Genomic DNA, 138,009 nt, shown 5'->3' on the forward strand with positions numbered 1-138,009 from the left:
CAGACACTTCACTGAGTTGGCTTATGAGTGACAACTGAATATCAGGTCTCACTTTCTAAAACTGAGATGCAATTGACATACAACTTTGTGTAAGTTTAAGGTGTACAGTGTGTTGATTTGATACATTTATATTGCAATACAATTGCCATTGTAGCATTAGCTAACTGTTCGTCATGTCACATAAGTACCATTTTTCAAAGTGATGGGAACAATTAAAACTTTAGTATCAGCAAGTTTGATGTTTATAAAATGGTATTGTTGTCTATAATCACTGTACTCTGTACACGTTTACGCTATGACATTGTGGTCTATAATCCCTGTACAAGTACATCTCCAGGACTTACTTATCTACTAGTTGTAAGTATGAACCCTTATATAATATCTCTTCCAATTCCTCTACCCCCCAGCCCCTGGTAATCACCATTCCACTCTTTCTTCAAATCTGGTTTTTTAGATTCCACATGTAAGAGATATCACACCATATTTGTCTTTCTCTGACTGACTTAGCATAATATCCTCAAGGTCCATCCATGTTGTAGAAAATGGCAGGATTTCCTTTTTTCTCATGGCACAATAGTATTCTAATAATACTAATACACATATACATGTATATATTTATATATATTAGAATATTATAGAATAAAATGGATTAGTAGTCTATATATAATAGAATTATGTATATTATGTATTGTTATTATTTTTTATTATGTATTGTTATATATATGTATGTTATCTTCTTTATCCGTTCATCCGCTGACAGACACTTAAGTGGTTTCTGTATCTTGGCTGTTGTGAATAATGCTGCAGTGAACGGGGGAGTGTAGATATCTCTTCAACATCAGTTTTCATTTTTGTCAGGCAGCCCATCTCACTATGATTTTGAAATTTATTCTGAATCATCTGCTGGCATTTTTTGCCTAGTTACATCCTTAGATGGGTTCCAAGAAAGGTGTGATTAAAAACATGGTGTCCAAATTCTAGGAGTCCTAGACAAATTTGTCACATTTGGATGCAAACCATCACTAAGGTTTATGGCAGTTGGTTTGACAGGAGTATCCTGATCCTCACATTTCCCCATGTATTAAACAACCACTAGATGCTGCTATAGGCTGTGATATGCTTCCCAGACAGGCAGTGTTTGCCTTTCCTCTTTCCTGTGGGGAAATGACAAACATGCATTTAAAAATGTTTTGTGTTAGGACACACCTGTATGCATTTTTATGCCAAGTAAAGATCTGCAAATTGGAAGCATAACTTTTTCTACATCTTTTGAGCAGTGAGTTGGAACTAAGGACTATTGAGTGTCTTCTCTGGGCCGGGCAGGCAGTCTTCATTCATGTTCCATTTAATATCTGCACCGCAACACCCCCCATCCGCTCCCCAGCCCTCTCCACCCACCCTGTGCCCCCCAGAGGCTGAGCTGTTGAGACAGCATCAACCAGCTCCTTCCTGCTCTGGCTTGCCCTTGGGTTTGGCCAATGGGGAGCACCCGCAGGAGGTGGCACACAGAGGACAGAGCACCTGAGGTGTTTGTTCCCCAGTTTCCACTGAAGAACCCCTACTGGCTGGCTACGTCCAGCCACTAAGGGCCCCACCACCCATAGGGTAGCCCTCCGCACAGCCTCTCTGTCTCCAGTGTTTGTCCTTGAGGCCCACGGGAGATGACAGCCCTATTGTTCCTAGTCCCTAGTCTCTGCTCCCAGAGGACCACACTATCCCTGGTGGTTATTCTACACCTTATTCACACCTTTGTAAATAGTCCCTTTAGTAAACTCTCCTCAAATTACCCCATAGAGTGTGTCATCTGTTTTCTGCCAGGACCCTGACCGATATAATCCCTAAAGAGATAAGGAGTAACTCACCCAAGTTTAAGGGTTCGTAGGTGGCAGAACCACACTGGGAAACAGGTTGGTCTGCATCCTTTGCCAGGCCGGACTACACTGCCCAGGAAGGAGCTGACTTGAGGAGTGGGCAAGTTGGGCACCAGGGATGAGGTCCAGCACTGGGCACGGGGAATGGCCTCTTCTCCTCCTCCATGCCCTAGGCTGCTGCACGTCCTGAGCCCTTTCCCCCTCTGTATTTCCTGAAGTTGGTGTGTGCCCTCCTCATGATTCAAACACTGCATTTGCCTGGGAAGCCTTTGCTTGCAGAGCCCAGAGCAATCTCCCTAATGATTCCTGTGGTGGTTTTTAATACATGGCCACAAATTCTTGGAGATTCTCACCATCGGGAGTGGAGTCTAATTCCCCTTCCCTTGCATATGCGTTGTCCCTAGTAATTTGCTTCTAACAAATAGAATACAGAAGAAGTGATATGGTGTGACTTCCGAGGCTAGATCATAAAAGTAGATCAGCTTCTGTCTGCCTGTGTCCTCTTGGGACACTCCTTCATGGAATCTAGCTGTGAGGAGACCTAGGCCACAGGCAGGTGATCCAGCTGAAACCCCAGCTGAGGTTCTAACCATGAGAAAGCCTTCAGGTCCTAGCCGTGGTTTGACTGCTACAGGAGAGATACCATCGAGAACTGCTGAGCTGAGCTAGGTGGTGACCGAGAAAAATAAAATAAAATAAAATGATTGCCATTGTTTTAAGTCACTAAGCTTTGGGATGATGTGTGACATGGCAATAAAAAATTTACAAACTCCTTTCTGCATCGGTGTGGTGGAGTCACCAATATTGATTGGAGTGTCCAATGTATTCTGGAAGACTACTCTTCTCTAATCCTTTTTAAAAAATCTCCAAATCTCTGATTTTAAGTTTCACCGTGATTGTCTTGGATAACTTCTTGGGATTAAATGTAGCTGAATTTTGTTCAGAACAAGTTCATGTTCTAGGGCTTGCTTTTTTCATCAAGAAATATATTGTAGACAACTTCCCAAGTGAGTAATTATAGATATCATGCTTTTTAGAAAGTAGCTTCACAGTAATAAGCTTAGTTTTTAAAGAGTTTTCCCAAGCTAAATATGCCACCAGATAACATCCACCTACTACTGGAGAATTTATTAATTCATTCATTTATACATTCATTCTCTCACTAGCTTATTCAAAAAACCACAAAGTGTTCGCTATATACCTAATGGTAGTTTTGAGAATATCAAGAACTTTTTAGAACACTAACCCTAATTTTATAGAGAACCTTTTTTTTTTTTTTAACTTTTATTTATTTATTTATGGCTGCGTTGGGTCTTCGTTGCTGCGTGCGGGCTTTTCTCTAGTTGCAGCGAGCGGGGGCCACTCTTCCCTGTGGTGCGCAGGCTTCTCATGGCGGTGGCCTCTCCCCCGTTGTGGAGCACGGGCTCCAGGCACGTGGGCTTCAGCAGCTGTGGCTCCTGGCCTCTAGAGCGCAGGCTCAGTAGCTGTGGCGCACGGGCCCGGCTGCTCAGCCGCACGTGGGATCCTCCCGGACCAGGGCTCGAACCCATCCCCTGCACTGGCAGGCGGACTCCCAACCACTGCGCCACCAGGGAAGGCCTATAGAGACCATTTTTGCTTAAGCTAACCAGAATTGGTTTTTTATTTTGCCATGAAGAACCCTGAATATAACAGCAATTCACATGAGGTGTGAGGTATAAGCAATAGACTCTCAGGGAAATGGAGAGAATCTGAGTCTGGTATCTTCCCTTATTGGGGTTAAGATAATTGTGGTAGGCAGTCTTTAAGATGGCTCCCAAAGACCCCTGCCTCCTGCTAGTCATGCTATTTTGTAATCTGGACCTAGTGACTCGCTTCTAACAAATAGAGTGTGGCAAAATAATGGGATATCACTTCCGAGATCAGGTTACAAAAGACCATGATTTCCATCTTGCTCTATCCCTTCTATGTTTGCATTCTTTTTTTTTTTTTAATTGAAGTATAGTTGATTTACAGTGTTTCAGGTGTACAGCAAAGTGATTCAGTTATACATATACATATAATCTTTTCCAGATTATTTTCCATTATAGCTTAAGATATTGAATATAGTTCCCTGTGCTATACAGTAAATCCTCATTTATTTTACATATAGTAGTGTATGTATGTTAATCCCAAACTCAAAATTTATATCTTCATCCCTGCCTTGCTATCCCCTTTGGGTTATAACTGTAAGTTTGTTTTCTGTGTGAGTTTTTTTCTGTTTTGTAAATTAGTTCATTTGTATCATTTTTTAAGATTCCACATATAAGTGATATCATATGATATTTGTCTTTCTCTTTCTGACTTACTTCACTTAGTATGATAGTCTCTAGGTCCACCCATGTTGCTGCAAATGGCATTATTTTATTCTTTTTATGGCTGAGTAATGTTCCATTGTATGTATGTGTATATATATATATATATTTATATATATGTATATATATATGTATGTGTGTGTATATATATATATATATATATATATATATATATATATATATACCACATTTTCTTTTTCCATTCATCCGTCAGTGGACATTTAGGTTGCTTCCATATCTTACCTATTGTAAATAGTGCTGCTATGAACATTGGGGTGCATGTACCTTTTTGAATTAAGTGTTTTCATCTTTTCCAGATATATGCCCAGGAGTGGGATTGCTGGATCATATGATGACTCTATTTTTAGTTTTTTAAGGAGCCTACATACTGTTCTTCATAGTAGCTGCACCCATTTACATTCCTACCATATGTCTGCACTCTTTAGTGAAGCAAACTGACATGGTGGAGAGGTCCAAATGGTAAGGAACTGATGGGGATTTCTGACCAATAGTTCATGAGGAACTGAATCTTCTCAACTACCATGTGAGAGCGCTTGAATATGGATCCTTCTCCATCAAGATGAGATCACAGCCTCAACTGATACGTTGATTGCCACCCTGTGAGAGACCTTGACATAGATGATGCATATAGACTGTGCCCAGATTCCTGACCCACAGACACTGTGAAATAATAAGCGTGTGTTATTTTAAGCCCCTAAATTGCAGAGTAATTTGTTACGTACCAAAGGTAACTAACAGTAATTATTTAGGGATGGGAACTTGCAAGTTATGGCATGTGGTGATGAAATAAGTAATTTAACTATTGCTTAGGGTTGCCTACAATGAAGTATCCATTGAGGCAAGGCTCTGGGGGACCAGAGGGCTGACACCAAAAACCAGCGTATAGGAAACAAGGAATTTAAGGGCTATGGGTGATGCCATTGCTTTGAACTCTGCTGCACAATTTAAGGAAAGAGATTGATAAGCACAGGTTCATAAATTCTTGTTCCTCTTCTACTTCGTTTTACTTTTACTTTTCCCTTTTCTTCTTTTCCCTTACCTTGCTGAAAAATTCAATCCTAAAGGCATTAGGTAGGACAGAACAAGGAAGGCATTTGTGCCTGGAGTGGAAGGAACTGTGGAGGCACAGAGCGGGTATTGGTGTCTGAATTGGGTAAGGAGAGCATTTATATAGGAGGGCGGCCTGGCATAGAGAGTCAGAACTTGAGTTGGCTGTGGAGGGCACAGGAGGGTGGCCTAGCATAGGTGTTAGAGCCCAAGAAAGGTGAGTAGGACAGCCCTGCAAAGGAGATGCTCAGTAAAGGCGTCATAGCCTGAGCATGACACTGAAAGTATATTAATTACCTCTTGCTGCATAGGAAATTACCCCCACATTTAGTACATGAGAACAATAAACTTTTACTATCTCACAGTTTCTGTGGGTCAAGCACTGAGACAGGGGACAGCAGGAATGGCTTGTCTCTGTTCTATGACATCTGGAGCCCTGGCTGACAGACTTGACAGGTGGAGAGCTGAAATCATCTGAAGTCTCAGCTGAGTGGGATCTGCTTCTAAGGTGGCTCACTTCAGACTTGGAAAGCCAGTGCTAAAGAGTTGGTTTCTCTCCATGTGGGCCTATCCAGATGTGGCGCCCTCCACAGGGCTGTTGAGTGTCTTCACAACACGGCAACTAGCTTCCCAGAGAGCCAGTGATCCCAGAGAGTGAGTCAGGAAGAAGTGATCCTTTTTAAGACCTAGTGTAAAAAGTCATATGGCATCATTTCCTTCATGTTTTATTCATTAGAAGTGAGTCGCTAAATCCAGCCCACGGCCAACGAATTAGGTTCCACCTTTTTTAGGCAGGAGTATCAGAGAATTCACAGACATATTTTAAAACCACTGTAGAAGCCATGGAGGGACAGCCTGGTATGGGGTCTCACAGTCTGAGCAGGGTGAGAAGGGCGTACACACAAAGGGGAAGCTGGCCTGGGTTTCCAGAGCCCAAGCAGGGTAAAGAAGACATCCATGTGGAGAGACAGACTGGTGTGGGGAGTTAGAGCCCAACTGTGTTTGAGGAAGTCATCTGTGTCTGTGTGGGGGTGGGAGCAGTGGTGGAAGATAGTTTGCATGCAGGGGATTGAGCACGTGAGTAAGTGTATTAAGGATAACTGGAGTTTCTCACTGTCAGAAGACTGAGTTACAAATATAGAAAGGGAGAAAAATAACATAAATCCTGTGGTGTCAGAGGTATGAATGTTAACTCATGGTTTTCTAGATAAGATAGATAGATAGATGTGTGTGTGTGTGTTTCCTATTGCTGTCTAGGGGGCCTGGAAGAGGATAATCCTAATAGCAATGATCATACCTAGCAACCAGAAATACCATTTTTCCTAAAAAAGAACCAGTGTTCCTTAGAGAAATGGCAGATTCCAGGCTTAGAGCAGGAAATATACAAGATGAGCTCAAAACATCTTTTTGTACCAGAAGGCATGGATTGCTCAAAGAATGTTGGAGACGCGTCAAAAGGACCTGTGAGCCAGCATGAAGGGGTTCCTGCTGGCCAAATCTGGGACAATTTGAGCCAGTCAAAAGAAATGATATTAAGAAAGTACAACTCATTAAAATAAAACAGGAAAGCATGAGTCTATATAAATTAATAAACAAATTAATTAATTACGAATGGGATATTTACAGAGTTTCAAAATATCCACAAAATACTTGTTAATTTCAAGGAGAAAACGGTGACTTTACAGTGGCAAGGCCCGGCAGACACTTTCTTACTTAAGTGGTCAAAATGGCGGTCCAGCGCTTAGGGCTCTGAGCTTCCACTGCAGGGGGCACGGGTTTGAACCCTGGCTGGAGAACTAAGATACCATGTGCCATGTGGTGAGACCAAAAAAAAAACCTATTAAAAAAAAAGTGGACATCACCAGCAATGTGACAAATCAAAATCATGCACCATCTGTTTGGATGAAAATAGAAGGAAACAATATCACGTCAGTGATAACCCAAATCTAATCATGAGGAAATAGCAGACAAATCTAAATTGGGAGCTAAAAAAAAATAACTGAACTGTAATCTCCCAAAATATCAAGGATACAAAGGTTAGGGAAAGACTGAAGAATTGTTCCAGAGTGAAGGAGATTAAAAGGACATGAAAACTAAAAGCAATGTACCAGAAGGCAGACAGCAGAAGCAAGAAGAACTACAATCCAGCAGCCTGTGGAACAAAAACCACATTCACAGAAAGACAGACAAGATGAAAAGGCAGAGGGCTATGCACCAGATGAAGGAACAAGATAAAACCCCAGAAAAACAACTAAATGAAGTGGAGATAGGCAACCTTCCAGAAAAAGAATTCAGAATAATGCTAGTGAAGATGATCCAGGACCTCAGAAAAAGAATGGAGGCAAAGATCGAAAAGATGCAAGAAATGTTTAACAAAGACCTAGAAGAATTAAAGAACAAACAAACAGAGATGAACAATAAAATAACTGAAATGAAAACTACACTAGAAGGAATCAATAGCAGAATAACTGAGGCAGAAGAATGGATAAGTGACCTGGAAGACACAATGGTGGAATTCACTGCTGTGGAACAGAATAAAGAAAAAAGAATGAAAAGAAATGAAGATGGCCTAAGAGACCTCTGGGACAACATTAAATGTAACAACATTCACATTATAGGGGTCCCAGAAGGAGAAGAGAGAGAGAAAGGAGAAAGGACCAGAGAAAATATTTGAAGAGATTATAGTCGAAAACTTCCCTAACGTGGGAAACGAAATAGCCACCCAAGTCCAGGAAGCACAGAGAGTGCCAGGCAGGATAAACCCAAGGAGAAACATGCTGAGACACATAGTAATCAAATTGGCAAAAATTAAAGACAAAGAAAAATTATTAAAAGCAGCAAGGGAAAAATGACAAATACTAGGGAACTCCCATAAGGATAACAGCTAATTTCTCAGCAGAAACTCTACGAGGCAGAAGGGAGTGGCATGATATACTTAAAGTGATGAAAGGGAAGAATCTACAATCAAGATTACTGTACCCGGTTTTTGATCCACCTCCTAGAGAAATGGAAATAAAAACAAAAATAAACAAATGGGACCTAATGAAACTTCAAAGCTTTTGCACAGCAAAGGAAACCATGGACAAGACCAAAAGACAACCCTCAGAATGGGAGAAAATATTTGCAAATGAAGCAACTGACAAAGGATTAATGTCCAAAATTTATAAGCAGCTCATGCAGCTCAATAAAAAAAACAAACAACCCAATCCAAAAATGGGCAGAAGACCTGAATAGACGTTTCTCCAAAGAAAATATACAGACTGCCAACAAACACATGAAAGAATGCTCAACATCACTAATCATTAGAGAAATGCGAATCAAAACTACAGTGAGATATCATCTCACACCAGTCAGAATGGCCATCATCAAAAAATCTAGAAACAATAAATGCTGGAGAGGGTGTGGAGAGAGGGGAAGACTCTTGCACTGTTGGTGGGAGTGTGGATTGATGCAGCCACTGTGGAGAGCAGTGTGGAGGTTCCTTAGAAGGCTACAAATAGAACTGCCATATGACCCAGCGATCCCACTACTGGGCATACACCCTGAGAAAACCATAATTCAAAAAGAGTCATGTACCAAAATGTTCATTGCAGCTCTATTTACAATAGCCCGGAGATGGAAGCAACCTAGGTGTCCATCATCGGATTAATGGATAAAGAAGATGTGGCACATATATACAATGGAATATTACTCAGCCAAGAAATGAAATTGAGCTATTTGTAGTGAGGTGGATGGACCTAGAGTCTGTCATACAGAGTGAGGTAGGTCAGAAAGAGAAAGACAAATACTGTATGCTAACACATATATATGGAATTTAAGAAAAAAAAATGTCATGAAGAACCTAGGGGTAAGACAGGAATAAAGACACAGACCTACTAGAGGATGGACTTGAGGATATGGGGAGGGGGAAGGGTAAGCTGTGACAAAGCAAGAGAGAGGCATGGACAAACGTAAGGTAAATAGCTAGTGGGAAGCAGCCGCATAGCACAGGGAGATCAGTTCGGTGCTTTGTGACCGCCTGGAGGGGTGGGATAGGGACGGTGGGAGGGTGGGAGACGCAAGAGGGAAGAGATATGGGAACATATGTATATATATAACTGATTCACTTTGTTATAAAGCAGAAACGAACACACCATTGTAAAGCAATTATACTCCAATAAAGATAAAAAAAAAACACCAAAATATACTTTAGGAAGCCTTAAAAAAAAAAAAAAAGAAGATTACTCTACCCGGCAAGGATCTCATTCAGATTCAATGGAGAAATCAAAAGTTCTACAGATGAGCAAAAGCTAAGAGAACTCAGCAACACCAAACCAGATCTACAACAAATTCTAAAGGAACTTCTCTAAGTGGGAAACACAAGAGAAGAAAAGGACCTACAAAAACAAACCCCAAACAATTAAGAAAATGGTCATAGGAACATACATATTAATAATTACCCTAAACGTGAATGGATTAAATGCTCCAACCAAAAGACACAGGCTTGCTAAATGGATACAAAAACAAGACCCATATATATGCCGGCTACAAGAGACCCACTTCAGACCTAGGGACACATTCAGACTGAAAGTGAGGGGATGGAAAAAGATATTCCATGCAAATGGAAATCAAAAGAAAGCTGGAATAGCAATACTCATATCAGATAAAATAGACTTTAAAATAAAGAATGTTACAAGAGACAAGGAAGGACACTACAAAATGATCAGGGGATGAATCCAAGAAGAAGATATAACAATTATAAATATATATGCACCCAACATAGGAGCACCTCAATACATAAGGCAACAGCTAAAAGCTATAAAAGAGGAAATTGACACTAACACGATAATAGTGGGGGACTTTAACACCTCACTTATACCAATGGGCCAATCATCCAAAATGAAAATAAATAAGGAAAGACAGCTTTAAATGACACAATAGACCAGATAGATTTAATTGATATTTATAGGACATTCCATCCAAAAACAGCAGATTACACTTTCTGCTCAAGTACGCACAGAACATTCTCCAGGATAGATCACATCTTGGGTCACAAATCAAGCCTCAGTAAATTTAAGAAAATTGAAATCATATCAAGCATCTTTTCTGACCACAATGCTATGAGATTAGAAATGAATTATAGGGATAAAAATGTAAAAAACACAAACACATGGAGACTAAACAATACATTACTAAATAACCAAGACATCACTGAAGAAATCAGAGAGGAAATCAAAAAATACCTAGAGACAAATGACAATGAAAACACGACAATCAAAAACCTATGGGGGGGCCTTCCCTGGTGGTACAGTGGTTGAGAGCCCGCCTACCGATGCAGGGAATATGGGTTCGTGCCCTGGTCTAGGAGGATCCCACATGCCACGGAGCGGCTGGGCCCGTGAGCCATGGCCGCCGAGCCTGCACGTCTGGAGCCTGCGCTCCGCAACGGGAGAGGCCACAACAGTGAGAGGCCCGCGTGCCGCAAAAAAAACAAAAAAAAACAAACAAAAAAGCAATTTCAAGTTTTGTATGGTTTTACTTCTACCCACCTCACATAATGGTGAAGACATTTATTTAATAAAAACAAAGTCAGAGAAAGAGATTGCCTCCATTCAGGAATACAGTAAGAAAACCACTTGCTCAAAGTGACTGAGAATTCTTTGAGGAATGAAATCATATAACCTGGGATTGTGCTAAAAGAATCTCTCACCTCTTGTAGCCACTGGCTACAAGGTAGCCAAAAGTCAGACCCAAAGTTTGAGCAGTAATCTGATAAATTACATGATCAGTTGAATTCACAGCCTCACTGTTTTGTTTTTGTTTTAATTAATTTTATTTATTTATTTATTTTTGGCTGCATTGGGTCTTCATTGCTGAGTGCGGGCTTTTCTCTAGTTGTGGCGAGCGGGGGCTACTCTTCCTTGTGGAGCATGGGCTCTAGAAGCATGGGCTTCAATAGTTGTGGCACATGGGCTCAGTAGTTGTGGCTCATGGGCTCTAGAGCGCAGGCTCAGTAGTTGTGGTGCATGGGCTTAGTTGCTCCACGGCATGTGGGATCGTCCCAGACCAGGGCTCGAACGTGTGTCCCCTGCATTGGCAGGCAGGTTCTTAACCACTGTGCCACCAGGGAAGCCCCAGCCTCACTGTTTTTTAGCTGAAAGTCAAGGCAGTGATGAGGATTCTCAAAAGTGCAATGAGGTTCACACTTCTAACCATACTCAGCCTCGTTTGTCTGAAGAGTCACCTTGCTTGAAGACTCGTTAGAGACTCTGGAGCGAGTTACCTACAAGAGAAGGCCAATCCCTCCTGGTGCTGTATCTAGACCTACTACGAGAACTATGGTTCTCAACCTTGGCTACACATCGGAATCACCTGGAGAGTCTTAGAAAACACTGTCTCTGGCTTTCATGCCTAGAAATTTTGATTTAATTTTTCTGGGGTCCAATTTAATTTGGGTTTTAGCAGCTCACAGACCTTCTAACTTGCAGCCAAGACTGAGTACTACTGGACTATAGAGATCAGACCCAGCTTGTCCCGAGGTCAGATTGCAACATAACACAGGAGCAGCCTTTTATGAAAAAAAATTTCAAGATTTAACTAACTCACGTCAGCAGCATGCATTATTTGAAATTCTTGTGAATGGGAGATTTGTCTTTTCTTTCCCATTTATTTATTTATTCAATCATTTATATCAGCATGGACTCATGGATATTTATTTTATATTTTGGGTTATCACCGATACTACTTTTATTGATCAAATTGCTCCAGCTTTAGCCATTGGGAGCTCTTTCAATTGACGTCTGTGTCCCCTTAACACTCCCAGAATTGTGAGGCTTTGTTTTTCAGCACTCCCTTACTTTCTGGCACTACAAGATGCTCCAGGTTTTTCTTGCACATTTGTTACCCCAGTCCTAGAATGAGTCATATCTCCAAGGGACCCTGGTTCCTTTTATTGGAGAATGGTATTTGAAACCAAGAGCTGAGAGCTCTGTGTAATTTTTATATCCTGCTACACTAAAACAAACAAAAACCACAAATTAAACAAACAAACAAAAAAACCCCTGAGTTCCCAGGGCCAACCTTGGAATCCCTTTCCTGGCTTCCTTTGAGAGTTGGGGTTGGAGGTCGTCCTGACCATCATCTGTTTGGTGACCTTCCTTCAGGTGGGCACCAGCCTGGCTCTGGTGGGCATTGATAAAACTAACGAATGATAGCGTAGTAAGTAGTAACTCAAAGAGAGGGAGAAACTAATGCAGTGGGGTGGAGCTGGAAGAAATTTCAAGCCTTGAGAGTAGCTCAGGGTGTGCTGCTTGAGTACAGACACAGTAGCTGTCATCTTTTAGATCCCGTGCTCTTGGTACCCCTAACCTGACCTGCTGCCTGGCCCACAGCAGTCCTCCATCAGCATCCTGCTGATGGTCCCACCCCACTGAGCTCAGAGTTGCCCACAGAATATTAGCAGAGCCCTCAATGTGGGAAGCCCCAAAGTAGTTCTCCAGCCCTACTGCTTGTCCTAGGCAGAAGAATCCTGCCAAGTTTCTGAATTTATTCTGTGTGCCGTTTGGGGATTTCTGAACCATCCTTGGTGACATCTCCACTGAAAGCAGCATCTGGGAGGTTACCTCTGAGGTGAAGTTATCAAAGGGGTCCTCCAGTCAGCTCTGGACTAAGGTGGGTGGAGAGGGAACAGAGAAGAGCGAAGTAAAGTCCCTGTCCCAGGAGTGTGCCAGTCATGGGAACTGAGACAAACCCAATGAAGACAAAGGCTAGGAGACAGCTGGCTCCAGGTCAGAAGGTTCAGTCAGTTGCTGTGGCAGTTCTGAGGTGATGACCCGTGGCTGCAGTGGAGGGTGGGAGGGGTAGGAGAGTTGCAAGGGGTGGCATTCCTGTAGGCAACTCACTGCTAACAGACACTGAAGCTGGCCAGCCCAGGTACCTACTAGGGAATAACAAGTAAGCCATCTTGACAGGAGTAAGGGAATAAGCAGGGAAGTGGAGGCTGGGAAGGTTTTAGAATAGGATTCTTATACCTGGGCCCAGACAAATTTCATGGCCTGGAGACTGAAACTGGGTGCAAAGCTGAGAGATCACGTGCATTTTTCAGGGCACAGGGTTAACAGAGCTCATAGCATTTTCTCAAAGGTTGAGAGCCACTGTTGCTTCTGGGCAGAGTGAGATAAAACTCGGAAGCTGCCTAGGATCGGACCTTACAGTTTATCAACCCTGTCTGAAGTACAGTGGCCTTAACTCAATGGGGCCTCCTAAAACCCTTTCTGTAGGGGGAAGGGGGACTGGTATTATTGTTTTCATTTCACCGAAACTGACAACTCATTCCTTTTCTATAATCCCAGGGGTCCTCTTGGAGATATCTCCGTGATTCCAGAGAAAAGGGTGCACAGCCTGGGGTGAGTACGTGAGACTCTGTGTGCAGACATTCATTCTGCAGGGGAGACAGAGCGAAGCCAAGGCCTGAGAAAGTCCAGGGCGCACACAACTAATTATGACTGCGACTACAACTTTGTGGAATACCTTCGGGGTCGCCCAGGGATTTGGGGGCAGATAAGAGGCCACGGGCTCGGAGGCCTCAGATTTGCTGTGTTGATCAGCTTCGGGAGGACAGAGGAAGCAAGGCAGGTGTGAGCGCCGGGGAAAGGGGACAGCGGCAAAACGTGCAGGAACCGTGCATCCGGCAGCAGAGACCCCGGTAGCATGGTGCGTGGCCCGATGGGCACTGTGCGTGGCCTCCAGCGCCCACGACCCGCTGCAGACCGCGGGTTCACTCCCACACTTCCCTCCTGAGCTGCACAGGCCAAACCCGCTGTGGGCGGGAGGCACGGAGGTGTGGGTGTCCACTTCAACCGGGCTGGCTCAGTGCCAGTCGTTGCTAAGCCCTTTTGGACTCAAAAGCCTCAGATAAGGAGGTCAAAGCCCAGCTGGGGGTGGACGGGAGAATCCTGCCGCCGCTAGCCGGTCCCCAGCGGCTCCCGACCACTGTGCGGGTCAGTAGAGCCGCTGTGCTCGGGCGAAGGCTGCTGCCCCGCGTTCTTCCGCCCGCGGGAGCCCAAGGACCCGCCTTCGTTCATCATCCCCCATCCGCTCCCCGGGCCACTGCCGAGTAGCCCCGCGTAAGCCGCCGGGCCATCGGTCAGTCCAGGAAGTGCCTGCGAGGTCGTCGGTACAACAAAGGCGGCCCCAAGCGGCGCCTTCTGTCTTGTAAATACCGGGCCGGGTCCCCGGGCACAGTGGAGAGAAGCAGCCGGAGGAATCCCGCCCCCACTCCGCACCCTTCCCCCACAATTACGGAGCGCATTCATTTGAAATGTTAATGTTTTGAAGCTTCCCTTAGGCCTGGATCTGTCTCCTTGAAAGCAGGCTGCAGCCTCTGGGATTAATAAACAAACCAGCATTTGGCTTGGGTGGGAGCCGGGTAAACATTTGTTGGTCTCAAAGAGAGGCAGGTGTACTAGGACAAACGCGGGTAAATCATTACACAGTCCCGCCACTCGCTTTAAAAAGACTCCTTTGTGCACAGATTCCAAGAGAGAGAAGTTTTCCCAATCTACAGGCCCTTATTTGCACCCTCCGGGCTGACAGCCCCAGCTCCGCTGACTTCTGCCCCCCGACCCGCACGGTGGAATCCGGGCCACAGGTAGGGGGCGGGGCGGCGCCGCGCCCGGGCGGAGCCAAGCCCAGGCCCCGCCCAGGTGCTATCAGGCCAGATCCCCGCCCGCAGCTCCACCGCCAAGTGGCCGCTAGAATTCCGGATGTCTTGGGGTAAGTCCCGACCACCGCGAGGTTCTGTGTCTCTGGCCCGTAGGCCTGAGCCTAACGCGCCCGGCCTCCTTAGCGGGAGGACACAGAGGGTTGTCACAACTGGTGTTTTTAAAAGACTTGACCTGTGTTTCCCTGCTCACATTCCATAGTTGTCGGGTTATTGCCAAAATAGCATCCTGTCGGATTCTTTGCTCAGCCCAGCTGCTAGCGATGATAATAGTACCCGCGAACACTTTGGCAGCGCTGACACTCTGCCAGTCACTGTTCGAATCCCTTCACATGGATTAATTTTTGATGAGATGATTCAAGTCATCAACGTTTCTTTCTAGAACAGGTACATCACTTACTCTCCACCCGTCCTCTCGGGATGAGAGCAAATCGGGATGCGCGCATAGGATATGGGGTTCCAGTTGTGCAGGTATGACTTCAAGGGCTCGGGGTTCATATGTGCTGGAGAGAGGCTGTGGAGGTCGCCAGGGCGCCATTGTGGTCCTGGAACGCTGCCAGGCCCCCACAATTCCCCAACTTCAACATTCTTTTTTTTTTTTTTTTTTTTGCGGTACGCGAGCCTCTCTCTGTTGTGGCCTCTCCCGTTGCGGAGCACAGGCTCCGGACGCGCAGGCTCACCGGCCCAGCCGCTCCGCGGCATGTGAGATTCTCCCAGACCGGGGCACAAACCTGTGTCCCCTGCATCGGCAGGCGGACTCTCAACCACTGCGCCACCAGGGAAGCCCAACTTCAACATTCTTTAATCCATTAAACCCTCCAAGCAGGCGCTGCCTGGCCTTCCAAAAGCTTTTTCCTCAAGCTGGGAAAACCCAACAGAGAAATGATCATTTTTCAACTATGAGAGCCAACAACACTCATACATGATGAAGCAAGTCACATAAAAGAAAGAATTCCTTCCCACTCTCCTGGGAGAGGTCCCTCAGCGCAGAGAATATTGAGCTGCCCAAACTATGGGCCAGGCTGGGGTATGTACAGATTAGGAGGGCTCTCACCCAAGAGCTGGAGTTTGTCACTGGAAGAAATCCCTGCCCAGGTTATTCATAAGCATTTCTTTGAAATCCCAATTCCTGTGTTTCCTCTGTCCCAAGTTGTGGATCCCCTGGGCCAGCTGAGGGACACAGGGAAGGGAGGAGGAACAGCTTAGAGTAGAGGAGCCTGCTCTCTATCCCAGTAATAGCATCTGGGTGCTGTCAGAGGACCCAATGGACAAGGTGGGAAGAGATTGTATATCACCTGGGTAAGACTAGGCACTGTGGCCCCAAACTGTTGAATAAGCCTGGTCTTGTAGACACCTGTCTGCCCCTCTACCCTTGGTGTTCACAGATTACATATCTCCTAGGGTCTCCTAGATTTGTTTTATCTTGCAAGGACTAGTCCATTCCTGACTCCAACCTGGCCTCTTCCTCTAAATACCCCCAAAGTCTCAACCAGATTCTTACTTTTCCAGGCAGGCCTGAACCTCTGGCTTAAAAGGACAGCAAAACTATAGGGTTCCTCTACATGGCCTGATATTAAGGGCCCAGGATAGTACATGCTTCATGCCTGTGACCTTTGGAGAAAGACAGACACCTAAGTAGCTGGGTGATCTTTGGCAAATCATTTATCTTTGACAGTGTTCCTTAAGTTTCCCATCAGCAGAGTGGCTGGATAATAGAAGCAAAATCCCTGAAAAGGAGATGTAGGGAAATCTGCATCGTAAACTCAGCACCTGGAAGCCTGCTCACCTGTTTTCTCACATGCTCTCCTGAGGCTCTACTACATGACAGTAGAGACGGTAATGTCACTACCACACTATCGTTTGCCCTGCAAGTGAAATACTTGAAACTGAATCACCCTGGCATCCTGGCTTGGGTGAGCAGCAGTCAGAGGGAGATTGGCTTTCAGAGCAGGTGACAACCCAGAGGCCTGCCTCCTGTCACCGTAGCTAGGCAGTCAGCTAACACCACCTCACTGTTGGGATGGATCTTTCTCCCAGCAGCATATCCCACTGCCTCCTGCCTAGGAGAAGAGCCTAAGCAGATCTTCACTGACATTCAATAGCCTTGTTCTGCCACTGTTTCCATCTCAAGGATATTAATCTCTAGCCTGCCTACGGCTATCAGAATTCTTTTTCAACACTTCCAATACATACACTCATCATAGCCATTTTCCAGACTTACTAGAAAGAGGCACAAAACTCTAATATGACCAAAACTCCACATGCCTGGTTTTCTGTATCTACTTTTGAGAACTATGGAAACACGGAATAGAGGATAATTGACTTATGTGAGAGGGTATATGATTCATGGTAAGTCTATTTTTTTTGCGGTATGCGGGCCTGTCACTGTTGTGGCCTCTCGCATTGCGGAGCACGGGCTCCAGACGCGCAGGCTCAGCGGCCGTGGCTCACAGGCCCAGCCGCTCCGCGGCATGTGGTATCTTCCCGGACCGGCGCACGAACCCGCGTCCCCTGCATCGGCAGGCGGACTCTCAACCACTGTGCCACCAGGGAAGCCCCATAAGTCTGTTTTTTTACATTTTCCTTCAATAAATATTTACTGACCTTCTATAGCAACTTCTATAGATTCTATCTAATAAAGATATAATGAAAGGTCACAAATTTACTTTTTCTAGTAGCCACATTAAAAAAGGTAAAAAGGAGATGAAATTAACTTTAATAACATATTCTACTTAACACAATATATTCAAAATATTATTATTTCAACCTTTTATCAGTATAACAATTGAGATACTTTATATACACAATTTTTGTACTAAGCCTTGGAAACCCAGTGCTTTGTATTTCCAGAACATCTCAGGTTGGACTAGCCACATTTCCAGTGCTTGGTGGACACACACAGCTGGACAGTGCAGTACCGTGCTGGATGCTGAGGATGAGCAGGTGGACAAGGTCTCTGACATCATACTGCTGACAGTCTAGTGTGGGAGACAGATAGTAGTCAACAAATCATTTTGGAGAGTGATAGGCGTTATTGAGAAAATAATACACCCGTATTATACAGAGACTGGGAGGCAGATTTAGATTGCCTGGGTAGTCGGAAAAGCCTTTCTGAGGCTGCGACCCAAATGAGGAGGCATTAACCATCAATTATCTATTGCCACAATAATGCTGTATAACAAGCCACTTCAAAACTCACAGGCTTACTATAATAGCTAGTTATTATTGCTCATGAGTCTACAAGTCAGCTGGGCAGTTCTTCTGGGCCCAGGTGGGCTCACACATGCATCTGTGAGCAGCTGCAGGTCAGGTGGGTGGCTATGCTGATCCTGGCTGGGCTTGCCTGTTTGGGGTCTGCTGGCTGTTGACTGGTATAGGATGTCCTCAGCTCTTTTCCATATAGCTTCTCATCCTCCAGCAGGCTAGCCCAGGCCTGTTCTCATGGTGGAGGCAGGGATCCAAGAGAGAATGTGGAAGCATTCAAGGTTTATGAAGGCTCAGGCTCAGAACTATTTATCACTTCTGCCACATTCTTTTGGCAGAAGCAAGTTACAAGGCCAGCCCAGATTCTGGGAGGAATTGGAAAGACACATTGCAAGAGGTGTGTGTACAGGGAGGGGTGGAAAATTCAGGCAATTTTGGCAATTCATCTCCCATATTACTTAAAAAGCTTTCAACACCATCAGGAAGTTATAACAATGCTAAACTCTGTGTGCCCAAAAAAATATCCTAAAAACATAAAAACAGAAATAGAATTGTAGGGAGAAACTGACAAAATTCCTCTTACAGTGGGAGGTTTCAAGATACCTTTTGCAATTATTGGTAGTTCAAGCACACAAACAATAAGTAAAGATATGGAAGAGTTCAACATAATTTACGAGGTATTTAGTTCACAAATATTTTCAGCATGCTTTCTGTGTGTGAGGCACTATTCTAGGTGTGCTGGGCATATATGGGTGAAAAGTCAACAATCCCTGTCCTCATAGAGTTTATATTCTAGTGGAAGGAAACAAACAGACAAGTTAATATGTAAAACAAACATGATTACTATGGTGAAAGACCAGAGGGAAAGGATATGGAGTGTGGGGATAGCAGGGTGAGGGGTTTAACTTAAATAGCATGGTCAGTGTAGACGCTACTGAGGAGACACTGGAGCGAAGACCTGAGTGGTGAGGGCTTGAGTCCTGTGCTTATCTCTAGGACCAGTGGAGGGAACAGCAGTACAAAGACCCTGAGGCAGTAGCTGGGAGGTTCTAGTAGTAGACAGAGGCAGGCTTGGCAAAGTGGGAAGGGATAGGAGTTGTCAGGGGCCAGATCATGCAGGGCCTTATAGGCCATTGTAAGGATTTTGGATTTTAGTTTTCGTGATGGGAAGTCCCAGGAGGGTTTTTGTTGAGGGAGAGGGGTATCATAGAGCATTAGGGGTGAGGACCTTGGGGAGAAGAGGGCTGTTTCCAGACAAGAGTCAGGTAGCCAGACCTTTAGAGATGACTGGGTACCAATCCTTGTCAGGCAGCCTGTCCCAGGGAATTTCCCTTGCTTTGTCTTTCAATTACCTAGACAGCAGTTTATTCCCCAAAGGATGTCACTATCTACAGAGAACATGTTCCAATTATCCCAGAAAACAAGGTAATTGGGATTGTAGTAATATTCATCGCCTCAATTCTCAGAATGAAAACCTATCCAAAGCAAGAACAAAAGGCAGCTCCAGAAAGCACTCCCTCCCACTTGGGAAGACCCAGTCATCAACTTATGGAGTCACAATTTATGTGAAACTGTTGTTAGTTTCAAGTCACTTTCTTTTTATGATATAATCTTACATTAAAAAAAGAAAGAAATGGGGCCATTTATTCAACAAATATTTACTGAGCACCTACTATGTGCCACACTCTTCCAGGTGCAAGGGATACAGCAGAAAACAAGACCGGCAAAGATCTCTAACCTCATACGGAAGATAAACACGCAAAATATGTGATATGTTGGATGAGGAGATAAATGCCCTGAAGAAAAGTAAGGGGGGGAATAGTGAACATTTGAGAGTGGGTGTGTTACAATTTAAAATAGGCTAGTCAGGGGGACATTAGTTGAAAAAGTCCTATCAGCCCAATATTCCTCGGAACAGAGAGAAGGGTTGCAGAGTGTCAGAGAGATAAAGGCAGGGCGGGGCCCACATCTTGTAATACAACCGCTACAATGTTAAGGGTATGATTTATAATTTTATTCCACATTCCATGAAAAGGAAAAATTTCCTCTAGCCGATGTGGTAATTTCTGACCTCTAGTTCTTGGAACTGAATTATATAAGTTGTAGTACATTTTACTACACATTATCAGAGAAAGACTGCATAGCTCTATTTAGCAACTCCAGTTCTGACAGTTCCCATGACTGGGCTAAAACAAAGGCACAACAATGGCAGAATAGATTATTCTATTAGTTTTCTTTGTGGGATTTTCTTTTTTCAGCTAGAGTCCATCTGAGTGGAACTCAAGGTAGTGGGGATGCTGTGCTCCTCTAGGCAGCATACAGGGACAGCCTGCAGCATCAAAGGGTACACACTTGCCTTAGATCCTTTTCAGTTTCTGAAATACATAGGAAATTTAATGGAAAAAAAAATCAGACATCTGAGAGCTTTGCATAGAGGCATTCTAGCAAAGAAAAAAGCACCTACTGGGTATGTATGTGCACAGATTCAAATGAAGTGAAGAGAACCAACCTAGGGGGTGGGAATGGGGAATGGGCAGGAGTATAAGTTGAGGGAACTAAGAAAACAAAAGCAATAAAATATTAAAAAAACCCAAAAAGCTGCTTGCCGATGTGTTATCCACACTGGAATCCAGTTCGCTCACTCTGGTAGGGAACTCAGGGCCATGGCAAGGGAATGGGGTGGAGCCTTCAGAGCATTTGTTAGCCTCAGTGGAACCAGGGAGGTAAAGGGTAAAGTGGTGGTACAGCTTGCAAATCCACAGTCTGAACCTCCTCTAGGAGGGGCCCTGGAGTGGGCAGGCTCTCCTGTCTTTAGTGTGGGACACATGAGGGTGGAGAGCCCTAGCACAGCTCTTTTCGGTATTCATACACCAAGCTTCCACAAACTTAACACACACACACAATTTATTTTTCAAATCATGTACTGGATTCAAGATCTGAAAGTAATAATGGGTCCTGAATGCTTAAGAAAAGGTTTGATTTCCTCATTAGTTACAACACCTGGAGCAAATGCCAACGTCTCCATTACCTCACTTGTAAAATAAAGATAACAGGTAGAGATGCAAATGAAGACTTCCTCAAGAGCCTGATATCATATCTGATGCATAGTAGGTTCTTAATGTTCTCCCCCATCCTAACAAAAAGAATTAGATTACTGTCAAATGCTATGGGTATACTTTAAAACAGTACTTGTTAACCTTTAACATGTGGACCAATCACCTGGGGGAATCCTGTTAAAGTACAGATTCTGATTCAGGGGAGTTGGGGAGGGGACAAGGATTCTTGCATTACCCAAAAGGCTTCCAGGTTCTGACTATGCTGGGGGTCACTCTTGGAGTAGCAAGAATGAACATTAAGTTCCATTACTTAACACAACGACCACACAAAAAGCCCTCAAAAGGAGCTCCACGGACTAGCTATTTCTTTAAAAATTTTACTTTTCCACTTCAGCTTCATGCAAAGTCACTGACCCAGCTAAGTGCCCAGCACCAGCCAGGCCAGGGCATAATGAGCTTTGTGAGGGCATCATTTGGTCCCGGAGGGTTCACAGCACCCTTTTACAGAAAGATCCTGCAACTGTCTCCCCACCACTTTCAGCTTTTTGATCTCAGCCTTTGCCTCTGATGATAATTACCCCTTAATTAGTACCCACCACCATGTCATCTAAATAATTATAGTAAGTGCAGCTTGCACCTCTGCTGGCAGTCTTCAAACAAACTGATAAAACAAGATCCTATGCCAATTTTTTTTTTCTTTTTGCGGTACGCGGGCCTCTCACTGTTGTGGCCTCTCCCGTTGCGGAGCACAGGCTCCGGACGCGCAGGTACAGCGGCCATGGCTCACGGGCCCAGCCACTCCGCGGCATGTGGGATCTTCCCAGACCGGGACACGAACCCGTGTCCCCTGCATCGGCAGGCGGACTCTCAACCACTGCTCCACCAGGGAAGCCCCTATGCCAATTTTTAAAAAGACAAAACTGACCCAAATAAAAGTCACATGCCGTGGAACACGCAGACTCATTACAACTTCCATTAGAATAAGCTACTTGAGTTGGTTTTGAAAAAAAAAAATATATATATATATATATATAGTGAAGCCCTAACCCCAATGTGAGGGCATTTGGAGGTAGGGCCTTTGGGATGTTATTAGTTTATGAGGGTAGAACCACTATATGAAGAGACAAAAATCATCTCTCTCTACCATGTGAAGAAACAGCAAGAAGGCAGCCATCTGCAAGCCAGGAAGAGTCCTCACCAGGAAGAGAATCAACTTGCACCTTGATCTTGGACTTCCTAGCCTTCAGAATGTGAGAAATAAATTTCTACTGTTTAAGCCAAAAAAAAAAAAAAAAGAAAAAAGTTGGTTTTGATACAATCAAGTATTGATATATTTGGGAAATTGTAAATGTCGGAATGTAAATTTTGCAAGCAGTTGTGCAAAAGTAAAACAATTCAGCCATACTAAAATCCACTTTAAATTCCTGTTGGGAAGGGCTACAGGATGTCTGAACTATTTTTTCTGTTTGTAGTTGCCCGAATATATTGGAGGAGTTTGGTAACTTCTGGTGCATTCAAAAGCAAATTACCTTTTGTGGAGGAAGAGGCGGGCTTTTCAAATAAAGCAATTAGTAGTTTTCTAATTTCCCAAGTGGATCTCCATTCACCGCCTACCTAACAGCAGGGCCATCCGAGCCCAAAGAATCATGTACATCTCTTAGGAGGAACCAATTGTGCTACTCTTAACGTGGTTTTCCTTCCGCAGCCTTAAAAACAAAAAAGGAAAACTAAAACTTTCCGAGTTTCTGAAGAGGTAATACATTGACACGGAAAAAACTTCGAACAGCACAAAATGGTGTATAAAGAAAAATAAATGATCTCCCATCATCCGCCACCTCCCTGTCCTCCCCAGAGGCAATCACTGGTTAAATTTTTTATTATGGAAAATTTCAGTTATATAGGTAGAGATATTGGAATGAGCCCGTGTATAACACAGCATCAGCAATGGAAAACACCCCACTGGCTTGTTTTATCCTCCTTCCATCAGTTTTTGTAGGAGTTATTTTAAAATAAATCCCAGACACTGGATCATTTTATCTGTCAAAACTTTTAGTATTTCGTCTTTTTTTTTTTTCCTTTCTCTCCTTCACATAACCACATTACTGTCATCACACCCAACAAGGTTAACGATAATTCCTTAATACCATCCAATATTCTCAGGGGTCACTTTTAACGGGTTCGGGATGGACAGAGGGAGAAAGAACTACGAAGGTAAGGACCGAGGGGATACAGGTGGCACAATAAAGAGCCGAGCTGACATCGCTCCAGGCCGCGACCGTGGATCGGTTGCCCAGCTCCCCGGGCCTCCCAGTTCCCGCTGTCATTAACTGCGCAGGTACAGCACCGGCCAGGACGGGTCGAGGGCCGCACGGAGCCGCGAGCTCCCAGCCTCCCGGCTCCCAGGCGGCGACCCTAGCAGGCCCGGCGCAGCTGTACAACCCACCGTCCCCTGGAGTCCCTGGAGGGGAAACGATTGACACAGCTGCCTGCACTGCGCCCCCGGCCCTCCCCCGTGGCACCTGCGTCTCCCGGCAGGGCCAGCAGCTGGAACTTGCTCCGGAGCCCGGGCCGTCCGGGTCCGCCGCCACCTCTCCTCCCGCTGCCAGCTCCCGCGCCGAGCTCTCAGCGCCGCGACCTCGCGGACCCGGACTACAACTCCCGTCGGGCCCCGCGGTCGGCCCAATGGCGGGCGCCGGAGCATGCGGGGCGCGGCGCCTGCGCGGCGGTTTGAGTAAGCAGCTGCGCGATTGGCTGCGGGGTCGGGCGGCCGCGCGGGGCCTGTGGGAAGCGGAGTGACGGAGCGAGCCGCTGTTGGAGGAAGGAGGTGGGGGCCGGGAGCGCAAATGGCGTTGAGATGGTTCAGGGCCCTGTTCAAACTCTAGCGCTGACCATTCACCGACGGAAGCGGCGGCGCAGGAGGCGGCGGCGGCCCATTGGGGGCACGTAGCGGGCTCTGGTACCAGCTCCGGCGGCGGCGGCGGCGGTAGCCAGGGAGGCCTAGGCCCGGGCCCGGCCGGCGGCGCTCGAGGCGGGGAGGGAAGTTGCGGTGCCGCCGCTCCTCCCCCCCCTCCACCGGGTTTCCTATTTACCGAGAGCGGAGTCGCGGGTTCTGACGGTGGCGGAGCCCTTTGCCTCTCTTCGCTCACCAGCCGGCCCCGTTCTCCCGCGCGGGGCTCCGGCGCCCGCCCGTGGGCCGTTGGGAGCGGGAGAGGCGGAGGCGGCCCGAGGCTAAAGCACTCGCCAGGCGCCGAGGGTAAGTGAGGTCTCGGGTGGCTGCCTAGGCCCGGAGCTTGTCGAGGGTGGGGGAGGCAGGGGTCCGGGAGGGGGTGATGGAAGTCTCTGTACCTCACCCACCCGGCCTCTGAGGAAGTTGGGCAGGGGAACGATCTGAAGAACTCTTTTCCCTTTTATTCTGAGTTCTTTCTGGGCTACGGCTGATTTAGTTCCCTCCCCAGGCGCGGTCAAGTGCGTTGGTTTCAGGCCGGAATTTTTTGCCGTCTTTCCTCCGCCCCTGGCCGCCGCGGAGGCCTTCCACTGCCCTGGGGATTCGGTGGCAGAGGCTTCCGGGGCGTCGGAAGCAACATCCCTTTCCTGGGAGGTGGGGGTGGGGAGGAGAAAAGTTGCGTGAGCTTCCCCGGGAGGGGGGCCGCCTCTCCCCGCCACCTCCTCGCGCACCGCCGCCCCCAGGTGAGGATTTCTGGGTGATGAGGTTTGGCTTTTCCGGCTTTCATTCCGTCGTGGAAGCCCCTAAGCCCTTGGAGATCTGAAAGACGCTGGATTTGGTTGGGGGTTAAGTGTGAGGACCTTTTATCCCAGCGCACTTCCCAGAAAATTCGACCTGGCTTTGGGCTGGGGCAAAGGCCCACCGACAGAAAAGACTTACTTGTGAATCATTCTTTCCTTTTTGGTTAGGGTAATCTTTGGCGTTTGAAGCCTGAGCAAGATAGCCTGTGTTCTTGAAGTATACTGAAAGTACAATGTCACATACGTCTACACACTTGTTTTTGAATTTCTGTGTGCTTTACACTCGAGGCTTGGATAATGCCATCACAATAGTTTGTCTAGTGACTTAAAAAAAAAAAAGACGTGGAAAACTGTAAAGACAGTCAAAGGTAGGGGATATTGTGTAATGAACTCCCATGTATTCATCTTTCAGATTCAACAGTTATTAACTCTAAACCAAATTTTTCTTACCTATGCACTTTCCATTCCACACCCCTTCAAGTTAGAGAATCACTGACATTATTGCATCAGTATTTCAGTATATATTTGTTAAAGACATGGGTTTTTTAAAAAAAACATAAGCATGATTTTCTTGTAACGAAATAATTCACTCCTTAATATCAAATATTCATCTGCAGACTTTCAAGTTGTAACAGTTAATGCTTTATGGTTCTCGGACCACTTTTGCCATGAGTTTTTCTGGTATGGGCCTAAAGTAGCCCAAGTCTAGATTTTTGGTTTGGCCTTTAGTCAGCATTTTTAGGTAATTACCGTGTTAGTGTATCCAAAACATTCCAGCTTTGTTGGTGTATGTGTAAATATAGATCTGTAGATCAGGGCTTTACATCCCAGGAGGAATGAAAAGAAATGACTTATTTTGTGTTTCTTGTACCTGCTAAATATACTTAGTTTTTTTAGCTATTCTTAACAAGAAAGACAAGATTTTTTAGTGTAAATCTACAGTAGAAGGGGAAATAGATTTCCCAATAGATTGTGAGATGTTAAAAGATTTTCGAACAATTACAAATTATTTTCTCTTAAAGCAGATGTGTATGATGACTAAATTAAGTATTATTTTGTCCAATTAGAATTGGCTTCTAACCAAAATATTAGAGGGGAAATTGCTTTACTAAATATGTATATGCACACATACATATATCAAACTGAGTTTATAGGGATTCCCTATAAATTGGGAGAATTTAAGTTGATAAAGGGAAACATAAACTACAGATTAAAACTTTGAAAAGTATAGGTCAAAATATCATTCTGATTGTTGTATTGTGTAAGAAATGGATAAGGATTGATAGTGTTTAAGAAGTACTTTAACTTGTTTTAAAAATGTTTGACTCTTGATTTACTGTCCTGAAATTTTTGTCCTAGTACTTAGTATGTAGGTAAATCAGATGAATCAATTTATCCTATCTTCAAGCAAAGAGGAAAATAAAGTTACATGTTTCTATTGCTTCTTTTAATAATCCATGGACCAGTCATTGTAATATGCTGGAGTTCACTAGCTCCAGCAAAAGAGCACAGCACTATGGAGACAAGGAAGGTAGAAGAAATACGGTTTCTTGCACTAAGGGAGATGACCAAGTAAGGAATATTTTTCAAGTCATAATTCATATTACATTAGGCCAAAAATCAGGTTTTTAAGGATGGGTTAAAAGCTGCAGGTTCTAATATGTGGGAAAATAGCACCATTTTTCTGACTTTTTCCCCCTTATATGAGTAAGTGCTCTGAAATTTCAAGGAACTATATTTAGTCAATTATTTGACATCTCTAAAATCCTGAAAAAAATTAACATTTTGTGCTTAAGATTTTATATTAAGGGTAATTAGCCTATTCAGATTATTTTTTATGGTAAAAGTGATATGAGAATAATAAGTAGATGAATTTGAAACTTTTAAAGAAATCAGTGTTCCAGTATAAGTTGGTTTTGTGAATGCTGGCTTATAAGTTGGTTAGTTGTTAGGCTTTCTTATTCTGAAAGTAGCAAATGAATATGTACTCGTAAAAAAGATTAACAGAAGTATGTAGAGTAAAAAATGAGCCCCTCTCTGTATACTCCCTCCCCTTATTTAACCGTTTTTAAAGATTTGTACCTTGAATGTGGAAAAGCCATATGGGGAGAAAAGCCATATTTACTTGTTAAATATTTGGTGATTATATATTTTCTTACTTTTTTTTTCACAGAGAATATGAAACAGGTGTCAAAATGACATCCAGATTTGGGAAAACATACAGTAGGAAAGGAGGAAATGGCAGTTCAAAGTTTGATGAAGTCTTTTCCAACAAACGGACCACCCTTAGCACAAAGTGGGGAGAGACCACATTTATGGCTAAATTAGGACAGAAGAGGCCCAATTTCAAACCGGATATCCAAGAAATTCCGAAGAAACCTAAGATGGAAGAAGAAGACACTGGAGATCCTTTTGGATTTGACAGTGATGACGAGTCTCTACCAGTTTCTTCAAAGAATTTAGCCCAGGGTAAAGGTTCCTCTTATTCAGAATCTAGTGAAGCTGCTCAGCTGGAAGACGTCACTTCTGTACTTGAAACTAATAGCAAAATTAGTCATGTGATGGGTGAAGACATTGTTGTATCTGATAAATGCTTACGTTTGGAGGATACTTTGCTTGGGAAAGAAAAGAGCACAAACCGTGTCTTAGATGATGATGCAAGCAGAAGTAGCTGTGCTAAATTAATTACTTCAGGTAAGTTTTGATTTTCTTTATTCTGAGCCAGGAGAGCTTTGTGTAAGCTAATATTTAGTTAAATGATTTTGATTTAGATTCTGAAATATTACACCTCTTGGGGGTTTTTTTCTGCATTAATAATTAATGGGGACCAAAGATAATTTTGTAGAAGAGATTTAAGAAATTAAAGAAACCAATTAGGAGTTGAAATTTTACTTAAGCAACTTGGAAATTAATGTTTCCAGACTGTACCCACAGTACATTTTGGGAGTGATCTTTCATTAATCCTTAACTCCAATTGAAGTAAGAAACATCTTTTTGTTGTGTTGGGATTGCACAGTATCTCATTTCTATTACTGTGGAGGATTTGGATGGTTACTGATAATGAAACTGAGATGAGCGTTTACAATGAGGATTAAGTTTAGGAGTTAACACTTTCTTCCAAAACTAGGAAGATTAAGGAAGTATGGAGTGGAAACAAAGAATTGAGCAAATTGAAATTAGTTTGGAGTCTGGTGCCAGTAGCAACTTGTATTAATAGATTTTCATCCACAAAACCAGTTGTATTTTTAAAATGTTAATTTGTAAACCTGGCATCTAGTGTTTGTTCTTAAAACAATGTATTTTATCAGTTGTACCCCAACTCGTTTTTTTTCCCTCACTGGTGAGGGAACTAAGATCTCGCATGCTGCGCAGCCTTTAAAAAAAAAGTTACAGAGAGCTCATATTTTAAAAGGAGGTAAAGACAAAACTTTCCTATTTCGGAATTCTGTAGAGGAATTTGTCCTTTGGGGGCTTACTATAAGGCACCTCAAATACTTTGCCTTGCATAGTTTTACAAAAACTCCTGAACATTTTTCACTCTTTTTCTCACCCTTGGATGAGAGGATGAGCCAGCTGTTACTGTCATTCCCTTGGTCCTCCTGGTTAATTCTGATTTGGCTCTTCTTATCCTTTTCCTACATTTCCCCTGAAACATTGTTCATAAATTAAGGTTAGGTTAAATTTTCATTAGAAAACAGAGCATAAAAGCTGTTTTCCAGATAAGCTCCTAAAAGTGTATTCTAATCATAGAACCATTGAGCCAAAATGAACTTTAATTCAGCTTTCCTTGTTTTATAGATGAGACTCAAAAAGATTAAGTAACAGTCCAAGTTTGGGTAGTGGCAGAATTGGAATGAGATTCATTTATTGATTTTTTTCAAAACGCACACCTACTTTGTGTCCTCCACTGTGCCAGGCTCTGGGAATGCTGTTCCAGTCAGTTATCCAGTGTTCTAGTCCTCAGTATGGGACAGATAGGCTGGAGGAGGGAAGATGAGGCTGGGGAAGTGGTGAAACTGGTCAAGGTGCGCAGACACAAGCTTTCCCAAGTGCTGTCTTTGGAGGAGAGGGGGGCATCACTGGCAGGCAGAGGGTATCATCAATAGGATAAATGTTTAGGTACAGGGAGAACAGGAACTTGGAAGTGAAATATTCATAGGCAGCAATTGCTTATATAGTTTTGCTCATGTTACATCTATATATATCCAGAGTGCCATTTGAAGTTGTTCACTGGGAACTGGAAACATAATTTTCTGTAGAAATGAGGTATTAGCTTCCCAGTATAATGTAGCTAAATTGTAGTTCTGGTGCTGATACTGTGGACTGACTGGAAATCCAAACTCCATTGTAATGGGTTTGTGAGGGGAAAATATATACTAAAATAGAGAAAATAGATGTTCAAGAACATCTTGTTCCTCTTCCTTCTTTCTTCGCAAGGCACCCTTAGTAGAAAGGGAATGGTGTAGCACTATAAATATTTCTTACTTTCTCCTCTCCCTCACCCATCCAGAGCTGCAGCAACCCTGGTAGCTTGCTATAGGATAAGAAGGGAACTTTGAAGGAGTGCATTTAATTCTCATGGTCTTATCCTATCCCTAAGATGTAAAAGTTATTGTTCTTATAAACCCTGTATAAGTTCATGTTTATAAGTTGGTTATAGTTCTGAGAATACTTCAATACATGATGAGCTTCCTTTTTTGCCCGTCTTCTCTAAAATTTGGGCATTTCTCTGTGCCTAGACTCTTTTCTTGCATTATGTCTGTCAGATTGTCATTGCCTTTGCTATCATTCAGAAAACCTTCTCATTTTAGCTGAAGTTTAGAAATTCAAACCTAAGGTTTTGATAAAAGGAGTCTCTGTAAATCTAGAGTGGTTCCTAAACCTTTTTTGAATTAGAGATCTTTTGAGAATGATAAAATTTTGGACTTCAGATAAAAGTGCTGTACACCTATTTTGGTCTCAGAAATTCTTTGCAGGTCATGTACAGGAAATTTTATGATTATTCTGTTCAAAGTTTCTTTGGTATCCTTCCAGTGGAATGTTCCTGCTCATTCATACCATTTTTGCTGCAGAATTATATCACATCAGTGAAAAGGACTTATCCAAGCTCAGACTTACTATATCATATCTCCTGGCATTAAGTTTTAAAGTAGATCTCTTTATGGCGTAGTATGTGGTTAATTTTTAGGTACTATTAAAATTCTTTGTTTTAAATATTTCATACCAGATAGTGCTTTTTAAGATTATGGCTTACTTGAAGAGGAAACCCAGAATGAGGTCATGATAAAATATGATGGTTGCTATTTTCCAAATAGGTGCTTGGTGGGTAAGGGAACCAGAAGCAAGATTACAAACTGAATGAGAACTACAGGGAAGGACTGAGTTGCTAAAACATCCTAACCTTGATTTAAGAAAAAAAACTTTTTAGTGTGGAACTTTCAGACACACAAAAATAGAATGTTAAAAAGAATGTCATGTACCTGTTTTCTAGCTTCAACAGTTGTCAGTATATGGCAAATCTTGTTCCATCTATTGTAGACACTACTCTCTCTGCCTCCTGGATTTTTTTAAAAATTTATTTAATTTAATTAATTTATTTATTTTTGGCTACGTTGTGTCTTTGTTGCTGAGCACAGGCTTTCTCTAGTTGGGTGAGCGGGGGCTACTCTTCATTGCGGTGCGCGGGCTTCTCGTTGTGGTGGCTTCTCCTGTGGAGCACGGGCTCTAAGGTGCGAGGGCTCAGTAGTTGTGGCGCACGGGCTTATTTGCTCCGCGGCATGTGGGATCTTCCCAGACAAGGGCTCGAACCTGTGTACCCTGCATTGGCAGGCGGATTCTTAGCCACTGTGCCATTAGGGAAGTCCCTCTCCTGGATTATTTTAAAGCAGCTTCAGGATTTGTTATTTTATCTGTAGATACTTCAGTTGCAGTTATCATTAAAGCCAGTGAATCCTCAAACAAGTGCGACACTTAAAAATGACTTTTAGCAGGGCCTAAAACTTTGACCTTTTGAGAGATCTTGGAGTACTCTTATAAAGTTTGGAATCCAGGGCTATGTGCATTAGGCGTAAAAGAAAGCTTCTCTTGCCTTTTATATGCAGCTACTTCTATTTTCCATCTTTGTGCTTTCTGCTACAGGTTTTTAATCTGGGCTCCAGAATAAAGTGTGTAAAGACTTGTATTTCTATTTGGCACACTTTCCTTGCTAGCCAGCTGGGATTCAGTCTACATTTCCTGCCAAATATTGAGATAACTATGGCATAGGCTCTTAATTTGCATGACTGTCTTTGTAGCCAATAAAATTTTTTCCATTTGCTTAAAGCTGTACTGAGTATTTGTATAAGTTAGAGGGCTGTTACTGTCAGGAAATTAGCAACTTTGATTTAGAACTGAAGAGGTTTTTAGAAAGGGAAATGAATTGTTCTCGTCCTGAAAGCTTAAAGTAGGCCAGGAACTTGTGACCTGAGAGGAGATTGTCATCTACTCATTGGATAAAGTACAGGTGATTAATAAGGATTACTAAAGAATTCTGCAAGTACAGCATCAGCAAGAGTTACCTGCCTTCATTTAGATATTGAATGTATTTGTCATATAGAATATACCTGTCGTACCTGAAATCAGCTTCTTTTAAGAGAAGAGGATAAGGGACTTCCCTGGTGGTCCAGTGGTTAAGACTCTGTGCTTCCACTGCAGGGGGCATGGGTTCAATCCCTGGTCGGGAAACTAAGCTCCTGCAAGGTGCAAAGCTGGCCAAAAAAGAAAAAAAAAAAAAGAAGAGGAGAAGATGCCTGTTGTTACTTTGTTCTAAGCCCTTTATGTATCAGTTGCTCTTTAATCACAACTATTTAAGGCAGGTGTTATTCCCATTTTAGAGGGGGTAAAGCATAGTTCAGAGAAGTCGAATAACTTGAACTATTAAGTGGAAGATCTGAGAAACATCCAAAGTGTTCTTTTCGTACAGTGCTGCTGTATTCTGATGTGAGTGAACTTAATTTTATCATATTTAAAGCTTTATATTTAACAGACTGTCACTATACAATGAGTTTTCTCTTGATGTTGGAAATAACTTTGACAACAAATTATGGATTATCTTTTGCCTCTGTTTAAGTAATTTTCTTTTTAATAAGAATAGAGGCCAAACTACCTATAATACTTGCTGAAGAAAGCTGACCTTATTTTTATAGTTAATAGGTATCTTCTGTTTGTTAATTTTTTGTTCTGTATGGAAATTTAACAATATGCAAATTCTGAGACACTGTAATTTCAAGTAAATACATTTTGTTTTAAAGTAGAGCTTTAGTTTCTTGTAAAGGAGTTTCTTTGTGAAAGGAGGTTCATTCTTAGCGTTTGAGCAGTAACACAAGCGCAGGTAATCACTAATAAGTTTCTTCTCAGATCCAGGTTGAATACCAGCCATGAGCTGGTACAAGAAAACCGTAAGCATAGTCTCTGTCCTCTAGGGATGGAACTGTTGACTTCTGCTGGCTATGATAAATAAGTATTTCTAAAACAATGGCAACATTTTTGTAATGTTTGTTGTTTTTCAGAGCATTTTCAACATGTATTCCATATTCTTAGAATTTAGAACAAGATGATGCACTGTATATTTTTATGGTTCAGCCCCTGACTCTTTAGGAAATAGTCCTCAACTTTTCCAGACCTCTGGTGGTAGAGGAGGATGAATTTTTCATAAGTAGTTGTGGGGATGCCTTCCTTCCAACCATCCAACTATAATTTCAGTGTCTTCTGTATGCCGGGTGTTGGGTGTATGTCCATGAAAAAGATCTTGCTTTTTCACATTCTAGTGGGCAAGATGGATTGAATAAAGAATAAGACAGATTGAATAAAGACAAACATTTTCTGCAGAAAATGACAGAAAAATATAGGATGCTGTGAAATATAGGCTAATTTACCTGGTCTGAGTGAGGCCTGGGGGCAAGACTGACATTTGACTTGAGACCTGCTGGTGACTGGGAAAGGATAAAAGTGAACCTGCTTGGTGATGTGGGCTATAAGGAAGGAGACATCAAGAATGAATCCCAGGTATCTGATGTGAGCAACTGAGTATGTTGTAGTGTCATTCATTGAGATAAGGGGACATTTATGAGGGGAAGTTCGTGAGTTCAGTTTTGGATACATTGAGTTTAAGATATTTGTGAGATATGTTCAAGAGGCAGCAGGATCTGCTGGTATGGAACTTCTTAGATAAGAAGTCTTGGTTAGCGATGATAAATTTGTGAATCAGCATATAAATGTTATTTGAAAGTACAGGATTAGAAGTCATTACAGAGAATGTAAGGAGAAGTACTGAACTGTGAAGAACTTGCAATACTTAATGGATGGAGAAAAGAGGAAGAAAAACTAGATAAGGAAATTGAGTAGGAGAAACTAGAGTACCTGAAGGAAAATCATGTGAGTGATATTTTATAGAACCCAACAGAAAAGTGTTTCATGAAGGATCTACTGAATTGGAATTCCTGCTGTAAAATCAATGAAAATGAGGACTGCAAAATAGGCATTGGATTTTACAGCTTGGATAGAAGTGGTCTGAGCAGTGAGTACACAGCTAGGAAATGGGGTTGGCAAGTGTACACAACTTGTTAAAGATGTTTGAAGGAGAGAAGAAAAGGGGCAGCTAGAGATAAATGAGGGGTTCTGGAAAGTTTGATTACACAAGGGAGCCTTGAAGCGTAGGATCCAAAACCCAGGGGGAGAGTGGTCTTAGGAGAAGGGATGCTGCATTTCTTGGCTAGGAGGAAAGGTGGGTGAAAATGTGAGTTTAATGGGAAGATGGAAGATGAGGTGGTTTATGAACAAAAGCTTCTTTTTTTTTCTTTCTTTCCATAAAGTGGCAAAAGAAGTCATCTCTGAAAGGGAGATAGAAAAAAGGATGGGTATGTGGTGGCTGGAGGGGAGGAGCAGAGGGTTCAAATAGATGTTGCAGAAAGTGGAAAAGGAGGGAGCTGTCTAGGGAGAAAGTAGAATTTCTGGACATTATTGATGCCTTAGTTGAAGTTTGTATCACTGAAAACTCATGGTTGCTGATCTCCCCATTGAGTATGTGTGTTTCCCCCTCTTCTTTAGTAGGCCCTATTAGCCAGAACCTGCACAAAATACAGAATTGGATAGAATAATGAGAATTACCCTGGACTGGCATTTTGTCTGAGTAGATATGGAATGAACAGATAGAGAAGAAAGAATTTAGGTTATCAACCAGAGAGTGACTGAAATGATGGTCTGTGCAGTTTAAAGTTTACTAACTGGACAGGGTGGGTGGGTAGGAGAAAGGAGAGAAGAGAGGTCAGTATACTGAGAGTCTTATTAAATAAAAGCCAAGAATAGGATTACTGGAACAAGCAAGTTGGATAGTTGGTAGTGATTAAAATATGGGTTATCTGATTTTTTAATATTTGAAAGTTGAAGCATTTTAGGACATGACAAGTTCCTGGATGAAACTGTGAACTGGTGGCACAGATGGAATGTAGAAGACTGTTGATGGGAGAAGATTAAGAAACTGGGAGGTTAGGGGTTTGGAATTTGGTGGAATTCAGGATGATAGCGAAAGTGGCATGCAGGGGTAGATTATAAATCTTTGTGTAAAATCCTTTAATGAAGAATAAGGTTGTTAGATGACAGATATGAGGAATATTAGAGGGTAACTAGGTGGCACAAGCCTCAAAGGAATGGGCTTTTATAAGAGTGGGGAGTAGTAATAGTTTTATAAAGGGCAAGCCATCCTTCTCTGAGATACTAGAGGGCACTGCAGGAGAAGTAGCATCCTTAGGTTTCAGTTAGGACAAGGAGGTGATAGAGGGCATGACCCCCAGGTGTGTGTGAGTTTGCTCTTCACTGAGGCCTGAATACTCTGGACTTAAAAGGTATGGGGGGTGGGGGTAGTGGGTTGTTGGATTAGGAGATGGGAAAGAAGTGCAGGTACATTTTGAGTGTTAGAGTACAGGAGGAGGTAGATGACAAGATGTATTTGCCTTCTCATATATTTTTAAAGTTTTCATCTTGATTTATCAGTCAAGGTCGCACTTGGAAACATGGCATGCCCCAGTTAGGCTCAAACCGGGAGGGTTTTAGGCTATTTACAAAGGTGTGGGAGGAATGTTAGGGAAAGCCTAGCCTGGGTTAGCTGCAGTGAAGCTATTATCACCCAGTTTCACAGGGGCAAGGGATTAATTGGGCCATTTAGAGGCCACCTTAAGAAGAGCAGTATCCTTCTTTTGAAGGGGCCTCATAAGGAGGGTGCTTGAGGATAAAGTATTTGAACCTAACTCTTGCTCCTTCCCTCCTCTGTCCTGAGGCTCCTCATAGATGGAACCCGAGGGAAGCCTGAGGGTAAGGAAACTTTGTTACAGGTCAGCCTCCCGGGGCTGAGATCAGGGTGGAGAGTACATCTGGAAGGGCAAGTAGAAGATAACTGGTGCAATATCAAAAAAAAAAAAAAAAAAAAAGTGGAAATGTACACAATTAGGTAATCATTATCAAGATAGAGACTACTTCCCTCTTGTCAAAAGCTCTTTCATGCTCCTTTGTGGTGGGTCCCTTCTCCCACCACCAACCCTGGCATCTACTGATCTGTTTTCTGTTCCTGCAGCCTTGTTTTTTCCAAAATTTCATATACCTGAGGTCATAGAGTATGTAGCAGTTTCAGTCTGGCTTTTTTCATTTAGCATAATGCTTTTAAGAGTATTCCACGTTGTTGCATGTTTCAGGTTTTTTTTTAACATCTTTATTGGAGTATAATTGCTTTACAATGGTGTGTTAGTTTCTGCTTTATAACAAAGTGAATCAGTTATACATATACGTATGTCCCCAGATCTCTTCCCTGTTGCATCTTCCTCCCTCCCACCCTCCCTATCCCACCCCTCTAGGTGGTCACAAAGCACCGAGCTGATCTCCCTGTGCTATGCGGCTGCTTCCCACTAGCTATCTATTTTGCGTTTGGTAGTGTATATATGTCCATGCCAAAAATATGGAACGCTTCACGAATTTGCGTGTCATCCTTGCGCAGGGGCCATGCTAATCTTCTGTGTATCGTTCCAATTTTAGTATATGTGCTGCCGAAGCGAGCACTGTATCAGTATTTTTATTGTTGACTAGTATTCCATTGTACGTACCACAATCCATTCACTAGTTGAAGGACATTTGGGTTTTCAGTTTTTGGTGATTATGAATGAAGTTGCTTACAATTCCATTTAGGTTTTTGTGTAGAGATATGTCCATATTCCTCTTGGGGCAAGTACCTAGCCTAGGTGTGGATTGCTGGTCACGAAAATACTGAAATGCTTGCAAAGGATATACATTTTCTGTAAAATAATAAATAATATAATTTCCTGTAAATATTGGCATTTTAAAATAAAACTGACATGCAATAGGTATCATAGTGATTTCTTTAACTTTTTTATTGTAAAATAAAACACAGATACAGAAAATCACACAATATAATAAAATATCTAGAAATACATGTTTTGCTTAGTGAATTATTATAAGAGCAACACTGTTGTAACCACCACCCACATCAAGGAACAGAAGAGTGCCAGCCACTCCAGAAGCTCTTCCTTGTGTCCCCTCCTTCACCTCAAAGTAATTGCTATCCTGTTTTTTATTGTAATCACCTCTTGCTTACAAATACATAAGTATTTGCTGTTCACTTTCACACATTAAAAAAAAACAAGTTTTTCTTTAACAGCCAGAAGATTTACAGCACCCTTTATCCTTTTTGAAATTGTATTTCTATCCCACTTGCCCTTTAGAATTTTATCCTAATGAATATGTCTTTTTTTTTTTGGCTGCTTTGGGTCTTTGTTGCTGCACGTGGGCTTTCTCTAGTTGCGGCGAGCGGGGGCTACTCTTCGTTGCGGTGCACAGGCTTCTCATTGCGGTGGCTTCTCTTGTTGTGGCTCGCGGGCCCTAGGATGCACAGACTTCAGTAGTTGTGGCATGTGGGCTCAGTAGTTGTGGCTTGTGGGCTCTAGAGTGCAGGCTCAGTAGTTGTGGCGCACGGGCTTAGTTGCTCTGTGGCATGTGGGATCTTCCCGGACCAGGGCTCGAACCCGTGTCCCCTGCATGGGCAGGCGGACTCTCAACCACTGCGCCACCAGGGAAGCCCCCTGAATATGTCTTTTTTTTTTTTCCCCTGGTACGCGGGCCTCTCACTGTTGTGGCCTCTCCCGTTGCGGAGCACAGGCTCCGGACGCGCAGGCTCAGCGGCCATGGCTCACGGGCCCAGCCGCTACGCGGCATGTGGGGATCTTCCTGGAGCGGGGCATGAACCCGTGTCCCCTGCATTGGCATGCGGACTCTCAACCACTGCGCCACCAGGGAAGCCCCTGAATATGTCTTCTAACGGTCATCTTTTCATAATTCTTTGTACAAAAATATGTTTATAAATTTAAATGTAAACTTTTAAGAATTTTCTGTGATTCTGATGCTTTAAGTATTTAAAAATTCTTCTAGATTAAGTTATGACCACAATTATTAGTGTATAATTGATCAAATGTGATTGCTGTGAGTCTTAAAGGCAAAGTTTATTGGAAATACACCTCTTAATGACATGCGTCGCACCTTTTTTCAATTAGCTCATGTATATGTGGATGAATATTATTGCTAGAATTACGAAGTCTTTGGCATCAATCTATTCCTATATTTTAATACATGTAAATGTTGAGATACCATATTGACAAAAATAAGAATGGAGAGAGTTTTGCTATGGTAGTTTCTATTTGGAAAGCAATAATTGGAACCACCTGACATGCAAAGGATTTGTTACCAAGACATTAGAGTTACTCAGTTATTAAGCACAGAAGCTAATAATGTATCACATTATTTCTTTATAGGTCATGCCAGAGTAGGAGCAGTGTATCATAGATTACGGGTAGGTGAGGGATATGCCATTATTTGTAACGTGGGAGAAGAATGATTAATCCCAGGTGGGTTGGTAGATCAGTTTTTGGACCAGAGTACATGAGGAAGATGGGGATTTAGAAACCAACGTCCCTAAAACTTAATTGTGCCTGTATATGTTTTGGAAGGTCTTTGTGTAACTCCAGGGGTCTGTGTATCTAGTTTGAAGAGTTAATTGTCAGGGTGGCCTACAGTTTGAGGATTGGCTTGGGTATGTGGGTGTGGTTCCCTGTTCTTCTGCAAGGGTGGGCAGAGTTAGGCAGCTTGAGCAGGAGGCCACAGGAGCAGACAAGCTTCTTGGTGTGTGGGTGGGCAATGGCAGTGGGCAGTAAGGCTCTCCATGGGCTGTTGTTGATGGGAACTGAGGGGAAGTTGAGTTGACTTGGACTGCTCTGTGTAGTGGACCCAGCTGAATGCTGCTTTTGAAGTTTTTTTGGCCATGCTGTGCATCATGCAGGATGTTAAGTTCCCTGACTAGGGATCGAACCCGTGCCTCCTGTAGTGGAAGTGCAGATTCTTAACCACTGGACCACCAGGGAAGTCCCTGAAGTTGTTTTATATTTACTGTTTTATCTTTAAAATTACATGTGGGCTGTGTGTTTGATAGGTATGATTTATAAAATGTAAAAACATTTTAAATTACCACTTGAAATGCTTAACTTTTTAAGTACTTTTTACCTTCCACATCTTTGAGTAAAACTGATCCACTGAGGATGATGTGCCATGTTTTTCCTGTGAGTTTTTTAAGTGCCCTTGATAGATAGCCACATACCTTCACTGACAGTGAAAAATCAGTTCCCTTTCACAGAAGCAAGTGCTGTTAACAATTTCTTACATAGACTTTCATAATCTTTAATATGCACAGCATATAAATCTGTGTATCCTTAAAAACAAACACATAAATGGGAGCATGATGTATATCTGTGTATACTGTGTGTGTATAGTGTATTGTGCCTTAAAAAACACAGAAAGGGCTTCCCTGGTGGCGCAGTGGTTGAGAGTCCGCCTGCCGATGCAGGGGACACGGGTTCATGCCCCGGTCCGGGAAGATCCCACATGCCGCAGAGCGGCTGGGCCTGTGAGCCATGGCCGCTGAGCCTGTGCATCCGGAGCCTGTGCTCTGCAACGGGAGAGGCCCGCGTAAAGCAAAAAAAAAAACCACACAAAAAAAAACACAGAAAAATCTTTAAGATGTACACATCAGTATTTATAAATCTATCTTGTTCTTTTTTAGCAGCTTCATGGTTTTCCATTATATGGATGTACCATACTTTAGTCTCTTAGGGGTAGTTTGGCGGTTTATAGTCATTTGCTATTACAAATAAATGCTACTTGGAAAATCATTCTACTTATGTTTTTGAGAGTCATGTTGTCAGTATAGTGGCAGAAGATGTTTCTAGAAGTTGAAACATCTAGAATTGAAAGAGCATATACATTTAAATATTCAATTGATATTGCCAAATTTCCCACTTAACAGTGTGGCTTTTTTTTTTCCTAGCATATCATTCTGTCTAACTTTGGACTTTGTCTAGCTGAAAGTAGAAAAAAAATGTTTATTTTGGGGGTTTAATTTTTTCTGCTTTAGAATATATACATCTTTATGTTTTAAAAATTTTAAAAATCTATCTGCACATGGTACAAAATGATAGTGGTTAAAAGCTTCCCAGCCCCTTTCTCCGGTTGTCCCAGCTCTTCTTGGAGTGATCGACCATTCATAATTTTGTTACCCTTTCTGACATATGCTGTGCACCTACAAGCAATACAAACAGTTGCATATATGTGTGTGTATTTAGATCTACAAAATGATAACGTGCTGTTTTGTACCTTGCTTTTTCACTTAATATATCTTGGGAATAAGTCTATGTCAGTATATGAAAGTTTTCTTTCTGGCCTCCCTCCCTTTTTTATTTAAAAATACTGCTGCATGGTGTGTCAATTTCCCTATGTTTTGTAATTTCTTAACCAGTTCCTTGTAGTTGTCAGACCTTTGGGTTGCTTCCAGTGTTTTTGTTTTCTTTAAAAAGTTGCTTTTATTTTTCAGACAATAAACACCACTTAACTATGTGGCTGTCAACTGTCTACTAACTGAAATCTACCGTCCCTCATCTGCAGAATGGGATACAGCTTCACATTTCCTTATCTGAAACCTTTGGGGCCAGATTTGTCTTGAAATTAGGATTATTTTGGAATTTAGAAAGTGTATGTATTTTACATTAACACCCGTCAGGGGCTAGGCAGCAGTCTAATCAAGACAGCTGTTTCTTCAGGAAAAAATACTATCAGTAGCCTCACTTAGGTGAGGTCAGGTTTTGCTTCAAAATGCATTATGAGAAAACTTTGTTTTCAGAGCTTTTTAGATGTTAGAATTGTGGATAAAGGCTTGTGAACTTGTAATAGTACCTACATCAGATGGTTGCTAAGAGATCAAATGAATTAATAGATGGAAAGTATTTAGGACAGTACTGGGCACATACTGAGGCCTTAGTAAGTATATAGTTCAATTGTTTTACTTTTTCCAGCTTTATTGAAGTATAATTATTATATAACATTGTGTACTCTGATTTTTAATTGTGAATGAAATTGAGTGCCTTTTCGTAAGTTATTAATTCATTCTATTTCTTTTTCTATTGATTGCTTTTATGTGTCTCTACCTGCTTTTTCTGCTGGGACATTCATTGGACTTATCGATGTGTAAGAATTCTTAGTATATATATATTTTTCATAGAAATCTTTTAAATTAATTAGTTTATTTCTGTCTGCGCTGGGTCATCATTGCTGCGCCTGGGCTTTCTCTAGTTGCGGCGAGAGGGGGCTACTCTTCATTGCGGTGCGTGGGCTTCTCATTGCGGTGACTTCTCGTTGCGGAGCACAGGCTCTAGGCACGCGGGCTTCAGTAGTTGTGGCATGCAGGCTCAGTAGTGTGGCTCGCGGGCTCTAGAGTGCAGGCTCAGTAGTTGTGGTGCACGGGATTAGCTGCCCTGCGGCATGTGGGATCTTCCCAGATCAGGGCTTGAACCCTTGTCCCCTGCACTGGCAGGCAGAGTCTTAATCACTGCGCCACCAGGGAAGCCCTGAATTCTTAGTATATTAAGGAAATCAGCCTTTTGCGTTTCCTTCATGACTAATGATCATTTTTCATGTACTTATTTGGTAACAGTATAGTTTCTTTGGTGACATCCGCTCACATTTTTTTGCTCAGTTTTAATCGGGTTGTTTATTTTCTCACTGAATTTTGAGAGTTCTTTATTCTGGGTACAAGTATTATATCAGACATATTTATTGCAGACATTTTCTCTGACTCTGTGGCTTGTCTTTGCATTCTCTTAACAGTGTTTTTTGTAGAGCAGAAGTTACTGGTTTTGATGTAGTCCCATTTTATCAGATACTTCTTTTATGACAAGGGAGTACACTCTCCTCCCTAGGCATCCCCTTCATTGGACAGCGCTAATTGATTTGTTAAAGAAAATATTTATTTATTTATATTTACATATTTATTTATTTAGCTGTGCCGGGTCTTAGTTGTGGCACACAAGATCTACATTACATCGTGTGGGATCTTTAGTTGCGGCATGCAGGATCTTTTAGTTGCGGCATGCAGGATCTTTTAGTTGCAGCCTGTGGGCTCTTAGTTGAGGCATGCGGGATCTAGTTCCCTGACTAAGGATTGAACCCGGTCCTCCTGCGTTGGAAGCGCAGAGTCTTAACCACTGGACCACCAGGGAAGTCCCTCTAATTGACCTTTAATGCTCATCAGTCCTTTTAGTTTCTATGAATTTGAATGATTTCTACACATTGAATAAGTTTGTTCTCTCTTTGCATGACAGCCACTCAAATTAGAGGCAGCTTGCCATGTAATGGTGGCACACACCCCCCCCACACACACAAATTAAACTTTTCTCAGTACCTCAACTGTATTTCATGGGTCATGGTCTCCAAAGCCACTTCTCTATCATCTGTACAGTCGCCTTAGAAGTCAGAGGTTTTTGTTTAAATTTAGTATTTAGCACATCAGGTGATACACACTGCAATTTGCCCAACACATTAGATTTTAACCTCTTCATCTCATCTAGACCTCTTATATTAATGTGGGTTAAGATGGTTTATCTGCTTTAGTATTTCAATTTTCAGCAGCCACCACTAGAGGTAGTGTAATGTGTATTAGAATTTGGTATGGTTCTTTTTATGAGATCTCTTGGTCATTGGTTTAATTGGCAGCCTTTGTCGTCATTGGCCTCTCTGGGCTGCCTTTTCTTTATCTATATAATGATGGGTTTGGTGAAAAGTGAAAGGAAATATCTTCACTTTCTTCTAAGAAGGGTGAAGGTAGTATATACGCTGTTTGTATATACAGACTAGCATACAGTTACACAGGTGTGTGTGTATATCCATCTTCAATAAACATCAATTCATAGTCAGTCTTATTTTTATTACCACCTACTCCCTTTCAACAGTGGATTATTTTGAAGCAAATTCCAGACACTGTATTTCATACATAAATATAATTCTTTTTTTTTTTTTTTTTTGCGGTACGCGGGCCTCTCACTGTTGTGGCCTCTCTCGTTGCAGAGCACAGGCTCTGGACGCGCAGTCTCAGCGGCCATGGTTCACCGGCCCAGCCGCTCCGCGGCATGTGGGATCTTCGCAGACCGGGGCACGAACCCGTGTCCCCTGCATCCGCAGGCGGACTCTCAACCACTGCACCACCAGGGAAGCCCATAAATATAATTCTTTAACAGCTCAGCACTCCAAAAAAAAGATAACTGTAGGATCACTGTTACAGTTTAAGGTACTTAATGTGTACCTTTGTTAATTTTTACTTTTTTTTTGTTTTTTTGGTTAATTTTTACTTTTAAGACTTTTGAATAGACTATAGACAATATAAAATTCAAGAGGTATGGAAGACTTTCCCTTTATCCTTCTGTCATCCCTTTCCCTAAGGGCAACCATATCTGTAGACCTGCCTCATTCTTTTTAACAGCTATATAGTATTCAGACATGTGGTTGTATGATAATTTAGTTAGTTCTTTATTGATAGGTATTTGTATTGTTTATGAAAGCAGAAATCAGGAAACAATGTTCCTTGTTGCTTATGTTCATACTCATGGAGAGTTATTTGTAGAGTAAATAAAACAGCTTGCTTCAGGGTCAGTCTATTTCTTTCATATGTACATTTTTAATTTTAAAAAGTATTACCAAATTGCTCTCTGTAGTGATTGTACTAAGATATACTCCTACAGAAATGTAGTTTTATTTATTTTTATTGCTCTGCAGTATTTCTTTGTATTAATAGACCACTATTGATTGTACTGTTAATGGATATTTATATTTCTTTGTTTTGGAATGACGTCATAAGTGTACTTCCCTTAAGTTGAACCACGTGGAATGGCGAATACTTGATTATTTTAAAAGTGGAAGTTTCATATGGTTAAGTTTAATAAGTCGTTTAGTGCACATATGCATACATTTCTTTTAGGTAAGTACTTTGAAGTGGAATTTCTGGGTCATAGGATAACTGTTATGTTTAGCTTTTGTAGATAATTCGAGAGTGGTTGTTCCCATTTCCATTCTGAGCAGTTGAAGTTGCTTTACCTCCTCCGCAATACTTGGCACTGTGAATTTTAACTCTTTCGTTGGTTGTTTAGTAGCATCTCATTATGGTTTCAGTGGCATCTTTCTAATAACCAATGAATGTCAGTGCCTTTTAATATATTTATATTTTATATGTTTATTGAATATCCTTTTTTATCAAGTGACTGGTCAAGTCCAAGTCTCTTGATCATTTTTCTATTTTAACTTTTTATTGGATGTCTTATTGAGTTGGGGCATTCTTTACATAGTTGTAATCAACCCCCCACCCTGCCCCGGCCACCCCCACCCACACCCACCCACCCACACCCACACACAGACACACACACACACCCACAAACACACACACACACACTCTCACTCACTCTCTTTCTCTCTCTCTCTGGTATGGTAGTTCTCTTAAATAGCGTTTTTTGGTGTGTGTGTGTGTGTGTGTGTTTTAATCTTTTCTTGGCTGCGCTGAAGCATGTGAGATCTTAGTTCCCTGACCAGGGATCGAACCTGTGTCCCCTGCAGTGGAAGTGTGGAGTCTTAACCACTGGACTGCCAGGGAATTCCCTAAATAGTGGTTTTCTAATGGACATTTAATTTTCTTTTTAACATCTTTATTTGAGTATAATTGCTTTACAATGGTGTGTTAGTTTCTGCTTTATAACAAAGTGAATCAGTTATACATATACATATGTTCCCATATCTCTTCCCTCTTGTGTCTCCCTCCCTCCCACCCTCCCTATCCCACCCCTCTAGGTGGTCACAAAGCACCGAGCTGATCTCCCTGTGCTATACAGCTGCTTCCCACTAGCTATCTACCTTAATGTTTGGTAGTGTATATATGGACATTTAATTTTGATGAAATTTCTTTTGCTTTATGTTTAAAGATACAAGATGTTCCAGTACACATTATTGAATAATCCTTCCCATAGAGATTTGAAATTCTGCAATTAACATATACTGATTTCCCACAGATATTTTGCTCCTTCTCTTGTCATTTACCAATTAAAAAATGTATTTTGGAATGTTTGAAAACCGGCTAAAATTATAGATACTCTCCCTGAAAAATGTGTGCACAGGCATTTTTTTCACACAGTGTCACAAGGTTTGCAGAACCCATGAAATCATTTCATAAATCTCTGATCAAACCTCCCTTCCCACTTTTTAAATACTTCAGAGTTCACTTTACGCATGGAAGCCTTAAATTATCCCACCTGATTATTATCCTGCATAAACCCATATATACTCATATTATTGCAAGTACTGATGTGTTTTTATTTTTAAGGGAATCATCTATTTCCTTTCAAAATTAAGAATCTTAAGGGAATAATAGGCATTTAATTAATCTTTAATGTGAGGTTACTTACTGTTTTTTAGATAAGCAGAATGAGGCTCAGAGAGGAAATTCGACTTGCCAAATTTTTACACATCTAGTTATAGTTTTAGCTGTGTGGTTCAATACCATGTTTCTCAAATTCCACATAGCCTTTATTATGCTAAATTCCCTCCCTTGTGTAATACCGAATATGCAAAAGATTGAGTACCTATCCAGTGATACTAAAATCTAGTGATATTAAAAAGCATTTATTAAGTATCTTTGCAGATGGCGCTAGGCTAAGTCTTCTGCTAAAAACTTTCTACTTATCCAATCTTCACCCTTTAGGCTGAGGAAGAACAGTAGGCGTTAGAGTGTAGTTTTGGATTCCTTGCTTGAAGCTGATAGACACAGGACCTAAGGGAATATTGATGAACATACAGGTTAAATTCCACTAAGAAATGTCTCACTAAAAGATTATTAAAAATATATTTTATATGTGGCAGAGTTGTAACAGCTATGATAATTTGCATTTGTGTGATGTTCTGTAACCTGCATATATCCTTAGATACATTATCTTCTTTTATCTGTTCAACTTGTCCTTGAGACAGATTTTATTAGCTCGTTTTTTCAGATGAAGAAATTGTCCCAACTTCTTTTTTTTTTTTTAATGTTTATTTTATTTTATTTTTGGCTGCGTCAGGTCTTAGTTGCGGCTCGTGGGATCCTCCGTTCTGGCCTGTGGGCTCCTTGTTGTGGTGTGTGGGCTCCAGAGTGCATGGGCTCTGTAGTTGTGGTGCGTGGGCTCTCTAGTTTTGGCCTGCGTGCTCAGTAGTTGTGGTGTGCAGGCTTAGTTGCCCAACAGCATGTGGGATCTTAGTTCCCTGACCAGGGATTGAACCCGAGTCCCCTGCATTGGAAGGTGGATTCTTAACCACTGGACCACCAGGGAAGTCCCTGTCCCAAGTTAAGGTGACTTGCCTAAGGTCATTTTAGCCACTAAGTGGCAGAGCTGACACTCATCCATTTAACTCCTAAACTGTTACCTTTGCTAGAAATACATTACTGTTTATATAGCTGGTTTAGATTAAAACAGAGTAAACACTGATATTTATCTTCTCTGTTTACAAAAAAAAAGAGGTGTGGGGGCATACCAGGTTGGACATTTGAGCAAAGATAGATGAGTATGCTTCCTTGCTAAGGTGGTGTGAGTGAGCCTTGTTGGCATACAGAAAAGAGTTTAGCCACCTAAGAACTGGAAATAAAGAAGATTTCCGAGTAGAAATGTTGCAGAAGCCCTAAAAGTGTCTCAATAAAAGCCATTTTAAAAGAAAAAAAAACCAACTCATTTTTATTTCCCCTCCCCACCCTTGATGTTTTGAGATATAAAGTGAGTTTATCTGACAAGGAAGCTGGGATGTTTGAGGAAGGAGGGCAGTTGAAAGTAATTGCTATTTTGCATTTTAGGACAAGATAACCTTGCTTTCTCTTCTGAAGGTATAGTTAAGAATATTTCTTGAAGACCTAAATGATGAAGGACTGTAGAAAGTATTTATTTTACATATATAGAATACTGTTGTGGAAAACTTAGATAGCTTTTCTTGTGCAGAACTCTTTGTTGATTAAATTAGTTTTTATCTGTGCAGTGTATTTCTGAAGTTTAAAAATTATATAATATACTTTAATAATTAATCTGTAGGATTGTTTATGCTATATAATTGAATACATGAATAAATTGTATTTACTAGTGACATAACTTTTAGTGATAATACTTCTTTCTCTAAGGCTCTTTATTATTCTTTGCACTTAAATTTATAAGGTATACTCACAACAGTTAGATTTACATATGAAAGGCAGCCCATGAGAATAGTAACTGTTAAAACACAACACATATTCTCTGACTTTAGGGGAAATGGGAGTGGTAAGTAAAACTTGAAGTAGTAATTTTTAAAAACATGGATAATAAAGTTTACTGTAACATAACCTTTTTTTTAAGTCAGAAGGATGTTTATTACATAAAACAATTAGAAACAGCTTAAATAAATTTTGTGACATTAAGACAGTAGAATGCTATGTAACTATAAAAGTGGTGTGGTATAACATTTAGTGACATCTCATAGACGTCTGTATAGCTAGGCATGCAAAGCATTCCCATAGTCATTTTTTAGCAAATAATTCCTTTAATAATGCTGTAAAGTAGTATGGGTCAGTGGATTCCCTTTTGAGCACAGGAGGAAATTGAAGCCCTCAGGAAAACGCCCAAAGTTAAGGGTCTTGCCTGAGCTCTGTAGGGCTAGTTGGTTAGGGCAACACAAGTCTCCAAATTCAACTACTAGTGCTCTTTCCACTTGTTATAAGAGCAGTGGTATCATTTCTTCAGGTTTGGTTTTAAACTTGGCTTTGCTTCTGCCCCTTTAAGAAAGTATCAGATGCCAGAGTCAGCTTTTAATTCTTCGCTTTTCAGTATTGTATACTTACTGATTTGGTACTTCTGAGATTATGAAAACTATAGTTCCTTGCCTTTGGTTGGAAAATATCCAAGAATAAAACAGGTATACCTATAAATTAGTTGCCTTGTAGAGGTAGGTAAATATAAATTACATTTACACCCATTGGGTAGCATTAAAAATTGTACAGTGAATTCATGTAAAGCATCCCTTTGCTTTTATTTGATGGTTTGTTAATTGAGATTTGTAAATGACTTTTCTTAAATGTAGGTTTTTTTTGTTTTGTTTTGTTTTTTGGTAATTTTATTATTTGGCATAAACTTTTTTTTTTTTTTTTTTTTGGTACGCGGGCCTCTCACTGTTCTGGCCTCTCCCGTTGCGGAGCACAGGCTCCGGACACGCAGGCCCAGCGGCCATGGCTCACGGGCCCAGCCATTCCGCGGCATGTGGGATCCTCCCAGACCGGGGCACGAACCCGTGTCCCCTGCATCGGCAGGCAGACTCTCAACCACTGCACCACCAGGGAAGCCCCTGGCATAAACATTTAACCCGACTTTTCCTACTAACAAGTGCTTGGAGAATTAATTGTAGTACCAGTTTGAATCACATTTCCATCTCATTTAGAAAAATTTAAAAAATATTTCTGATGATAAAATTAAAGACAACAGAAATGAATTTCCCAAGTACAAAATGAGTAGGCAGTTTAAGATTTACCACTGGCTGATATGGATAAATAACCACTGTAGCCATGTAACTTAGGCATCAGAGCCACTGTTTAAAAAAAAAAAAAAAAAAAAAAGAGCCTTGAAGTTGTATGGCTTTTAGCATTAGAAAAAAGAATGGAAAGCAGAAATAAAGAAACCTGACCCTGGAACAGGTTTCTAGACAGAGCTGGCATGCCATATGGGCAACCCTACCCCAGAGGAATAGACACTGCCAGAATGTTTTCATTAATTGTGTTACATTGTTAAGGTTCTATTAAATAATTTTTAAACATCTTTATTGGAGTATAATTGCTTTACAGTGATGAAACATTTTTATTTGAAAAATCCATAGTATGTCTTAGAAGGTTTGGCTGAGTTATTTATATGTCATTCTGAATTGATCCTGTTTTTTAACACTGCTGAAATCTCTTGAGTTTAGGGTAACAATTTTAAGGGACTTGGATGCCTAGGGAGAGGTCACTGGAAGACATGAGAGCTGTATACTGGAAGGGGAATTATCAGATATATAAACATTTATTTTTTTCACAATTTAAAATTTTTGCAATTTTTTCATAATTAATTGTACTATTAATTAACCAAATGTCCCTTTTATTTGTTAACTTTTATATTGCTGTCACTCACATTTTTATCCTTTGACTTATTTTTCATTTTTATAGATAAAGTGGAGAACTTTAGTGAAGAACATGAAAAAAATAGTCACCATATTTACAAAAATGCTGAAGACAGTACTAAGAAACCCAATGCAGAAACAACAGTGGCTTCTGGATACAAAGCTGATGAAATCAAAGAAACAAATGATACTTGGAACTCCCAGCTTGGAAGAAGGTCAGAATCTCCATCAGAAACATCTTCAATCAAGGGATCTGTAAGAACTGGTTTGTATGAATGGGATAATGACTTTGAAGATAGCAGATCAGAAGATTGTATTTTAAGTTTGGATAGTGATCCTCTTTTGGAGATGAAGGATGAGGATTTTAAAAATCGGTTGGAAAATCTAAATGAAGCCATTGAGGAAGACATCATGCAAAGGGTTCTTAGGCCAAGCAACTGTAGGACGTATTGTAGGGCCAATAAAGCAAAATCCTCACAAGGAGCATCAAATTTTGATAAGCTAATGGACGGCACCAGTCAGGGCTTAGCCAAAGCAAACAGTGAATCAAGTAAAGATGGCCTGAATCAGGCAAAAAAAGGCAGTGTAAGTTGTGGGACCAGTTTTAGAGGGACGGTTGGACGGACTAGAGATTATACTGTTTTACATCCATCTTGCTTGTCAGTTTGTAATGTTACCATACAGGATACTATGGAACGCAGCATGGATGAGTTCACTGCATCAACTCCTGCAGATTTGGGAGAAGCTGGCCGGCTAAGAAAAAAAGCAGATATTGCAACGTCTAAGACCACTACTAGATTTCGACCTAGTAATACTAAGTCTAAAAAAGATGTTAAACTTGAATTTTTTGGTTTTGAAGATCATGATGAGACAGGAGGTGATGAAGGAGGTTCTGGGAGTTCTAATTACAAAATTAAGTATTTTGGCTTTGATGATCTCAGTGAAAGTGAAGATGATGAAGATGATGACTGTCAAGTGGAAAGAAAGACAAACAAAAAAAGATCTAAAACGGCTCCATCACCCTCCTTGCAGCCTCCTCCAGAAAGCAGTGATAATTCCCAGGACAGTCAGTCTAGTACTAATAATGCAGGTAAGACTTAAAAAAAAAACTACAAGTAAACGTGTTTTTCAGGCTTAAGTAACAGCTACTTAGTTTCCTCCTGGATACTTAGTTTTAGCTTGTTACTACATTTAATTTTAATAGGAGTACCTATTTAGTGCCAAAGATTACCTTATCCAAAGATAACAGCATTTAAATGTTAATAAAGTCCCACCTTGTAAGGAATCAGTTTGTAAATTGGGGAGTCTTTTCATATTTGTATTTTAATTCTACCATTAGCACTTGAGAATTTTAGTGTGTGTCCGTGTGTGTGTGTGTGTGTGTGTGTGTGTGTGTGTGTGTGTGTGTGTGTAGGGATAATGAACATCTTGATATTTCAGTTTTGAAAAACTAAATGCAATGGAAACATAAGGATAGATTTTGGTCATTTAGAACTATATTGATACTAGGTGGTTGTAATGAGGGAAGTATTAGAAAATTAAAATAAAAAAGCCTAATCAATAAATGTTAAAAAACATTCTAAAGAAAAATTTATGAAGTTAAGATTAAATCTTAAGAATCATCCTCGTAAGTTGACTTAATAAAATTAAAAAGTGCTAGTTAAGTATTTATACACTCTTACCAGTGAAAAATTAATTTGTCCCTTAAGATAGTAGGACCAGTAATGACTTGAAGTCCTTGAGGAGTTGATAGTCTCCACTGAGAGACAAACAAAAGAAATAGGTTAGCTTTGCTATGAGTAAGTCACTACTTGACAAGGGCTTTGTGAAGTGGATTGACTGTTGAGCGACGAAGAGTATGTGAAAGCCTCTGGGATACAGGGGTTATATTTATTTGTATTTAACCAAATACAGTTTTCCTATATCAGTTTACTTGTTAAATAGAGCTTTTGTCCTTTTAGGGTCATAGAACAAGAGTCATTATGGTGAATTAGAACTATCATAGTAGGGACTTCCCCTGGTGCTCCAGTGTTTAAGACACCACGCTCCTAGGACTTTCCTGGTGGCGCAGTTGGTTAAATCCATCTGCTGATGCAGGGGACACGGGTTCGAGCCCTGGTCCAGGAAGATCCCACATGCTGCGGAGCAACTAAGCCTGTGCGCCACAACTACTGAGCCTGTGCTCTAGAGCCTGTGAGCCATAACCACTGAAGCCCGCACACGTAGAGCCTATGCTCCGCAAGAATAGAAACTACCGCAATGAGAAGCCCACGCACAGCAGTTAAGAGTAGCCCCTGCTCGCTGCAACTAGAGAAAGCCCGTGCACAGCAACAAAGACCCAGTGCAGCCAAAAATAAATAAATAAATTAATTAATTAAAAAAAAAAAAGACTCCATGCTCCCAATGCAGGGGACCTGGCTTCTGATCCCTGGTCAGGGAACTAGATCCCTCATGCCACAACTAAGAGCCCACAGGCTGCAACTAAAGATCCCATAGTATTCTTACATACAGATTTTCTTATAGAGTGTATCATACTTGAGGCTACCTACCATTTTGCTTCATTTGGCCTAAAAATAGGTTTGCTAGATTAGAATCACTAAAGCTAGAATTACACAGGAGTAGCCCCTAGGAGCCCGCCTTACTCCCCACTGCAAAAAAATAAGAGTATTTTCAGAATTCAACGTTGTGTTGAATTGCTTCTGAAGAACTGAAGTTTGCTGCAGCCTTGCTAGTCACTTGAGATATGACTGGGTAGACAGCTTTACATTTGCTTTCTCAGGAAGATGGTTAGTAATTATGTACTGAAACCTGAGCTCCAGTTCTGCTACAGCCTTCTTAGCTCTTATCCTAACCTTGATAGCAAGTTATCGTAAATCATTAGGCTCCCTTTGAAAAACATCATGTTGATAACAAATAATGTTTAAAAATGAGAGACTGTTTGATTGATATATCCAAAGTTGGAATCTGAGTCTTCATACACTGTATGAAACAGCAAACATTTTTAAGGGTTGGGACAGAGAAAAGTCTTCCTATTTTTTTTTGAGGGGGGAATTGATAGTTCATTTTTATTTATTTATTTACATTTTTGGCTGTGTTGGGTCTTCATTTCTGTGCGAGGGCTTTCTCTAGTTGCGGCGAGCGGGGGCTACTCTTCATTGCGGTCCGCGGGCCACTCACTGTCGTGGCCTCTCTTGTTGCGGAGCACAGGCTCCAGACACGCAGGCTCAGTAGTTGTGGCTCACGGGCCCAGTTGCTCTGTGGCATGTGGGATCTTCCCAGAACAGGGCTCGAACCCAGGTCCTCTGCATTGGCAGGCAGATTCTCAACCACTGCGCCACCAGGGAAGCCCAAGTCTTCCTATTTTTAAAAAAATACTTATTTATTTATTTAGGCTGTGCCGGGTCTTAGTTGCCGTACACAGGATCCTCGTTGCCGCGTGCAGGCTCTTTAGTTGCGGCATGCGGGATCTTTAGCTGCGGCGTGCAGAATCTTTAGCTGTGGCATGCGAACTCTTAGTTGTGGCATGCACATGGGAACTAGTTCTCTGACCAGGGATCGAACCTGGGCCCCTTGCACTGAGAGCGTGGAGTCTTAGCCACTGGACCACCAGGGAAGTCCCCTTCCTATTTTTTTCTTTTTTGTTTTTGTTTAGGCTAGAAAAAAATATAGCCATTTGGAAATTAGTGTAATCCTTTGGTTAGTTTTGTGGGAGTACCACAGACCACTGAAATACATTGTACTAGGTCATTCTGTATCTTGCCAAGGATAGCTATATCCTTTTTTGGGGTTTTTTAAAAATGTGGCCTCTTCAGATGTAAGCAGGCATTCTTTGAAGGCCAACATGATTAAGTGTACTTAAATTCTAGAAAAATGTTACAGGTGCATATCACCTGATTGTGTGTGTGTGTTTGTGTGTGCGTGTGTGTGTGTGTGTTTAAACTAGACCATGCCAGTGTTAATGTTGATAGATAACTAGCAGTTATATGAACTTCGAAGAACAAATTATTCTGGAAAAGAATTGATTTTGCCAGTGAAACTGGAGCACATACACAGCAACTAGGTTTCTGATTTTCTTTTAGAGTAGGGGACAAGCAGGGAGTGAGCACGGGAGAATGAGACTTAATATCATTGGAGTATTTTGTCAACTCTGTGGTGCTTTTATTCCTTTTTTTTTCTCCCCACAATATGCTTCTTTCTCCTCAAAATGTTCATAGGTTGTCTGGTAGATAATTTGAAATAATAGAAAGCTAGCTAGTTTTGATTACCATTTCAGAAAACTTGGATTTTACAGAGGATTTGCCTGGTGTGCCTGAAAATGTGAAGAAGCCCCCAAATAAACAAGGAGATAAATCAAAGGAAAATACCAGAAAGATTTTTAGTGGCCCCAAACGGGTAAGTAAAGCACTATCGGTGATTTGTATTATTGTTGGAGGGCTCAGCTCTTTTTTTATTTAAAAATTACTAACAAACATCATGGCAATTAAATTTTGTCTTTCAGAGGATATATGTAAATTATTTTTTCAAAGCATTGTAACCATTTTTTGAAGTGTGGTAAAACATATATAACATAGTCTTTATTATATGCAAGTGTACAATTCAGTGACATTAAATACATTCATAGTGTTGTATAACCGTCACTGTTACCTATAACCAAAACTTTTTCATCGTCTCTAACAAAAACACTGTACACATTAAACAATAACTCCACCTTGACCTTCCCAGCCTCTGGTAAACACAGTTTTACTTTCTGTCTCTATAAATTTGCCTATTCTAGGTGCCTAATATAAGTGGAGTCACGCAATGTTTGTCTATCTGTACTTGGCTTATTTCACTAAGCATTATGTTGTCAGGGTCCATCCCTGTTGTAACATATATCAGAATGTTTCTTTTTTATGGCTGAATACCAAATTTTGTTTATCCATTCATCTGTAGATGGACAGTTGGGTGGTTCTCACTTTTTGGCTATTTGAGTCCCTGCTTTCAATTGATTTGGATACTTAAGAGTGGAATTTTGGGGACATATGGTAGGTCTTCGTTTAACTGCCAAAGTGTTTTCCACCTTGACTGCACCATTTTTATATTCATATTAGCAATGCACAAGGTTTCCAATGTTTCCACATCCTCACCAACATTTATTTTCTGAGTTTTTTTTTTGATAATAGCTATCCTAATGTGTGGGAAATGGTATCTCATTGTGGTTTGATTTACATTTTCCTAATTATTGATGTTGAGCATCTTTTCATGTACTTGCTGGACATTTGTATATCTTTTTTGGAGAAATGTCTATTCAGTGCCCTTTTTTTTTTTTTTTTTTTTACATTTTATTTATTTTTGGCTGTGTTGGGTGTTCATTTCTATGCGAGGGCTTTCTCTAGTTGCGGCAAGCGGGGGCCACTCTTCATCGCCAGTGCCCATTTTTGAATCAAGTTGTTTGGTTTTTTATTGTTGAGTTATAGGAGTTCTTTATATATGAATGTCTTATTAGATACATAATTTGCACATAGATGTTCCTATACTGTGAATTGTCTCTTTACTTTCTTGGTAGTGTGCTTTAATATCAGTGAAGTCCAGTTTATCTATTTTTTTCTTTTGTTACCTGTGCTTTTGGTGTCATATCTAAGAAATCATTGTCAAATTGGATGTCATGTACCTTTTCCCTATGTTTTCTTCTAGGTTTTATAGTTTTAGGTTTTACATTTACGTCATGGATCCATTTTGAGTTAATTTCTGTATATAGTGTAAGTTAAGGGTCCAACTTCATTCTTATGCATTATATAAGTCATTTTAATATGGTCCAGCATAGGTATTGAGAATAATTTGCTTGACTTTACCTTTTTTAAAAAAAAATTCCTTTACTTAAATAGCTTGTATAGTGTTAAACAGTTTTATTATTGAAAATTGCAGTTAGAAGTTGTTGACATTTTTCGTAGATTGAACTACTTTTAAGCAACTAAAGAATGAGTGTGTCCATATTATCTGGCCTCGTTTTATTTTTATTCTTTTACCTCTGTAAACAGCCAGTTAGGAATCTTTTCAGAGTGATTGTTTTATACTTTTGCAGCCCCAGGTGCTCACCCCCCACCAGAAAAAAAAAATGCTTAATGCTCATTTCAACAGAGCTAACTTGCTCTGGAGCCAGGGGCCAGGGTAGTGTGGTATAATGGCTATAGCCCTTAATGCTTAGGTGAGGTTTTGGTTTATAAAATTGTGTATGGCATGTGTTGATTTCTAGTGTAAAAGTTATACATTTTTTGGTCTCAGGATTACTTCACTTTCTTAAAATTTTATTAAGAATCCCAGAAAGCTTTTGATTATATATGTTATATTTATCAAATTGGAAGTGAAAACATATTTCAAAGATACTTATTAATAATTCACTTAACAGTAACCCATTACATGTTAATATAACATTTTAGCGAGAATTATTTTCTTAAAAATGTGGTGAGAAGAGTAGCATTGTACATTTTTTGCAAATCTCTTTATAAAGTTTGGCTTAGTAAAAGACAGGTAGATTCTTTGGGATTAGCAGATGCAAACTAGTATGTTTAGGATGGATAAACAACAGTATCCTACCGTATAGCACAGGGAACTCTATTCAGTATCCTGTGATAAACCATAATGGAAAAGAATATGACAAAGAATATATATAACAGTCACTTTGCTGTACAGCAGAAATTAACCTAACATTGTAAATCAACTATATTTCAATAAATTTTTTTTTAAAAGAGCTAGATTCTTATATCCTCTATATTCAGTATTTTTCATTGTTGTTTTAGTTGAAAAATATGAAGAAAATCCAGCCTCACATAGATAAGTAGTTGTATTTTAAGTAGCTTTTTCAGATAATTATAGACATTCTTCGTTGACATTACACCAAAATTGAAAAAAAATGGGAGTTTCTTTTATAAATAAATAAATAATTTTATTTATTTATTTATTTATGCATGCCTGTGTTGGGTCTTCGTTGCTGCGCACAGGCTTTCTCTAGTTGAGGTGAGTGGGGGCTACTCTTCCTTGCGGTGCGTGGGCTCCTTACTGCGATGGCTTCTCTTGTTGCAGAGCATGGTCTCTAGGCGTGCATGCTTCAGTAGTTGTGGCTTCTGGGCTCTAGAGTGCAGGCTCAGTAGTTGTGACGCATGGGCTTAGTTGCTCCGCGGCATGTCACATCTTCCCGGACCAGGGCTTGAACCCATATCCCCTGCATTGGCAGGCGGATTCTTAACCACTGCACCACCAGGGAAGCCCCAGGAGTTTTTCTTTTCTTTTCTAATATTTATTTATTTATTTATCTATCTATCTATCTATCCATCCATCCATTTATTTATTTATTTGGCTGTGCTGGGTCTTAGTTGTTGGCATGTGGGATTTAGTTCCCCAACCAGGGATCGAACCCAGGCACCCCCTGCATTGGGAGCGCAGAGTCTCACCCACTGGACCACGAGGAAAGTACCTACCCCAGGAGCTTCTTAAAGATTAGTTGTAACTTGGAGTCTAAAACCGTGCCAGTGAACCTTTCATAATGTTGCATTAAAATCTGTTGGTCTGTCTTGCCTTTGAATGGATCTTTTACACATGCATGCTTTGTAACATTATACATTGGTCATTTGGAAAATACTGGTTAGACTGATTTATCTAAATCTTTCAGTGGTGACACACTTCATTATACAGTATCAAAAATATCATTAATATCACTGTCAAACTCATTAGAAAAGTCTTTTAAGTATTGGGAAGCTATCAAGTTCACAGTTCTCCAGAATTTTAGTTTTTGCTTAAAAGTTGAAATTTTTTCATTGGCAGAAAATACTTCAGGGAAAATGACTGGCAATGACAGGCCTACTTTGTTCATTTTTGAGAAAATGTCTGCATAATACCCAAGTCTGTATAAGCATAGTTTGTCAGTTTTGTTTTTTTTTTTTTTTTTTTTTTTTAGTTTGTCAGTTTTTTAAGTAAAGAATGGTGTTCAGGAAAAAAGTGGCTGGTTCAGCTTGAAAGTTGAGCCAGTAGTGGTTTTTTTTGATACAACCACACTTTATATGCAACAGAAGTGTTTTAGGCACACTGGTTTTGTCACATAGACCATTAGTGCACTTAGGGTTACGATTTAATCACTAATTTTCACTCCTTTATCAAGGGCTTTTTTCTTATGTGAAACTGGCATTTTATTTTTTAACTATGAAGTGTGTAGCAGTGAAGAATATGACTACTTATATACAGTTCAGAGCCCCTGCCTTGATTCATGCTAAGACACCAACAGCTTTACCCAGCATTGCTTTTGCACCATCCCTGCAAATATCAACGAAGTGAAAAAGGCAAACAACATATTATTATTGTGAAAATGGTTTTGTCTTTGTAGACACCCTGGAAGAGTTTCCTGAGTCCTTTAAAGCATTCTACTTTATTTCTCCCACCTCAACTTTTTATTATAAAAAGTTAAAATATACAGAAAGTGTAAAAAAATGTGATGAATAACTATATTCCTCTATCTAGATTGATCCCCACCCCCCCACCAAATCGTCATAATTACACACAGTCCCCTTCCTCTTCCCCTTTTTCTCTTCTCTTCATATGTGTGTGTGTGTGTGTGTGTGTGTGTGTGTGTGTATTATATAACATTTTTCCTGTCGTATTTGAAAGTTGTTGAGATAGCATGCATTTCTTAAGAAAAAAGACAGTCTCATACCTAACTGTGGTTATATGATTGTAATACTTAAGAAAATTAGTAATTCTTTGATATAATCCTATGTCCAGGCCATATTCAGTTTTCCTCAGCTGTCTCCAAAATGTCTTTTAGTGCTGTTTTTCTCCCCAAACTATAATCATTTACTTGTTATGTCTCTTTAATCTTGAGCAGTCCCCTCATCTTTTTAAAATTCCCCATGGCACTAGTTTTTTGGTTTTTTTTTTTTGCTTTTAAGAGCCCAGGATATCTGTCTTGTAGAATGTTTCACATTCAGAATTTATCTGATTGTTTCCTGATGATGTAAGTTGTTACTCCACTATATTAAAGTAGTATGGTGTCATAGAACACTGGAAGTAAGTCTCTACGTTTGATTAGGCTGAGGTTTAAACATATTTTGGCAAGAATGCCTCAAAGTCATATTGTGTATGTTGCATCACATCGGAAGGTATGTAATATCTGGTTGTTCCATTCAAAATTGTTTGACCACCTATTGAAGGTTGTGACCACTGGATCTCCCCAAAATAAAAGTATGTTTTTCCTTTTATAATTTAATTAGTAAGCTTCTGGGTGTGACTCTGGCAGCACGTGAATATTCTGTTCCCCATTATTGTTTTACCTCATAATTTTAGCATCCATTGTTGATCTTTGCCTGCATCAGTTATTACACTGACAGTTACAGAATGGTGAGTTTTCTAATTGCGATTTCTTCTACATTTAATAACTGGAATTTTGTAAAAAGGAGTTTTCTTTCTCCCCATCCCAACCCCGAACTTCTATCACTATAGACTCAATAATTTTTACTTATTAAATGTATTTATAATAGATTTGGCCAGAGTAAACCATTTCAAGCCATTTCTTGTGTCCTTTTGATATAGACCCATCATCTTTGAGCTTTTCTTTTGCTTTCTGCACGAAAGATGACCCGGACTTATCTTGTGCTTTCAATCATGGACCCATCCAAGGATCCTTGGTTCTTTTTGTGGGGATTAGTACTTAGAAACCCAGAACTAAGTGCTGGGTGTGTTCATTGCTTCTAGGCTCTTTCACTGGACAGAGCTATGAAATACATTGAAAAATAAACTGAGTTCATACTGATAGTTTCATTTCAAATCTAACATTTCAAAATTTGGTACTTAGCTTTCTTTATTGTACAGCACACATTACTTTTTAAATTATAACACCAATATTATTATGAACAGTAAATACACTAAGTGAAGTTAAAATTTCTTTCCAGTTCTTTTTGTCGTTAGATTATTTCACTAATGATGAAGTCATAGTAATGTGTTCAAAAGTTTTGAAGTAATGTTTATCTTGTGTATGTTAATTCAGTATTCAAGTTCATATGTACTTATTTATGTTCATTTTTTTAAACTTAGTTTTAAACTTAATATTGGATATATTTCTTTCCTACTAACACAACTTAGGAGGCAGCAGTGTACATGTACTTGACCCGATTACGAAGGAATCTCTCCGGCCTAAAGTAAATCAGGTCATGCAACCAAGTAGGCAGAAGACCTATTTACTGTTGATGGATAGTGTCAGAGGAAAATTAAGAAAATCGTTATTAATTTATGAAACCAAAAGAGCTATGAGATTGAACTCATTTAAAAGATGTAATATAAGTAAAGCCTGCCTTAAAACAATAGTCCTGATTTAATCCCCAAAGAGGCTTCAGTAAATGTTTTAATTTCCTTTTAAACCTCCTATTGAAAGATTTGCCCAAAACCCTCTTTAAGTGGAATTGTGTCCGAATTTTTTCACTTAGATACTACTACTATTTAGGTGGATCAGTAAGATTCAAAAATGAGACTTTGATCCAGAGTGTTACAGTACTTTAGTAAAAAGTAATAAAAAATGCTTTAGATCCCATGGAAGTTATGTATCCTTATGAAAATATCTAGGTAAAGAATTTAGAAGCCTCCTTCAGGAAGAGAGCAGCAAGAAGTTAAGCAGTATAAAATCCCTAGCTCTTAAAATAAATAGGTCATCCATTTGTCTTCAAGACAGCTAAAAGACTACTTAAGAGTTGTTTAAAAGGAGAGAACCATTGAGAAACAGAAATAGTGGAAATTTAACCTTATTGAGTTTTGATGAGTATAAAGGAATACAGGAAATAAATGGGATCAAAGTTTTAAGCATTTATAGATTAACAGAGTGGAAAGAATAGATTTGTTTCATATGTGAGAAATCAGGATTCATGGTTTCGATGTAAAAAAGGATAAGCTCAGTTCTCCAAGGAGTTTTATGTAGGTTATCCCCCAAATCTCCAGAGAAAAAGGAAAGGCAGGGGTCACTAGGTAGGTGGGCATAGGAAATGTACTCAGCAGTTGTTCCATTTCTCCATTATAATAGAAATACCTTCCTGTAGCTGATAGGTCAGTGGGAGTATCTGGGTCTTCTGCATTCTGATTAAAGGCACTAATGACCTCATTTCTGAGTGGTAGAGAGGTGGCCCACGTCTTGTAGTGGCAAATTTTCCTCCTTACCTATCAGGCTTTCTTAGCTCATGTTTTGGATTGAATAAAGCTGTTGTGGAGGGTAGCCCTGTACATTGGAGGATATTTAACAACATCGCTGGCCTCTACCCACCAGATGCTAGTCCTGTTTTCCCCTGCTCTGTGCGCCTCCATTTCAACCAAAAATGTCTTGGACATTACTAAATGTCCTATGGGGGTCAAAATGGGCTCCCCTCTCATTGGGGGTATGTGTGTGTATGTATGATTTGAGAGTAAGTTGTAGACTTAATGCTGATTACTCCCAAATACCTTAGTCTTTACTTTCTGAAAACAAGAGTACTCTACTCTATAGCTATAGTATACCCATCAAAACCAGGAAGCTAATAATAACATTGGTATAATAATTCAGTCTAATCCACAGATCCCATTCAGTTTTACCAATTGTCTCATTAGTGGCCTTTATAGCAGAACAAATCACACATTACTCCCCCCTCCCCCACGTCTCCCAGAGAAAGAACCCATGATCCAATCCAGAATCACATGTTGTATTTAGTTGTCACAAGTCTCCACCCTCCTTCTGTCTGGAACATCTGTGTCTTTCCTAGTTTTTCCATGGCTTTGACATCTTTGAAGAGTTAAAATCAGTTATTTGTTGAATGTCCCTCAGTTTGTGCTTGTCTGATGTTTTCTCCCGATTAGATTTAGGTTTTGTGTATTTGGTGGAAATACCTCAGAAGAGGTGCTCTGTTCTTACTGCATCATACCAGGTGGTGCCCAATGTCACTTTGTACCATTGCTATTGATGTTAACTATCCCTTGAGGCCTGTCAGGTTCCTCAACTCCTCATCAAACTTTTACCCACTAGTTTTAGCATTGATTTTTGCCTGAATCAATCTTTACTATGATGGTTGTTGAATTTTTTTTTCTAATTACATCCTGCCTTCTCTAGTTGTTAGTAGTTGGCCTTCTACTGGTAAGGTAGATTTTTTTCCTCTCCTTCATGTATATAAAAGAATATATTTATATATTCATTATGTAGTATATACATTATATATTCATTTATTTATAAATTTCTTTATATCAGTATGAACATGGATTTCTGTTTTATTCAGTCATTTGTTACTGTTATTTATTTAAATGATAGTACTGTTATTATTTCGATACTCAGATTTTCTTAGACTTGGCCTGTTCGTGGTTTTTCAAACTGGCTTTTAACATGGCCCACCACTTTGCATTTCCTTACTAATGACACACAAAGATGTTCAAGGCTCATGATGCACATTCCCAGTTGTGGAATTAACCATTCCTCCAAGGACCCCTGTTTTCTTTTAGTGGAGAATGATCTTTAAAATTTGGTCGCAAAGTATGGTCATTTCTTCTGGGGTGTCATTGCTTCTAGGCCTTCTTTGAGTTAACAGAGCAAGGAAACACGTGAATATATGCATTTTCTTCCTCTCTCCTTCGCCACCCCCCGCCACCACACAGACACATACTTATTTCATATCTATGTATATTTAGAACCATGAGTTCACACTGATACCTCCAATTCTAGTTCAACACCACATGTTTTATTCTAGCCTTCCCACTTTGCACATTTTACTTCTCTTTGCCGACAGTGAGGAATCTGCTTCCCAGTATCCTCAATACATTTACGTATTTGCTCAGTCCTCTTGTATATAGCCAATTTCCTGACCACACAGGCCATCTCCTCAGCTTTAGTGCCACCAGCCAAGAGGTCCCTCTTCCCTCTCTCTATCTTCCCATGTTAGAAAACATTAACTTGGGAATTCCCTGGTGGTCCAGTGGTTAGGACTCTGCACTTCCATGGCTGGGGTCCCAGGTTCGATCCCTGGTCAGGGAACTAAGATCTCACAAGCTGTGTGGTGCAGCCAAAAAAAACAAAAAACTAACTTTTTAAGCTTGCTGCCTGTGAGAATTTTCCCCAACACCTCACCAGGTATATAAAGAATTCTGTTCGTAACAGAATTGAGGGCTGGCTGGGTAAACACATGTGGCAGAAAGAAGATGAGGAGGTAAAGTAAACTTCTGGTAAGAACATATTTGAAATGATTACTCAGAAAAGTTGTCACTTACAAGGGAGAAAAGTAAATATAGAGTTTGAGGCATTAGCTTGAAACATACCTGGTTTTAAGTACCTGAGCCTGAGTACCTGTTGTTTCTGTATGTGGTTTTATCATTTGATAATTTTTTAAAAAATATTTATTTATTTATTTATTTATGTTTGGCTGTGTCGGGTCTTCGTTGCTGCACGCGGGCTTTCTCTAGTTGTGGCTAGCGGGGGCTACTCTTTTTTTTTTTTTGTGGTACGTGGGCCTCTCACTGTTGTGGCCTCTCCCGTTGCGGAGCACAGGCTCCAGACACACAGGCTCAGCGGCCATGGCTCACGGGCCCGGCTGCTCCACGGCATGTGGGATCTTCCTGGACTGGGGCACGAACCCGTGTCCCGTGCATCGGCAGGCAGACTCTCAACCACTACGCCACCAGGGAAGCCCGGGGGCTACTCTTCGTTGTGGTGCGCAGGTTTCTCATTGTGGTGGCTTCACTTGTTGCAGAGCACAGGCTCTAGGCACACAGGCTTTAGTAGTTGTGGTGCGCGGGCACAGTAGTTGTGGCTCGTGGGCTCTACAGCGTAGGCTCAGTAGTTGTGGTGCACAGGCTTTGTTGCTCCGCAGCATGTGGGATCTTCCTGGACCAGGGCTCGAACCCGTGTCCCCTGCATTGGCAGGCGGATTCTTAACCACTGCGCCACCAGGGAAGTCCTGATCATTTGATAATTTTAATGTTTTTTTTTTTCTTTCAGTGCCATCTTATTTCTGATCACTGGCTACAGTTTCCCTGAATCCCATTATTTGTAGTTGCCATATATTGGGTTGGCTAAAATGTACGTTCAGTTTTTTTCCATAATATGGCTCTAGTAGTGCTTAGTTGTCACTAACTTCATTTGAAACAATTTTGTTAGATTGTATGTGACTGTCATATCAGCGTGCATTTAAAAAAAAACAGCAGGGGCTTCCCTGGTGGCACAGTGGTTGAGAGTCCGCCTGCCCGGACACGGGTTCATGCCCCAGTCTGGGAGGATCCCACATGCCGCGGAGTGGCTCGGCTCGTGAGCCATGGCTGCTGAGCCTGCGCGTCCGGAGCCTGTGCTCCGCAACGGGAGAGGCCACAGTAGTGAGAGGCCCGCGTACCGCAAAAAAAAAAAAAAAAAAATCAAAATTGGTGAATTTTTGTGTAGCCATTTTAATATTGAAGATGGAAGAAAAAAGCAACATTTTCGGCATATTATGCTTTATTATTTCAAGAAAGGTAAAAACGCAACTGAAGCGCACAAAAAGATTTGTGCAGTGTATGGAGAAGGTGCTGTGACTGATCGAAGGTGTCAAACGTGGTTTGCAAAGTTTTGTGCTGGAGATTTCTCGCTGGACGATGCTCCACAGTTGGGTAGACCAGTTGAAGTTGATCGTGATCAAATTGAGACAGTAATTGAGAACAATCAACGTTATACCACGTGGGAGATAGCCGACATAATCAAAATATCCAAATCAAGTGCTGAAAATAATTTTCACTAGCTTGGTTATGTAATTGCTTTGATGTTTGGGTTCCACATAAGTTAAGCAAAAAAAGCCTTCTTGACCATATTTCCACATGTGATTCTCTACTTATTGTAATGAAAATGTTCCGTTTGTAAAACAAACTGATGGGTGATGAAAAGTGAATACTGTACAATAATGTGGAATGGAAGAGATTGTGGGGCAAGCGAATCACCACCAACCACACCAAAGGCTGGTCTTCATCCAAAGAAGGTGATGTTGTGTATACAGTGGGATTGGAAGGGAGTCCTCTATTATGAGCTCCTTCTGGAAAACCAAACGATTAATTCCAACAAGTACTGCTCCCAGTTAGACCAACTGAAAGCAGCACTGCACGAAAAGCATCCGGAATTAGTCAACAGAAAACGCATAATCTTCCATCACAAGACCGCATGTTTCTTTGATGACCAGGCAAAAACTGTTACAGCTTGGCTGGGAAGTTCTGATTCATCCGCCATATTCACCAGACATTGCACCTTCGGATTTCCTTTTTTTTTGGTCTTTACAAAATTCTCTTAATGGAAAAAATTTTCAATTCCTTGGAAGACTGTAAAAGGCACCTGGAACAGTTCTTTGCTCAGAAAGATGAAAAGTTTTGGGAAGATGGAATTATGAAATTGCCTGAAGAATGGCAGAAGGTAGTGGAACAAAACAGTGAATACGTTGTTCAATAAAGTTGTTGGGGAAAATGAAAAATGTGTCTTTTATTTTTACTTAAAAACTGAAGGAGCTTTTTGGCCAACCCCGTATGTGCTGATAAGTTTAGATCATTTTTTCTGCCTGCCCTGCTTTTTGTTTGATTTCTAGCTTTCCATTCAGCTGCTGCCAGTTTGCTCTCTTCCTAAGGGATTATCTGTATAATCATCCCAACTAACCTTCTGTGCTTGGAGGGTTATATTTTACCTTGGGCTTTGGCCATCTTATTTTGCCGGTTAAGACTATTTGCTGGGTCATTGATGAAACTAACCATAATGTCAATCTCAGTTTCAGTTCTCAAATATTTATAGCTTCACTTTCATCATTTCCCTGTGGTTTAATGCTGGGCCCATGTGGTACTGTCTTTTGTTTGACTCTCAAAAGAACATTCTGGACTTTTTTTTCCTCTTCCCTCCTGTCATTCAATATGACATAGGATAGTGGGTTTATGGGCAGTTGAATTAAAACTTGATAATCAGTATAAATCATGGTTATATATTTAGCTGTATTCAAAAGTTAAAATTGTATAAAGCTGCAGTTTTAAAGTTCAGTATAGTTTTTATAGTTTTGTAAACTCATTTTTTTTTGTTTTATAAAATGAGTTTATATATATAGGTTGTCAACTTAAAAACAGAATCTTACAATTGAAGAGATTTTAAAGGACAGGTAGTTGCACCTCTCACCCAAGAACAGATGTTCCTTTATAGTATCCTTCTCCAGCAATTAGAACTCACTCTGATGAAGCAGCTTATTTTTCTGTCAAATTGTTTTACCCATGGTTACCTTTGTTCTGTGTCTGGGGATTCATTGACCATCCTGGGATCCAGTCATCGAGATAGCAGTATGAGATTCACTATAGTCTCATGGACTAGAAACCTGAGACATAGATAAACGTGAAGCCGAAAAAAAGAGAGACTGTAAGCCATTGGTCTGCTGATGAGGGATGCTGGCCAAAGTGTAAAAGTAAAAAGCAGGTTGGTGAGTCAAAGAGTTGTTGAAGCTGAGCGTGTTCTGGCTGAGCCTGGGTATGGAAGAGGGTCAGTTTTAGCTGACTTTTCGTTGTCATTGTTTTTACATAATACCTGCATTTCACAGTACTAGGTACTGGGGATATAAAAAGGAGAAAAATAAGTAAGTGTCTTAGAAAGTGAGGTAGAATGTTTTTTCCCTACGGAAACTTTTAAGTAGTCTTAGTATTTCATACTCATTATGTTTGTTCCAAAGCAGGAGTATCTGTCTTCCTTTTATATAGGTAGTATTTAACTTAAACATTGAACCAGGTACTTAAGTCATTGATCTGTATTCTATAAAGATGTAGGAAAGTGTAAGTTATTTTCTTTATGAGATCTAATTCGGGTGGTTTTCTTTCCTGTAATATTTTATTCTGGAAGGATTTTAATAAGGAATAAAAGCACCATTAATCTTTTTATTTTCTGTAGTTCAGGTTCTTTTAAAGTTTGAAAGTTCAAAATATTTCACTATAACTTATTTCCCAGAAAGTGAAGTTTGAAATGAGAAAATGTAGCCATGGGTTAATCAAGAACATGGGAACTCGAACAAACATTTGACAGAGGGAGAGAGAGAGAGAATGTGTGTGTGTGTGTTAGGTTGTTTATAGTTTGGAATTTGGTTTTCTAGTTTGTAGTACATTTTATTTAGAGTTCATTGGGATTCTGACATCCAGAAAACTCTTTGCTGAACTTTCTTTTGATAGTCTTACGACTTTATGCTAATGATGACCATAAATTAACATTAGATGTAAAATATTGGGAGTTTTTGGGGGATGGTGACCATATATTTTTTCACCTTTAAATTCTTAGTGTCTGAGATACAGAAGGTGTTCATAAATGTTTATTTCTAGGATTTTTGAAAGTATCTTTCAGCAAATAATCTTCATATAGTACTAAATGTTTGGCTTTTTTATGTTTGAAAATTGGTAAACATCAAATTTGGGAAAATTTTACCCAATATTCTTCAAATAGTTTTTGGCTCTCTGTCCCCTTCTGGGGACTCTTATTATACTTGTCTTGCTTGTATCAGCCTAAAATCAACACGTATAACCTGTAGTCTGACAGAATAAGGCTTATTGACTTATTGCAATAAAGGATACTGCACAGCAGAGAAACCAAGGGGCATCTTACCAAAGAAAAGTTTTTGTAGGATTTTGGGGGAACTGGGGAGTTTGGGTAAAATTTAAATGAAACAGTGTTTGAGAGGTTCAGGGCAAAGTACTATCTGTGAAGGGAGTTAATTTTTACTTTCTCATACAGTTATTGGGCTGGGTGAACTTGTCCCAGTGTGTGCTGACATTCTTTCCATCTTTTTAATTTTTTCAGTCTTGGTTTCATTTGGAGATAGTTTAGATAGTTTCTGTTGCCCATTTTCAGGTTCTTCTACAGCGTCTAAGCAGCTATTAATCCCATCTCTGAAAGTTCAGTTTGGGTCTATTTTATATCTTTCTTGTCTACTTAACGTACTCAGTTGTTTTCCCTACTTTCTTACATATGTGGAATATAGTTACAGTTATTTTCAGTGTCTTTGTCTCCTAATTCTGTCATCTGCCTTGTTTCTGGGTCTGTTCTTACAGTGAACAGAGACAAATTTGGTAGAACCAGATTGAAAATAAATGAGGAAACTGTGTTAAGAAAAAGTAAGGAATAGATGAGTTGAATCCAAAATTCAAGCCTTTTTGTCTTGATGGATTTCCTGGGGATCTACCACAAATACAACTTTGAGCTTCTTAGAAGCCAGGGCAAAGAAGATTATCAGTGGCCCGTTTGCTTTTTAGGAGGGGAGATTAAAAACAGAAAACTCTTACTACCGTTGCACCAGGTATGGGTTATGTTTTCATCTTTTTCTGTGCCTCAGCTAAGAAGTATTGCTATTTCATTTATTATTGATGGGCTATTTAATTAACATTTGATTAAAGAACATAAAAGAAGAATATCTTTATCCCTTCCCATTTTGTAGGATTGCCTGTATTAAACTTGAATTCATCTTTTTATTACTCTTTGATTTCTTAATTTAACTGTTGTCTGAATTTGATTTAGTTGTTTCATGGAAATTAAAATAGTAACTGATAGAATGATGATTTATACTTTATCTATTTTAAAAGTTTTCTGAGAGAATTTTTAAAGATTTTTAATATTTTTTATCTGGGAATAATTAAAAAATAGTTTGTACTTGGAAATAATTTCAAAATTACGGAAGAGTTACAAAAATAAAATAGTACAACAAACATTCCTTATGAATATTATCTTAATATTCGCTTTTTCATTTGTTCTTTCTCTTTGTGTGTATATTCATACATATGTATTTTTTCTGAATATTTAAGGGTAAGTTCATATATATATTTTATATATATAATTAGCCCTTTACCCTAAATACAGTGTGTACTTCCTAATCAATTACATATCCACATCACAGTAATCATCTTTAGTAAATTTAACATTGTTCCAGTATTTTTACCTAATCTGTTGTGTCAGTTTTGTCAGTTGACACAGTAACGTCCTTTGTAGCATTTTCTCGTCTCTGCTACAGGATCCAGTCTAGGGTGAGGTATTTCATTTAGCTGTCATTCATTTAGCTGTTTAGCTGTGTCTTTAGTCTCTTTTAACCAGGAACATTTCTGTAGTCTTTCTTTGTCTTTTATGACATTGACATCCCCTGATCCCCCTTTAAAAAAAAAAGCTTCTCACTTTGGTTTAATCGAAGTTTCTTCATGATTGTATTCAGGTTATTCATTCTAGGCTGGGATACTGTGTAAGTGATGATGTATTTTTTTCAGCGTGCCACCTCTGGAGAATGTTAATTATGATCACCCAGTTAAGGGGTTGTCTATTCCTCTGCTGTATAATTATTTTCTTCCCCATGCAACTAAAAAGCAGTCTTTGAAGAGACTATTCAAATACCTTGTTCTTCATACTCTTAGATTTAATATACATGATGATGCTTTCCTGATTCAGTGTTTGCTGTGCCGCTTGCAAAACATTCAGTCGATTTTCCCCATTTATTTATTTATTTTATTTGTTTGGTTGTTTTATTTTTCTTTTATCAGTATGGACTCATGAATCCCTGCCTCTTTAATGGTTCAAAATTCATTATTTATTTTGGAGGTACAGTTGTCCTGATTTGGCTAGTCTGGCTCTTCTGTCGCTGTGACATACCCCCATCATTCTATGGGCATTTTCTTACTTATTGACATAACACAGTTTTCCAGATTCATATTGTACCTGCTCTGCTCCAGCCCTGGAATTAAGCCCATTCTCTGAGAAGTCTCCATTCCCTTTAGTGGGGAATGGTACTAGAGACCAAGATCTGGGCAGTAGATGTGGTCATCACTTCTTGGCCCTTTTAGTAATAGATGGAGATAGGAAACATTCATGTATATGCATATAGATTCCTGCATATGCACGTACCTGTTCTAGAAATCATGAGTTCACACTAACTTCAATATTAGTCCATCCCTACAGGGTTCTTTCTTGCCTTCTGTCTTAACCCTGACTCCCAGCAATATCAACACTTTTACTCAAATCTATAATACATCTAAAATAGTTTGAGAATTGCTTTGTCCATTCCACTACAATAAATAACTCTACTACTGTGTTTAGGATTTATTTGTAATCCTGCACTTGCCCTACCCTACACTGCCACTGACCCAAGGTATAAAGTCAAATACTGTGTTCATAAGTAATTTAGATGAGTTCTGTCTGCCTGTCTTTTCTTCCTATCTTCCCTTCATTGTATTTGCTATTCATTTGAATTATGAGTAGGTTTATGTGTTCTGGTTTGCTTTCACTTTTAGGTTTTTTTCCCCTTTCATTCTATTTAATTTATTTGGTTGAATATGTACAACATTAGCATGCTTCCAAAAGTCAGCACTATACAAAAAGGTAAGTTCAATGAACGGTCACTTCATTGAGTGATGTTCTGGCCCATCACTCACCCTGGTAGGGACTTCTCTGCTTTATCCTTTCTGTATTTCTTTTTATAAAGATAAGCACAAATTTTCTTATCTTCCCCCTTATATAAAAGGTAGCATCTGTATGTGCACTTTTCTTTCTATTTAAATTTTTATTTAGTAATAACTCTTGGAAATTGTACCCTGTGAGTTCATAGATCTTCCTCAGAATATATATGTTTACACTTTTTTTAAAAAAAGTTGGCTTTAGATTGTATTTTTCCTTGGTTTTTTCCTTCTTCTCTTAAATGTTCTTTATATCCTTCAAATTGTTTCTTTTAAGGTTATACGTGTGTAGGTTATATATATACAAATCCAGTGTTGGCAAAATCTTATATATTCAGCACACCCCTATCATTATTTAGTCCTAATTTCAGTTGTAGCATTTGCCTCAACTACTGTGAAAGAAATCTCAAGTTAGTTTTTAATAGGTAGCTTATTTTTCTGTGGCGTATCAGACCTTGGCTGTTTATCTCTGGACTATTTTCAAGTTGCTGTATTGTCAGAGACCCCTTCCTCTGTGGGTGGTGTCCTGCCATCTCTAGAGTATTGAAGAGTACAAATAGTAAGAACGGGAAGGCGAGGCAAAGAACCATCCCTAGAACGCCAGGACCCAGAAGGTGTACCCTACTTTTTTGTTCATTCATTGACTAGAACCTGGTCATGTGCCCACACAAGTAGCAAGAGATGTTGGAAAATCGGGGCAAGCATACGTCCAGCTAAATAAGAGGAAAACGAAGGGGAGAATGAACATTCTCTATCTACCCATAGGTGTCTCAAGGTATTTTCAGCTTCTCTTTTCGTGTTTCTAAATTTGATAAATCATCTCCCTAATACGACTGGTCCATTCTATATTTAGTGATATTTTTAGTTGTAAAACTGATGCTTATTTCAGCCGATTTTTCATCATGGCTCATTCTAGTATCTTTTTATTTAACAATTTTTGAATTGTAGGCTTAGTTGTATTAGTTTTCACAAAGGGCCAAGTATTGGATTTTATGCTTTGTTACCTGGACTTTTTTAGAGCTTATGTTCAGGTTATGCTATTTCAAGGTGATATTCTGATGTGGCAATGCTCGCTTTTATAAAGTTTTATAATATTGATATAAATACTTTTGAAGTTAAAACAACTGAGTAGTAGGTGTATTGTTCTTCTTGTGGATAGGAATTGACAGTTTCTTCATAAAAATAGCAGCTGTATCTTTGAAAGGTTTATCTGTAGCACTTAATTGAATCAGGCAGAAAAGAAAGATTTTCAGCTCTACTTCTCCCGTATACCTTTGGATTATATTCTTTGCATAGTGCTCTATCTTAACATATTCTAAATGTCTAGTTCTTAGCAGTACAGACATTCTTGGTTTTAGTTTAGGGATAGCTGCAGTTTTTCCTCAAATAATTTAATGCCCTGAATATGTAACAAATTATGAAAATTTACTTTAAGGTTTTTTTGGTCATAGTTTAAGACAATTTGGGATTATATGATCATGCTTAAAAGAAAGTTCTAAAGAGCTAAAAGGTACCCTAATCTTTGTAAAACTTTCTTCCTCAAATTCCCTCTGCTTCTACTGCCCATCTTTAGGGGAAAAAAAAAAAAAACTTAACAATTTTTTTAAAAAGCCAAATCCAGATTAATTTTCCCTTTTTGAATTGCCACTAAAGTACTGCACGTGTGCACAAACGCACGCACAGTGGTGCGTTGTGGCACTTTGCTTTTTCAGAACTCTTCTAGTTTTAGAACGTGCTGATTGAATTACTGGTGGGAGTGCAATTCAGTTATGACATCCTTGTGTGCGTAAGGCTGGATGAATTCTAATAGGCTTACTATATTTGTTCTCCTTTAGTACACAGTATACACAGTACTCTTTAAAACTCAGAAATACGTTTGGTACTGCTAAAAAATTCATATGGCTTAAGAGCGGTTATTCCAATTTTTTTCCCTTTTGAGAGCCAGCTCAATAAAGGATAACATAATACTGTAATTTCTTCTTAGCTTTTCATGAAGGAACTCTTCTTACCTCTGCTTTATAATTGTGATTTAATAAGCCAATCTGTTAACCACAGCCTTGGCATTAATGTAAAAACCAGTTTTTATCCATTGTTTTTGTAGATGCTGGATTCTCTCTCATGGATAAATGCTCTGTGGGTCTGTCACTGGCATATTTTTTCCTTAGCTGTAATACAGTGTTACATTTGAGGTTCTTGTTTGTCATGCCCCTGGAGAACTGAAAGAAGAAAATAGTATGTTTAAGATTACTAGGACTGAAATGTGCTACAATGATTGCAAATCTTTAGAATGTTAGAGTAGTCTTAAGAGCTTTCTGCTTTTTTTGTTCTAAGTATTCTTCCCATTACATTTCAGAGGAAACAGAATCCACAAATCTTTTAACACAGAAAAGTTAAGGAATCTGGTTAATATGTGCATCTGCTTTTTAAACCAGAAAAAAATTAACAAGAATTACAGATAAGCCTGGTGGTGTAATCAGAATGACCCAGTTAAAACTTAGCTAGGTTGCTAAATGATAGGAGTGATTTTCATTTTCCATGAAAAGTTGATTGCTATCTGGTATATTTGCAGATACTGTACACAGTCACTTTCACTGAGTGACATTATGATGTGACATAGTAGTGTTGTATTGTTTCCATATACAATTCACTTAGGTGCATGTGGAACTGTTATACCATTTGGAATGATGTGAAGAGCTCAGAGTCGGTCAGTGTTGTCATAACTTAACCTCTGCCACCCCCCCACCCCATGTGTATGTATTAGCCACATCCAGATGTTATTTTTTATTTTAATTTTTAGATAGTAGGGTGTATCTTCATCTCCTGCTGCCGATGGTAAGCTCTATATTAACCTTGTAAAACTTTGAAATAATTAATAGTCGAGGAACAGTTCTCATTGGATTCACTTTCTTTTAGATTAATCATTAGCATTAAAATGGCAAAACCTTGTCAAAACTTTTAAAATAATAGTATTTACTAAGCTGCCTAGTTCAACAGAGTAAACAAAATGTTCATTGAATGTGTCTTTTGAATATAACTTATGCAGTTATTCTGTATACTTTTAAGCTTCAAAGCCTTTTCAAAGTTTTTTTTTATTGTGGTAGAAAACACAACATGAAGTCTACCCTCTTAGGAACATTTTAAGTGTACAGTATTGTTAACTGTAAGCACAGTATTGTGCCACAGATTTCTAGAATTTTTTCATCTTGCATGATCGGAACTCTATACCCATTGAATAGTAACTTCTTACTTCAGTCTCCCTCCAGCCCCTGGCAACCACCGTTTCTGTTTTTATGAGTTTGACTAGATATCTCATAAGTGGAATCATACAGTTTTAAAGTCTTTCTGTGACTGGCTTATTTCATTTAGGGTAACATCCTGAAGGTTCATGTTGTAGCATATGATAGGATTTCCTTTTTCCTCTTTTATGGCTGAATAATATTCTGTTGTATGGATATGTAACATTTTCTCTGTTCATCTGTTGATGGATAGTTAGGTTGTTTCTACCTCTTGGCTGTTGTGAAAAATACTGCATTGAACATGGGAGTGCAAATATTTTTATGAGCTCCTGCTCTTAATTCTTTTGAATAAATACCTGAAAGTGGGATTGCAGGATCATGTGGTAGTTCTACTTTTAATTCTCTGAGGAACCTTCATGCTGTTTTCCATAATGGCTTCATTATTTAAATTCACACCAACACTGCATGAGGGTTCCAATTTCTCTGCATCCTTGCCAACACTTGTTATTTTCTGTTCTTTTGCTAGCCATCCTAATGGGTGCGAGGTAATATTTCATTGTGATTTTGATTTGCATCTCTCTTATGATTAGTGATGTTGATCATCTTTTTGTATACCTATTGGCCATTTCTTCTTTGGGGAAATTTCTGTTCAAGTCCTTTGCCCATTTTTTAGTCAGGGTTTTTTGTTCTGTTTGTTTTTGCTGTTGACTTATAGGAGTTCCTTATATATTTTGGATAATATTTTGGATAATAATCCCTTATCAGATATATGGTTTGCAAATATTTTCTTCCATTCCGTAGGTTGCATTTTTCTCTCTTGATTGTTTTCTTTGCTGTGCAGAAGCTTTTTATGATGTAGTCCTACCTGTCTATGCTTGCTTTTGTTGCTTGTGCTTCTTGGCAAGAAGTCATTGCCAAGACCAGTGTTACGTATTTTTTTCTCCCATGTTTTCTTCTAGGAGTTTGTAGCTCAGGTCTTATGTTTAAGTCTTTAATACATTTTAGTTGATTTTTGTGTATGGTATAAGATACGGGTCCAGTTTCATTCTTTTGCATGTGGATATCCAGTTTTCCGAGCACCATTTATTGAAGAGACTGTCTCCATTGGTGAAGATCATTTGACTATATATGGATTTATTCATAGGCGTTCTATTCTGTACTGTTGGTCTATATATTTGTCTTTATGTCAGTACCCTACTGTTTTGATTACTGTAGCTTTGTAATGTTTTGAAATCAGCAAGTGTGGGGCCTTTGGTTTTTTTGTTCTTTCTCAAGATTGTTTTGGCTATTCAGGGTCCTTTGGGATTCCATATGAAGTTTAGGTTCATTCTGTCTATTTCTGTAAAAATTATTACTGGGATTTTGACAGGAACTGCATTGAATTTGTAGATCACTTTGGGTAGTATGACCATTTTAAGAGTATTAAGTCATCTAATCCATGAACAAAGGATGTCTTTCCATTTCTTTGTGCCTTTATTTTCAACATTTTGTAGTTGTCAGTGTACAAATCTTTTGCCTCCTTGGTTAAGTTTATTCTTAAGTATTTTATTCTTTTTGATGTTACTGTGAATGGAATTTTCTTCATTTCCTCTTTCGATTGTTTTTTGTTAGTGTATAGAAATGCAGATGAGTTTTGTATCATACAGCTTTATTGAATACATTTATTTGTTCTCACAGGGTTTTTTTTTTGATGGAATCTTTATGGTTTTCTATATACAAGATTATATATGTGAATAGAGAAAATTTTACTTCTTTCTTTCTGATTTGGATGCCTTTTATTTCTTTTTCTTGCCTAATTACTTCTGCTAGTATGTAGAATCAGTGAGCATCGGCATCCCTGCCTTGTTCCTGATCTTAGAGGAAAAGCTTTCAGTTTTTCATTGTTGAGTATGATGTTTTAAAATATGACCTCTATGTTGTGGCAATTTCCTTCTGTTCCTGTTGTTGAGTGATTTTTTCATGAAAGAGAGTTGAATTTTGTTAAATACTTTTTCTGCACCAATTGAGATGATTATGTGATTTTTGTCCTTCATTCTGTTAAGGTGGTGTATCACATTGGTTGGTTTTCATATGTTGAACCATCCTTACATCCCAGGGATACATCCTACATGGTTATGGTGTATGATGCTTTTAATGTGCTGTTGAATTTAGTTTTCTAGTGTTTTGTTGAGGATTTTTGCTTCTGTATTTATCAGGCATATCATTCAATTACTTTTGAGATGAATTAGAACAGTATATCCCAGTCTACTTTTTGTAATAATAGTATTTGTTAACAGAGTGTGTTCATGTCAGTTATCCCTTTTATTGCAGTCCTCTGTTACGTGGGTAGACCATATACTCCAATTCTTTTTATGAAGATGCTGAACTCAGAATTGCACATCATCACATAATTATTATAACTTGAATTATCAGCAATAAAACTTGTATAGCACATATTGTTTCAGGCACTCTAATATGTGTTTTACATATATTCATTTAATCCTTACAACAACCCTTTACAGTCGGTACTGTTATTAACCCCATTTTACAGATGAGAAAGATGTTTAGTAACAGGCAGTAGTAGAGCTTACTATTTATCTGGACCATCTGGTTCCTGTGTCTCCTTTATAACTGTTAGGTATATATTGCCACTCACTATTAACTGGAAGGGGGTCTGTTTAATTTATATATAATTTTTGGTATTAATCTTTCTAAAATTTTTATTGGAGTATAGTTGATTTACAGTGTTAGTTTCAGATGTACAGCAAAGTGAATCAGTTATTCATATACATATATCCACTCTTTTTCAGATTCTTTTCCCATATAGGCCATTACAGAGTACTGAGTAGAGCTCCCTGTGCTATCTAGTAGATCCTTATTAGTTATCTGTTTTATATATAGTAGTGTGTATATGTCAGTCCCAATCTCCAGGGTCTGTTTAATTTAGAACGTTGACCTGACTGTGCTATATTGTTATCTGTGGAACCAGATAATCTTTTTGTTATCCAAAAGATGGTTTGTTACCTGAAATCAGTGCTTTTTAAAAATAAGTAAAGTGCTTAAGCCTTGAGGCACCTATTCCTTTCAAAAGTCTGTTATCTTCCTGAGCTTATGGCTGTGCTTTGGGGATTAGAGGTTGCTTAAATGAGGGATCTAACAGTTAGCAGGCATGTAGATTATATAGATAATGTTTGAGAGGAAAATAGTAAGGAATAGAGCTAGGTTTAAAAATTTATGTTCAGTCTGCTCTGTATGGTTGTGCCTTAGGGGGCCTGATCAAGTCATTGCATGAGTGCATAAATTGCTTTAGATTACTAATGCTGCATTACTTTATGCTAACCTGATATATAAGAATAATACGTTCATATACACAATACAAATGAGACTGCTTTATGTAAGTTTCACAGTAGATTCCTTTTAGCATTAAGATTTTCTGACAAATTTAATATGTGAGTCAGTTTAAACTTTATCTTTTGAAAAACCAGTTCTTTTGGAGCTTACACTGTTGTCTTTGTCACAGCATGGTTATTTTGAAGATAATATTTGTATAAAAAGATAGCTTTGTATGATGCTTAAATTCCAATTATGTTACTTCACTGCAGCTAATAAGGGAAGATGGTTAATTTTTTAATGCAGATTTTTGGCCAGTCTTGAAGTATGTTTCTCTTGTACTCTTTTTTTTAATGTAGTACTGAAAGTATGAAGATCATTAATTACAGTATTAAAAACAAAAAATTTCTAATGAGATTATTTATTTGAAGTTTAAAGGACATAATTTAATATCACTTTTGTAAAGGATGGAGAAAATGTCAGTCTGTTTAATTAGTCCCCTTTTGAAAGTGAGGATTTGTTCCTTTTATACAGATTTAATCCTATGGATTTGATCATGCAGGCTCACAGTTATTTATCCTCAATTCTGAAATTAAACGTGTTAAAACTGAAAGTTTTTTTTCATTAAGCTTATAGTATATTGATTTGGCAGCAAACTAATCTGAACTGGGGTGGGGCAATTTACATCTTTATCCCACCCGGTGTGAATTTTTATACATTTGCATGTATTTTAGTATATAGTACTGCTTTAGATTCCAGTGTGTTATGTAATATGTTATACATACCATAGTTACCTTTATAAAACCTGAAAACTTGAATAACGGCACTCATCTGGCCTCACCAGTTTCACTTAAATGAATAAGGACTTTTATCGCTTGTCATAACCTGCCTTATTTTCCGTGTTAGAAGAACGTGGGGCATGAATCAGCAGTTACGAGGAATAAAGAACAGGTTGAATTTAACTATATTGATTAGTTAATATAATTATAAGTTAATATAAGCCTGGCAAGAGGTTTAATTGCTTTTCTTGGTTGGTAATGACTGTCCGGAACACTGATTGTTGATTTTGTGTCAGAATAGCACTGTGACTCCATGTCTGCCATCGGCATGGGAGCGTGGTGGGAGTATAAGCCAGATATTGTTTATCCTGCTCTGTCTAGGATATATATTTATGTATTTAAATTACTCTATATGATTTTTAGTTTTAGTTTTAAAATGAGGTAATTTTATAAGGATGCAAAGTAAGATGGAAACAGTTGATCTTTTTCTCATTTCTCTAGTCTCCTACAAAAGCTGTATATAATGCCAGGCATTGGAATCATCCAGATTCAGAAGAACTACCTGGGCCACCAGCAGTAAAACCTCAGAGTGTCACAGTAAGTGAACTGTACTTTTTAATTTCATGTTTGTGTAATGAATTTTAAATTAAACAGTTGCTATCTTCATTCATAATTTGAAAGTCTCTCTCTGGCTTTTCTGTTTAACAGTTTATTTTCAACTTCCTCACTAAAATTTAGTGGCTTTAGTTTAACTCATTGGAAAAGTAAGGATTGTGGACAGGATAACAGAAATTCTGGTGTTGCTCGGTTATAAATGAAAGCCTTAAAAAATATTGGACTACTTTTTCACTCCTGACATTTTATGGAATTATAGTATTTAGTGTTTAAGGGTAAATTATTTGAAGTTTTTATTAACTGTTAAGAGCTATATTATAAATTACATATTTCAAGTTTGTATTAATGATTAAAAGCTATATTATAAATTATATCCTACATTGATCTTAAAGTGTCTTTGAGTGATTAATTTGTTTTTCAGAGCAGAACTTTTTCCTGCATTCCAGTAATACCTTTCAATTCAAAACACATTTGAAAAAGATTCTTATCAAATTACTTTTTTCAGAATAACTGGTAGGACCATGCATTAATACTTACAGATTAATGGTGACACCTCAGTCATCTGGAGCTATCAAGGAATGGGTTCTTTATAGACAACAACAAAAAATAGGGATAGAGATCATTCTAAAATGTAATGTACAGTTCCATGTCTTCTTGACATATTAAACTTCTTTCACTAGTATTAAACCATTATTGTGTATATTAGTAATTATATACCATGCTCTTATTATGGCTTTTTCCCCCTACCCCAAACTATGGACTCTTGTACTTAAAAAATTCTTTTGTCCATCTATTGTAGTTTTCCTGTCTGTCCTGAGCTGCTTATCAATGCTATTTATGTATGTAATGGTGGTTCTTTATTCCTTGTAATGGTCCTGGAGATGATAACAAATTGTATGAAATGTAAAGTTAAAAAGACCAGAATAACTTCCTGAGTGGTTCTTTTTTGAATAAAACACATATGAGTCTTATCTTGTAGTGCATGGAATTTTAAAGTATCCCTTGTGACCTTTCAGAGGCCTCCTCCTACCTTTGAGGGGGAGAATAGGGGTTTTATTACTCTTAAGCTAAATTTGCCAAGTAGATGAGATGTTACTATTTTTATATATTTATTTAGAACAACTAATTTAATACCTTTATTAATAGGTGAGGCTGTCTTCAAAGGAGCAAAATCAAAAAGATGATGGAGTTTTTAAGGCTCCTGCACCACCACCCAAAGTGATAAAAACTGTGACAATACCTACTCAGCCCTACCAAGATATAGTTACTGCACTGAAATGCAGAAAAGAAGACAAAGAAGTAAGCAGCCATATACAGTTTTACTGCACGTGGATAGAATTTCGTATGTAATTTAGCCTTTTAATATCTTGAACACATATCAGTATACTGATACTCAGTTCTGAACCACAAACTTATCTTGTCCTACTACTACCCATGTTTTTAAAACATTTCTTTTGGTTGCCATCTAATAAACTATTTTATACACTTTTAAATAAAGCATAGCAAGTGCTTTAAATATTTAAATATGCTACTTCATAGTTACAAAAGAGGTGGACATATTTTTTTCTTGGCAGTTGTATACTGTTGTTCAGCACGTGAAGCACTTCAATGATGTGGTGGAATTTGGTGAAAATCAAGAGTTCACTGATGACATTGAGTACTTGTTAAGTGGCTTAAAGAGCACTCAGCCTCTAAACACACGTTGCCTTAGGTAAGATCTTATTTTTATATTTGAAAATCGTGTGCATGCTTTCTCATTAAAATTTTCTAGCTCATTAGAGCCAAACATTTGTGATTTTTCTTATCATAGGTGTAGGTTATAGCCAGTGATGTTAAAATGTGATTGATTTCTTTTAAGGGACTTGATTCTACATGCACAAAGGAAAGTTGGATGATACAGCATTTTAGCACAGCATAGGCTTCAGTTTCCAGATGCTTAAAAGAGTGTTATGCCAAAGAATCTTTTAAGTGCTTTTAGCCCCAGATTTTACACATGCAAGTGATAGATTTGATTTAATTTAAGCATGTTTTGATTTGGATCATCTTTTACATACTGTAATGGATTGAATATTTTGGCTTGATTGAGTTATCCAGTCATTTGGAATATGTCCAATTAGATATTTATAATCTTTATGGATCAGAAGCATTTTGAAAGGTAGCTGAGATTTTTTGCTTTTCATTTAATGGTAGTAGTAATGTAAGGAAAACACTGAAGATGATCATGGGTTATTCATATTTTTTATATAGCATACCTAATCACATCAGTAAATTTTTAATAACTTGTTTTGCCCGTGTTTTTAATATTGTGATCTGCATGGGCAATGCTTTGACACACATACACCCCCACCCCTGAGCACCCTTTTGCTTATTTTGGTATTACGCAAATAAAAAAACTTCAGCCCCCTTAACCTAGTCTATTTTCTTCTAGTGTTATTAGCTTGGCTACTAAATGTGCCATGCCCAGTTTTCGAATGCACCTGAGAGCACATGGAATGGTAGCAATGGTCTTTAAAACCTTGGATGATTCCCAGCATCATCAGGTATTTAAGTTTCTGGGATTGAGAAGCATTATTTTAGAATTCTAGTTTATTTGGCTACTGAGAAATACCTTCAGGAGTTCCCTGGTGGTCCAGTGCTTAGGACGCTGAGCTTCCAATGCCAGGGGCCTGGGTTCGATCCCTGGTCAGGGAACTAAGATCCCACAAGCTGTGTGGCATGACCAAAATAGGAAAAAAAACCAACCTTCATTGGATATTCACCTGTAAATATTTCTCATTATGGGTTGAGTTAGTTTTATGTGCTAAATATTTAGAGCTTAATGCCAGAATTCTTGCTTAATAAATCATTTAAGATTATCTTCTCATGACATTTTTCCTCCTTAACTTGTCAGTATATCCTATTAACCGTAATATAACATACCATACCATACCATACTGGATACTGTAGCTAACATACCATGCCATACTGGATATTTAATTCTGTAAGTACTGATTTCCTCAAATCAGAAAGTACTGGAAAAAAAATCTTTTACTAGTTTTTGATAATAATAGCATGAAAAAAAAGTTTTGATACTAATTTTTTTTTAGCATTCTGTCTGGATGTTGAATCCCACTGTGAAATGGAATCATATCCTCATTTTCATTATGACTTTGACACTTAAAAATAAAGCGTATTTACATATAAAAATCGGGTTTAACATTTTCAAAGTTAGAAAAAAATCATTATTAATCATCAATAGTGATATTTTGAGATGGCTTTATTATATTTTTGTTCAGGGAAATTATGTTCCAAGTGCAGATTAGGTGACGTAATCTAATATTGAGTCTTCTGAAACTGAAATCAGTATACTTAACCCCGAGTGAGGATAACTCCATTACCAAGTTGTAGCAGGTACAAAACAATGAGGGAGAAGAGAACTAAGAATTAATTTGCTTTCTTATGCAGTTATGAGAGGACCAAGGCATTAATATGTGTTCTTAGGGGCAGTGGATCTCCTAAGTCCTGTACTGTGACATCCTTATTTCCAAATATATTTTGCTGTGTAAGCATTTAATTAGTCACCTAGTCTGAATTTTGGGGATTCAAAGTTTAAATCTTTAGATAGTTAATTGTGTTTCTGTGCATTGAAATAAGTGTAAGATCAACTATACTTCAATAAAAATAAATACATATGTAGGAGGGAAAAAAAGTAATATCTCAAATGTTGGAATATTCAAACATAGACCTCTTTGTTATATTAATGCTTACCTATATCACCTTCAGTACTTGTAGATTTTATTATAAGCAGAGTGTGCTAACTACCAGATCTGAATGATTTTGAGAGCACATTATATTAATGATTTTAAAAAAATTACTTGGTTCAACCAGACCTGATAGGTTTATTTTAAAGAAATGAGTCTAAATATGTTTATTTGAGCATCCTAGTTTTATGTATTGACACAAACCCAGCTGTGTTTATTTTTACAAGAAAAAAATAAGTTTCTGATACAGATTTTAAAACACATTTACATTATTGATTTTGTTTTTGTTTTTTTTATTTTTTGGATGTGTTGGGTCTTCGTTGCTGCGCTTGGGCTTTCTGTAATTGCGGCGAGCGGGGGCTTCTCTTCTTTGCGGCGCGTGGGCTTCTCATTTGCGGTGGCTTCTCTTGTTGTGGAGCATGGGCTGTAGGCGCGCGGGCTTCAGTAGTTATGCACAGGCTCAGTAGTTGTGGCACACGGGTTTAGTTGCTCTGCGGCATGTGGGATCTTCCCAGACCAGGGCTCGAACCCGTGTGCCCTACGGATTGTGCAGGCGGATTCTTAACCACTGCGCCACTAGTGAAGTCCCTACATTATTGATTTTAAATGGAAATTTGACTTTACTGTATCATAAAGGACAAAGAGTGAAGTGTATTGTAAAATAGGATTATATATCTGAAAAAAGGTTTTGTAAACTCTTCATTTAGCACAGAATGGCCAAAAACATGTAATTCCACTTAAATGCTTCTAGCTGTGGCGCGTTCATATAGGGAAGGTCTGTAGAAAGGAAAATCTTAAGCAGTGGTGCTTTATTTATGTATTTATTTAATTCACATTTCCCTAGAATATTTTAAGAGTGAGGTTTTCACTGAATAAAACATTTTCAAGGTTTCCAACATATGAACAAATGTCAAAATAGTCTTGTTTCCTGAAATTGTCACTAATTGCTTACATTAACTTTTTTTTTTTTTTTTTTTTTTTTTTGCGGGGGGTCCGTTGAAGAATCTGTCCCTTTGTACAGCTGCCCTCATGTACATACTGAGTAGAGATCGTTTGAACATGGATCTTGATAGAGCTAGCCTAGATCTAATGATTCGACTTCTAGAACTGGAACAAGATGCTTCTTCAGCTAAGCTGCTGAATGAAAAAGACATGAACAAAATAAAAGAAAAAATTCGAAGGCTCTGTGAAACTGTACACAACAAGCACCTTGATCTAGAAAATATAACGGTGGGTTCCTTCCTTCTATTGTAAAATGAAAATTACTTTCAGAAAGTTTTTAATTTGTCACAGCAGCTGTATGACTTTGGACAAATCATTTAACCTCTTGGTTTACAATTTGGCAAATTCTTCTAAGGTTTAGCTCTGAGCATAATTCTGTTCCCTGCCTGAAATTCCTAAACTTGGCCCATTGGTATTTAGATTTCTTTTCCCAGTAAATTTTTTATTGTGTTTTGCCTAATCCTTCCCTTTTGAAAAAAATTTTTTTCCAGCGTAGAAACTACATTTAGGCTATTAGGAACTTCAGTTTTTAACCCTCTGTGGGTTTCAGGAATAAAGATTTAAAGGATCTTCAGAAAGAACCAGTTTCAATGAGCATTCATTTATTCCATAGTATCTTACGATGTCTGATTAACTGCTGCAAGGCACCAAGACTCGGAAGATTCCTAGGCACCTGCCCTTCTGTCAAGCAGTGTCCTTCATACTCAGGGTCATGGCCATGGCTACCCTTATGCTCAATACAACTCCCTAAGTTCAAGATGACTATGTTGCCTTTGGTTGATTTTAGTTCTACTTTCCTCTGGCTTTTTTTAACTTGTAGAATCCCCAAAGACTAGTAGGCCAGTAGAAGATGAATTGGCCTTGTCGTTTTGAAAAAATAAGATTATTTATATATACCTGACTTTCAGATATTTCCAACATCTGAACTATATAAACATTGATTTTTCGACTGCCCACTAAACTGACAACTGAAGACATTTGCCTCAGAAAATTACAGAATGCTTTGTGCTACCCACATATGAACTTAGGGTTATTGCTCTGTTTAGTTAAGGTAGAGTAGGGAATAGATTCAGGTAGAGTGGAGGGTTGAGGGGTAAAGCAAGTTAACATTAAAAAGCAGGATACAAAATTGACACGTATTCAGTACTTTCACTTATTAAAATTAGAAAATAGCTGTTATGTTCAAAGTGTGGCTAAACAATCTTTCTACCTCACCAAACTATTTGTATACTGCTTTTAAAATATATTCATAATTTTTATTTACTTTTAACAATTTTACAACATATACTAATTTTTAATGCTATAAAATAAATTTGAGCCTATAATTTTTATTTGCATAATGGAATAAATACAGCTTTTAAAAATTATTATTATTAGTTCATCTCCCATATTATTGAACATTTAGATTCTTTCCAGGCATTCGCTCTTAAATAACATGATGGGAAACTTGTTCATTGAATTTTCTCCATCTTTTGTGGAATTTATTAGGATGGTAAACACCAGATAATAACTTTGTTATACTGTGTTAAGTAGTTAACTCACATGATTAAAACCAGAACACACAGTTGCTAATATTAGGATGCCTGCCTCCCCCCACCCCAACTTCAGCTATTCTTGGATATTGTGTTTGTTTTAAATTTTAACAGTAGAATTGTTTCATACAGTGACTATCTCCTACACATTAATTTTGTTTGTTTCGTTAATTGCTCAACCTCTTCCTTGAAATACATTGCTTCTCCTGATGTGCCATGGAAAGATACTTTAAAACATTAATATTATAATATTAAAATATAATTCAAATAACTGAGAGCTCACAATTGCTGAATAGCATTCTGATTAGTGATTTGGTTGTGCTTTAATGCTTTGAGGACTATTCCAGTTTCAAATAAAATGTTTGAATTGTAGGCTATTACTAGCTTATTATATACTGAATATAGCCTAAAATATCAAACAGTCCTTTTTATGCCTATAGAAACAGTCAAGTCCCTTTTTTGCATAAAATCTTATGAGTCTTTGCTATATTAACATCAAATCTTCCTAAGCAAAGAAAGCCTCATTAGTCTTCAGTTTCACTTCTGTGACTCATGTGCTAACCTGCCTGTACCGATCTCATTACATTACTCTTTCAGGGACTTAGAATGAGAATTGAGCAAAATTTAATTTGTTTTTGTAGTGTTGAATTCTAGTTATATATTTGTCACCTTGGATATCAACCTTGTTCTTTTTAAAGTATAGAGTAAAATCTATAAGGTACAGAATAAAATCTCTTCTAAATCAGTAATAGGAAGATTTTCACTGATAAGGTCTGTTTTTTGCATTTCTGAATATCTATTTTATATGCAGTTCCAAATAGGCCAGGAAGACTTAATGTAAACTTGGATCTTTCAAAGGAAAAAGCTTTGGGAAGATACCCAGGTCTTTTCAGCCTTGTTAACTAAAGCATTTCTTTTGTTACACTAACGTTCCTTTATTGCAACAGGAACCAAATTGCCCATTGTTGGTGGGTGGTTTTATGTTTTTTAAAAGAAATAAAATAAAAAGTAAGATTAATAATTAAAGGCAAATAAAGAGAAGGAAAAACCGAAACTGGTTTATAAATATGGCTCTGACTGTTCTATGCTTCCTCTAGTGGTAGTCCTGAATCATTATTTATATATAATTTTGTCATGGTGGCCACATTATGTATATCTAAGCTGCTAATAACCCTGTAGTATAAAGTTTAAAACTGGTGAATCTGAAACCCTAAAAGTAACAAAGGATTTTTGTTCAGAATAGATAAGAAAATGTATAGAACAACAGGAAAAAGACAAGCAACTTTGCAAGAAAATAAGGAAAGAATATTTGACGGGACTTAACAGTAGAAGAAATACAGTTAACTGATAAATATATGAATACAAGCTCATTTGCTATAATTAGAAAAATGCAAAGTAAAGCAATAAGATACCAGTTTTTACCAACAGACAAAAATTTAGACACACCCACACCTTGTTCCTAGAGTATTACTTTTTACAGCCTTTGTGGTAAATTAATCCAACATATTGATTTGCAGTTAAAATACATGTACCCTTCAATTTGCCCTTGAGTCTTTATATGATGGTACCAGTATATATTTTATTGAACTGGCAAGTGATAGACTACTTTAAATAATGGATTTTCTCTGAAAACAACCCAATGGTTAAAAACATCTCTTCAGCTTAAGAATTTAAATGTTTAATTTTATTTAAAAAAGCATTTTCTGTATTACTGTGGGCTGGTAGCATGCAGTATGCGTTTTAAAAAAAGCAGTCTCTAGAAGTGTTGCCTCAGAGTTATTGCTAAGAGTCAGTATTCATTAATGGTGCTTTTGATTTTCAGACTGGGCATTTAGCTATGGAGACATTACTGTCCCTTACTTCTAAACGAGCCGGAGACTGGTTTAAAGAAGAACTACGGCTTTTGGGTGGTCTGGATCATATTGTAGATAAAGGTATGATATACACACACGTATAACATTTTTATATATTATTTGAAGCCTGCGGAAAATATTCTATTTACATACTTCAAAGAATAATTGCATCAGTTTGAAAAGGTCTGTTCCTTTTCGTAGCATCTTGAAAATCTCTTAACTTTTAAAGGAAAGGCCATTAACAGTTTGATATTGGGGAATTATGGAAATAAAATAATTATAATAAATCAGATTTTCGTAAATTTCAGCATCTCACACTATAAAACTTAGAATAAACAGTGTTCGGAGAGGTTCCAGCATATTCATAGCATGTGTACAGATGGCTTTTAATGTTAGTAAAGGGGGTAAGTATTGAAGTGGTGAGACATGCTAATTTATGTCCATTTCTTTTCTCCTAGTGAAAGAATGTGTGGATCATTTAAGTAAAGATGAAGATGAAGAGAAACTAGTAGCCTCATTATGGGGAGCAGAGAGATGTTTACGAGTCTTAGAAAGTGTAAGTATGGACAACTATTTGGAGAAAATTATTTAATCTTAAATGTGACTCTGTATGTGAGACTGTCATAGTTTATATTACATATCCCTAGAGTTTCACTTTTGTTAATCCAAATTGAAATTGTAACTGTAATGCAGTCTATTTGTTCTTTGACTTTTATGAATGACTTAACCCAGTTCAGTGTAGATTAGAATTTATTCTGCCGGTGAATTTCAGGATGCATAGACTGTGTGTTGACCAGATTGGATTAGCTAGGTACTTTATGAAACATCTATGGGAAAATAATCTAGTGTGAATGAAAAGTTCCTGGCACAGATGAAATTGAAATTGTTCCTTTTCTAGAGTGTCAGGTACATTTGATAAACAGATCTAATTTTTTAAAATTCTAAATGAATCTACTTAAGTAGTTTAAAATATTAGTTTATTAAGTTAGTGATTGCTCTTTTCTGACATTTAAAGTGCTTGGTAGTTCATTACAGTGAATGTATAGTACAGAATATATTAATTATGAGCAAGCAATTATAAGAGTGGTGTTTACATTCTGTAAAAAAGCTATAGCTCTATTATTTTAAATTTAGAACATGTGGGTTGTTATTCCCTTAGATGACAAGGGCTAATTATGCCTCATCTTTATGTCTTTTAGAGCACTGTGTGTTGTGTGTGAATGAATGAATGTTATGGATTGCCACAAAACTTCAAAATTTTCCCTTTTAGGTAACGGTGCATAATCCAGAGAATCAAAGCTACTTGATAGCATATAAAGATTCACAACTCATTGTTTCATCAGCTAAGTAAGTTTTTCTGAAATGTCATGCTATTTATTTAAAGCATTTGGATTGACCATAAAGGAAGTGCCATTGTATCACCTTCCTCCATAAAGTACTTCTTTCTGTCAAGTTCTGTGAACCAGAAGTGGTGCAGTATAGTACAAAAGTTAGAGGAGTACAGATTCTGAAGCCAGAATAACTTGAGTTTGGATCCCAGCTTCAGAACTTCAGCCCTATAACCTTGGGCAAGAATACTTACAGGTTCCTCAGAAGGGGGGTATACCCACCCAAGGTTGTTGTTGCAATAAAAAGAATTAGTATATGTTAATGTATCTTAAATTATATATGATATATATTTTAAATAATATTTTAATTCTAAAAATTTTAAAACTTTTTTTGTATATTGTATATAATTATATTATATACAATATATATTAAGGAGTTTTTATATATATATCTAAAGTCTAGAACAATGCTTGGCATATAGTAAGCACTAAGCATTAGTCCTTATTTTTATTGTAAATGAAGTTTACTAGCTGCCTTCTACTGTTTATTTATACCTGTTTCCCCAGATCTATATGTAGCTTCATCCATTTCACACTCTCCACCCAACTTTCTTGACATTAGGCTAATGCTGTCACTCAGTGTGTGTAAAATTTCCAAGTATGTCTCCAGTCCTGGTTCTAGCTTATTACAGCAGCTTCTTCCTAATATGTCTATTTTAGTTTTTGATACCTCTGCCCTGGTACTCTGGCCTCTAGCCTCTCCAACATAATACCACAGGGGTTTAACTTTCCCCAGATTTCTGTCTTGTAAAAATAATCCCAAACTCCTAATCTCTGTGATCCCTTGTCTTTGGATGTATGTTCAAAGTCCTTAGTAGAGTATCAAAGGTCCACTACAGCCTGACTCAAGTTTATCCGTTTTTTAAGTTCTTATTTTGGAGAATTTCAAACAGAGACAAAAGTAGACAATAGTTTGATAAACCCCAGTGTACACTTCATGCAGCTTGAATAATCATCAAACATTGGCCAGTCTTGTTTTCATGTATAACCCTATCCATTCCCCCCTCTACATTATTTTGGAGCAAATTACAGATTTCATCCATAAATACTTGAGTATATAATCTCTAAAAGAGGACTCTAAAAAATATAACCACAATACCATTTTCATCTCTTAAAAATTATTAATTGCTTAATATTATCATAAATCCAGTCAGTATTCAAATTTCCCATAGTCTCAAATTTCTAATAGTCTCTAGTTCCCAATAGACTTGTTTTTAATCTGTAGGTTTCCCCTCCATCTCTTTAAATTTTGTATCACAGTTAGTATCCTTAAGGCATGTGTTGTTGTTTTGTTACTATGTTTTACCCTCCCTCACCAAAGAGTATTCTTGCAAGTTAAATCTATTTCTTATTTTTAAAACGTCTCCTGTATACTTCATGACCCCTGACAAATGGACTTCTAAAAGGAGGTTAGGAACCTTTGCGATTAGGAACTTGTGTCAGATGTCTTAGAAGTGGCAGTAGACGTCAAAATTGGATGTTTGTGAAAGACTTTTTGAAACTTTCAGTAGAACCCTGATAAATGCAGGGATAGCATATTGAACGATTAAATGGTATACCCTTACTGTTCTCCCCTCGCCTCCCAACAGATTTAGCTCAGTGCTACTTAAGGCAGTTAACAGTAACGGCATGGTAATTCTGGCGAACATCCTCAAACATCTAAACAAATTATTTTAGGTTAGACACGAACACCTTCCTCACTAGAGGATGTGTTTTAAGGAGCAGCTAGAGGGGGATTAGATATAGTACAGTTTTCTTTAAGGGTTTTGTGTGGTATATAATACATGAAGAATCAACTTACAGAGTCAGCTTACCTCATTCTCTCATAGACTTTTTTAAGTTAATGGACTTAGTGATTTAAAGAGAGTCTTGAGAAATACTAGACCCACTTAAAAATTACATTTCCTTGTTATTTTGGGTAGCATCTTGAGAGTCCTTGGATGTATCTGGTACCCTTGTATGTCTGCCAGGAGACATGTCAGTTAAATGACCTCATGTTAAAAAAAAATGATTTGCTCTGATGTTTATGAAGTATTTAACATCCATTTACATAAGGTTATTATGCAATGTTAATATAAATAATATACTTTACTTGCTAAGAGCTTACATTCTAAAGGAAAAACATTAAATCAAATTCAGAAGTGTCCAGTGTTAGCTTTTAAAGGTTTTACCTTGTTTGGAGTGGGGTAGTGGTAGTTCTTTTATGTTGGAGAGACTGGTAAAATGGGGGACAGCTGTAGGTAGTATAGTTATAAACTTCTGCATTGACTTTATAATTTTAACTTTGCTTAGAAAAATTTATATTATCAGGTTTTCCCAAAATAAAATTGAGCACCTGGTGTGATATCAGACATGTTTGGTACATGACTGGATAGTTGATATAACTTTTGGGGTAGAAAAAAATTAATTTGGCAGCATTTATGACAGATTTATCTTTTTTCTTTGTATGTTTTAAAAATATTTATTTACTTATTTATTGGCTGCGTCGGGTCATAGTACTGGCACGCAGGATCTTTAGTTGCCGCATGCATGTGGGATCTAGTTCCCTGACCAGGGATTGAACCTGGGCCCCCTGCATTGGGAGCACGGAGTCTTACCCACTGGACCACCAGGGTGGTCCTTATGACAGATTTAAAACATTAAGGTCGAAGTAGGTAGAAATTCTTAGTGTAACTATTTTAGTTTAGCATAATAGTCTGTATTTTGTCTTCTCTTCAAGAGCATTACAGCATTGTGAAGAATTGATTAAGCAGTATAACCGTGCTGAGAACAGTATATGCTTACCTGACAGTAAGCCTCTGCCTCACCAGAATGTAACTAATCACGTGGGCAAAGCAGTGGAAGACTGCATGAGAGCCATCATTGGGGTGTTACTCAATTTAACTAATGATAATGGTAAGTCATATTTTCTACATATATTCTCAATGATAGATTGTATTACATGTTTAAGAAAGTTAATCCCCCCCCCCGTTTTTTTTTACTCTTTTGTTTATTTTGGCTGTGTTGTGTCTTTGTTGTTGTGCATGGGCTCTCTCTAGTTGCGGTGAGCACGGGCTACGCTTGGTTGCAGTGTGTGGGCTTCTCATTGTGGTGGCCTCTCTCGTTGTGGAGCATGGGCTCCAGGTGTGCAGGCCTCAGTAGCTATGGTATGTGGGCTCAGCAGTTGTGGCTTGCGGGCTCTAGAGCACAGGCTTAGCACTTGTGGCACACGGGCTTAGTTGCTCTGCGGCATGTGGGATCTTCCTGGACCAGGGCTCGAACCCGTGTCCTCTGCATTGGCAGGCGGATTCCCAACCACTGTGCCACCAGGGAAGCCTCTCCCTTGTTTCTTGTCTTGATGTAGTGATTTTTAAATTGCCATCATGTAATTCACTTATTCATGTATAGATTTAACTGCTTTTAGGAGTTGATATTTTTAGAACCAGCTTGGTAGCTTGGCTCAGAAATATTATAATCAACGATGTATTTTAATAAAGGAATAGCTATACTTTTTTTTTCAAGATACATGTTTTTAACTTTTAATATTCATGTTAATAAGTATTGGTTGTCATAAAGAATCAGTAACAATTTTCATACTCTTCCCATTCTCCATTTTAGAATGGGGCAGCACCAAAACAGGAGAACAGGATGGCTTGATTGGCACAGCGATGAACTGTGTGCTTCAGGTTCCAAAGTACCTACCTCAGGAGCAGAGATTTGATATTCGAGTGCTGGTGAGTTGAAGTGTGACTGTTTCAGAAATGAGTACTTGATCTATTAAGATAAAAACTTGATCTTAGTTTTGGATTTAAGAACCAGCTGTTTAATATGTTGTGGGTTTCAATTGATTCCTTATGAATATACCTCTTATTGTACAAAAGAGAGCTATGAAGGGCCCTGTGTAAAAATAAAAAGTATAAGAACTAAAAGTGGTGACTTTTAAAAGTGGTGAAATCTTTGTTTGGGAAGATCATATACTGGTTTTTAACCACTTTGTAGATGGCAGAGCACTGATTAGTTTTCTGGCTGCCAGTAAGAGTTATGTATATTGTGTTCATTTGCTTTTAATTCTTCCCTGTGGTAACATGCATGTTTTAATTTTTATAGGGTTTAGGTCTACTGATAAATCTAGTGGAGTATAGTGCTCGGAATCGGCACTGTCTTGTCAACATGGAAACATCATGTTCTTTTGATTCTTCCTTCTGTAGTGGAGAAGGAGATGATAGTTTAAGGATAGCTGGACAAGTTCACGCAGTTCAGGCGTTAGTGCAGGTAAGCAACAATTTAAAACCTAACACTTTCAGTTTGTTGCATCTGTCCAATTTCTTGATCCGTTGCATCTTCTCTCTCCCCCCTACCTCCCCTCTCCCTTTCTCTAACTCTCACCAGTTCTGTGAGAGGTACACTGGGTTAGAATGTATACCATTACTTCTCTGCTGACTGTTTTCAACTACTATAATCACTTGTTAGACATTGTTAGCAAAAAGCAGAAACAAGGCATATTTGTTTATGAATCAAGGTAGATGATTAACAACAAATTAGGAATTAAGTTCTAGCGCTATCCTGGTTCAAGTACTCCAGCATTTACTTACTGGTCTGATCTGTGCAACTAAATATTGGGACGTACTTTTCAAAGTATAATTTCCTGGCTTAGGAATTGTGTCAGAATATGTGTTTTAAAATTGATGTCTCCAACTCGCTCCACCCCAAAAACCGAACACTCCCTCTCCCCTCCATTTATACTCCCCCCCAAACCGTATGTGAGTTTTTGTTTTTTGACAATGCTGGGCATTACAGTTTTTACTTTTTGCCAGTTCCTAGCTACCTTTGTAATTTTCTTAAATGACAATTTGTACATGTTCACAAGTGATAGAGAACCATTCTTTTCATTTTTTTCTGAAGCCTTTGCTAACCTTTAATCCTTTCGGCCTTTTTGAAACTAGAAGTGCTTGAACTGTGTCTTGAGGTAATCTTCAACAACTTGGATCTTTTCCTGAGTCATAACTAGAAGCCCATCATTCTCTTTTCAAACATTTTGATCTCAGGACTTCTCTATACTCTTAACAATTATTGGGAACTCCAAAGAACTTTTGTTTATGTGTGCTTTATCTATTGATATTTACTAAATTAGAAATCAAAACAGAGAAAAGTGTAAAATACAGGCACTCATTCTATTAACCACTGGAGCAATAACATAATCACATAGCATGTAGATTCTGGAACACTCCACCATACAGTCATGAGAGAATGAAAGAAGTCAGTTGACCTTTTAATATTCTTATGAATGCAGTTTTGACTTCACCGACTCCCTGAAAGGATCTTGCGTTCCCCTAGGGATACTTGAACCCAATTTTAAGAAATATTGCTTTATATAAAGCTTAAATTTTATTTTCTTAAGGGTATTAAAGTTTACATACCACTCTTGTATATACTCAGCAAGTTTTTGAGATCTACTTGGCATTTAGTTTTCAGGTAGTTGTCATTAGTAACTTGGGATTTTCTCCAAATTGTATCAGCAAATATATGAAATGCTTTCTGTACATTCAACAGTGTATCAGCACAGGGAAGTAAGTGAAGGCAAAAGATTTTAGTGTGTGTTCCCTTTCAGACTTTTTGGTGTATACTTCCATTGACAATTGTACTTCCATTGTTTGTTTTTAATTGAAGTATAGTTGATTTAAAATGTTGTGTTAATTTCTGCTGTACAGAAGAGTGACTCAGTTACACATATACATTCTTTTTCATATTCTTTCCCATTATGGTTTATCCCAGAACACTGACTATAGTTCCCTGTCCTGTACAGTAGGACCTGTTGTCCGCCCATTCTGTATGTAATAGTTTGCATCTACTAACCGTAAACTCCCAGTCCATCCCTCCCCCACTCCCCTCCCCCTTGGCAACAAATCTGTCGCTGTATCTGTGGGTCTGTTTCTGCTTTGTAGATAGGTTCATTTGTGTCATATTTTAGATTCCACATATAAGTGGTATCATATGGTATTTTTTTCTTTGTGACTTACTTCACTTAGTATGATAATCTCTAGTTGTAAAAAGTATGGAACACTTCACGAATTTGTGTGTCATCCTTGTGCAGGCACCAGGCTAATCTATTGTTCCAATTTTAGTATATGTGCTGCTGAAGTGAGCACTGTACTTTTTTTTTTAAACATCTTTATTGGAGTATAATTGCTTTACAATGGTGTGTTAGTTTCTGCTTCATAACAAAGTGAATCAATTATACATATACAAATGTTCCCATATCTCTTCCCTCTTGCGTCTCCCTCCCTCCCACCCTCCCTATCCCACCCCTCTAGGTGGTCACAAAGCACCGAGCTGGTCTCCCTGTGCTATGCAGATGCTTCCCACTAGCTATCTGTTTTATGTTTCGTAGTGTATATATGTCCATGCCACTCTCTCACTTTATCACAGCTTACCCTTCCCCCTCCCCATATCCTCAAGTCCATTCTCTAGTAGGTCTGTCTTTATTCCCGTCTTGCCCCTAGGTTCTTCATGACATTATTTTTTCCCCTTAGATTCCATATATATGTGTTAGCATACAGTATTTTTCTCTTTCAAAGACTTACTTCACTCTGTATGACAGACTCTAGGTCCATCCACCTCATTACAAATAGCTCAATTTCGTTTCTTTTTATGGCTGAGTAATATTCCATTGTATATATGTGCCACATCTTTATTCATTCATCTGTTGATGGGCACTTAGGTTGCTTCCATGTCCTGGCTATTGTAAATAGAGCTGCAATGATACATGACTCTTTTTGAATTATGGTTTTCTCAGGGTATATGCCCAGTAGTGGGATTGCTGGGTCGTATGGTAGTTCTATTTTTAGTTTTTTAAGGAACCTCCATACTGCTCTCATAGTGGCTGTATCAATTTACATTCCCACCAACAGTGCAAGAGGGTTCCCTTTTCTCCACACCCGGTACTTCTATTGTTAATAATACTAGTTGAGATTCACTTCTGAGTCTTTCTCTGAAAACTGGCCTTTTACTTTCACTGGTTCTTGTTTATTTCTTTTAAAGAAGCTATGTTGCTTTTCCCCAATACTATGTAGCTTTATTCAGTGTCCTTCCTTCCCTCCTTCCAGTTAATTTATCCAGGCTGCTTAGGTTTAAAGAATTTTTAACTCTTTTAATTTTAACCTTTAATTTGTAGTTTTTGCTTGAATTTCCTGTCAGTATTATCTAAATTAAGGGAAGGAGTTAAGATTTTCATTTTTAAAAACAATGTATGCATAAAAACAATGTATGCATCATCAGTAGATTGCACTTGATTGAACCCCAGTGGCATTTATATTTTTGTTTTGGCCTTCAGTTGGATGTAGAGTGAAGGCTTTTATTGATACCCTTTTTACCAAACAGCATGCTTCTTAGGGTTAGTGATGTTTAAAAGCAAATAGAGCCTTATATTTGGGTACATACATGTTGGTTGGTGATCCTTTTACTGATCTTCAAAAATGATGTTTATCAGCTATTCCTTGAGAGAGAGCGAGCAGCACAGTTGGCAGAAAGTAAAACAGATGAATTGATCAAAGATGCTCCCACCACTCAGCATGATAAGAGTGGAGAGTGGCAAGAAACAAGTGGAGAAATACAGTGGGTATCAACTGAAAAGACTGATGGTACAGAAGAGAAACATAAGAAGGAGGAGGACGATGAAGAACTTGACCTCAATAAAGGTATATTTATTTTGACTGGTGTATTAAAAAAAGTAATGTGGTTTTTTTCCTGCAAGACTTTCTTTTAATTCGTGTGTTGTAATAATCTTGCTATTTTATGGCCTCTCTAGTTCAGTGCAGACAAGCTTTGCTTTTTCATAGTTCTTCTTCATTGGCTTCCTAGCAGTGAGGAAGGTATATGTGCAGTGTGGGGGAGGTTTGCTTTTCCTCCCTGGTTCGTTCTTTACTCATCTGTAAAGAGAAGCAGCCAAATAATATGACCTCTAAAGGTTTTAGAGTTTTGAAATTTTGCCCGTATTTTAAATTGGGTTGTCTTTTTTTGTTGTTGTTGAGTTTTAAGAATTCTGTGTATTTTAGAGACTTGACTCTTATCAAGTACATGATTTGCAGGTAAATTCGGTGAGTTGTCTTCACTTTTTTGATGGTGAAGCTTTAAATTTGATGAAGTCTAACTTAATCTGTTTTTTATGTTGTCACTTGTGGTTTTGGTGTTGTGTCTAAGAAACCATTTCCTAACCCAAGGTCACAAAGATTTAGTCCTGTGTTTTCTTCTGAAAGTTTTATGGTTTTAGCTTTTAATTAAGGTCCCTCTTCCACTTGTGTTATTTTTTTGTTAATTTGTGTGGATATCCCATCTTCCTAGCACCATTTATTGATGTTCAGCAGTTGGTTTCCTGGGGGCATTTGTTTTCTTGTGGGCTTTTTTTTGGATGCGCTGTTACGGTTTTGTTTTAATACTTTCAGCCCTTCAGCATGCTGGCAAACACATGGAGGACTGCATTGTGGCCTCATACACAGCACTACTTCTCGGGTGTCTCTGCCAGGAGAGTCCAGTAAGTTCAGTGTTGTTTTATGTATCTTAAAAGGATTCCATTGCGATCACTTCACATCATTACCTAATTATTATTTATTTCCCCTCATGCTAAAAACATTTATATATTTGGTGAGCTTTAGAAGGTGCATTTCAAAGTAAGAGTATATTGGGTTTGATGAGTAAGTTCCAGATTGATGGAGGAATGATTTCACATGTCTTTGGTTGAAGTAAAAGAACATCATATAAAACCTGCACTCAGCTGACTTAAGGTGGAAAAGTCTAGCCTCAGTGATATCATCAAGGACTCATAATTTCTATTCTTAAACTCTGCTGTCCTTTGCATATTGTCTTATCCTTTGCTAGCTCTCTTCATGGCCCTATGCTGACTCTGGCTATGTGTCTCATCTAGTTAAATAATGTCCAGCAGAAGAACGTGGCCTCTTTGTTTCTTTGTAAGAGCAATGGTTTCTTTTCTCTAGGACCTCTCCACACCCACTGCAAAAAGTAGACTTCCCTTTACCTTGGCCAACATTAGCTCACATGATTTTGTTTGATCTACTCACTGGCCGGGAAAATGGGATTACTATGTGAGATTTAGATCATCATTATGTAACTATGAGAAGCATGTGAGTGTCTACACAATTGGGCTGGATCAGCACAAAAGTGGACAGGTTCTGGCTGTTCAGACAGTCTGCTTTAAAATCGGGGACATGTGGATTTTTTCTTTTTTTTTTTAACATAAAGGCCCAGTAGAAGAGCCAAATTTTACAAAAAAAGGAGTTGTTTTTTTCCCTTACAAGCAAGGGCATTCAGGACGCAAGAAAGAGTGGAGATGTATTGTATAGGAGGATTAGAAGAACATAATTATGATATGAAGGGCTTCTATCAGCCTACCCTTATTTCCTCATTTTTGCCATTGAATTTTCTGCATTGCCCTGTATCTGTCTTAAGTCCTGTGCATTTTTCTGAATCCTTCTTGTTCATCTCTTCCATATTTATATTATAGACAGCTCAGATCTAAATGCACAGTAGCCCACTTCGTTGTGGCCTTTGCTGGCACAGCTGCTTTCAGGATCAAGACCAGAGTTCTTACTGTGGCTCTGGAGTCTCTGCAAATCTTTATTCCTTTTCCTGAATCCTTCAGCTCAGCTCTTTTCCTTATTTCCTTAAAATCTGGAGATTAAGGACAAATGAGAAACACATACCAAGCAAAGGGAAGGAGGAAGACTCCCCCCTCGCCCCCTCAAAAGAAAAAAACAATGGGTATGCTATTTAAATTTAAAGATTTTTAGGTATTGTATTTTGTATACACCTGGTTTCAATCATGTTCTTTCTTAAATAATCATTCTTAAAATTAATTATCAGGTGTGATTTATTTAGGGCCATCTTTCCCATGTTAATAATTTCCTATTTGTCTATTTCTCTCCTGTCTCTAAAGAGATAAGTTCCTTAGGTTGTAAACAATATTGTGAATTCATAGAGCCCAGGATGTCTTTGTTGCCTTGGGAATCATTATGATTATAACCCCAAAGAGCTAGCTGATGCCACAAAATCTGAAAGAAACTGGTTTGCCCAATGTTTAAGTGGAGGAGAGACAAGAAAGCAGGTGGTTATATGCAGTTAAGTGCTGCTTTATGGTAAAGGACAACATGCTTAGGAAGCCCAGGAGACTCTGGTGTCATTTTCCATTACCCACTATACATCTTGGTGCATTGCAATGGTCAGTCTTCTCTCTGGTCTTTCTGTCCTTGCTGCTCTCGACACTCTCCATTCCTGAAATCCTGCACACTGCCACCATAGCTGACTTCCTTAAGAGCACATCTGATCATGTAACTCCTCTCTCATCAGTCTTTCCTGACTCACCATCATTTAGGGAATGATGACTTTGTTTACTGTAAGACTCCAAACTTAAATGCTTCTCCAATTTTTCTTATTTTAAATTTTATTTTATTGAAGTATAGTTGATCCAATATTAAAATCTGTCATACCCTGTGGGTACTTTTTCTAAATTTCCCAAATAGGCCATGCCATTTCACACCTTTTCTTTTTATACCTGCTGCACACTATTTAAAAATAAATGCTCAGGGACTTCCCTGGTGGTCCAGTGGTAAAGAATCCACCTTTCAATGCAGGGGATACGGGTTCGATCCCTGGTCAGGGAACTAAGATCCCACATGCCATGCAGCGCGGCCAAAAAAAAAAATTGCTCAGGCTCTCCTTCCTATGCCTCAGCTACTTTTTATGTTGTATTCTGTAGTGTGTTGATAGAAAAGGATTTGATTTGGGTTGTTGAGGGCTTTCACTCAAAATCTAGGATCTCATCATTTATTCTGAATGATAGAAGTACACTTTTCTATTGAGCACTCTTCATAGACAATATAGCCACTGTTCTTCCCACCACGGTGCTATCATGTCCCTTTCCTAGAAACTGGTTAAAGATGTCATTAAATCCAGCGTCCCTTTACCTCTGCAGTTAGTTACCATAGCTATTGCCCTTATAACATACTCTCCACTTTTCAGTATATTTAAAAAATATAAGTATTTTAAAGATTTTAGCTCCAAGATCTAACCCAGTAGCAGTTAAAGTTGGAAGGAGGGGATTCGTTGCAAATTTCCTAAGAGATAATATGTACTCTTTCCTCCCCTGCCTCCATCAACAAAAGTCAAATCGGAAGCTTCCCACTTCCTCCCCATCTTGTGGCCCAAAACTCGGGACAACATTTTTTTGTATGTGCTTTTTATTATAGGTGAGCCTCCTTAGAAGAGCTATGCTTAAAATGCTTAAAGCATTTAAAAAATATATTGAAATAAAACAGTTTTTAAAGTAGGCCATCTATTTTTCTTACAACAAATTGGTTTATATATAGTTTGGCTGCTTCTTGGTAATAATGGAGGGAAACATTTTAATCTTCTCTCCTGGCATTGCCTACATTTTCCTTCTCATAGATAATATTATATTATCTTTGGAAAGATACAGTTAATTCCTAGCCTACATAGGAACACTAAGAATTTTCTTTGATCTTTTTCTTTGTATTCCTAAGCAGCTTTTTGGATACATTCTAAGTCTGTACTCCTTCCCTCTCCCTCCATCTCCTTCCATCTCCACCACCCTTCACCCCCCCAACACACACATTCAACAGTGCATTTTGTTATTTCAGGCATCTTTCTGTGCATTTACAAAAGTAAACATGCACATGTTTCTTTGTAGCCTTTGTCAGCTTTACCTTTTTTCCTTTCTTTCTGAGACTGGGATAGAGTAGGGAATGGACACACACACTTACAGAATTAAGGAGTGTGGAAAAGGAAATCACATAGGTCCTTGAACTACTATCTACAGGGAGTTCAAGGACCTTGTAGAAGTTTGAAATAGGGTGTGTGTGCCAAAACCAACAACACAGTGCAAGGTTCAAGCTTATGGTTTGTGTCACCTGATCAATGTTTCCATGTTTCCTCAGATCAATGTGACCACTGTGCGTGAGTATCTGCCAGAAGGGGACTTTTCAATAATGACAGAGATGCTCAAAAAATTCCTGAGCTTCATGAATCTTACTGTAAGTGGCTTCTATTGCAGCTTCTGTGGTTTTAATTATGATACATTAATGACAGTAGAAATACAAATACTTGGCCATAGTGAATAGAAGCAAAAAAAAAGATTCTCTTAATAATTGTGTTCTGTTTCTTTAAGATAACTGAATTATTATGGCCAAATATATTGATACTGTATTATCAAAGCCACAATTTAATCTGTTTTGATTCATAGTGTTTGTTTGGTTTAGTAAAGCTAAAGAATTTAAGCTCTTATTCAATACTTTTGAAAATTTGATAAATATTAATTGTTACTTCCTCTCCCCGCCCACCCCGACCTCAAATCCTCCCCTTTTCAGTGTGCTGTTGGAACCACAGGCCAGAAATCTATCTCTAGAGTGATTGAATACTTGGAACATTGCTAGCTGCTTTACCTTTGCTTCAGGTGCTCGGTAATGCTGGAGCTATTCTTAGACAAAGAAAAGTCACGAAAGAAGTCCTTGAAGATATACCAAGAACATTCATCAGTATCATTCATATGTGGATTTTTAAGGCCACCTGATTTCTTCTTCGTCATGCATTCTGCATTTGCTAAATGACAGTTACTACATCAATCTGCAACTATCAAAAATGAGGGAAAAGGTTCAGGCTGTTAACAGTTCCACACAGTATTTAAACACACTTTGGCAGAATTTATACTCTCCCCTTGTTTTCTTGCTTTTATTCTGGGCAAGTTTTAAGGGGAAAATTTGTGCTGCTGTTAGTGCAACTGCTGTGTATGTTGAGCCACTGTTGTCATGCCAGCCAGGTGCAAAGGCAGCTTAGCTACTGAGGTATCGAATGTTCTGGGGACATTCTAGACAACAGCTTAGTTCCTTTTTCAGGCTCATTTGCTTTTGCTTTTTTGTTGAATGATTCCGATCGTAAATAAAGCTTTTAATAATTTTGTGAATTTTTTTTGTTGTTGTTCCCTGAACTACTGTCTATATTTAAAATTAGATGGAATCCAAAGACACAAGGGATTAATAGTATATTTTTTTATTCTTGATTTGGTTTGGGTTGTCAAAACTATTTTTCACCTTTGAGACCATGACCATATTCATTATCATATCATAATGAGTCATAGCTGTAGACGCAAGAAAACAAATAACAGTTTGAGGGAATATAAGATGATGTGCCCTGTTAAAAGGATGAAGCAAAATAGACAAACCCAGGGTAGTTTACCCTTAATGTTAGGGGAGGCTCTTGAAACAGGATTAAGTTTTGAGGGAGAACTCTCCAGATATATTTTCTAATGTTCAGTACAGTAAATATAAGTAAGCTAAAACACCAATGTAGAATTCATGTTTCCAGATAACATGTATATTCTTCTATAAGAGTGACAGGATCAAATGCATAAACGCAAAGCCTTAAATTGTTGGTTTAGAGAAGATCCTTTTTTTCATTCAGATTCTTTTAGTTCATAGAACAGTGTGTTGTTTGGAACACACAAAACACATTTTATGTATTTAATTTCACAACACTGCAAATTTTTATTATATTAATTATTGTTCAGACCACTGGTTAATACATTTTTTCTTTTTTCTTGATCAGGCCTGAATACAGGCTTTCCAGAGATTTCGTTTAATACATTAAAATACCTTTCAGGTAGTTATGTTTCTTCATTGGATTTGTAAAACTTGAAGCCATAAAAATATTAGTTTGGTGTGTATTGGGGAAAATAGCTGAAAGTCTAATTTTTACCCATTTAGACTTTGTTATTTCCTTGTATAAAGTGACAAATTGGGGCTCTTGGATCAGTGCCACCTGTAATGTTTTTTAATGCAGTGGCTGCCTTTTATTGTCTTCCTATTTTTGATAATGCAGATTGTTGGGAAATCTATAAGGAAGTAACTGATTCCAGTCAAATTGTTTTCTTCTTCCTCCTACCCACCCCAAACCCCACCCATCACCTTTTAAGAGCATAGTATGCCAGTGTAACTTGGGAAAGATTGAGGTTGTATTTGCCCTGAGTATAAAAGCTAGCTTAGCAAACTATTTTAAAAGCTTATTGGTAAATGATATCCATAAAATTGAATTAGTTAAATTATTTTAAAATACACTGATATTTATTACTCATTGGATTTAGGAAGAGATTTTTAGTGTTGATCAAACTGACTTGTGGCAGATGGTAAGGGGTATTATAAAACATTTGGATAAGAACAATCAGGGCGAACTACATTTTTCTGTTACACTGGTAATCATTTGAGAATTGATTTACCTCAGTGTTTAACAGTTTTTTTGTTTTGTTTTTTAAATAATAACTAATTGTCAAGCACTGATAGAGATGCAGATTTTGGTGGGGAGTGGTGGGGGAGAAATCACCTCACCAACCGCAGTGCATTTGTGTGTTTTTAACCCTCAGAGAACTCTGCATTTTAGGGTACTTGAGGCTGACTTGCAAATTAAAGTTTTAAAGTAACCTTTTTTTCCATTGTAAATATTTCTGTAAATACTATCAATCGGAAATTAGAAGGTAGAGTACTTTTTTGAATCCAATCCTATTTTTATTTTATACAGTATTTCTCAGCTGTGATCTTTGGAGCAAAAGCCAACGGCAGGAAAAAACTAGTTTGTACCAGTTTCATGAAGTATGTCTTTGGGTTTTTGTAAATAATTTTAACTCAAATAAAATTGCTACTTTCAATACACATGTTGTCTTTAACATAAATCTATTGAACTATTTTGGAGGAGGAAATCTCACGAACTTGATATAGCCAACTAATGGGAAACATGATGTGTCACTTAAGTGAGTTTCACACTTTGAATATGCACATAAAAATTTAACCAATTTTTGTTAAACACTATATCTCCCCATGTTTTTAATAATACTCATCTGAATGTAATGTCAACTGAGCAGCTCACATATTAGGGATGGTAGTTTTCTGGTTAAGTAGTCATGCCCTCGGTGTGTTTATTAAGTTGCTTTAATCCTTTTGCTCCTCTGAATATGACCCAAGACTTCTTTGCGTTTGAGTTTTTAGAGCTGCTTTTTAGTTTTTCAGTTTTCTTCTTAGTTGACAGCCTTTAAGTTTCCTGTATTTACTCAAGTGGGTTCCTCAACCTCTCCTCAGTGCTTTTAACTACAAACCTAGATGAAAGGATCTGTCCTGGAAGTTCCCATCTACTTTCCCCTCTTACCCACATAGAGATAGTATATAACCTGTTTAAGAGTGCAGGCTAAGGATATAGAAAGATCGTAAAAAAAATGCATAAATTTTGAATATTAGTGATGTTTATGGACTTTGAATAAATTCCTGAACTTTTATTCTGTTTACTCAGCCAGAAATGGGGGATAGTACTTAACCTCAGTGTTGTGACAATTAAGATGGTACATGTGAAGCATTCAGTCTTTCAAACAGGTCTTGGTAAACAGTAGCTTTTATCAAACAATTTTGTTTTCACTCCATCAGGAAATGGAAGAACAAATGTGAAGAACAATTTTAAACACCTGGGATAATACCTTTTCATATCACTGTGGGTACTGGGTTTGGGTTACTTTAAAGGCAAATCTCTAAAATTGTTGTTTCAAAACATATTATTAATATCTTGGTAGTGACTAATAAAGCAGGGGAAAAATGGAATAAAATTAAGTAATCATTAAAATGTTTCAAATAACATTTTTCCTTACATTAGAAGCAAGGACCAGAAGAAGTTTGCACAATTCACTGTCAGTTAATTGGTATCCTGATACTGGATGCATAGATAATTTCATACAGAAAGTTTTTAAACTGAAGAAAAAAATTGAATAAATACTGTTGAGTGTTTTGGTCAAACCTCTATTCCCTTAGCTTCTGTGTTTGCAATTTGAATACTCCAAAGGCCGTGCACTGGCTCAAGGAGCAAAAATAGAAAACCATACCTGTACACCACCTAGATTAAAAGGACCTGTCTGCCAGAGTTGTATAACGGAGACTATGGGTAAACAGAACTATACTGTTACAAGGCTCAGAAATCTTAATGTAAAGTAGTGTAATACTTAGTAGACTGAAGTCAATTAAAGATGCCTGTTATAATGCCTAAAGCATCCAGTAAAAAGTAATGCAAAAAGATAACAGCTGGAGCCCCTTACAGGAATCGAAGTCAAACACTGGAAAATATTTGATTAACCAAAGGTAGGGAAAGAGTAGCAGTAACAAAAACTGATGAGAAAAATAGAAAACACATGTAAGTAAAAAGCAAAAACTGCTTTCCTCCTAAGACAGGAACAAGCCAAGGTTGTTCACTAAATCTAATGATACCAGTAATTATTTTAAATTATTTTAACACTCCAATTAAATCGCAGGGATTGTCAAATTGAAAAATGAAGAGTCACACAATAAACACAAATATACAAATAATTTCAAAGAAAATGGATATACAAATAGTTTCAAAGAAGATGGATGGGAAAAGATACATTGTGCAAGAATTAATCATAAGAAAACTGGAGTGATTAAAATCAGGCAAAGTAGACTTTTAAGACAAAGGAATATTAACAAGTCTAAAAAGCATTGCATAATGATTAGGGAAAGGGAAAAATCTGTATCAGTAAGAAATAACAATTATGGCTATGCACCTAGCAGTAGAACTTTTAAAATGCACAGCAAAAACTGAAATTAAAGGGAGTGTCTACTGAAGAAAAACAGCCTAAAAGTTGTGAGTTAAGTTTTATTTGGGGACCTTACTGAGGACTATAGCCCGAGAGCTTCTCATATAGCTCTGAGGAACTCCTCCAAAGAGGTGAGGGTGGAGCCAGAACACATAGGAGTTTTTGCTGAAAAGAACATGTAGTCAAACATTGAAAGATTACTGCTGATCACAAAAACTTAAAGCTAATGGTTTTAGTGCTTTTCTGTGCATGGGAAGATGCAAGAGTCGGCTCACAAATCATTCCTTAGACATGCATCTTAACTACCTAGGGCCAGTATCCAGATCACAGAATCTTAACTTTTTTCTTCCATCCTGAATTCCCCTCAGGGTATGCCTTTGTGGTGGTGGGGAGAGGGGGTGTGCAGTGGCTGAGGGCAGGCAACATTCTTTTTCCACAGGAGAAATAGATATAGTCACAGTAACAGTTTGATATTTTAACACCTCTCAGGAATTGATATATTTTACAAATCTGTAAGAAAAGAAGAACTGAATGACAATATCAACTACCTTGACCTAACTGACATTTGTGGGACATTTACACTGAACCGTTTTTCCAATGCATGTGAAACCTTTACCAAGACAGACCACAGATGGTGGTCTCAGTGAATTTCAGATGACTGAAGCCTTGATCACAAGGAATTATATCAGAAGGCAATACAGTACAATATCTAGAACATAATATTTGAAAATTAAATACACTTCTAAATAACAGATCAGAAAGGAAAACTAGAAAAAAAATTGAACTAAATGACAAAATACAAAAAAAAATTTGTTGGATGCAGATAAAGCAGTGCTTAGAGGAAAATTAGCTTGAAGAAGCTAATTACTGGAAGAAGCTAGAAAAAGATGAGCAATTAAAGCCAAGTAAGTTGTTGAAGGAAAGAAGTCAAAACAAGAGCAGAACTCAATAAAATAAAAAAGACAAGCAATGGAGAAATTTTACCAAAGCCAAAATTTTGTTGTTTGAAAAGTTAATAGAATTGATAAACACTTAGCAAGACTAATCAAGAAAAAGGAAGTTACAAGTTACCAATGCCAGGAATGAAAGATGGAATATCACTATAGATACTGCAGACCTTTGAAAGGATGATAAAGACTTATGAACAACTTAAGCCAGTAAGTTTTACAACTTAAGTGAAATGAGCAAATTCCTTGAAAAACAAAACTTACCAAGGCTGGCTGACTCAAGAAATAGGAAACCTGATTTGCCCTGTATCTATAAAAATAATTTATATTTTAAAATCTTCTTACAAATAAAAGTCCTGTCCCAGAAGAACACTAGTGTATCATAAAACATTTAAGGAAGAGTATCAATCTTAAATAGACTTATTGAGAAAGCAGAGAATGGAATACTTCTCAAATCACTTTTATGGTCTTACCCATATATCCCTAATACTAAAGGCAGACAATGGAAAAAATAAACAGCAAAGGGAAAAAATACCACTACAGACCAAATTTTATGAATAAAGATGCAAAAGCTTTAACAAAATACTAGAAAATAAAATCCATTATTATATAAAAAGTATAATACATCACAAGTGGGGTTTATCAAAGGAATACAAGGTTGTTTTAACATGAAAATCAAGATAATAAACCATATTAACAAAATAAAGGACTAAAATAATATGATCAGCTCTTTAGATACAGAAAAAGTATTTGACCAAATGCACCCCCCCATTCATGATTTTAAAAACCCCCAACTCTTGGCAAACTAGAAATAGATGGGAACCACCATAATAAGAAAAAGAGCATATAGGAAAAGTACAGTAATGTATAATACTTTACTCCTAATATTGAGAAAAAGGCAGAGATGTCCAATCTCAATACTTTTTTTTAAGAAGACTTGGCACACGGACCTAAAATTCACATGAAAATGCAAAGGACCTAAAGTAGTCAAAATAATCTTGAATAACAAAGGATGTACACTACTGAACTTCAGGTTTCACTATAAAACTACAGTAGTCAAAACCTTGTGATATTAGCATAAGGGCAAATAGATCAGTACAGCAAATAGAGCCTAGAAACGGAAGCACATATATATCACCAACTGATTTGTGGCAGAGGCAGCAAAGCAATTTAATGCAGAAACTACTTTTTAACAATGGTTCTGAAACAACTAGATATCCATTTAAAACAAAATCTTGATCCCACCTCATACCAAACAAAAAATTCATTCCAGATGGTTCCTAGATCCAAGTGTAAAAGCTAAAACTTTAAAAGCTGTGCAAAAGCTTTGACGTTTCATTAGGTCCCATTTGTTTATTTTTGTTTTTATTTCCATTTCTCTAGGAGGTGGGTCAAAAAGGATCTTGCTGTGATTTATGTCAGTGTTCTGCCTATGTTTTCCTCTAAGAGTTTGATAGTTTCTGGCCTTACATTTAAGTCTTTAATCCATTTTGAGCTTATTTTTATGTATGGTGTTAGGGAGTGATCTAATCTCATACTTTTACATGTACCTGTCCAGTTTTCCCGGCACCACTTATTGAAGAGGCTGTCCTTTCTCCACTGTACATTCCTGCCTCCTTTATCAAAGATAAGGTGACCATATGTGCGTGGGTTTATCTCTGGGCTTTCTATCCTGTTCCATTGATCTATCTGTTTTTGTGCCAGTACCATACTGTCTTGATTACTGTAGCTTTGTAGTATAGTCTGAAGTCAGGGAGCCTGATTCCTCCAACTCCGTTTTTCGTTCTCAAGATTTCTTTGGCTATTCGGGGTCTTTTGTGTTTCCATACAAATTGTGAAATTTTTTGTTCTAGTTCTGTGAAAAACGCCATTGGTAGTTTGATAGGGATTGCATTGAATCTGTAGAATGAGACTTCAAAGCTTTTACACAGCAAAGGAAACCATAAACAAGACCAAAAGACAGGCCTCAGAATGGGAGAAAATATTTGCAAATGAAGCAACTGACAAAGGATTAATCTCCAAAATTTACAAGCAGCTTATGCAGCTCAGTAACAAAAAAAACAAAAACCCAATCCAAAAATGAGCAGAAGACCTAAATAGACATTTCTCCAAAGAAGATATACAGACTGCCAACAAACACATGAAAGAATGCTCAACATCATTAATCATTAGAGAAATGCAAATCAAAACTACAATGAGATATCATCTCACACCAGTCAGAATGGCCATCATCAAAAAATCTAGAAACAATAAATGCTGGAGAGCGTGTGGAGGAAAGGGAACGCTCTTGCACTGCTGGTGGGAATGTGAATTGGTACAGCCACTATGGAGAACAGTATGGAGGTTCCTTAAAAAACTACAAATAGAACCACCATATGACTCAGCAATCCCACTGCTGGGCATATACCCTGAGAAAACCATAATTCAAAAAGAGTCATGTACCAAAATGTTCACTGCAGCTCTATTTACAATAGCCAGGAGATGGAAACAACCTAAGTGTCCATCATCGGATGAATGGATAAAGAAGATGTGGCACATATATACAATGGAATATTACTCAGCCATAAAAAGAAACGAAATTGAGCTATTTGTAATGAGGTGGATGGACCTAGAGTCTGTCATACAGAGTGAAGTAAGTCAGAAAGAGAAAAACAAATACTGTATGCTAACACATATATATGGAATTTAAGGGAAAAAAATGTCATGAAGAACCTAGGGGTAAGACAGGAATAAAGACACAGACCAACTAGAGAATGGACTTGAGGATATGTGTAGGGAGAAGGGTAAGCTGTGACAAAGTGAGAGAGTGGCATGGACATATGTAAAATAGATAGCTAGTGGGAAGCAGCCGCACAGCACAGGGAGTTCAGCTCAGTGCTTTGTGACTACCTAGAGGGGTGGGATAGGGAGGGTGGGAGGGAGGGAGATGCAAGAGGGAAGAGAGATGGGATCATATGTATATGTATAACTGATTCACTTTGTTATAAAGCAGAAACTAACACACCATTGTAAAGCAATTATACTCCAATAAAGATGTAAAAAAAAATTAAAAAGATATATCTGTATTGATTAAACCAACAAGCTTAAGCTAGCTTTAATACCAGATATTGACTCAAAATTAAATATTTACTAGATCACATGACCCTAAAGTTCATTCTAGCCAGCTACCTTGATATTTAGAAATATTTAATTTGTAAGTGATTATTTCTAAGTCAATCAAATAGAAGTTTGTTTTTTTTTTTTAATAAAGATGTACCACCTACCTATAAAAAAAACCCAACAACTATAAAGCTTTTAGAAGAAAGCATGAAAGAACATCATCATGATTTGGGGATTGGCAAGAATTTTCTTGACAAGATACAGAAATCAATAACCAAAAAATTATTCGTTAAATTTTATTAAAATCAAAAACGCCTGTTCATAAAGGTACACCATTAAGAGAATGAAAAGGCAAGTTTTAGACTGGGAGAAAATATTCACAAATCATATGCTTGATGAAGGACTTGTATCCAGAATATAGAAAGAACTACAACTCAAAAAAAAAGCAAACAGTCTAATTTTTAAATGAACTTGAATAGGTACTTCACAAAGGATGATGTATGAATTAATAAACACATTTAAAAGCACTCAACATCATTAGTAATCATGGAAAATGCACGTTTAAATTATGAGATACTACTCTATTCAACTGAACAGCCAAAATTCAACCAAATATAACACTAAATGTTGGCACAAATGAGCAACTGGAACTTTGTTAATGTTGCTGGTGGGAATGTAAAGTCATAACACCACTTTGAAAAAGTTTTGGGATGTGATTGTAAAATTAAAAATACATTTCTCTTTCAACTCAGTATTTCCATTTTGTCCAGAAGAAATGAAAACATTCAACAGAAAAATGTGTGAAAAAATGTTCATAGCCATTTTTTATTAACAATAGCCAAACACTGGAAACAACATAGATGTCCATCAACAGGCAATGGATAAACAAATTGTGATTTATTTATGCAACATAATTTAGCAATAAAGAGGAATGACCTACTCTTTCAATCAACAATGTAGATAAATCTCATATTTATAATGCTGAGTGGAAGAAGCCTAACAAAAAAAACTTACATATAGCATGAATCAATTGATACAAATTTGTAGAACTGGCAAAACAAGCCTAAGGTGAAAACATTCACAACAATTAGTCTGGAAAAAAATAACAGAAAGTTAAATGAAAAAATCTTTTTTTTAGAAAGTTTAAAACAAACCTCCTGATAATTTATGGGTTAGAGAAATTATGATGGAAATTCTTCAAAAATTAGAACTAAATGATGACAAAAATAAAATATCAAAAGTCATAAGAAGCAGCAAAACAATACTAAGGATAAACGTTTAACCTTAAATGTTTGTATTTGAAAAACAGAATGACTGAAAACTCTAAAGGACAAACTTTCCACTTTAAAGATAGAACAGCAATAGAATAAACCTTTGATAAGTAGAAGTTAACAGGCATTAGGCTCTGCTGTGCTGCGCCCTAGAGACAGCCCCCGGGGGCGAAGCAGTTCCAGCTAGAGGAAGAGGATAGTGAGTCTTCACCTCCCCTTTTTTCCCCAACTGACAAACTGAGGCTAAAGGTGCCTGGCTTCCTGACTGTGCTTGGGCTAAAGCGCTCCAAGATGGCAGAGGAGTAAGATGTGGAGATCACCTTCCTCCCCACAAATATACCAGAAGTACATCTACAAGTGGAACACCTCCTACAGAACACCTACGGAACGGTGGCAGAAGACCTCTGAACCAGCCTTAGCCACTGGGGCAGACACCAAAAACAGCAGGAACTATGAACCTGCAGCCTGCAAAAAGGAGACCCCAAACAAAGTAAATTAAGAAAAATGAGAAGACACAGAAACACACAGCAGATGAAGGAGCAAGGTAAAAACCCACCAGACCAAACAAATGAAGAGGAAATAAGCAGTCTACCTGAAAAGGAATTCAGAGTAATGACAGTAAAGATGATCCAAAATCTTGGAAATAGAATGGAAAAAATACAAGAAATGTTTAACAAGGACCTAGAAGAACTAAAGAGCAAACAAACAATGCTGAACACCACAATAAATGAAATTAAAAATTCTCTAGAAGAAATCAATAGCAGAATAACTGAGGCAGAAGAACGGATAAGTGACCTGGAAGATAAAATAGTGGAAATAACTACTGCAGAGCAGAATAAAGATAAAAGAATGAAAAGAATTGAGGACAGTCTTAGAGACCTCTAGGACAACATTAAATTCACCAACATTCGAATTATAGGGGTCCCAGAAGAAGAAGAGAGAAAGAAAGGGACTGAGAAAATATTTGAAGAGACTATAGTTGAAAACTTCCCTAATATGGGAAAGGAAATAGTCAATCAAGTCCAGGAAGCGCAGAGAGTCCCATACAGGATAAATCCAAGGAGAAATACGCCAAGACACATATTAATCAAACTATCAAAAATTAAATACAATGGAAAAATATTAAAAGCAGCAAGGGAAAAGCAACATTTAATGGAATCCTCATAAGGTTAACAGCTGATCTTTCAGAAGAAACTCTACAAGTCAGAAGGGAGTGGCAAGACATATTTAAAGTGATGAAAGGGAAATATCTACAACCAAGATTACTCTACCCAGCAAGGATCTCATTCAGATTCGACAGAGAAATTAAAACCTTTACAGACAAACAAAAGCTAAGAGAATTCAGCACCACCAAACCAGCTCTACAACAAATGCTAAAGGAACTTCTCTAGGCAGGAACTTCTCTAGGCAGGAAACACAAGAGAAGGAAAACACAATAACAAACCCGAAACAATTAAGAAAGTGGTAATAGGAACATACCTATTATGTTCCTATTATGTTCCTATGTTCCTATGTTCCTATTATGTTCCTATAGGAACATAACTATTATGTTCCTATAGGTATGTTCCTATAACTACCTTAAGTGTAAATGGATTAAATGCTCCAACCAAAAGACATAGACTGGCTGAATGGATATAAAAACAAGACCTGTATATATGCTGTCTGCAAGAGACCCACTTCAGACCTAGGGACACATACAGACTGAAAGTGAGGGGATAGAAAAATATATTCCGTGCAAATGGAAATCAAAAGAAAGCTAGAGTAGCAATTCTCATATCACACAACATAGACTTGAAAATAAAGACTATTACAAGAGACAAAGAAGGACACTACATAATGATCAAGGGATCGATCCAAGAAGAAGATATAACAATTGTAACTATTTATGCACCCAACATAGCAGCACCTCAATACATAAGGCAAATGCTAACAGCTATAGAAAGGGAAACTGACAGTAACACAATCATAGTAGGGGACTTTAACACCCCACTTTCACCAATGGACAGATCATCCAAAATGAAAATAAATGAGGAAACACAAGCTTTAAATGATACATTAAATAAGATGGACTTAATTGATATTTATAGGACATTCCATCCAAAAACAGCAGATTACACTTTCTTCTCAAGTGTTCATGGAACATTCTCCAGGATACATCATATCTTGGGTCACAAATCAAGCCTTGGTAAATTTAAGAACACTGAAATCATATCAAGTATCTTTTCTGACCACAATACTGTGAGACTAGATATCAATTACAGGACAAAATCTGTAAAAAATACAAACACATGGAGGCTAAACAATACACTACTAAATAACCAAGAGAGCACTGAAGAAATCAAAGAGTAAATAAAAAAATACCTAGAAACAAATGACAGTGAAAACACAACAACCCAAATCCTATGGGATGTAGCAAAAGCAGTTCTAAGAGGGAAGTTTATAGCAATAGAATCCTAACTCAAGGAACGAGAAACAACTCAAATAAACAACCCAACCTTACACCTAAAGCAATTAGAGAAAGAACAAAAAACCCTCAAATTTAGCAGAAGGAAAGATATCATAGAGATCAGATCAGAAATAAATGAAAAAGAAATGAAGGGAACAATAGCAAAGATCAATAAAACTAAAAGCTGCTTCTTTGAGAAGACAAACAAAATTGATAAACCATTAGCCAGACTCATCAGGAAAAAAAGGCAGAGGATGCAAATCAATAGAATTAGAAATGAAAAGGAGAAGTAACAACTGACACTGCAGAAATACAAAGGATCATGAGAGATTACTACAAGCAACTATATGCCAATAAGATGGACAACCTGGAAGTAATGGACAAATTCTTAGAAAAGCACAACCTTCCAAGATTGAACCAGGAAAAAATAGGAAATATAAACAGACCAATCACAAGCACTGAAATTGAGACTGATTAAAAATCTTCCAACAAACAAAAGCCCAGGACCAGATGGCTTCACAGGCAAATTCTATCAAACATTTAGAGAAGAGCTAACACCTATCCCTCTCAAACTCTTCCAAAATATAGCAGAGGGAGGAACACTCCCAAACTCATTCTATGAGGCCACAATCACCCTGATACCAAAACCAAAGATGTCACAAAAAAAGAAAACTACAGGCCAATATCACTGATGAACATAGATGCAAAAATCCTCAATAAAATACTAGCAAACAGAATCCAACAGCACATTAAAAGGATCATACACCATGATCAAGTGGGGTTTATCTCAGGAATGCAAGGATTCCTCAATATATGCAAATCAATCAATGTGATAAACCATATTAACAAATTGAAGGAGATAAACCATATGATCATCTCAATAGATGCAGAGAAAGCTTTTGACATAATTCAACACCCATTTATGATAAAAACCCTCCAGAAAGTGGGCATTGAGGGAACTTTCCTCAACATAATAAAGGCCATATATGAGAAACCCACAGCCAACATCGTTCTCAATGGTGAAAATCTGAAACCATTTCCACTAAGATCAGGACCAAGACAAGGTTGTCCACTCTCACCACTATTATTCAACATAGTTTTAGAAGTTTTAGCCACACCAATCAGAGTAGAAAAAGAAATAAAAGGAATCCAAATCGGAAAAGAAGTAAAGCTGTCACTGTTTGCAGATGACATGATACTATACATAGAGAATCCTAAAGATGCTACCAGAAAACTACTAGCGCTAGTCCATGAATTTGGTAAAGTAGCAGGATACAAAATTAATGCACAAAATCTCTTGCATTCATATACAAGAATCTTTTACATGAATCTTTTCATGTGATTGTTGGCCATTTACATATCTTCATTGGAGAACTGTCTATTGAATTGCTTTGCCTATTTTTGAAACTGGGTTATTTGTTCTTTTTTTTTGTTGTGTTGTAACAGTTCTCTCTATATTCTGGATACTAGACCCTAATCGGATATATGATTTGCAAATTTTTTTTTCCGTTTTGTGGGCTGTCTTTTTACTTTCTTGATAGCTTCTTTTTTAATTTTAGGAAAACATGCATAAAATAAAAGTATCAGTTTAACCATTTTAAAGTGAAAGAAAAAGAAGTTAAAAAAAAAAAAAAGAAGTTAATAGAAAAAAAATTTTTAATTGGCCAAAAATAGATTCTTTGAAGAGGGTAACCTAACTTTGGGGATACTGACCAAGAAGGAAGACATAAAGTACACATTTAAAAATTAACTATAAAAATACAAAAGTACAGAGATAGTGATTTAAAAGATATTAACTGAATACTCTGAATAGATATATGCTAATGAAATAGGTAAGAGACATTATCAAATCAGAAAAATTAAGTGAACAAAACACACAAAAAGAAATGAAAAGCAGAAGAGTTTTATAACTTCTAAGGAAATCAACATTAAGAAAAAAATTCCATAACATATATAACAGAAAGTTCATGGTTTTGAAAGTTATTTTTGGGCTTCCCTGGTGGTGCAGTGGTTGAGAGTCTGCCTGCCGATGCAGGGGACATGGGTTCGTACCCCAGTCCGGGAGGATCCCACATGCCGCGGAGTGGCTGGGCCCGTGAGCCATGGCCACTGAGCCTGTGCGTCCGGAGCCTGTGCTCCGCAACGGGAGAGGCCACAACAGTGAGAGGCCTGCGTACCACAAAAAAAAAAAAAAGAAAGAAAGAAAGAAAATTATTTCCACTAAATTTCCAAGCAATAAACAGTTCCAATTTTACACAAATTCTTCTAGAGCATTGAAAAAGAGGAAACTTGCCTAAATACTCGATGAAGTCCATATAACACTAATAACAAAATAAGACAAGGACAACAAGGAAAAGGAAATTGCAGGCTTCTCCCACTGAAAACCATAGACACTAAATTCCTTTAAAACATGTTAGCAAATTGAGTCCAGCAATTTATTAAAAAAATACAGAATATGTCCAAGTTGGATCTATCACAGGAAAGCAATGGTAAATTAACATTAGGGAAATCAGTATCTGTAACTCTTCACATTAATAAATGACAAAAACCGTGGGATCTTCTCAGTGGATGCACAAAAAGCATTTAATTAAATTCAAATAATATTCAAAATAAATCGAAAGCCTAGCTGAAAGAATTATTTTATTTGAAGATTCAGTATTAACAAAACAAATTCAAAAATATTCAAAGAAAAAAAGATCTTTTAGCAAGGTAGGAATAGAAGGGAATTTCCTTGAAACAATCAAAGGTATCTAGTATAAATCTACAGAAATGTATCTTTTTTTTTTTTTTTTTGTGGTTCGCGAGCCTCTCACTGTTGTGGCCTCTCCTGTTGCGGAGCACAGGCTCCAGACGCGCAGGCTCAGTGGCCATGACTCACGGGCCCAGCCGCTCCGCGGCATGTGGGATCTTCCCGGACCGGGGCACGAATCCGTGTCCCCTGCGTCGGCAGGCAGACTCTCAACCACTGCGCCACCAGAGAAGCCCCAGAAATGTATCTTAATAGTAAAATCCTAGAAGCATTTTCTTTAAAGTCTGTAACAAAATAAGGATTTCCAATGTCAGTACTTCTATTTAACATTATTTAGAGGTTCTAGCCAGTGTGATGACAAGTAATTACAGACATAGAAGTTGAAAATAAAGAAAACCTGAAACCACTTGCAGATATGATTGTCTAATACAAAATCCAAATAAATCCATAGAGAATTTGTTAGAAATAAAAAGATAGTTTAGCAATATAGTAGATAAGAATTAAAAAAAACTGAACAGCCAACAGAAGAGTTCAAACCATCCTGCTGAAGACAAATTAAAATGCTGGCAAAAAAAAATCTTTTAAACCTTTTAAGAAAAGCACTGAAGAACTAACAGGCTAGTGAATCATTACTTGGCTTAACAAAGAGGTGAGAAGGAAGAACCCAGCACTCACAATCACTTTTGCCCTGAGGGATTTCCTTGTCCCCAGGTAATAATAGTGAAACTTTTTTTAAAAATTTATTTTATTCTTGGCTGAGTTGGGTCTTCATTGCTGCACGTGGGGTTTCTCTAGTTGCGGCAAGCGGGGGCTACTCTTCATTGTGGTGCACGGTCTTCTCATCAGGGTGGCTTTTCCTTTTTTTTTTTTTTGCGGTACCCAGGCCTCTCACTGCTGTGGCCTCTCCCGTTGCCGAGCACAAGCTCCGGACGCGCAGGCTCAGCGGCCATGACTCACGGTCCCAGCCGCTCCGCGGCATGTGGGATCTTCCCAGACCGGGGCATGAACCCGTGTCCCCTGCATTGGCAGGCGGACTCTCAACCACTGCGCCACCAGGGAAGCCCAGGGTGGCTTTTCTTGTTGCGGAGCACAGGCTCTAGGCTCGTGGGCTTCAGTAGCTGTGGCTCACTGGCTCTAGCACGCAGGCTCAGTAGTTGCGGCACACGGGCTTAGCTGCTCCACAGCATGTGGGATCTTCCCGGACCAGGGCTCCGACCTGTGTCCCCTGCATTGGCTGGTGGATTCTTAACCACTGCACCACTAGGGAAGCCCCAACAGTGAAACTTTAAAAAGGATTATGCGTCATAAACATTACATAGGCAAATCTCTGAAATACCATACATCTGTGCAAAGAAAGAGATCATTCTTCTACTGACACGATCTCAAAGTTGTATTGTTAGGGGGATATTTAAGTTGCACAGTAATATGTACAGTGCATCATAATCAGTTAAAGTACATATTTATATGATATCTAGATATGCTTATGAGTGCATAGACAGAAAAATTCTGGAAGGCTACTTATCAAACTGATAACAATGATTTTTATGTTGGAAGATGAGGTGAGGGGAGATGTCAGGGTGAACTTTGTTTAATCGGTATCGATTTGGATTTCTTTTAAATAAGAACACATTTATTCATTTCATATGTATTAAAAATAAATTTGAAAGGCCAGAAAATCAAATGAACAGACATAAAGCTGGTATTTTTGCCACTGCTACCTAGTAGCTATCTACAGAGGATTCTAAATATTGAGCCTAAATGGTGATCTGGTTACATTCAAGAGCATCCCAGCAAACCACCCTCAACTTAGTTCAAATAGTCCTAATAGCTCAGTGGAAACTTGAGCTTTGTGGGGGCAAGTTATCATTATTTAGTGCCAGACGTAGGCAGTAAATATAATAAACATGTTACGTGCAACTAAGAGTCCTTGAGAGGTTAACAGGTACTGTATATTTCAACCAGCATCATATGAATAGCTTAATGCAAAACTGGGAATGATTTTTAGATCTTTTTAATGAATGTCTTGATCCCTGGAAAAAAGCAAATACTATTGAAAACAGAGTCGATTTCCAAATAACAGTCTGTTTAAGGCATTTAAAGTGTTTTAAAACATCAAGAGCAGAAGCAACTCAAAACAACTCTGTTCAAGGATGTGATGAGAACGGGACCACTATTTGCTGATAAACGATGAAGACTTTGGGAGGGAAAGCAGGCCTGTGAGCAGCGGAAACCTGACCCTCCGACGAAGAGCCAAGTTGAGGATGACACCATAGGGCAGTCGCACTTTTCAGCTTTCAAGTAATACTCCCTGATGGCTGATTTGAAACCTTATAATTCTCTTAGAATATGAAACATCAGAATTTTTACTGGGGCGATTTTTCTCACAACCACCGCCAGAATGTCTGACACACAAAACTTGAGTCGAGCTCTGAAATGGGGATGAACTGAAACAAAGGTTCTACCTTCCAGTAAAGTTGAGCTTTTTACTCCCCTAGTTACAAAACTGTAAAAGCCCGGAGTTTGTATGGTGGTTTTGGGGAGGATGACTGCAATATGAAATCAACGTTGGCACAAATCCTAAGGTATGTGAAGCTTGGATTTTATTTAGAGAGTTTTTTTGTGACTGCTACGGGTCCAACGTGGTACTCGGTGCTTTCACATGTCTCTTCTCTGATATAATCTCTCCGACATCCTGGAAGGGTGAGTGGTATCTGTATTTCATTGAGAAACAAATTGAGGCTCTGGGAGGTCAGGTTGGTTACCTGAGGTCCCACAGGGGGCAGAATCAGGATTCAAACCCACAACTGCCTGATTCCAAAGGTAAGCACCCACGCTGTCCCACCTGGGGTGACCTCTCATTGTATCCCCTGCAAGGGTCTCTGCATCTTTCTGTTTCATGGGTTTCCCCATCCACACTGAGTTTATTGAGGGCAGGAAGCATGGCTTATTCATGTTTGAATGCTCAGGGTCCTGATGAAACTAGCTTAAAATAACTTTTTATTTTTCTCTCATCCAATTTCTAAAATAAATTCTGATTTCTTACAGCAAAGAAGAAACCATTTAAAGTTCTAAGGAAGAGAGTAATTAGAAGCAGTAGGACTCCAGGAGGGACATAGTTAAGAAAAAAAAATTAGGCTGCTGGATACCTCATTAGTTTGAATGTGCTGAGAAGCAATTTATATGTCAGTTGGCAATTTGGGATGAATTAAAGACAGGTACTTAGAAAACTAAGCAAATTATTAACTTAGAGGTAACCAAAGTTACACAAGAAAAGAAATGTAATCGAGGTATATTATATATAGCTCATCTGGGAGTAATATTTACACAATTGTTATTATGAATATTGAATATTGATTTCACCAAAACTTGTGATATAGATATGTTGGAAGGGTAAATATGGGGCGGGGGCCATAGGAGAGGGAATCTGAGTCTTCCAGGGTGGCTAGTTGATGAAAATACCAAGAAATAGCAGTACAAGCATATTGTTTAGAAATAAGGAGGTGTGACTTCCCTGGTGGTCCAGTGGCTAAGACTCTGCTCTCCCAATACAGGGGGCCCGGGTTCGATCCCCGGTCGGGAAAATAGAACCCGCATGCATGCCACAACTAAGAGTTCGCATGCTGCAACTAAGACCTGGCACAGCCAAATAAATAAATAAATATTTTAAAAAAAACTTAAAAAAAAGAAATAAGGAAGTAACAGGCATAAGAAACAGCTGAAAGAGCAGGATGTGGGTACTTCTGGGGAACGGGGATGAGGGTGCGTTGGAGGAAAGCCAAGGGAACTGTTATATTTCATTGTAAGCATCTTCACTGTAAAACTTCTGACTTTTTAAGGTACATACATCTATTACTTTGACAGAGATAAAACTTAAATTATAAAGTAAAGTGAGTGGTAGCTGGGACTGTCTTCAGGGTGGAACCCACATCCTGAGTTGAACCTTTAGACCATGGAACTGTTTCTGAAGAACCTGAGTGTGAATTTTTGCATGATTAGCCATGTGGAGCATCAAATAATTTTTGGTGACTAAACTGAAACAAAAATAAACGTTCAGGGTTTTAGTACTGTAGCTGTCAGTACTCTAGCCATACAGCACATCATGGAAAATAAAACAGTACAAATCAAACATTACTTAAGCACATACTGCTACTCCAGCTTTTTGTTTTCTGTTGCTGTCATTCAAGGTGAAAATGTAAGCACAGTTTTCATAAAAATAATTCACCTACACTGAACATTCGCTGTATCTATGCCAGACGCTGAATAAACCACTTCCTGCCTTTAACCTCTGCATCACTGAAGAGTTTCTGAGACGGTAAGCATGAATTACTGCACGATCTACCGTGGCCAGCCAGAAATAGCTTAAGTGGGCTAATATTAAATACAGCATTTATTTTTAGGGTTTTAGGAGTGACAGAGCAAAACCACATTCAAGAGAAGCTAAAATGGAATAAAGTAAACCATCTTTTTAAAGCACCTGTTAATTTTCCAATGACTACCTCACCTTGCCTCTCCAACCTAGGATGACATTTTGAGGGACGTTTTAATATAAACTGCTAACCTTTACTGAGCACCTAGGATATGCCTGGCATAGCCTTCAATATTTAGATACGTCCAGAAGAGCTGATGTTTCAGTTATGGGGTTCTAAGTCTATGCTTGAAGACTTTATAAAGTGTGAACAAGCTAACTCTTAATTTTCAAGGCAGTATGACGGTAAAAAGCAATGAAAATTAACTTTAGGGCTTGCTTGGAAGTTAATGAGTTATTTATCATGCAGTGTGTAGCTCCCTTACATGCTACATCAAATTAATACAATGACGTTTGAATCAAATCTTCTACATGGTAAAATGACCTGCCAGTGCTGGACCCACTAGGGCTGAGCCACAGGTGTATACAGCCTCACGTGGTAGGAAAATGAACAACTCCTTTGGAAGAGGCAGTGCCGAGTGGGGAGAGCCTACCAGGGCCTGGTTCCATGACACTCGATAAAGTGGTTGGACATGGCCAGCTCTTTGCAGGGCTGGGCTGCTCCAGTAGTCCCAGTAAAAGCCAACATCTACTGCATATCTACAAGGTGCTATGTATGGTGCTAGGGGCTTCCTGTGCACTCCCTCAGTAATTGTCACACTGGCAGGAACTGCAGCCTGGAGAAGGCCAGGATCACAGTTAGCAGATAAGGGCTAACTCAGTGCTGTAACCCAATTCTCTAAGCCTGTCCTGTACCAGCAATGCTCCCTGTGTCTGCAAGCTCTGAAGGGCAGTTATGTCCTGCTGAGCTCCATGGATGTTTCCTGAAATAATCTGCTGGGTTAGAAGACTGACTGATGTATTTTATCTGTGCAGTATTTGACATTTATTTCTGTTTTGCTCCATCTACATTTTTTACTAATACTTTGGTTTTTTGAAGATGTAGCCTGAATGACATATCCAGGAAGAAGCTGGGTGTATTGGGGAACAGTGTCAAGAGAGGAGACTGAGTTAATTGTCCACTCATGGGTTCACCCAAAGTAACGTTTTCTTTTTTCTTTCGTGAAAGAAGTAAAATAAAGAATCTTAGTCTCCTAATTACAGAAAGGATAATACCTCTGTGTGTTTCCTTAACCAAGGTTTCTTAGACACACAGTGGACATCTGATGCTGATGCAAAGCCTAAGGCCCTGGTTTAGCATGATTTTATGTTTGTTTTAGGGATTGTGGCAGCCATTATGTGAAAGTTTCACAAGACCTCAATGGGAAAGGAGATGATGTATTAAAGTAATGCCTAATGAGCAGGCATTGTTAAGAAGAGGGAAGCCCTAGTTGAGACGTTCCCGATGACACCATGTGGAGAAGAAGCCATGCCCACTGAGCCCAGCTCAAATTTCTGACCCACAGAATCATAACTGACAAAAGGACTGTTGTTTTAAGCTACTAAGTTTGAGTGTACTTTGTGACACAGCTATAGCTGACTGAGACAGACCCTTATTAGGAACAGCCTAAGTTGGAAAGATTCATAGCCCAAGGTTGAATCCAAGCAAGTTAAACTCGGGAGCATAAAAAGTACACAGAGAAGAGGGTGAAAAGGTGACAGAATGAGGCAGGTACAGAGGGAAACAAACTATGAAGGGGAAGATGAAGCTAGTTCTATTGCTAAGGGATAAACAAGATGGCCTGATCCTTAGAGGAGAACTTCGCACTATGTCTGCACATGGCAGAAGTTCAAAAAGTATTTGTTGAATAAACAAATGAATTCATGGGGCAGTCAGCTTTCCTGTCCTACTTATCTCCATTCCATCAACAAAATACATTCCTCTCAACTGTGTCAGCTGGTTTCTTGTTTATCTTGTGAGCCATATTGTGCCCCTAATAATACTCAGTTTCTTTGCTGTCTTTGCTCACTGTGATTCAAGTGGCTTTCCTCAGGCAAAATGTCAAAGATTCCAAAATTCTTATACAGGGCATGCTGGGGAGGAGAAACCTGGTTGAAAGAGGACACTAGAAAAAAAAATTTTTTAATGGTATGGCCTATATAAAGTACACTACACAAATCTTAATTGTACAATGCTATAAAATGTGCATATGTATACACCATGTAACCACCACTCAGATCTAGAACATCCATCATCCCAGAGGTTCCCTCATGCATTTCCTAGGTACCATGAGGTAACCACTACTCTGACTTCTATCATCACAGATTAATTCACCTGTTCTTGAACTTCATACATATGGAAATACACAGCATGTGTGTCTTTGACTCCTTTTGCTCCACATAACGTCGAAAATTCATCCATGTTGTATCAGTAATTTGTTTTTATTGTACAAATATACCAACATTTATATACCTTGTTGATGAACATGAAGGTCATTTCCAGTCTGGGGCTATTATGAATAAGGCTGTGATGAACATTTTCCTACATATTTGTAGACATATGCCCTCATTTCTCTTGGGTAAATACCTAGGAGTGAAATTGCTGATTCATAGGGTTGAGCATATGTTTAGCTTTAGTAGATAATGTCCAACAGTTTTCTGAAGTGGATACAATGATTTACTCTCCCTCTGAAAATGAAGCGTGCTCCATGTCCTTGTTAGCACTTAATACTGTCAGACTTTTATATTTTAGCTACCCTGTCTGGTATGTAGTGGTATCTCACTGAGGTTTTAATTTGCATTTTCCACATGAATGATGAGGTTGAGCACTTTTTCAAATGCTTATTGACCATTTGGATGCCTCTTTATGAAGTGTCTGTTCAAATCTTTTGCCCATTTTTTAATTGAGTTGTTTTTCCTTTTCTTATTGATATGTAGGTGTTCTTTTGTCAGATAGATGTGTTGTGAATCTATTCTCCCAGTTGCTGGCTTGCCTATTAGTGATATCTTTTGCTTAACCTAAGTATTTACTTTTAATGAACCAGGACTTATCTTTTTAAAAACATGATGAATATGTAAATTATAATAATAATAAAATGAATACCTGCAAACTCACCCCAAATTTCTGATCTAGAACATGACCCCTACTTTGGAGCAGCTTGCCCTTCAAGTCAACTACTCCCTCCCTGCTACTCCCTCAGAGATAACTCCTGCCTTGAATTTTGTATTTATCATTCACATACTTTTAAAAATAGTGTTACCTAATATGGATGTATCCCTAAACAACATGTTGCTCCACTTGTCTGTTTCTGAGATTTATAAAAATAGTCTCTTATACTGTGTTGTCTTCTTAGGCTTTCTTTTTTCCTCCTACTCACTTTATGTTTCCAAGATTCATCTTTATTTCTGCATGTAGTTGTAGATCATCCATTTTCACAGTTGGATAACATTCTACGTGATTTTTTCCCCCACAATTTATTTATGCATTAGCCCATCCATGTTGTTCTCAGTATTTTTTTTTTTTATTTCAAAGAATGCTGTTAGGATCCATCTTGCAAATATCTTCTTGTGCACCTACCTGTGCAAGAGTTTCTCTAGGGTATATACAAAGGAGTGGAATATACAGCTCATAGAATGTGGTCATATTCTGTTTTGCAAAATACTGTCGAATTGTTTTCCAAAGTGGTTGTACCAATTTATACTTCCACCTGCAGTTAAAGGTGTCCCCATTGCTCCACATTTCCTCCAACACTTTGAACTATCAGATTTAAAAATTTTTCTAATTTGGTGGATATAAAATGATATCTCATTGTCATCTTCCGCTTTCTTCATTACTAATAAGCTGGAGCATATTTATGGACCACTGGTCTTTAATCCATTTTTCTATTAGGTTATCATTTCCTTATTGATTGTTATAATTATTTATTCTCAATACTATTCCTTTGTTGGTTACATATGTTGTGAATATGTTCTCCCAGTTTGTGGCTTGACTCTTCACTTTCTTTATAGTGTCTTTTAACAAAGAGAAGTTTTTGATTTTAATGTAGTTGCATTATTAATCTTTTCTTTCATGATTAGAAAAATATTTTTTTTGGCTGCACCGTGTGGCTTGCAGGATCTTAGTTCCCTGACCAGGGATTGAACCTGGGGCTATGGCAGTGAAAGTGCCCAGTCCTAACCACTGGACCACCAGGGGACTCCCAGAATTTTTAAATATTATTTAGTAAACTATTCTCTACCCAAGCTGATAAAGACATTCACCTGTATTAACTTCTAAAAGTATTAAACTTTGCTTTCACATTTAAGTGTTTGATTTGGAATTGACTTTTGTGTTACAAATATCAATTTCATTTTTTCCATATAAATAATAAATTGTCCTAGCTTGATATGTCTTCATTCTCTATTGATCTTTGTGGTAGGGTGAATAATGGTTCCCCAAAGATGTCTACCTTCCTAATCCTTGGAACCTGAGAATGTGTTACCTTTTATAGCAAAAGGGAATTTGCAGGTATTCATTAAGTTAAGGATCTTGAGAATGGGAGATTAACTTGGATTACGTGGGCGGGGCGAACCCAATGTAATCAGAAGGATCTTCATAAGAGGGAGGAGTAGACTTAGAGAAATACAAGGACAGAAGCAGAGGTCAGAGATGGAGTTATGTACTCTGAAGACAGAGGAAGGGGTCACAAGCCAAGGAATGCAGGCGTCTTTAGAAATTGGAAAAGGAATAACAATACATTCTTCTCTAGAGCTTCTTTCTAAAAGGAACAAAGCCCCGTGGACACATTTTAGAATTCTGACCTCCAGAATGATGTGATATTCAATCTGTGCTGCTTTAAGCCACGTAGTCTTTGGTAATTTGTTGCAGCAGCCACCGGAAACTAATATAGTCTTCATCATCACCTTTGTCATATATCAAGGTTTCATATTCTCCTGAGGCTTTCTAGGCTCTCTATTCTGCTTTATAATAATTATTGATCCTGGTAAAGCAGGTCCTTCATCCTCCTCCTCCCTATGTCTTGGCTAACTGACTCTTCTTAGGCCTTTGCTTTTCCAGATAAATTTCAGAATCTGCTTGTCAAGCTCCTCGTAAGACCCTATTGTGGCTTTGTTTAGAAATATATTGACTCTATGAATAGTCATTTTGGGAAAAATTAACCTCTTTCAATCTTGAGTTTTCCTAAGAACATAGTATACTCCTGTATTTACTTAGGTCTTTGATGTGTTACAAGAAGCTTCAAATTTTTTTCATACTGGTGTTGTACATCTTGTGTAAGATTTTTCCATGGATATCTTGTGGGTTTTTTGTTCCTAATGAAAATACGCTATTATTAAGATTTTATTCTAACTACTGTTGAGGTATAGAAGTGTGATTGATTTTTAGATACGTTTTTATTAACATAATAGTTTGTCTATAGATTTCTTTGGTTTCTATTAGACAATGATATCACTTGTGTAATGACAATTTTGTTTCTACCTTTCCTTTTTTTTTTTTTTTTTTTGCGGTACGCGGGGCTCTCACTGTTGTGGCCTCTCCCGTTGCGGAGCACAGGCTCTGGATGCGCAGGCTCAGCGGCCATGGCTCACGGGCCCAGCTGCTCCGCGGCATGTGGGATCTTCCCGGACCGGGGCACGAACCCGCGTCCCCTGCATTGGCAGGCGGACTCAACCACTGAGCCACTAGGGAAGCCCTACCTTTCCATTTTTTTATACATTTTCTTTTTCTTCTCTTACTACATTGGCTAGGATCACCAATGGAATATTGAATAGAGGTGGTGATTGTGGTCATCCTTTATATATTTCTAGTTTTAAAGGAACTTTAACATTTTCCCATTAACAACAATCTCTGATGTAGACTTTTTCAAAGTTACGACCTGGTGTTGAACTTCATCAAATGCTCCCTCTCATATTTTCCTTTCAGTGAGACGCAGCAACGTATTTCAATAAGAATAGACTGTCCCTGCTATTGCTTTTGATTGCTTCTCTTCAGCATTTCTACCAGACATGTCATTCAACTTCTGATCTAATCTGCTTTGCCAAATCTCAAGAAGGGGCAGCCCTGGGTGACCCCACCCAAGAGTAGATACATGACCCAACACACACGTAGTTCAATGCTGGACAAGTATTCCCATGTCAAGATCCCAAACTGTTCATAACTGTGCAGCACTGGAACTTTCAGGTCACAGAGATAAGAGGTCAGAATTGGTGCCATGGTAACCCTGGACCACTGCAGAATGAAGTCACAGGGAACAGAAACCTGGAACCGTGGAGAACAGGGTAGAGTCTCAGAAAGGAGAGACAAGGACCACACATAAAAAGAGGAGCCTCCTCTGATCTTAATCCTTCCCAGATCCGAGCCTTGTTCCCATGAGGCCTGATTCTGCTTCATTTCTGCCCTTATAGAAGACATCCCTTTCCCCACTATTTGCAGCCTGAATGGGCTTGTCCACATGATTAAATAAATAAGCCTAACCCATATCTCTTCCATATCAGTCTTTGTGATGCTGGCCTCCACAGCATCTGTCACACTGACCCCCTGCTTTTCCATCTCCACCACCTCATTCAGGTCCTTCTCATGTCCCACTAGGGCTCTTGTGCTGGTGCCAAACCAGTCTCTAGGCTCACCCTTAGGTAAATCATTTCCCCAGCTTCCAGATACATCAGTCTGCAACCTAGCTCTGAATCTGCCTTGCCCAACCTTGCAATTGGCCATGGCTGCCCATCCCCTCTGGAGTCTGAGCATCTCCCCATGGCATTCAAGGACTCCCATGGTTTGTTTTCATCACCTCTCAAACTTCTCTCTCCTCTCAGCTACAAGTGACCCGAACTGATCAGAACTGTACTTACTTTGGGTCTTGGTGTGCTCACACTTTGGTCCCCAGAAGCCTTTGCTCCTGTGCTTTACTCCATCTGCCCTGCCCGTGCTCCTTAGGTCTTTGCAGGCTGCACAGAACAAGGAACCTCTCAGGTCCCTTAGGGATGGACACACAGGGAACTTAGGACACATCTCAGTAGTGGTGACCAGCCCTCAGGAGCACGTGTGCATCAGTCCTCTGCCGGCTGTCCTGTGATTCCCATGCCTCATGTGCCATCTGTCACTTCCCCTCCTATGGTTCCCCTGCTCCATCTACTGCCCCCTCTGTTCTCACTGCAGACACTGGTGTGTCCTTCCCTCCTGTCAGCACCCGAGGGCAGTGGAGCCGGGCTGACTCGCCCTTCTACCCCCAAGACCAGCTCAAAGCTGACAAGGAGCAGTAAGGAGGGCAGGAGATTGCCCTTGGTGGACTCCAAGTCCAGGGCTCCAGTCCCTGCGTGCATCTCTACACTGGCTAGATTGCGGAGGAAACTGCACTGCTGACCCCAGCCAGCTGGATGTCCCCTCCACTTAGCTCTCTTCACCCAGGGGTGGAATCAGAGGCCCCAGGAGGAGCAAGCCTCCCAAGGGCTACCTGGAGAGGAGGCTGACGCTGGCAGCTGCTGACAGCCATCTTAGGCCCCACGCCTGCCTAAACTTGTCCTTGTCTGACCTCTCCTGGGGTCTCGTCAGCACCCTGGGGCCGGCGGCACAGGACCAGGATTCGCAGGTGTCACCGCGTGGGTAAGTAGGTAGGCAGAGTGACACATCCTGGCGTAGGCACCACCTCCCTGGACCTCGCCCTGCTCTGCTCCTTCCCCTGGGGGCCTTAGGAGGTGCTGGCACCTTGGCCCCCATTCAAACCCATGGCCTCGTGCTCCCAGCCTTCAGTCACGGGAAGATCCACCTCTCCCACTCCCCACAGTCCCTAGGGGAGCCCATCAGCTCCAATTTTGACCTCCTCTGTCCCTGCGCCACCATCCTCTCTGGATCCACTGGCCCTTCCTCCGAGCCTGGAAGATGTGGGTGTGGGGGAACTTGCAGGGTGGCGAGGCTGACCCCAACCAGTGCAAACAGCTCCAGAGCCCAAGTCAGGCTGGGGTCCACCTGAGCGGGATGCAGGGGAAGTCCGAGAGGTTGGCAACTGCCATCAGCATCAGCCCAATCAAAGGAGCCACCGGGACAAGCAGAGCTTGGCAGTCAGCCAGCCGTGGGGTCGGGGGGTAGGGGGGCGGTGGGCCGCCTCCTCCTGGACCAGATTGTTGGCTGGGGCTCAGCGAACTGCACATTTCCATCCTCCTGTGCCTGGCTGCAGGCCAGTTCTCTGGGTGCTCAGGGCCACGTGCCCAGGCCTGCCTGTCCAACCCTGGGGCTGACGTCAACCAGCTGCGGCGCTCAGATCCCCGACGCCCTCTTCACTGTCTGCTCTCCGGTTCTGAGTTGGACTGGAGAGGCCTCTGGGCTTCCCAGGAGTTAGGTCAAAAAACTGCAGTCCTTTCCTTGATTCCAGTGTGCCTACAGCGCTCCCTGCAGTGAGTCTCCAGTATGGGTAGCAGGGGACCCATTTCCCAACCTTGCCTTAACTAGAGATCCCTGGAGCCTTCCTTTTTTCTACCTGACAGACTCTGCCTCTGTGGGCTGTAGCCTTGGGTGTTGGAGTTAGAAGTTCTTAGTCTGTATCAAATATCCAATGTATAGAAAATGACACAAAACAAATGGGAAGCTTAGTGAATTATTACAAAAAGAATAACCTTGTATGGTTCAACACCTGCAAATGAATGTGATATATACCACATTAACAAACTGAAGAATTAAAATCATACGTTCATTTCAACAGATTCAGAAAAAGCTTTTGACAAAATTCAACATCCACTTATGATAAAAAACTCTCCAGAAAGTAGGCATAGAGGGAACATACCTAAACATAATAAAAGCCATACATGATAAGCCCACAGCTAATATCATACTTAACAGTAAAAAGCTGAAAACATTTCCTCTAAGATCAGTAACAAGACAAGGATGCCAACTCTTGCCACTTTTATTCAACATAGTATGAGAAATCCTAGCCATAGCAATTGCACAAGAAAAAGAATTAAAGGAATCTAAAATGGAAGAAATAAACCTGTTACTGTTTGCAGATGACATGACACTATACATAGAAAATCCTAAAGATGCCACCAAAATACTACTAGAGCTCATCAATCAATTCAGTAAACTTTCAAGATACAAAATTAATATCCAGAAATCTGTTGCATTTCTGTACACTAAGAACAAACTATCAGAGAAATTAAGAGAACAATCTCATTTGCCATCACATCAGAAAGAATAAAATACCTAGGAATAAATATAAGGAGGTAAAAGACCTCTACTCAGAAAACTATAAGACACTGATGAAAAAAACTGAAGACCACACAAACAGATAGAAAGATATAGTGTGTTCATGGATTGTAAGAATGTAGAATTAATATTGTAAAAATGATCATACTACTCAAGTCAACCTACAGATTCAATCCAATCCCTATCAAAACATCAAAACAGAGAACTAGAACAAATACTTCTAAAATTTATGGAAACAAAGACTCCAAATATCCAAAGCAATCTCAAGAGAGAAGAACAGAAACGGAGGTATGATGCTCCCAGACTTTAGACTATACTACAAAACTACAGTAATCAAAACAGTATGGTACTGGCACAAAAACAGACACATAGATCAACGGAACAGAATAGACTGTCCAGAAATAAACTCATGAATATATGGTCAGTTAATCTACGACAAAAGAGGCACTGGGAAAACTGGACAGCTACATGTAAAAGAATGATTAGAACATTTTCTCATACCATATACAAAAATACACTCAAAATGAATTAAAGACCTAACTGTAAGATCAGAGACCATAAAACTCCTAGAAGAAAGCAGGCAGAACACTCTTTGACCTAAATTGTAGCAATTTTTTTTTTATTTGTCTCCTAAGGCAAAGGAAACAAAAGCAAAAATAAATGGGAGCTAATTAAACTTAAAAGCTTTTGCACAGCAAAGGAAACCATCTACAAAATAAAAAGACAGATTACTGAATTGGAGAAAATATTTGCAAATGATATGACCAATAAGGGGTTAATATCCAACATATATAAACACTTCATACAATTTAAGGTCAAGAAACCAAAAAACCCAATTAAAAAGTACATAGAAGATATGAATAGACATTTTTCCAAAGAAGACATACAGGTGGTCAACAGGCACATGAAAAGATGTTCAAAATTGTTAATCCTCAGAGAAATGCAAATCAAAACCACAATGAGATCTTACTGCCCACCTGCCAAATGGCTATCATCAAAAGGACAATAAATAACAAATGTTGGCAAGGATATGTAGAAAAAGAAACTCTTGTAGAAAACAAAAACACCAATGTGAAAAGATATATGCATCCCAATGTTTATAGCAGCATTATTTACAATAGCTAAGATATGGAAGCAATCTAAGTGTCCAGCAAGAGATTAATGGATAAAATATATATGTAAAAAAATACATAAATATAAATATATATGTAAGTATATATATAATGGAATGCTACTCAGCCATAAAAAAGAATGAAATTTGCCATTTGCAACAGTATGGATACACCTGGAAGATATTATGCTTAGTAAAATAAGTCAGACAGAGAAAGACAAATACCGTATGTTATCACTTCTATGTGGGATCTAAAAAAATGAAACAAACGAATGCATATAACAAAACACACACAGACTCACTCATATAGAGAACAAACTAGCTGTTACTAGTGGGGAGATGGGGGAGGGACAAGATGGTGAAAAGGATTAAGAGACACAAACTACTATGTATAAAATAAACTATATGTCGTTAGGAATTTTTACATTTATGTTTTTCACTTAATCAAGACCCCAGTTTTGTTGTGGGGATTTGTATGGGTGCCAGGGCTAGGGTAAAGCTGCCTTTGTCAAATAATTGCAAACTTTCCAAAAGTTCAAAATAATCAGCTTTCAGTCCATCTCTAGGTGAACTGGTGACCAACTTTTAAAATTCTTTTAAGAAAGTGGTCTGTTTGAAGTCTCAGTCCTTTCTAGATTAATTTTAGTCACCTTTGTTTTCCAGAAAATTATCCACATAGCGTAACATGTCAGGTATACAGTTATGAAGCTGTTCATTACCTTATTTATAATTCTTTTTTTGGTAGAGTATTCTTTGTCTTATAATAAACTAATTTTTTATTGTCTTGACAGGGTTCATCTATGTCCAAATAGAAACAATACTTTCCTTTGCCAAGAACCAACATTTAGTTGTATCCATCAAGCATGAGGTTTGCTTTCCAATTGTTTTTTTTAGGTTTTCCATATTAAATTTCTCCTCCATTTCCAATGTTTAAAATTTTGCTTTCAATTCTTAGGTTGAATGCATGCTTTGTGTAATTTCAATCTTGCTAAATAAAAAGTTCAAGTTTTTAATGGAAAAAAAAAAAGAAACACAGCTGCCATAAAGGAATAATGAGACCAGAAACAAGGTTATAGTAAGTGATAGGTGGAAGAATATCTTTTAAACATAGCTAAGACAAAGAGTTAAAATCAGTTACATACAAAGCATACCACAAATGAAGAAAAAAATAGAAAAACTGATAAACGGTATAACAAAAAAGTCATATATGAGGAATTGCAGTGCTCACTGAATCTCAAAAGACGTCCCTGACCAAGTAATAAGAAAAAGAGCATTTTTAATGACTTCCAATCATATCACTACTTTTATATAAATATTAAAAAACTGTAACATGCTTTACCTAATATTAAATGTACCTCTTCTCCACAGAAACCAGCAAATACCCTTGAAGATGAAATGCTAAGCACAGACCTTCCTTTTTTTTTTTTTACATCTTTATTGGAGTATAATTGCTTTACAATGGTGTGTTCGTTTCTCCTTTATAACAAAGTGAATCAGTTACACATATACATATGTTCCCATATCTCTTCCCTCTTGCGTCTCCCTCCCTCCCACCCTCCCTATCCCACCCCTCCAGACGGTCACAAAGCACCAAGCTGATCTCCCTGTGCTATGCGGCTGCTTCCCACTAGCTATCTACCTTACGTTTGGTAGTGTATATATGTCGATGCCTCTCTCTCGCTTTGTCACAGCTTACCCTTCCTGCTCCCCATATCCTCAAGTCCATTCTCTAGTAAGTCTGTGTCTTTATTCCTGTTTCATCCCTAGGTTTTTCATGACATTTTTTTTTCTTAAATTCCATATATATGTGTTAGCATACGGTATTTGTCTCTCTCTTTCTGACTTACTTCACTCTGTATGACAGACTCTAGGTCTATCCATCTCATTACAAATAGCTCAATTTCGTTTCTTTTTATGGCTGAGTAATATTCCACTGTATATATGTGCCACATCTTCTTTATCCATTCATCCGATGATGGACACTTAGGTTGTTTCCATCTCCGGGCTATTGTAAATAGAGCTGCAGTGAACATTTTGGTACATGACTCTTTTTGAATTATGGTTTTCTCAGGGTATATGACCAGTAGTGGGATTGCAATAACATGGATTCTCATGGAGAGTCATTGTACCCATCAGCTTAGCTTTCTCCCAATTAATCCAATGAGAGAAGAGGCTGGGGGGCTGGGGAAGTTCCTTCAAGGAGAAGCTGGAGAGAAACCCTTGTTATATGGGTGTTAATATCATGTACTTGTGTGAAACACTAGGAAGTCAAAGATTTGTATTCCCCTGGCTGTTACTGGTAGTAGTTTCCTTTGGCTTCACCTGATGATGGTTTGGTCAACATGAGGGAAACCTCCTTCTCAGTTACCACTCACTTCATACCAGTGTTTCTCCACTTGCCTAAGCATGAGAATTCCTGGGACCCTTGCTGAAAGCACAATTATCCTGGTGCTTCATGGAGGACTCAGAAGTGCGACCAGGAGGATGGACTTTCCACAGCACCAGGGGCTGTGGAAAAGACCAGGAAACACTGCTAATAACCATTCGCTCTGTGCTGCTTTATTCACAGATTCACAGATGTACAAATGAGATACAAAATACTGCACATATTTAAAGTGCACAGTTCAATGAGTTTTGACATAAATACCCAGAAAAGCATCAGCTTAAAGAAGATAAAAAAATACCCATCACCCCCCAAAATTTTCTCATGCCCCTCTGTAATTCACACCTCCCTCCCTCCCATCCCTAGGCAACCACTAATCTGATTTTTTTCCACTAAAGGTAACATTGCAGGGGGCGCCTTCAAGATGGCAGAGGAGTAAGATGTGGAGATCATGTTCCTCCCCACAAATACATCAAAACTACATCTACATGTGGAACAACTCCTACAGAACACTTACTGAATGCTGGCAGAAGACCTGAGACTTCCCAAAAGCCTCAGGAGCAGTGGATTAAATCTCCACAATCAACTTGATGTACCCTGCATCTGTGGAATACCTGAATAGACAACGAATCATCCCCAAATTGAGGCGGTGGACTTTGGGAGAAACTGTAGACTTGGGGTTTGCTTTCTGCATCTAATTTGTTTCTGGTTTTATGTTTATCTTAGTTTAGTATTTAGAGCTTATTATCATTGGTAGATTGGTTTATTGATTTGGTTGCTCTCTTCCTTTTTTAAAAAAAAATATATATTTTTCCTTTTTCTCTTTTTGTGTCTATGTGCATGCTTCTTTGTGTGATTCTGTCCATATAGCTTTGCTTTTGCCATTTGTTCTAGGGTTCTAACAGTCCTTTTTTTTTTTTTTTTAGTATAGTTTTTAGTGCTTGTTATCATTCATGGATTTGTTTTCTGGTTTGGTTGCTCTCTTCCTTTTTTTTTAAACTATCTTTGAATATCTTTTTCTATTTTAATAACTTTATTTTATTATATTTATTTATATTTTCTTTCTTTTTTCTTCCCTTTTCTTCAGAGCTGTGTGGCTGACAGGGTCTTGGTGCTCTGGCTGGGTGTCAAACCTGAGCCTCTGAGGTGGGAGAGCAGAGTTCAGGACACTGGTCCACCAGAGACCTCCCTGCCTCATGTATTATCAAATGGCGAAAGCTCTCCCAGAGATCTCCATCTCAATGCTAAGACCCAGCTCCACTCAACAACCAGGAAGCTACAGTGCTGGACACCCTATGCCAAACAACTAGCAAGACAGGAACACAACCCCACCCATTAGCAGGGAGGCTGCCTCAACTCATAAGTTCACAGACACCCCAAAACACACCACCGGAAGTGGTCCTGCCCACCAGAAAGACAAGATCCAGCCTCATCCACCAGAACACAGGCACAAGTCCCCTCCACCAGGAAGCCTACAAAACCCACTGAACCAACCTTACCCACTGGGAGCAGACACCAAAAACAAAGGGAACTACGAACCTGCAGCCTGCAAAAGGAGACCCAAAACACAGTAAGTTAAGCAAAATGAGAAGACAGAAAAACACACAGCAGATGAAGGAGCAAGGTAAAAACCCACCAAACCAAACAAATGAAGAGGAAATAGGCAATGTACCTGAAAAAGAATTCAGAGTAATGATAGTAAAGATGGTCCAAAATCTTGAAAATAGAATGGAGAAAATACAAGAAACATTTAACAAAGACCTGGAAGAACTGAAGAGCAAACAAACAATGTTGAACAACACAATAAATGAAATTTGAAATTCTCTAGAAGGAATCAATAGCAGAATAATTGAGGCAGAAGAACGGATAAGTGACCTGGAAGATAATATAGTGGAAATAACTACTACAGAGCAGAATAAAGATAAAAGAATGAAAAGAATTGAGGACAATCTGAGAGAATTATGGGACAACATTAAACACACCAACATTTGAATTATAGCGGTCCCAGAAGAAGAGAGCAAGAAAGGGACTGAGAAAATATTTAAAGAGATTATAGTTGAAAACTTCCCTAATATGGGAAAGGAAATAGTCAATCAAGTCCAGGAAGCACAAAGAGTCCCATACAGGATAAATCCAAGGAGAAACACTCCAAGACACATATTAATCAAACTATCAAATATTAAATACAAAGAAAAAATAGTAAAAGCAGCAAGGGAAAAGCAACAATTAACATACAAGGAAATCTCCATAAGGTTAACAGCTAATCTTTCAGCAGAAACTCTGCACGCCAGAAGGGAGTGGCAGGACATCTTTTAAAGTGATGAAAGGGAAAAACCTACAACCAAGATTACTCTACCCAGCAAGGATCTCATTCAGATTTGATGGAGAAATTAAAACCTTTACAGGCAAGCAATAGCTAAGAGAATTCAGCACCACCAAACCAGCTCTACGACAAATGCTAAAGGAACTTCTCTAGGCAGGAAACACGAGAGAAGGAAAACATTTACAATAACAAACCCAAAGCAATGAAGAAAATGGTAATAGGAACATATATCGATAACTACCTTGAATGAAAATGGATTAAATGCTCCAACCAAAGACACAGACTGGCTGAATGGACACAAAAACAAGACCGGTATATATGCTGTCTACAAGACACCCACTTCAGACCTAGAGACACATATTGACTGAAAGTGAGGGGATAGAAAAATATATTCCATGCAAATGGAAATCAAAACAAAGCTGGAGTAGCAATTCTCATATCAGACAACATAGACTTTAAAATAAAGACTATTACAAGAGACAAAGAAGGACACTACATAATGATCAAGGGATCAATCCAAGAAGAAGATATAACAATTGTTAACTATTTATGCACCCAACATAGCAGCCCCTCAATACATAAGGCAAATGCTAACAGCCATAGAAAGGGAAATTGACAGTAACACAATCATAGTAGGGGACTTTAACACCCCACTTTAACCAATGGACAGATCATCCAAAATGAAAATAAATAAGGAAACACAAGCTTTAAATGATACATTAAACAAGATGGACTTAATGATATTTATAGGACATTCCATCCAAAAACAACAGAATACACATTTTTCTCAAATGCTCATGAAACATTCTCCAGGATACATCATATCTTGTGTCACAAATCAAGCCTTGGTAAATTTAAGAAAACTGAAATTATATCAAGTATCTTTTCCGACCACAATGCTGTGAGACTAGATATCAATTACAGGACAAAATCTGTAAAAAATACAAACACATGGAGGCTAAACAATACACTACTAAATAACCAAGAGAGCACTGAAGAAATCAAAGAGGAAATAAAAAAATACCTAGAAACAAATAACAATGAAAACATGATGACCCAAAACCTATGGGATGCAGAAAAAGCAGTTTAAGAGGGAAGTTTATAGCAATACAATCCTACCTTAAGAAACAGGAAACATCTCGAATAAACAACCTAACCTTGCACCTAAAGCAATTAGAGAAAGAACAAAAAACCCCTAAAGTTAGCAGAAGGAAAGACATCATAAAGACTGGATCAGAAATAAATGAAGGAAATGATAGCTAAGATCAATAAAACTAAAAGCTGGTTCTTTGAGGAGATAAAATTGATAAACCATTAGCCAGACTCATCAAGAAAAAAAGGGAGGGGGCTTCCCTGGTGGCGCAGTGGTTGAGAGTCTGCCTGCTGATGCAGGGGACACGGGTTCGTGCCCCGGTCCGGGAGGATCCCACATGCCGTGGAGCGGCTGGGCCCGTGAGTCATGGCCGCTGAGCCTGCACGTCCAGAGCCTGTGCTCCGCAATGGGAGAGGCCACAACAGTGAGAGGCCCGCGTACAGCGAAAAGAAAAAAGGGAGAAGAATCAAATCAACAGAATTAGAAATGAAAAAGGAGAAGTAACAACTGACACTGCAGAAATACAAAGGATCATCAGAGATTACTACAAGTAACAATATGCCAATAAAATGGACAACCTGGAAGAAACGGACAAATTCTTAGAAAAGCACAACCTTCCGAGACCGAACCAGGAAGAAATAGAAAATATAAACAGACCAATCACAAGCACTGAAATTGAGACTCTGATTAAAAATCTTCCAATAAATAAAAGTCCAGGACCAGGGCTTCCCTGGTGGCACAGTGGTTGAGAGTCCGCCTGCTGATGCAGGGGACACGGGTTCGTGCACCGGTCTGGGAACATCCCACATGCCGCGGAGCGGCTGGGCCCATGAGCCACGGGCACTGAGCCTGTGCGTCTGGAGCCTGTGCTCCGCAACGAGAGAGGCCACAACAGTGAGAGGCCCGCGTACAGCAAATAAATAAAAGCCCAGGACCAGATGGCTTCACAGGCGAATTGTATCAAACATTGAGAGAAGAGCTAACACCTATGCTTCTCAAACTCTTCCAAAATATAGCAAAGGGAGGAACACTCCCAAACTCATTCTACGATGCCACAATCACTCTGATACCAAAACCAGACAAAGATGTCACAAAGAAAGAAAACTACAGGCCAATATCACTGATGAACACAGATGCAAAAATCCTCAACAAAATATGAGCAAACAGAATCCAACAGCACGTTAAAAGGATCATACACCGTGATCAAGTGGCGTTTATCCCAGGAATGCAAGGATTCTTCAATATATGCAAATCAATCAATGTGATAAACCATATTAGCAAATTGAAGGAAGAAAAACCATAGCATCTCAATAGATGGAGAAAAAGCTTTTGCCAAAATTCAACACCCATTTATGATAAAAACCCTCCAGAAAGTAGGCATAGAGGGAAGTTACCTCAAAATAATAAAGGCCAAATATGAGAAATCCACAGCCAACATCGTTCTCAATGGTGAAAAACTGAAAACATTTCCTCTAAGATCAGGATAAGACAAGGTGGTCCACTCTCACCACTATTATTCAACATAGTTTTGGAAGTTTTAGCCACAGCAATCAGAGAAGAAAAAGAAATAAAAGGAATCCAAATCGGAAAAGAAGTAACACTGTCACTCTCTGCAGATGACATGACACTATGCATAGAAAATCCTAAAGATGCTACCAGAAAACTACTAGAGCTAATCCATGAATTTGGCAAAGTTGCAGGATACAAAATTAATGCACAGAAATCTCTTGCATTCCTATACACTAATGATGAAAAATCTGAAAGTGAAATCAAGAAAACACTCCCATTTACCATTGCAACAATAAGAATAAAATACCTAGGAATAAACCTACCTAAGGAGGCCAAAGACCTGTATGTAGAAAACTATAAGACACTGATGAAAGAAATTAAAGATGATACAAACAGATGGAGAGAAATACCATGTTCTTGGATTGGAAGAATCAATATTGTGAAAATGAGTATACTACCCAAAGCAATCTACAAATTCAGTGCAATAACTATCAAACTACCAATGGCATTTTTCACAGAACTAGAACAAAAAATTTCACAATTTCTATGGACACACAAAGGACCCTGAATAAAGAAAGCAATCTTGAGAAAGAAAAACAGAGCTGGAGGAATCGGGATCCCTGACTTCAGACTATACTACAAAGCTACAGTAATCAAGACAGTATGGTACTAGCACAAAAACAGAAATATAGATCAATGGAACAGGATAGAAAGCCCAGAGATAAACCCACACACATATGGTCACCTTATTTTTGATAAAGGAGGCAATAATATACAATGGAGAAAAGACAGCCTCTTCAATAAGTGGTGCTGGGAAAACTGGGCAGCTACATGTAAAAGAATGAAATTAGAACACTCCCTAACACCATACACAAAAATAAACTCAAAATGGATTAAAGACCTAAATGTAAGGCCAGACACTATCAAACTCTTAGAGGAAAACATAGGCAGAACACTCTATGACATAAATCACAGCAAGATCCTTTTTGACCCACCTCCTAGAGTAAGGGAAATAAAAACAAAAATAAACAAATGGGACCTAATGAAACTTAAAAACTTTTGCATAGCAAAGGAAACCATAAGCCAGACGAAAAGACAACTCTCAGAATGGGAGAAAATATTTTAAAATGAAGCAATTGACAAATGATTAATCTGCAAAATATACAAGCAGCTCAATATCAAAAAAACAACCCAATCCAAAAATGGGCAGAAGACCCAAATAGCCATTTCTCCAAAGAAGATATACAGATTGCCAACAAACACATGAAAGGATGCTCAACATCACTAATCATTGGAGAAATGCAAATCAAAACTACAGGGCTTCCCTGGTGGCGCAGTGGTTGAGAATCTGCCTGCTAATGCAGGGGACACGGGTTCGAGACCTGGTCTGGGAGGATCCCACTTGTCGTGGAGCAACTAGGCTGGTGAGCCACAACTACTGAGCCTGAGCGTCTAGAGCCTGTGCTCCACAGCAAGAGAGGCTGCGATAGTGAGAGGCCTGCACACCACGATGAAGAGTGGCCCCTGCTTGCCACAACTAGAGAAAGCCCTCACCCAGAAACGAAGACCCAACACAGCAAAAATAAATAAATTAATAAACTCCTACCCCTAACATCTTCCTTTAAAAAGAAAAAAAAGAAAACTACAATGAGGTATCACCTCACATCAGTCAGAATGGCCATCATCAAAAACTCTATAAACAATAAATGCTGGAGAGGGTGTGGAGAAAAGGGAACCCTCTTGCACTGTTGGTGGGAATGTAAACTGATACAGCCACTATGAAGAACAGTATGGAGGTTCCTTAAAAAACTAAAAATAGAATTACCATATGACCCAGCAATCCCACTACTGGGCGTATACCCTGAGAAAGCCATAATTCAAAGAGTCATGTACCAAAATGTTCATTGCAGCTGTATTTACAATAGCCAGGACATGGAAGCAACCTAAGTGTCCATCATCGGATGAATGGATAAAGAAGATGTGGCACATATATACAATGGAATATTACTGAGCCATAAAAAGAAATGAAATTGAGTCATTTGTAGTGAGGTGGATGGACCTAGAGACTTTCATACAGAGTGAAGTCAGAAAGAGAAAAACAAATACCATATGCTAACACATATATATGGAATTAAAAAAAAATGGTTCTGAAGAACCTAGGGGCAGGACAGTAATAAAGACACAGACGTAGAGAATGGACTTGAGGACATGGGGAGGGGCAAGGGTAAGCTGTGACGAAGTGAGAGAGTGGCATGGACATATATACACTACCAAACGTAAAATAGATAGCTAGTGGGAAGCAGCCGCATAGCACAGGGAGATCAGCTGGGGCTTTGTGTCCACCTAGAGGGGTGGGATAGGGAGGGTGGGAGGGAGACGCAAGAGGGAGGAGAGAAAAAAGAAAAAAAAAAGGAGGAGGAGAGATGGGGATATATGTATATGTACAGCTGATTCACTTTGCTATACAGCAGAAACTGAC

General features: G+C 38.7%; 1 protein-coding gene, 2 non-coding genes and 1 pseudogene across 6 annotated transcripts; 2 read left to right on the forward strand and 2 right to left on the reverse strand.

Annotated features, from left to right (window-relative positions):
- Window positions 1-24,037: 24,037 nt before the first annotated feature.
- On the forward strand, window positions 24,038-101,127 carry WAPL (WAPL cohesin release factor). Of its 4 annotated transcripts, none has more exons than XM_027129685.1 (19): window positions 24,038-24,485; window positions 27,150-27,670; window positions 48,609-49,652; window positions 52,836-52,954; window positions 76,797-76,892; window positions 78,057-78,209; window positions 78,485-78,621; window positions 79,339-79,450; window positions 81,653-81,880; window positions 85,007-85,118; window positions 85,496-85,593; window positions 86,308-86,384; window positions 89,145-89,320; window positions 90,023-90,138; window positions 90,512-90,676; window positions 93,891-94,098; window positions 94,843-94,931; window positions 98,368-98,463; window positions 98,797-101,127. In XM_027129685.1, the coding sequence occupies exons 2-19, from the start codon at window positions 27,172-27,174 to the stop codon at window positions 98,860-98,862; spliced, it is 3,591 nt and encodes a 1,196-aa protein (XP_026985486.1). In that variant the 5' UTR covers window positions 24,038-24,485; window positions 27,150-27,171; the 3' UTR covers window positions 98,863-101,127. The 4 variants fall into 4 exon arrangements, with proteins under 4 accessions (XP_026985486.1, XP_026985487.1, XP_026985484.1 ...); XM_027129686.1 differs by having other exon boundaries at window positions 52,854-52,954; XM_027129683.1 differs by lacking the exon at window positions 24,038-24,485 and adding an exon at window positions 26,448-26,548 and having other exon boundaries at window positions 52,854-52,954.
- Window positions 35,952-36,058, reverse strand: LOC113632687 (U6 spliceosomal RNA). Its single transcript, XR_003437925.1, has one exon. It is a non-coding gene; the product is annotated as a U6 spliceosomal RNA (small nuclear RNA).
- Window positions 61,487-61,559, forward strand: TRNAG-UCC (transfer RNA glycine (anticodon UCC)). Its single transcript has one exon. It is a non-coding gene; the product is annotated as a tRNA-Gly (tRNA).
- On the reverse strand, window positions 92,451-92,550 carry LOC113632680 (uncharacterized; annotated as a pseudogene).
- Window positions 101,128-138,009: the final 36,882 nt, after the last annotated feature.

Source organism: Aethalodelphis obliquidens, unplaced genomic scaffold, assembly GCF_003676395.1.
Source record: "Aethalodelphis obliquidens isolate GAN/ISIS:26980383/991018 unplaced genomic scaffold, ASM367639v1 scaffold37, whole genome shotgun sequence".
NCBI classification, from domain to species: domain Eukaryota; kingdom Metazoa; phylum Chordata; class Mammalia; order Artiodactyla; family Delphinidae; genus Aethalodelphis; species Aethalodelphis obliquidens.

Excerpts from the sequence above, each read along its gene's own strand:
- WAPL (XM_027129683.1), top strand. The coding sequence starts at position 26,493 with ATGGAGACAAGGAAGGTAGAAGAAATACGGTTTCTTGCACTAAGGGAG. Across the intron at positions 49,653-52,853 it reads GTCTAGTACTAATAATGCAG|AGGATTTGCCTGGTGTGCCT; the intron begins GTAAGACTTAAA and ends TGGATTTTACAG. Across the intron at positions 94,099-94,842 it reads AGAACTTGACCTCAATAAAG|CCCTTCAGCATGCTGGCAAA; the intron begins GTATATTTATTT and ends TAATACTTTCAG.